The sequence below is a fragment of the Eucyclogobius newberryi genome, unplaced genomic scaffold (genome assembly GCF_026437365.1).
Source record: "Eucyclogobius newberryi isolate DKJ021-1_F unplaced genomic scaffold, fEucNew1.0.hap1 SCAF_8, whole genome shotgun sequence".
NCBI lineage: Eukaryota > Metazoa > Chordata > Actinopteri > Gobiiformes > Gobiidae > Eucyclogobius > Eucyclogobius newberryi.
The window spans coordinates 22627661-22749349 of NW_027316500.1; the positions used below are offsets into that span (position 1 = coordinate 22627661).

The window sequence follows — 121689 nt, forward strand, 5'->3', positions numbered from 1 at the left end:
TACTCTAAAACACATGCATGATTTTCTTCAATAATACACTTTATTTATAAATATGTTCTATCAAGAAGCCTTTATTCAGAATATTTGTGAAAATGTATTAAAAAAATTGCCATTTTACGTAGTCGACTAGGTTAATTGAAAAAGTAACCAGTCGACTACTTCAGTAATCGTTATAACAGTTGTAGTTATCAAGACATTGACACTGTTCTTATTGGCAATTCAACAAAAATATGAATGCACAATGTCATGTACTAGTCTAATACATATTCAGATGATATAGACATACATAGACTACAGGGAAATATATTGAGGGGGAAAAAGTTGGATGTTATAATTTTGTTTCTTTCTTTACAATGACACAGTTAAACACGTACGTCTGCAGCCTGATAATACCACCTCGTGACACTGAAGACCACTTCAAGGACCACAAATCCCAATATGAGACCTATTAGAAAAGCCATCTGCGTCTGTCCCCGTCGTGGGCGGAGCGAAGACGCTGCACTAACCAATGACCGAGCTGGAGAGGACTTTGGACTTAAGTGATTGGTTGCTTCGGCCATGCTTTCTGCAAAAACAGGAAGAAGTTTTGCTAGCCGCGCTGTGTGAGGCAGAGAGGCAACGAAGCGCCACATTAGTTGTAGGTAATGCGTAAAACTGTTTTATTTAAAGTCCTAGAAGCGTTGACGTACTATTTACGAATTTAGTCCCCGTTTAGAAAGGCACCGATTCAGAAAAAATAGAGTTCTCGCGTCTCGTTGGCCTAAAACACTTGGCTACACTGTTTTCATTAATGGTTGTTAATGGAGAAAGACACATAGGCTACGTTTTAAGTCTTCAGCAACTACTAACTGCGCTATTCACTATAATTAACTTTGCCGTTTTTAATTTTCCATAGCCAAAGATAAATGAGCGTGGAAGCGTTAGCGGAGCGGACACATGTTGCATTTTCACACCTGCGCGTGCTCGTTAATGAAGCCGGTCTGACCGGTAACCGCGTTAATGAGGACCAGGCCATGATTGACGAGGGTGAGGAAGATGCCAATGACTTTTAACAACACAAGCTGGCTGTTGTTTGCTGCCCCGCACCGTGAAGAGCTCGGTAAACATCCAAATGTTCAGGACTGTGAGAAGACTACGTGCCCACACTGCGAGCTGCATGGAGGACTTATGTTTGATTTAATGCAACTATCCATTATTTTAGTACTCGATTAGTGAGCGAGTATTTTTATATTTTTTGATAAGTCGATCAAACATTTATTTCAGTAGTATACTGAAATACTCTTTTAACCAGATAAAGATAAACTATTTTTTGAAGAAATGCTTCCAGATGTTAAGTACTTGAAAATGAAATGTGATGAAAATCACAAATTGCTCATTTTATTTTGATTTTTTTTTTTTAATTTAAAAATGATGCTGTCTTTATAGAAAAAAAACATATTTCAGCATGTGTTTCAAAGTCTGTATAGACCAACTAATAGGTATAATATATACCAACTAATATTTATTAAAATTGAATCGTATATTAATTACTTGCATTGTTTATTTGGATGTATAATTTGGATAATGTACACATTGTCTATTAATAAACCGATTAAAGGGAAAATAAACTAAATTTACATTACATTTTGGCATGTATGGATAAAAACTACACACACTTATCATTGATGGGGCTCAACATTTATGGTTTACACTTTCTTTGCTACAGTGGGGAAAGCGTTTTTTTTTTTTTGTAATTTAATACAAATTTCCCTGTAGACTTGAAACTTTCACTCTGCAATTATTTTGTTTCGCTCATTAATTTAAATGACTTAATGATTCTGTATATTTTTAAAAAAATGTTTACTGGGATTATCCTGCTTTTTTATTATTGCGTGAGGAACATAAAGTTGTTTCCATATTATTTGGCATGATTTTTGTCTCGCAATATACATGTGTGTACAAGCCTCGTCATAGATGGGCGTGTACTCTTTGTTTACCTTCAAATTAAGCTTTGCATAACTGCAAGTAAACAAGTGACAATATTTGTATGTGTACTTACAGTTCAGTAACATGAAAATTCTCCATAGACCACACACTTAAATGAAAGCAGTTCAATGTAAATAAAAAGGTGTTAAAAAACTAATTTTCACTGGCCCCATTTTGAGTCTCTGTGGTGCTTCTGCATTCTTCTCTAAACTGCATGTGGCAATTACTGACAAATAATGTGAAATAACACTCCTGAAATCTCTTACAAATTACAAAAATACACCTTTAATTCAACGCATCTCACTCATCTTTTCTTCTGTTTGCAGGTCTGTGACTACACCTTTGCTAAACGGCAGACAGGAGTGTGCACTGCTTATCCAAAGTGCACTGTAGCATTGTTTGGCTAGGAAATTTCTCGCCTTTATTGTCAGTTGAGGCAAACCCCTGATGAATACAGTGAGAGCTGCAAAAGTAGGAACAAGAAAGTTGAGGCATGTTGACGCATTTGTGATCGCGTACCATGACAGATGTGTTGCTGGTGTGTGAAGGGGAGAGCTAAAGCACAGTAAATGCATGGCTACTTTTAACACATAACCTTTGTTTTTTCCTTCTTTCCCAAAGAAATACTGTAGACTGTGTAATCTTTAGAGAAACAGACTAAATTTAGACCACTGCAATTACAATGTATTACAATGATCTGCTGTTTAGTCTTCTAATTAAGCAGCTTTTGGTCTGTGAAATTTTATGAGAATAATGGAAAGTTATTCAATAGTTTATAAAGATATCCTGGCATTTATTCATTTTACATTTTGTTCTAAATATTTTATGAGATCATAATTTTAAATGAGGGCCATGCCAGACAGATTTCATAGGCTTTTATTTCATATATTTCTATAATAGCTGCTTTATGGACATATATCTAAATGTCTATATTGAGTTAAGTTATTGTTGACAACTACTGCAACTGCAAAGCTTTTTATGTTCAATAGCAGTGATAGATATGCTAATTTGACAATTAATATGCAGCCACTGTGCATTTGTTTACAATGACAGTCCATAGGTGATGTTATGAAAGAATGAAAAATATGGATATTATTTTTGTACCCTTTAACCACTTTTTAAATCAAGGTTTCATGAAGAAAAGGTTCCTCGGAACTCTTACAATCAATGTGACCTTTATTTATTATAACCTCCATCTCTCAAAAACTCCCATATAACATAGTCAATCATCTTTCCTTCCCTCAAAGTAAAAATAAAAAAGGAACTGCTGTCTGGTTATTGCCAGTATCCATCTCAGTCGTCAGAAAAGCTGCACGTTTTTGCTGTTGTTAAGGGCTGGAAACCAGAATCCCATCGGAGTTGCACCCTAAGGAACAAATTTAATGCTAGAAAAACATCCCGGCCATCAACCAAAAATGACGGATTGAAAATAATGTCGAGCTATCTTGGGAATCCCCCACCAGACAAGGGAACAGACTGCATTGTTTTTCTCATTTATGTGATATATAGAACAGAAAGAGGGGAAAAAATGGGCGATTTATTGGTTAGATAGACGTATTTTTTCCATGCACAAAAGAAATATTGGATTGTAATGTTGGGATCAAGTCACATCATGACATTGTTTGGGGGCTAGGTGTTCAAATATGTAAGTCATCAGTCGTTGGTGGCCCGCTAGGTTTTCAATAGATCATTCAATGCAAATGTGTGTGGGAAAGTCTGAGCGCAGTTACCACATGAATATGTCAATGAACGCGGTGTAATTTGTGCTTCCTTAGCAGGGCGGAGAGATGAAGAAGCTGAGGGAGAGTCAGTGCACTCAGAAGACCATCTCATTGCTGAGCCCCCTGGGGAAGATCCAAGTCAGTGGATGTGAGAATGGTGTGCACACCATCCGGTTCCTAATGGATGTCGCACCTGCTGAAAGGTACTGTACAACAGCCGGCCGCTGACGTGATAAACAAAGGTGTGAAATTTACAGGCAGACAGAATCCACTGCTGTGATGGAGTGCCACCATTCCTCATTGGAAGCAGGGCATTTTTGTAGATCCCACAAGAAATATCCTGGAGAAAGTTGGGCAAATATGAGCCGGCACTAGAAATATGAGGGGCACTAGAATACAGTTGGGCTTGAAATTAGATTTCTGATGGCATGTGGTTGTGATTCTTCCGGCAGTATATTTGAAATTTCAGAAAAATAACTTGTTTATTACCCACAAGGGAGATGATTAAAGTTGATGTCTGTAGGGTCACCAAAGGCCATAGGGAGCATGGACTGTCCCCCTGTTTATTTATGTTGCCTGTGAGTTGTATGCAGGAGTGGAGAGTGTCAGCAGCACTCACAAATGTACTGTGTGATTGCATTTCAGCACTTCTCATCCTTCAAGATTGTCACAACGCTGACAGTTTTACTGAAGCGATTGAAACTGATTAAACCCAGTATTTGAAACTGATTAAATCCAGCATTAATAAGAATTTATTTCTTATTTTTATAGGTCCACATCTTACATGTCAGATTAGTTTTGATTAGATCAAAATTAAAATCTCATGTATCACAGATTCACATTTGATAAACTTGAATGGTTCGGGAAATTAAACCATTTCCAAATGCACCCAGTATCCTTTTGAAAATGTATGTTCAAATTCTAATTTATGGAAACCCATTAATGACCTTGTATAATATACCTCAACATGTGTTTCCTCCTAGAGTGTGGGCTATTTCCTAAAATTCATCAAGCAGTAAAAACATTCCACTTGTTAATGAGTTGAAGGAAGAAAATTAATAATATGGAATTTTGATTATGGAAGATGTCCTGTAACCATTCGCAAGCACCTTTTTCCATCTCCTCGTGAACAGGGTTTAATTTGTGTGTTCAGGTTCAGTAGGAATATGCAAATGAATTTAATGATTCGCATCACTAGATCATTTCTCAGTTTAATATCATTTGCTATGTCGGTCATAAGTGAAGCTCCGATCGCATCGCTGTCTGTATGTTCTCAAAGGTGTGAGCAGGAAATTATTAGATGAAATGTAGCAGTTTTATCACAACCAGTTGAATATTGCATTATTGTCACAGGACTGGGAGTAGAGCCAGCGCAGATATATGGAGTAACGCAAATGTAAACAGGCATTAAGGGAGGCGAGATAAAGTGACAAAATATAGGCTTATCCGCGCAAGCGGCTTTACATGTAGATCTCACCAAAGCCTGTGTGTGGCTGTAATAGTTCAGATCAGCCCTTTCTATCGATTTATTTATGACATACTAAACAAGGCTCTCTCCAGCTCCAGCTGAGGTGTGGGCCCGGCTTAAGGAGTCACCGTGATAAATGATCTCAAAGTGAATATTTTGGATAAAGAAAAATAGACAGCTTCTATGCAGAGCATGAAGGAGACCTATGGAAGGTATTTGTGAATAACTGGAGCTTTGAAGGCTCACGGGCAGCGCCGCGTTTGTCCTCTGTGTTCTCTCGCACTCACTATTGGCTGGTGTTGAGCAGCTGTGCTGGCTACACAAACATGCATGGCATTGATAGATAGTTATTGATAAATGCCATTACAGCCACATAAACGCCCTTGAAGTATTGCTTACACACCATGACCGTCAGCTCTTTCTAATAGAAACGTCTCAAGCCCTTTTTGCTTCCTAACTGATCTTAGGAACATTTCCTGAAATCAACCTCCTCTGCCAGTCTAACGACAGCCCTGAAGGCACCATCAGATGAACAAATTCATTACATCTCAACAACCCCTGTTGGGGCCCTCTGCACCAGCCTCCTGTTAAGCAGCCGGCTCAGCTGCCTTTAGTTTTAGCACCGCCACCGTGTTCACAGAAAAATGATACACATTTTGTTTACAGGAGATTACTATTATCTGAAATATGATGCTTTGTGCCTTTTTCACACAGTGCACAGACACATAATACAGAGGAAATCATAGAGCACTTTTTTATTAGGGTGAAAAATGAAAAAAGGGCTGGACTCCTGCCCCGAGACATTTTGTGAGCATATTATTTTACAATGCTTTGATCAATTTGTCTGTCACACTGCCTGAGATGTGGGGGAGCAGGGAAAAAGCAATTTAGCTTGTGAGGTCCTCAATAGAAGTGTACTACTGGAGCTGTGCATGACATGTTGCATTAGAACCTGAGTAGCCTTTATTGCTTGATAATGTCGCTCGGCAAGGCTGATATCAATCACCCTTTAACAGCCCTATGATATGTTTTTATGAAAAGAAAAAGAACAATGCATGAAACATTTCTTAGAAAATAATTGATCTTATGCAGCACTGAGGGATTTATGCATTAACATCCAAAAAATATAGAAAATACACAAAACGTACTAGGAACTATGCTCATTGCCTGTGCTCCTATAGAAAATAGTAATTAATTTGACAACAATAAACATTCCGTCTCATTTGCATTTCGATGTAAACAATATATTTGTGCATCTAAATTCCCAGCGCTCTCACATCACGTGATCACGTGCCTAAAATTCTAAGTGGCTAAATCCAAATTATCACTGCGTTTGCCCAGACCATAAATCCCCCTTTTTTCTCTTGACACAAAGCCTTATAAATCTGTGTCTGATTTTTCACATTGTTTTTAGTTAATGATTTTCATCTGTTTGTTGTTGCTGTGATAGCGGCGAAATGTACCATATGCTCCGGCAAAAGACAAATGATTAGCAAATGAAATTCTGGACAGCTGTCTGACTGAAAGCGTTTGGTTGATAGCATTCTGCTACCATAATTAGCTTAAGCTTTGGGTTAATTAACTTTCTACCTGGATATGCATAATAATAGCATTCTGCAGAAAGCCAAGAAGCTTTCAGGATATCAGCCGCAGAGGCTGGCTTTTATTTTGTATTTCCTCTGCATATTTCAATTTCAAGAGGCGATTTAGCTCAGGAGCATCATCAAATGTAGATTTTCCTCCCCAAGCCAGATAATTTTGAAACAATGGAGGTATATTATGTGGCAGAAATGCCATTTCTGAATGTAATTAAAGTGGATGAAAGCAATCACCCAGTTTAAAATGCTTTTGTCTTGCAAGAGCCCTACTTGTAAAAATACCATCAAGGGGAAAAAAGGCGGCAAAAGAACCCCCAAGTCCTCACACAAGAGGCCTCAGAGACTCAAGTGAAGTACTAGAGTAATTAGTCTTTTGTATGAATTTGCTGGCCATGGTCATGATTAGTTAAGCATATGAGAGCAGAAGACTGCAGGAGTCTATTTATCAGCAGTTGTCCTCACAGCTTTCCTTTATCGCTCACAACACTGGATGGGGCTGACAACAGCCTAATTGTTGGAGGTGGAGTGTTTTTGTGTGGGAGCCGTCACCTTAGTCACGTGGCATTCATTTTCCATCTATGTGTGCCCTAATACTCAAGCTGTCACAACAGCGTTTATACACCAACACTGGTGTGAAATATGTGCGGTGATGCATTTCTCCTGCCTCACACTCCTGTAGTTTGCTGGGAATCAATGTCCTGCTTCTCTCTGAATAGCAGCAAATTACTTTTCTGTTTGCATTATGTCTTCACACAACAATATAATATATAACAATATATTATATTGTTGAGTGAAAGGCTTCTGTAAACAAAGTAATAATAATAAGGCATTTCAATTATTTGGCACTTTCTAACTTGTTTTTCTAGTGACTTGCGATAAATATTATAAGAAGTTTAGATTTTCTGGTAAACTGCCCTGTCATGCACATTGTGATCTGCTGAGATATTGAATGGAATTCTCGATAAGGCAGGAGGAGACTTTTTGACGTTGTCCCACTCCCTTTAGAAATGGTATGAATAATTCATAGTGTAATGATATTCAGATGAGTCTGTTCTATTTTTCCTGCGTCCTTAGAATATTGTTTTGCATGTTGTGAAGTGTAGTACTCAGCTGCGTATTCATTAAGGTGCTGCTCCCACTGGCCCTTGGACCCATCTGTGCTCTATGTTTATGCCTGCGTCTCCCGGGATTGTCCCAATCAGGCTGCATGTGCCATTTCCTGTGGAAACCAACACCTGTGTAACTCACTACCTGTAAGCCGCCCTTGCAGACGCGACTCTGACATTCAGTCACATAAAATTTTTTGCAAATGTTGTGCTTTTAAAGGCATCCTCAGGGGCGGGACACAACGAGAGGAAGCCCTGTGTCAGTTTTAGATTAAGCCAAAAGCAGCGCTGCACTTTTGTTGTCTTTCTCCGTGCTGTCGATGGGAAGTTTCTCTGATGCAGTGTTTGCACTAGTTTGCTTTCAAACTTGATTGGATTCTATATCTTAAACATGCAGAGTGTACAGTGTGTGACATACCAAGGCAATATGCACAGAGATGATTCTGCTCTGACATCTTGGAGAGGAGTACGAGTCAATTATGCCCAAGTGTTGTTCTTGCTTATCTTCCTGCGGCACCAAACAAGGATTTAGTCAAGGATTTAGGGGTGAGGGGGTGGTGGTGGGGATCATGGTAAGCGGTTCACAACAAAACACTCAAAACTCCTGGGAGCGGGCACTGATTTAAAAATAAATTACAGAAGACGAAGCGCTAACACTCAAGGGCCCTCAGCAGTGCTGGCGTACACAGGTGAAGATTAGCCTCCTCGCTAATCAGAGGAACAAGGCAGTAATTTGCTCTGAACACAGACAGCAATTAGGACTTGGTGACACTAGATTCCCGTAATGCCTTTGTGCTTGACGTGGTCAAATTTTGACAGAGGCTATCCATGCAGGGTCAGTGTCCCCCCCAGTCTCCCGGCCCTCTTCAGTGCAGCCTCTAAAAGGTCCCTGCAGTTACAGCGCTCCCTAATGTACTTTAGGCCTCCCTCACTGGCTCCTTACCATTCGGGTAATTGGAATCTCTTACTCTGGCACTTGAGAATAGAGGCTAAAAACGTTATTTGAAACTGCTCAGTAGTCTGTTGTAGATAAACATTGCTGCGTGCTGGAGGTGTGGATGCACTACATAATGGACTAAGAGTTAAGGCTCTGGTAATACATGCCTTCACTGACTCCTGTGGCGGGCCAGTTGGGAGAAGACCTAATTGTTGTGTGCTTTGTTGCCTACTCCGCACTATTTTACCACCACCTTCATGTATTGGATTGAGCACTGCAGCCTCTTTGGTGGACATTTGCTAATAAGAGTTATTGGATATCTAGAGAGCAGTTTATCCGGCCCAGTTGTTTTTATTTTGAAATAGCATATCGTGCATGGTAGTGCAGAATAGGAAGCGCTCTTTACAGCTTACCACTCCAAAAGCTCTTGACTTTGGCGCAGCAGTAGCGAGATAGGCATCTGAATGATGTTCAAATGGTTGATCGAGCTGCATTGAGCAAGTGGCTTACAATTGTATCACAGCCCGTGGCTCAGAGACTATCAGGATTTTGACATTCATAGAGACATGCTGTATTTTTTCCCTTTTTAGACAGTCATTTTAGGCTTTTTCATGCTCTCTTGAGTCTTTGACGTCTCTGAGTTAAGTATCTGTGGCTATAAGGCTGAGGAAAATATTGGACTGCTCCTGGCCTTTTCTATTTCATCCTCTGACTGCCGTGTTCCCCATGATCGGTGAAGGAGAACTTTGGCAGCCTGTGTCAAAAGTGACAGCCCATAGAGTCAGGATGAACGCCATCACGCTTCACACTCTCTCCTTTCTGTGCAATATACCATTACACCCTTCGCCAGATCCTTTTCAATTAAATGTTGTGCTTAACCTGCTTCATCCTACGTTGCAGTTGATAGAAAAAGTCCAACTGAGAACTCTTGCAACAAGAAATCCAAAACATGCCAAAGGAGAGATATCTTTGTTATTCAGTGTCTCCTTTGATTGTTTCTTTGAAGATGAATGAAATAACCTCCAACATTATATGAATGTTCAATTCATTCTTTATATTAGAGTTTGAAAATAGGTAGAACTCTAAATGACTCCCACTTTACTCGGCCATGATTTATGGTAATTGGAAATTGATTGTGACAGGAGCACAATATTAGAAATTTTCTCAAATCACAATCTTGTATCAAGGGAAATATTCTTTTTACTGCGCCAAGTCCTGGCCAGTTTGGAATTAGTTTCTTATTTCCTTAAGTGTGATGAAACACTAAGTGCCTGTAGGACATTATATTAGTATTTTAACCAGCAGAGAAAAACTATGAAATGTGAAAAAGTCTTATATTGATGCCTCTTATTAAAATATTATTTTTTTTATATTTCAGACTAATTAAAGTGAATGGTTTATATACATGGGATGAGCCATTAGTTGAAGACAATATAAGATTGCTTCCCCTCTGAGAGGCTCCTTGTAATTAGGCCGACATTTATTACACATCTGTAATCTCTAATTTTCAAGGGCATACTTTCTTATGTGCCAGCCTGGGCTCCATAAAGATCACATGATGAGGCTTGATTGGGATTCACTGAAGCGGCAGGAAATGTTGCGAGCACAGGAGCTACAACTCAGCTGCCCACATGCTCTTTATAAACAATCCCCCATAGCACCCAGAGGTGACAGACTTCAACACAACAACTGATGTTCACCTTTTATTTATTTATTTAGCTGTTGTTTGCTGGCCATAACATGTACTGCATTGCATTAACTTTTAGCACTGTCAATGTCGTATCAGTCAAAGGAGCTTTATAGCAGCGGCGTCCTGGGCCGTGGACTGGGGGGAGAAGAAAATTAGCCGCAGTGACAAGTCTGAAGTGTGAGTTTGAGGTCAAAGGTGCCGAGCCTTAAGCAAAGGTGCTCTAGCCTTTGTCCGGTAGATTGTAAGGGCCTGCGGGTCCAACAGGAACATTTCCACACACAATATCCCCGAGCTGTCAGTGTGCAGCGGCTGGAACATCCTCTCAGAGAGAGAGGGGGAGCACAGGGGCAGAGGCAGCGAGCGCAGGGAACAGTGGCCTGAAGATCCATGCACAGAAAGAGAGAAGGAGGAGGGTGGGTGTGAGTGCTGGAGGTGGGATGGAGCCAAAAGAGCTGGAGTGGGAGGATAGAGAAATAGCGAGGGGCGAGGAGGGGCAGCGGGGGGAGAAAGGAGAGACAATGACAAGTAGGGGCTGGCTGGGCACTCACCCATGCCGACAGAGATTGCCATGAGCCATGGCCATTGTTTGAGTGGGGCTCAGCACAGGACCTGCTTGTGGGCTTCCCACTTTTTAGCACTCCTCTATAAACTGCTGTGTGGTTTATTTGGAAATGAGAGTATTTACACCTTTTACTGTATTTACACCCACTGTTAAACGGCACCCGGGAGACTTCCATCACACAGCCACAAACTAGCGGCCCAGCGTTTTCCCTGCAAACTGAGCTGCTCCGTCATAAGACTGCAGTAAAGCTCAGCTTCACATGTCCCATATAAAAGGCCGTTCACACAGTGACCTGCACAAGTGTAAAAACACTTTAGGGCTGCGTCGTTACGGCGGGGAGGAGAGAGACGCCCTGTGTGTTTAACAAAGTAAATATCTATTATTAATACCATACAGGATAAGCCAATTTTGAAGTGGGGGCACTTAAATGGTACTATTATTTATTTATAAGTCCTGTACACCAGTTAATGGAAATGGCGGCCTGCTTTAGATCCACAACACAGCTTGAGGTCCACTTTGCAGTAATGCACATGCTAAGAGAAGACCTTCCCAGTAGGGTCTTTAAGTGTCAAATATGGGTCAGTCAGCTTGCGCTGACCTGGGGGGTGGTCAGCAGCGGAGAGAAATTCAGCTGTTAAGTGATGCCAACTCAACCATCGGCAAATTCCTCCAAGCATCAACTCATGCTAAGATGCACGTCCAAGTGCAGCACATCACTGACCAGCTCTGGCCAAAAAATCCATTTATTCTTGTCATGAACTATAAACTAGACCCTAGCAGAGACGGGGCTGTTGTTGAACGGGCTCTTAACTTCTCTGCATCCGCATGACTTTTCAAAACTCCTTCTTTTTCTTACCACACACTGGTTCACATTTCTTACAGTCGTTTGAAATAAACTGTTAGCACTTTTCCTCATGACCCAACATTGTTTTCTTTTCTACTTCATCAAGCATGCTTTACAAAAATATATATATTTTCTAACAACTCTCGGATTACTGTCTTCTATTTTCTGTTACTGGTCTTTCCTCTTTCTCTGCAATAAGTCTTGGATCCAAACTGCTCTCACTACACGAACATCTTAGATATTTCACACATCACAATTAACCACTTTACGGTATTTCCACAAATTATGTCATCTTGCATCAGTGTCAGCCATGGCACATTATTACATGTCCGTGACACTGTTTAAGCACAAGAATTGAGCATTATGACCGGGCCCCTGATCCCCTGCTCTCTCTCTCTCTCTCTCTCTCTCTCTCTCACATCCCTCACAGGAGCGGCGCGGGCCCCCTGAGCTGCTGTGTGGTCAATGATAGCCCCGGCGAAACGAGCCCCCAGTTGCAGCGTTGTGTCCAATGGCTGCAGGCATACTTCAGCTCGCCGCGCACCACCGGGACCCTGCCGCTGCCCACCTTCCACCACCCGGCCCTGCAAGGAGGTCCGTCATGGATAAATATTTGCAGAGCCGTGACTGCGATCAGGCTTTCACTCTTAATTGTCAGTTACATCACTTACACTCGCTGGCCCGGCGTGTTATAATGAAGTATTTTATGGCTTTATGGGAGAGGGAGTTCGCCGAGTGGAAAGAGGGAGGGCTGAGGGGGAAAAAAGGAGAAGGAACAGAAAACGCAGAGCTGTAACTTGGTTCAGTAATCTGTGGCAGGCCTCACCACGCGTGTTAGTCTTGGCAAGCTTTTCCATGATTCTTGGCACATTCGTTGAAACTGATCGAATTCCACTCTTGACATTTTGAGACAGGAAGGGAAGCAGCGTTTTTTTTTTCCTTTTCCTTTTTTTTATTTAATGAGAACATGTGAATGGTGGTAAAGTTTTGAATGAGCGTATTGTAGCCATGACCAGTCACGTAGGGTGAGTAAAAAGGGAAAAATGCACAATTAGTGTCAGCTCGTAGTCAGAGCGACTCGAAAGGCGATGATTGAGGGCGCAGAGGAAGCAAACTAGGGATTAATTGTCCCTAGTGTTTGTTCTCGGGAGCAAACAATAGCGTGGCTTTGACAACTCATTTCTGGAGTCACATCTCGATGCAGTATTTTTATTTCAAACTATCTCAAGCTTTGTCAAACTGCAACGCTTGTTGCATTTTAACTTAAATACTTTGAGAAAAGCTCATTTAGAAGCAGAAGCACACCTACACAGGGAGAAAGAAAATAACTAATGTATGCGTTTAACAATTGTGCCTCCCTTCCTCTGCAATCAGGCCTTAGTTGCTCTCTAATTTCATGCAGATCTGCAGTGCTTGAGTGATGGCATTTTCAATGAGCAGGTAGTCCAGAGAGACCCTGTATACAGCTATGAGTCCCACGCTCCCGCAAAGGCAATGCAGAAATACATCAGGACCAATTACGATATCAACTTTCAGTGTGATTCCCTTCGCCACCAAGTGCTTGTGTACCAGCCCCGGGCTCTTTCAAATCGCATCTCATCTCAAGTCTTTGGGGTTTTAATTAAATTTCAGGATAGATGGAATTCTTCATTAGTACCTGATCTGAATAGGTGATTTTGCCGTGCTCCACCTCTCTCCCTCGCCTGTTGTTTTGGGGCTGGGTAAATACTAGATTTAGGCTTGGGTTGCTCTCAGTAGTCAGAACCATAGGCCATGCCAGTGTAAAAATGTTAAATGCGTGCATCGAGGGTATTTGTCTTTTGAGGGATGAAAATAATATTTTTTTCAGGTAATTCGCGAAAAAATTAAGGATTAAATGTAGCCTGTCTGCTTTACAAATTCCTTCTACAAGTCGTCGCCAGCGTCTGCTCAGGAACAAAATACAAGTTTAATCAGGTCATTACAATCTGTGACAACTAACTTTTGTTTGCACAGTTATCTTGGGGGAGAGTGTGAATGAGGCAGCGCTCCACAGCACTTGTCATGTAATATTGAGTTGTGACCTTCACTTGAAGTGTTGCCATGTTTATTTACACATCTCTGACAAAACAAGCCACTTTTCATATTAGCTGTCATGATATAGCCGCGCTACACAGGTGACATGAAAGGAGACGCAAGGTGCCGCGTTCTATAGTGTCACAAAACATCACACACAAGTTGAGCTGTCGGAGGCAAAGCGCACGTGCACCCAACTCTGGGATTGTGTTTGTACGTGCACTCACCCCCCAAAAACACAGACTCTTCTTAAAACGATGCATATTCTTATCTCATTAATTATACATCCATATGTAACAGACGAGAGGATCTTAGTCTCGGTAAGCGGTGCAGGGGAAGTGAGGGAGGGGGCGAGTGGAGGGGGAAGGGCGCTCTTCAAAGCCCAAATGACTGTGTTCCTGCAGGAGCCTGATCTCCCTCTGTGCACAGCGCAGGGCGAGATGAGACGCTCACCAGGACTCGCCCCTGTGATGTGGAGAGGAATTAGGGAAATGAACGTTTTCAGAATATCGAATAATCAGAGAATCATCAGCACCCCGTCAGCCTTCAAAAGTATGGATCCCTCCAGACTCAAGAGACACTTTGACTGGGAGTCAAAGTCTTTCCTCCCATTAGACACAAAGGATAATGAGGTGCTTGAATTTCCACTATTGTCTTTTTATTCTCACAACCATGTATAAGGTGACTGTCAGCTGGAAGTCATTGCCCTAATCTATTGCTTTCATTAGCAAGGCTGATAAAATTCAATTTATTGTTTTCCTTTTTGTTCTTCTCCTAAATTGCCCTCACATACAAAATTATGAGGTGATCAATCACAGATGTCAATAAGATCATAATCGCTAGAAGCATTCGATTGGAGCGCAGGTCACTGCTCTGGCCCTATCAGCCAGCCTCGCAGCAGGTAATGATCTGTGACATAATTATGGGATGTCTGTAAACATGTAAGTGGTTCCTCTCAACTTTTATTTAAACAATTGACTCCAGTGAACCTGGATCTAAAGAGGGTCCTGACCTCAGACACAGTGTATTAGGCTCTTTATGAAGTATGGGGCTGGGGGACTGCTCTCCAAATCAGTGCTGGTCACCTCACTGACCCGCCTGCAGTCTCTGTCACTGGGACTGATGGGGGCAAAGTTCTTTAACCTCTGCAATGCTGATAGCAGCACCGACACTTGTTTTCCCCCAAACTGTGGCGCTGTGAAACCTGCAGCAGAAGGGCTGATGTGGATCTAAGCGAGGTGTAAACCACTGCGCCGCTTGTTGCTCACTCAGTAAAGCTGAGTGAGTGCCGCCTTGACACTGACTTTGGTTGTTTGTCAATAACGATTGCATCAATAGGGATTTGTCAAAACCATGGTGTGGGCCGTGTCTCCATACCAGTGACAAAGCGATATCTGTAGCGCACATCATGAGGCCAAATCCAGCTTTATGAGGAGGAATAATGCATCAACGAAATTTCAGGGGTGTATCTTATCTCCTCATAACATAAAGTCTGTCTGCGTAAGAGCCCGTCATCTCGCTGACAGCGTGATTATTACCTGAAAAATTATTAAACAGTACCTACGGGCCTTGTTCAAGACAAAGAACTCACATGGGTGCGCATCAATCAAATCTATCCCCTTTAGGTTTTACACTTATTCCCCCCAGTTTAGGCAAATTGCCTTGTTCGCGTGGCTTTGTGTAGCGGAGAGTGACTATAAGGTAGCAAGGGAGCCTGGGGAGCAAAGAATGTTCACTGTGTAGAAGAGAGACAGGGGGGTGACATGTTTTCACACAATGCCAATTTAGAGGGATTTCACATAGATCACTTGTCATGTGCTCTCTTAGACCATATAAATGAGAGAGAATGGGAGATCACTAATTTAATTTTCATGACTGAGTATGTATATACAGTGCAGACAGACTTTGAGTCCCTCTTGATAACGAGACTATTGTTTCAGTTCATGTTCTTTGTAAAAAAGTGTTGTTCACTCCACGAATGTGCACCGAGTTTGTGTCTGCAGCCTTCAAAATGTCCCACATTCTTCTCTGCCCTGTGCTATCAGCGCCGTACAAACAGGCCTTTCAGACGCCGCCTGCTAATCCAGAAAAAAGATAATACTACTGCTAACGTGCTAATGAAATCAAAGCCGTTAATGTGGTCGCTTAAGCTGTGCGTGATTTGAAGAATTCTGCCATTTAAGTGAAGATGATATAATGAATCTACTCTGAATAGAAAGCAATTAAAAGGACAAATTGGTCTGATTAACCTCAAAGTCATCCCGTCGCCACAAATGGTGTGCAACATTCAAATTATTATTATTAAAAATCTGGAGCAGATTTGCAGTCTTTTTGGCCTCTCTTAATCCTTTTAAATGAAGGAGCGAACTTTTTTAATTTTAGCTGTGACCTTTCAAAGCATAACCCAGATTTTTCTGCTGGAGAAATAATTTTCTCACACCAGCTACTATTGCATGTTAATGCCGCTTCTAAGGTCAAATTGAGGGACATCTATGTATATAGTTGTTTAATGAATTTGGTCAAGAATAAAAAGGATTGACTCTGGGTTGAGTTCATGTTCCCCTGATTACAGAGTGTAATGAATTGTAATAGTCAAGCATGTCATTTATGTAGTTATGTAAGCTGCTGATGTTTGAGGATATTCCACGCCTTTTATTAGAACCCAAAACCAAACCAGTAAACATGTCGTTGAGACAAGCTTGTTGTGGCTGTCAGATGCTTGACTTTGATTGATTAAATGAAGTGCTTTCTCTCTCCTGTTGTGTCCTGTGCGTGTTGCCGCAGACGCCTTCACCAGCCGCGTGCTGCACACTCTGCTGAGGGACGTGAAGCTGGGCGAGACGGTGTCGTACAAGCGGCTGGCGGAGATGGCGGGAAACCCCAGAGCGGTGCGCGCAGTGGGAGGGGCCATGAGGAGGAACCCGGTGAGTGACTGACAGTGATTGACAGGCTTCTCTCTTAGTTACTCTGTCACGTACAACACCATTCTCTCATTTACATTATTTGCTGCAGTTTATAAGGTGATGTGCATTTCTCTTTTACTATTTTACTTTTCATGGCAACTATAGTAGGTAGTGAATATGCAAGCTGTTTGTATTAAATTTAGATTAGTTATTTGTTTTTTTGGCGACAGTATACATTAATCATCTTTTTTGTAACTGTAGAGTTAGCCAGAGAGGCTGTTTTTCATTTATAGTCCCTGGACAGATGGTGAAATGGTCACCCTAAAACACAATAGTTATGCAAAACAGGGTAAATATAGATAGAGTGCAATTCAAATGTAGTGAAGATATAGATAAAATATTAAAGACCATTATGTATATTATACAATAAGGCACATACAAATAATGAAAGAAAATGAAACACAAGAAAGCAAAGACAGGAGAAGCTCGCTGAGGTAAAGTAATTGATTTTAATTTTAACATAAACCAATCATAATTCCCTTAGCATCCAAAATGTTATCTTCTTTAATTTACTTATTGAGACAAATAGTACTATGGTCATGTACTAGTGGACTTCACATTTTAACTGTATAAAACTATATAATTTTATTTGCTGACTTACTGTTAACAGTAAACATTTTTACAATTATTTCGTATAAAATGAGAAAAAAAAAACACAAAAACATTGAAAATCCTGGTGTAGGTGGGTTTTCGAGCACACGATGAATAATTCTGTGAATTAAAAGGGGTGAGCCCACGTCCTGACTCCTCATCTCCGTGTCCCTGTTTTAGGTAACCCAGTGTAAACACAGAGGCCTGAGATGCCCAGTACACTGCAGTGTAGGAGTACATGTACGCAGCAGTAAAAGGGCTGGAAAAACACCTCGGAGGTGGAAGTCTACCTACAGCAGCACTCTGAGCCCACACCTTTTGTTCCCGTCTTTACTGTAGATGTTAGCAGTAAATCTCCGCTTCTTGTAGGAAACCTGGGCCGCATCTTTTCGCCCATGAATCCACTGTGTACAAAATGGAGGGCTAGAGGGCAAGTGGTGTGTCTTCTTTTGATCAAACCCTGTGATCAAAGGCCGTTTAGCTCTGCCCATGTAGTGCTGTGGGCACCACGGGTGTGAGAGGAGACGCTCTGCTGTCTGCACTCACACATCTTTACTCTGCCTTGTCTTTGCACCTACAATATTACACCAAAAATATGTACGTGTCAACAAACTTTGTGTACAGTTACATTAGTTTAATATGTCAGAGCAGACCATGCATTCTGTATTTGAAACTGGATCTGTAATTATTCCCTATGTTCTTGATTATTGATATGGGTTTTGTTATTTATTTTCTGATATCTTTCAGTTTTTGGTAATTTCGTAAGTTAATCATTTAATTTTTTTAGCATTTTAGAACAAGTTTGGTCTTCTTTGTTTTACTTAGTAGTTGTGAATATAAGAAGAAAATCCAATCCGTTTGTTAGAGGACATGCTTATTTGACGTGCTTATCGTGACCTGTCAAATTCCAATTTCGACTCGCAACTCTGGCGTTCACCTCCTGCCTTTTAAGAGAGAGAAGGGGGGGAGAAAAAAAGTTGAGCAGGCAGCATGTTACAGTCCAAATCCATCATTAAACCCTCTCCCATATCAACAGCAATAAAACTTTCCAAGCCCCAGATTAACCTTGCAGACAGAGAAATACAGCTCTAGTATTCGGATCAATACTGTTCCCCGGGTTCGGAGGCAGCGCGGGGGAACCCTCAAGGCCTCCGGATCTGCCTCTTCACTTGGGGGGAAAAGAGCACTACGCCGGGCTTATCAATACTCAAATCCTGGTGCAGAGGAGGTGCCACGGAGAGAGGCTCGGATCGATCGGGCGCACTGAGCTCCTCGCAGCAGAAGCCCGAGCGGAGCGGCACACACTGACATGTAATTGACACTGACAATCTGACTGTGGATCTGTGAGAGCTGAGGCCGCGTGCTCCCAGCCTCCCCGACCAAAGCGCGCCATTGCAACTGTAAAACATGAGCCTAAAAAAGAGCACGCGCAAGCACCAGGATCAGGGCGGACAGGGAATGTACAGAGGGATGAGTAAAGAGGGGCAGTGGAATGAAAAAAGCCACTTATATCTTCAACTCAACATTATAAGCAAGACAATAATTGTATTTCAATGTGAAGGAAATATTAAGCTTCCCTTCCCGACAGAATCCCCTCACCTTTTATCTTCAGTAATAACTCCTGTAGTATGGGGCATCAAAACAACATTTTAATAAAGGAGATATCAGTTTTGCAATTGATCTCCTTTCTCAAATGCTAATGCTCCTGAACATGTTATAAATTGCAAATCTATTCGCAATTACATATTTTCCCCAAATCCTCCAGCCGAAGTGAACGCGTCGAATAGAAAAAAAATAAACCCACAACCCGGCAACTGTTGTGCATCTCTCACATCAATAATAAAACGGGGTCGCCGATAAGAATTTTCTACAAGAAATAATTGCTGCGATTCTCCACTGTGTTCAGAATCCACAATGATGGAAGTGTTTTAGGCTGGGCTTGTTTAATCTTTCTCCAGCCATTTAGTTTACAAAGAACTCGGGACCCCCCTGGCAGTCATGTGCAACAAGAGTAAACGCTCCAGCGACTTCCTCCTCTTAATGATCACAGGGTTATCAGATCTTAATGTTGACACCCTCTGCATTGAATATTCATCCTGCCGCTGTTTTTGCCCATTAATTTTTGATTGGGTCTTTGCTTTACACTATTAAAGAGAGGAAAACATTGATACACCAAGACTGCGCTTCTCACCCTGAATAGAGACACGCACGTGATCAAACCAAAATGGCAAACGGCTCAATGGTGGGGACAAAACATGAAAGAACTCACAATCAATATTACGGTCAATACTTTATTGTCACTTATGAACAATGTATTGTTTGTGCTCAATATTTATCTGTATATTTTAGTTTAATTTGTGGGGAACTTTTTCTTCTTTATTTGTAGAATGTTCAACTTTTAGGCATAGAAGGTTTCATATATGAATATAATTCCCATTAGTAGTACAATATACCATATGGTTTATTTGTGAGTTCTTAAGAAAAGAGGTTTTATTGGGATTATCCCAAAGTTAGGATTGTTTTGTGTGTTTTGTTTAGTGGCATAAATATTATCGTAAATTGTGTTTTTTCTTTTGTAAGAATTTGTTATACTGACAGGCAAAATCAAAAGTTGTTTGATATATAGTGCACTCCAAAAGTTGGAAGTGCCTTTTGTAACGTTATTTTTGAAATGCTACAAACCTTCCAAATAATTGTTGTTTCAGAAAAACAAATGTGTCTTCAAGTGTATGAATCTAAAGGGCAATAGACATATTTTGGGTCAAGTTGAGATATGTATACCACAGAAAAGCTCAAAATGTATTCTGTTTCTTGCCAAAAATATTCAACTTGCAGTTATTGACCGAAAGCCAAATGGTTATCTCTGAATAATAGTGTAAAAGGCAGTTTTACTTTGTAAAAGGGCACAAGTACTAGATAAAAATGTTTCAACATCAAATGTTAATATTTTGCTTTAATTAATTATTCTAATTATTAGTATACTGCAACTTGCTTTATTAAGTCTAACTTTATTATTTTTATTTACAAAGTGATCTACATAAAGGTTAATTATTACATTTATTATTTGTAGAGTGTTGTAATTAAAGCAGACATTTTCGGTCTTAATATTTTTTGCTTATCATATTAGATACATATCTTTTTTATAATCATATGGAAGGAGCCACACATGCATTTATTTTATTTATTTGTATGTATTTGTTGTTGTTGTACCCCCGATTTTGAGCTAGGATAAGTACATAGCTGGAGGAATGGCCTGCATGTTTTTGATGTTAACGGGGAAACTAGATACTTCATAAATTCTTTTAACTTATGGTGTTTTTTAAATGTAGTCTCAGCTTCATAAGATTTTTTTTTTTTTTTTTTTTTTACTTTGAGTAATCCTCATTCTCCATTTAAAGTTAATTTAGCTTGCACCCTTTTCAGTTTTAAACCCTTCAAAAAATGGTGAACGTAGTTGACTCTCTTCATCTCTGCTGCAGGTTCCCCTCCTCATCCCGTGCCACCGCGTCATCTCCAGCAGCGGACAGAGCGGCCCGTACATGGGAGGCAAGGGCAACCACCTAAAACAATGGCTGCTCACCCACGAGAGGCAGTGAGGGGAAAGCTCCCAACCCAACTGTCCTTCTCTCAGTATTACACAGACACACACATAAAACACAAGGCCACAGAACAAAACACCACCATAAACTTTAGTCCATTTGGCACCCGCTGTGGAACAATCGCAGCTACTTGTAAATATTCACTTTATATTCCTTTATTTTTGTTTTTTACAATACAACCTAAGAATAGAGTCGCTACATAGTTAACGCAGTAGCACGTGTTATTGCCGAATTAGAACGTACAAAAATAACTTAAACAGAGAACAGTAGGAATTACAAACATATGCTCCCGTGGGGTTCTGGTTGCGTTTGCCAGATAGTGTTGGAATGTTTTTCTAAAGCATTATTATTCCCTTAAAAATATGTCTCTTGCATTGTTGTTGTTTTGTGCGGGTTTTTTTTTTCTTCTTTTTTTTCTCTCCTCCTCCTAAGCAGAATTAGTCTTTGTACCTCGCGTTGTTTTTTTAATTTCCTGCCAAGTGAATGCTTTGTTCAACATCCAATGATAAAGGCTCTGAATTTTTACTCGTACACAAAGCTTTGTAGTGAGGCATTTGTTTTTGTCTTCATTTAGATCTCATTGTTTGCTCTCCCCTCCACCTAGTCTGCAAGTATACATTCTAAACTGTACTTGTCCTATCAGATGTGTTGAAATAAAACATCCTTATTGTCAATGCCCGGCTTTCATCACTGTAATTGTATTTAATATGAAGTATTTGTTTTTTTTTCGCTTGGTTCAGTCCTAGTCTCGCACTTAATTACGCCGTATGTCCTCATCGCTCAGCAGCACCCCTCTCTCGCAGCCGCCTGCATCTTGAGGAGTGTTTCCATTAGAGGGCAGTACAGAACGGGAAACTGGAATCAGCGTTTCAGCCTTGAATTCCTCCTGCACATTTAATCTCCAACTTAAATGTTTATGCGCTGCTTTATTTTCAGCGCAGCACCATTTAATCCCTCTGGGCAGAATTATTTGGGGTAAAAATACTGTTTAAAAAGACCAGTAGTGGCAGTGTGTAAAAAATACTTTTGATATTTTTTATTTTTTTTTTACATAGCAATTGTCCGGGACTGTTCTGAGAGAATTATTCTTGACAATTTAATAATGGTAACATTGGGTTGTTTTTTTTGGGGGGGGTGTAATTCTTTCTTCTTCTCACTGTGTAATGCAGGTGGAGTGTGACCCTTGTGGTCCGTGGTAACGCCTCTTTACAGCTCAGGTAGCCTAATAATGCACCCTCCAAAAATAACCTCGCTCTAACCTTAACACAGCCCATTCAAGTGGCCCACTCACTGAATACATTTGAACTTTGCTGAATTTTTGAATGTGTTAAAGGCGAGTTGGTGGCTGTCTGGAGCTCCTCTGCCATTGGAGCAGACTGTGGATGTTGAGGCAGCAGACAGGCAGATGAAGAATGGGCCTCAGTCTGTGCCTTCACACAGGGCTAATGATGCCTGTGGTGACTACAGGCTACAGTCAGCCCCCTAACGAAGGGAGCTGTGACACAGCCACAAGGGGTCCCATTTAAGCCAGCCACACTCTGAAGTGCACTGTAAGCACCCTCTTTTTTTGCTTGTGGCTAAGTAAATTCTTTGGAATGCTATGAATTTAGCTGCTGAGATAGTGATGTCTGTAGAGCAGATCCGTTCATGTTGAAAAACAAGTCCAGCTTCAAAGCTACATGTGCTGCCAGTAATTGGTGGTGTAATTGCGTAGGTACTGAGGATTCTCTTCCAAATAATTCACTTTGTATTTCTGCTCTTCTTGTGGTGTTTCAGTGTAGAACACGGGTAGCAGTGGTAGCACTATTTGTGTATTATTTTGTTGTGTACCACTTCCATACTAACTCTGGCCCAACATAAAACAGAATTAGATTACAGAGTTTGAGACATTCTCATCATCCACATGGTTGATCACTGTGAAACCTTTCATTTTTCCATGATCCATGCCTTACTTCTTTGAGAGACTTTGTGCACATGCGTGTGAGCGTGAGCATGTGGCCGTGCTTGTGTGCACATGTGTATGTCCATATGTGTGTGGGTGAAGTGGATGATATTGAGTCTGACTTCATAAATCACCCAGACACTGATAAACTCCCCATGCACCCACACACCGCTAATGGGCAACCCTTAAGGAGTGTGAGTGTCTCGTGCGGCGTTTGATTCAACATTTATTAACCCCCTCACACACATGCCCGCTCACTTCACGCACACACTTATCCGAGCCCAGAAAAGGCAAGATACGCTTGGTGGCATTACAGCCAGGTTCTGACCTGGCCACGCTGTATTAATCATAGAACTCAGTACTAAGATACTTTGAGTTTATACAGAACACACAACAATCAGTGCATTTCCTAACTCTACTGTGCTCCTCATAACTTATCCTGACTTCAACTCCCCACTTCCCATCTCATATCCTACACCCTCCTCATTATAGAGCAATTTTCTGCCCCCACATCAGATCCAAACAGCGCCTCCATCTCCAAGTCTTCATACATGTCACCTCATCATTCTAATCTCATCACGGCCCTGGTAGAGGTGCAGCGGGTCGACTTAATACTGTAACTACACGACAAAAGCCACTTTTATCTCTCAAAGTTTGAAGCGACGGCAGTGAAAGTTTGTGAGTGTGAGTGAGCTTTAAGTGGTGCACATAGCTGAGAAGAGCAGCAGTGTGTGCCATGCAGATAGGCTCAGAGACAGACGCTTGCTCGCTGATAGTGGATAGACAGACATTAGCCTGCATGGGGCTTGGCTGTGCTATCAGGTTTCCTCCTCTGTGTGGGTCTGCTGGGACAGCTCGCCTCTGTGGCCCTGACACTGAGGCACCACGCAGCCAGCCACGACAGCTGCCACAGCAGCATCTAATACCAGGACACGCTACGCTCCGCCATGCCACCACTACAAAGAGCAATATGACTATAGACATGCCACTCTTTGATGCCCTGTAATGATCTTTGTGTTTTCAGAGGATGGACTCACATAGTGTCATCTTTATTTCTGTGTGTAACAAAAAGAAGACTAACTTTGTATGTGCTGATGGGGAAGGGTTGGAGGTCTTGTGTGACTGTGAGAGAGTAACCTTGTACCCGTGTGTCATTGTAACCTTGTGAACTGCTGTGTAGTTCTGGCATGCTGTAATTAGGAACGGCTGATGAGCGCCCATACATAACGTGAGAGTGCAGCCTGCAAGCGCTGCGCCGCATGTATCAATCTGTGACTCCACAGCTCTTGTCAGCGTGGTCCGGACAGTGTCTGCGCCTGGAGAAAGTGCAGGTCTAGCCTTGGTCATGTTGACGGAGGGGCGGCACTTCAGAGGCTCCAGGACCCCATGGCACCAGTCTCCCCAGTCCCCCAGACAGACTGGGAGCATCTGGGCTCTGTCAGCGCCTTTGGCCCCTGCAGACTCCGATCTATATGAAGAGGCGAGGAGTGGATTGGATCAGGGAAAGGGAAAATATGAGCCAGATTCCTCAGCCTTCTGCAAATGCATGCCAGTCAGTATTTGGTGTCTGCGCACCAACGCTTGATAACAGGTTGCACTGATTAATTTTGTATGACGCGAGATGGGGTTATTGATTTGCTTCACATGTTGGGGGGAAAAAATCTTCTTTATAAATTGTCCAATTAAGCATTAATTAAAAAGAATACAACAAAAATATGCTACGCCTGTTTGGTGCAAAAACACATGGTGACGGATGATCACATTGACAGATATCGTTCCAAAGAAAGTGAAGAATGATTTGATCAAGTGGATATAGTTCCAAAGCAGCGCCACACAGAAACTGATACACACACTTGCCAAGTCTAATTAATCTATACACTAAATTAGGAATATAAATTGGGGTCCCAATTTAACAAGGTCAGTCTTAACTTCTCCCTTTACACTTTATTTAACTATGTAGGAGGAAAAAAGGCCTATCAATGTGCTTTGCTTATTATGATTGACGATTGATGATTAAGTCCTCCAGCTGACACACACCAGCAAAGCCGGTGAGTTGGAATTGGATGTGACACATACACAGTTCTGCGTGTTAGGTAATTCGTTGACGAGGGGCCAAATTCATTTATGGAACAGCGGTATTGGCAGGCATGGACACTCTGCAAAAACAACGATAATCACAGAGGTTTGGCGCGGCGTGACAAGGACTCTTTGGGGAAAGGCCCTTACACGCTTCTTTGTTGGCCGTTCCTCCCCAAGATGTAAGATGGAAGGAACCATCCGCCACTGTTCTTAAGCCTGTTCTGAGATGCACAGAAGGTGCTGCGGAACATCTCTAGTTTAAGACCCAGTGTTCTGGGGCTTTGAAATGCATAGATTTGTATATAATGATATAATGAAGTTAGTGAAGTGGTGTTTTTGTCCATACACCACCAAAAAGCAAAATAATGTCTTTGTTGAACTGCTTTGATATGTCCTGTATAATGAAACATGAGGAAGACCCTGTCTCTAGCCATTTAATCTCTTTTCACTTTTCTGCTGATGAGCCTTATTGACAATCAAACAGAAGCTGTCATCCCCCAGGATGCAACACTCCCAGCCCCTGCGTGTTTGTCATAGTGTCCTGGCAATCAGAGCGCCTGCAAGACCAGGCTGGCAGTTAGTGGTTCTCACAGCAGCGCTGCCTGAAAATGGCACACTTCCTGTAGAGTTGCAGCTGCCACCTCTGCTACTTCCATTACTTTCTATAGCATGCAGATGTTGTATCAACATTCCCTGCCAAGGGGACTGCAATAACTGTGAGATTCATGCCATGTTTCAGAGGCACGTCAATTTCTCAAGTGGCACAATTAAAGAGGGAAATACAGTACAGGTTTTCACAGGCGCTCGAATCGGAAAAGGGCTTTTTCACTTTTTTCCAATGGGGGCTGTTTCATAAGGGTTCAGAAATCCACCCGATTTTTACTGGCCTTTTCCTGGGGCAGCTCTGTGCGCCTTTGTGCGGCAGACCTGTCGTGACCCACAGCGGATATGGAAATGGGGCTAAGGTTTTATGGGCCAAACGGATTGGACACAGTCAAGCTCAGGGGGCATGAATATTGGATGTTATTTCTGCTCTCTTTTTATGTAATCCATTGCCAATACATTATTAATAGATGATATCATATCCAGAAGTACTGGACAAAGCATTACAGAGGGGCACTATGAAAAGCTTTATGTGGTGCAGAAAATACCCTCGTAGTGATATTATTTTATCACTGCATTCTAACACTCCTGCCACTTTGCTGCTCTGTATTATTTTTTGGACTAAGTGAAGTTCATAGAGGGAAGATCTGGCAAACAGTCTCCCTACCAGGGTTAAATCCAGCATTTGTGGGTTTGAAACGCTCTGAAACATTGATGAAGTATCAAATGACACCCAAATACAAGTTTAATGGATTTTGAAGCACTGGGATACTTTGCTCATCCTCTCGACTCGCAGTGAGTGAAGTGGAAATCTTTTGCCAGGATCTCAAGTTTTTCTTGCAAAAGCTGACTCCCAGTGTACAGTAGCAGGGGAACACTGTCTTATCTGATGTAGGGAGTCACAGACAGGAGGCTGTGCAAATGTGAGACTATATTACAAAAAAGGGTCACATCCCCTGTTTTGATTCAAATGCACAATTGTTCAAAAAAGGTCAGGCTTCCTATTTGAATTCATTGTCATCTTGTCATTTTGATCTGCTTTAGCTGTGCAGTTTTTATGAGCCCCTATCCTACTAATGTTCTCCTAACTTCTAACTTTACTGCAGAGAAATATGGTCTTTGTCATTTCAAAGTATATTTTTGAGCTACAAGTTATGTAGTCTGGCTTGTACTTGCTTAATTTTGCACCCTTAAAGTAGACATATTAGACGAGTGACAAAGCGAGTGGATGCGTAAGGTAATATTCAGTTTTAAGGTCAGTTTGAATTGTTTTTTCTCCAGGGGAAACGGCAGATTGATAAAGAGCAAACAAAACCTCGTCTGAATGCTTGTCCTCCATGGCCTCAATGAAGGTTTCATTCCTTTATATGGTCCAGCCCAATTCCCAGCATGCGCGGCCATTGTGGCTCTTTCAACTGCTGCTCTCCATTGACTGGCTCATTGTCCAACAGCTCTTTTGTACGCCCGCTATCACCAGAGCACAATCTTTCACCTGGACGCCACCGCAGCGCAGCCTGGAAGTGGTCACGTAAGGCCACAGGAGCAACATGCCCAACGCGGACACAATTAGCACGCTGCTAATGATAAAAATATTCTTATTAACTTAGAGGTAGATCTCGCACAGCTGCCTTTAATATGGCTGCTTTTAGTCACGCTCCGGCAGCTTGCATCAGACAGAGATGTCCAATATTACTACACAGGCGTATATTATTGAGAGGAGACTTTTAAAAAATATAACAATGCACGAGCAGATGTTTGAAGCGTGGCCCTGGGCTACACAAGGCTAGTTAAGATCAATATTGCTTTCAATATTTCTTTCCTTTGACAGATAACCGGTACAGAGGAAAGTCCTGATAAGAGTGGCAACATATGGATGCGGTGTGCCTCGCTCCCGTTTGATTGTGTGACCCCGCGACCTTTGCCTATGTCTGAGAGGGAGGCACATGCTTCGGTGGGGGTCTGTCAGGCTCTGGTTATGGGGCATTATTGACCCAGGATTTATAAATATTTAATGCACACATTAAGATCATGGTGGAGGGTGGCCATTAGAGTTCTCCAATAAAGAGGCTCTCACGATGATTGAGTGGTATGGCAGAGCCAGGGGCTGCAACACAGAAACCTGCTGAGGCAATATACTGTACATCCAGCCCGCTGCCAGCCCGGGGAGCCCCAAAGTGCCAACCGGCGCGCACATTTTCCACAGTTTTAGCTTTTAATGAAACAGCCGCCGACACTTCTTAAAGAAGACAAGTTTGTGCCATTGAGAGGAGGAGACTGCAGTAAGCAAGGTGATAGATAGTAAGTGATGTATGTGTATCTAAAACAGTGAAGGAGCAGATGTGGCCCTATTGTTATCACACACATTGGATTATCGAGGGAATGATTTGAAATGAAACAGCTCTTTGGGTGTATCTGTCCTCGGCACTATCAGCAGCGTTACCAGATCCATGCATGCTGCTTGACATAATAAGCTGTGATATGCTGATTGCTACTCAGGTTGAGGGCCTTTAATTGTGCATTAAAGAGAGAGGTGGCGGCGGACAATGTTGCCTTGATGAGAAATTGACATTTTGTGACCTGCTCTCCCCGTCCACTCACGATGCCAGATAAGATGCTCAGTTGTTTTTAAGGAGAGGCACCATTCTTCTCGCGAACACTTGTATCAGTCTGTTTGACCCACTTGATGAGTATAGATTTCATAGTGCCCCCCTTTCAGTGCTCCAACTATGAGAGGTTCAAAACGATACCACCCTTATAGACAAAGGATAACCTTGCTCTTTCAGTGTATTGATTCTTTATTAACTAGGTGGCTTAATGCAATGAAATGAGGGATTTGAATGAGCCCATTTGGCCTGCTTTGAATAAAAAGCCTGTTTATGAATGATTACAATACCCTTTGAAACGCCACGGATGCAGGATATGCTGATACAGGGACCAGTATCAATGTGCCACAATGTCAAAGGGTAATGCACTTTTTCACCTTTCCAAACACCAACACTACAGCTCAGAGAAAATACTCCGCTTCTGTCTGTTCAAGGCCTGATTGTCAGTTTTAATGCCTGCCAAACTGTATCTATAACTAAAGAAGTTCACAGCTGAGGAGCTAGTGTGTTTTTTACTGAAAATTTTAATAAAACATCACTTATTCATTTCTGTTTCCATTCCAAATGTTGACATGTTTAAACTTTCTTCCCTGTAAACACATGTAAGCTATGTGGCAGAGTCATAAGTGGTGAGTAAAAATGACTTCTATACATTCTACAAAACAGAAAAAATACAACCACAGATGGAGTGATTTTTCTCCAAGGTTGTCCCTCATGCACATTAGTCTCTATTGGATCTTAACAACTATCATATGGGTCACAAACAATTTATTTGACAATACAACCAACAAAGTTTTCTCCAAAATGGTCTGTATAGATAATTTAAAATCAATATAAAAATAAACAATGAAGTTTGACTTCCCTTTTAAAAAATGGACAGAGAGTCTTGACGGTGTAACACAAATTTGGAGGATACACATGAATATGCACATTGCATTTTCATCAAATACAAAAAGAAAAAAATGAAGGCAACAGTTCTTGGCTGAATTATCTGTGCTGCATCACTATATTAAGGGCATGACGATTAATACATACATAATGAAAAGCAATATACAAAATTTCAGAGATAAATACATTATTTATAGTTGATATGTTACAAAATTTCCCTCAGTGAGCGCAAGTGTGTATTTGAACAAAAAAATGACAATGAACTACTATATGTCTACATTCTCAATGGATTTTAATTTTGTTTTTTCAATGTTTTTGTTGATCTAAAAGAACATGAAAAAGACAGATGTATAAATATTTAGCACAAGTTTGGCAATATCACAATAGTCTACAATTTTGAACCACATATAAAACACATAAGGGAGTTGGAGCTAGAACGAGAGACTGCTCCTCATCAACAAGAAACAGACTTCACAGTAGCCTAGGAATGCATTAATATACAGTGCTAGCAAAAGTTTGAAAAACATGGCAAAACACACTTGCTTAAAGGAAGCTCTAGACATGGAAGTACATCATATTCATCAACAGAGCGGTGTTTTGTACACGTCAGTGTGCTTGTTGAATCAAAGAGCTTTTTTTTTTACTTTTGAAGATGATTTCTAGCTACAATAAATTACAAAATTTAAGTTAAAATGCAGGAATGAAACATGATACAACCTTCCCACCAACCCTCCCATTTACTTGTATTTGTTGTACTTTTAAGCTCAATTTTCTACATTATATATCTCATATATTTTTCCAGTTGAAATTGTCTTGGCCCCTGTGTATTTTTCTCACACATAAAAATACAAAAAAGTCACATTAAAAAGACACACAACTGTTGTGAATCTATTAAAAGAGAGTTGAAACAGAAAAGCTGATTTTCTGAGGCAAACAAGTTCATTGGCAAATGTACTGTACAACAGTGTTTTACTTTACAACCAGGTGTGAGTCCACAGAGTCCTTCCAGTACTGAGCGTGTCATGTGTGAGAGTGGGCGTGTCCAAGGCTGATGCACAGTCCGACAGTATACAAAATAAACCCTTCATCATCCCGTGTCCTTTTTAAGGGTGCTCCAATGGGAGGGGGAAACAAAAAGTCCCACAGAACAAAGTCCGTTTCCATAAATCCTTCTCTCTGCAGGTTTTTTAAGTCATTTAAAAGAAAAAAATCTTTCTTTTCTTTTTTTCTTCATCTTTAAAAACAGAACAAGCAGTTGACTATACATGACACCAGCGACTGGCTATGTGCTCAGGGGGTGCCCTGTGAAGTGGTAGTGTGACTGGTGCTTGAGCTGACCAAAGTGCATTTACATTGGAGGGACAACCAGGCCGGACATGGCTGCAAACAAAGACAGGAGAGGGACATTAGTCATTGTGCAACATACATATAATTCAAATTATTGAATCTCTTTTGTGCATGCACGTGAATGTTTGTGTGTGCGTGTGTGCGTGCGTGCGTGTGTGTGTGTGTGTGTGTTAATAGTGCACGTCTCAGCTAACGGGAGAGTCTGAAAAGCTCCCTCCTGCTCTGACATTTCAGCCCTCAGCACGCCACTCTTGCTATGTGTGATATTTCTCCTGGCGTTGGGGTAATGGCAAACAGTGGCCCAGACTCCCGGGAGAGCCAGCTATGGTGACGGCGGAGCAACAACACGGTCACTTCCCACAATGCCATAAGAGCTGCAGTAGCAGTAGACAGTCGGCAGCCTCCCCTGTCTTCCCCTCGCCTGTCTCTTCTCCTCGCCTGCATTACTGCTACAGAGCATTCCCTCACTTGTTCCTCTGTGTCATTATCCAAGTGAGATTAGGCTAGATCAAAGGTAGCTTCAGTTATTTTACCAAGACCATCTGCCTAAAATATCATTAGCTACTGAAACGCTCCCTCTCAGTTTATATATGAAGTATTTTCACACGTTTTAACAATTAGGCAACTAGTGAAGTGCTGGGATGATATATTATTATATTGCTCCGAGTATATTTGTAGAGTCATGCTTGAAATGCTTTTAAGTTTGCCAGCGCAGATGATGGCAAGGCATTGCTCATTAATTTCTGCACAACATGTATTAATAAGTATGAACGTGTAGCAAGATGAACTTTAATTTCCCACTTCATTAAGCCCAATGTTATTAATCTTGGGGCACACACTACGGCTAAGCTTGTTTTCAAAGCAATCATGTTGGTCATGACACACGCACAAAAACCTAATAAACATAATTACTAAAACAATTCGGAGAAGGTCTTTTCCTGCGACATCAGAGGGGATGTTTGTATCAGCGGCTGACGCGTGATGCTGGGTGCACCCTGCGCCAGCGCCATGTATGTATCATGTTTGAGTCGTGTATGTTGAGTGTGTGGATGCGTGTGTGCAGGTGAAGTGAGAGGTGTAAATTGGCCTGTCAAAATGCATATATTGGTAATGATTAATCCCTCACCAAAACGGACAGAGGCCTGAGCAGCGGTATCTGACCAGTAGTCCGTAGGGAAGGGATGAGGGGGTGAGGGGGGCTCACCTTGCAGTCCGTTGCCGTTGGCGCTGGTGCAGGAGGGGGGTGGGGAGGCCTGGGGTCGGACCACAGGGGCGAAGGCGCTCTTTTGTTTAACTGCAGAGACGATAGGGAAGCAAAGGATAGGAGGGAGGGTGAGAGTGAGAACGTGCTGTGAGTAGTGCTCAAGAGGGAGAGGGCAGTTAAGGTAAGACTGGGATAGTATTACTGCCAGGGGGGATACACCACCAGGACTCAAACTGCATTACAGACCCCAACCATCAACATCTCTGCTTCAACAAGTGCAAGTGGCATATGTTGAAAAATACATAAAAGTGCATTCCTCCTCTCTGTCCTGGTGTGAGCACTGCAAACTATACTTGCTTGTTCTTAAATGAAGGGTTGTATTTCCGGTATTATCATCAATAATGTTACAACCTTGTCAGAAGTGATTCATAAAAGTGAAAACAAATGTGGGAGCTGGAATTAAATCAACCGCAGCTTAGCATCGTTACACTGTAGTAGTGGCAAGCTACTCACTTCCATATGGGGAGTTGGCAGAGGATCCGTTGAGGAACCCTGGGGAGCTTGGCACTCCCAGGTTCATACCAGCATTACCGTAGCCATTCATGCTGTTGCTGACGGTGTTGTAGCTGGACTGCTGCGGGGTGCTGCTGGAGATGTAGCCCCGAGGGGACACGCTGCTGGTGTTCCGACTGTATGCAACTGTAAAACATGCAAGACGACATAGAAAAGCAAGTCATTTCTCTTGTCCACGGTGTTTTACGGGGTAACATTCACTGCCCGAACTAAAGGGCCTGTGCATTGTATATACAATGCAAATACAAGATATAAATAGAGAACGCATACTGTACACACAAAAATATATTTAATCTAAAAACTGTCTGAATATTTAGTGGAGCTTGTAATGGGAACTAGCTCATTGTAATGACAGTAAAAGTTAACTATTATTTAATTCCACTGCTTTCCCCCAGGGATCCCCTCTAGGACCCTTGCAGGTATTTGGACCCCACTTTTGAGAGCCGAGTTTTGGAGTCCATCCCTATATCACATATGTACCTTGGTCATTCCCTTGTGACTCAGACACATTGACTGCTAGCTGGCTGCTGAAGGAGTTGACTGGCATCATGCCGTGGGAGGAGTTGGCGAGCGAGGGAATCTGGTTGTGGTTGCGAGGAACGCTATACAGGGCCTCCGCGATGTCAGCTGCCCTCTTCAGAATGATCTCCTGAGAAGCAAAGAAAAGCCAGAGGTTTTGTTATTTATGGTGTTTTTATAGCTGTACTTGGCTTTGAAGCATGGTTCATGGCTATATGGTAAACTCACAATGCATGGAGCCTACATTGTTCCAGATATAGTGGTGAAAATACCCTTTGGTGATACTATGAGTACAATTTCAATGGTTTCTTATTTAGCTGTGAACTAGAGGTATCAGCTGTATGTATACATACCTGATTGTTGTGGGGCATCCCATACAAGGCTTCAACCAGATCTGCTGCTCTCTTCAGCAACACCTCCTACAGAGGAAACACCAGAGTCAGTACACAGACTACACACATCATATATGCCCTTAGCACAATAGCCCCATCCTTATATGTTTACATTTTGGAGACAAGTCTAAATAAAAGCCACCCTCATTTAAGAGGCACCCTAATGCATTCACACAACATTACTTTGCCTCTTCCATCCGTGCAGAGCAGTGAATAATGTTCCCTATCTTAATTAAACTGGCATAGTCCTTTAAAAACAACACCTCAGCCTGGTTGTGGGCTACACGTTTGCTCTGGAGTTCAGCCCGCGTCGCCTCTCTTCAGAACAATAAAGTGAATTAGCTCTGGGTTAATCTAGTTCTGTTGTAATGACATTAAGGAATTTTTCAATTAACCTCTTTGACTGGCTGTTGCAAAGGACTTCACAAATGACTTCCCATCCAGCAAGAGCTGGGTGCTTGTGCCTTGGGGACAGGGACGCTCAGGATGTGGTCTTATCCATGTCTGCATGCTTGCCCCTGCTTGACAATGCGGATTAGCTGTGTTGCCTTGGCTCTTACCACTGAAAATGAGTTGGCCCTGGATCCCGTTCCCCCTCTTAGTTTTGGGCTTTGAGCTAGGTGGGGTTTGGCCCGTTTGTGTCTTTATCTGCTCTTTGAATTCACCACTTACAATTAAATCCCTCTCAAGAAAGCAGACTGCTCGCTTTGTTTTCTACAATACAGAAGGCAATATGCTGTATGAAGACCCTGTCCTCCATTTAGAGTGAATCTAATCTGACAAAGGCAAAAGCAGACATGGTGGTTGCATGTTTTAGAATGCTTGCTTGTTGTCACCTGCTGTAGAGGAGAGATTTGTCAACTTTGCTGTTAGAACCCTGGTTAAAAGCAATGCAAATCTGTCAGCAGAAACATCTCAGATGGTGCTTGTTTTCTTCCCACATTGGCGGTGTTTTCTTTTGCGGGCCTCGGTAATTTGTCTGAAGTGTTCCATCACTTGGCAATAGCAGTGTGGGATTAAGACGGCAGCTGCCGTAAATGAATGTAAACACAGCCTTCGCGCCTTCAAACAGCGGCCTCCAAGACTTGGCCTGCCTTTCCACAGCACAGCATATGTAGTGTGTACGGACGTGTATGGGCCCTTTTATCCTGAGGAGCATATCTACCACACTCCTTGATTTATCAAGATGAATCACTGCAGAAGCCACTTCCAGCGTATGCCATGCTCTCTCTTATAGAAACATATCGCTTAATCCACCCCAAGTTACCGGATGGGTGGCTCTTAGAATGGGCATTTACCTCTGAAATTGGTGTGTATGCTCAACGTTGCATGCATCTAGTTTGCATACAAATAAAGAATTATGGTTGTCGTGAGGCAGGTAGACTAAATGAGAGGACCAGCTGTCTTGATGTGTTCTCATCAGGCAGAACAGCTTTCTCTCTCTCTTGCTGAGTGAGATAAAGTGGTTTTCTTTCTTTTTGTCTGCAGTTAATAATTACCAATAATCTATTCTATCATATTTCAAGATCTCCTACATGGCTCTCAATTTTAAACAACAATTAAAGCAATTAAGACTGTCGCGTTCACAGCCATGTTTCATTCTGTGTAAACGTCCTCTGCCTGCTTGTCCATATGGTACTTTGCAGCAGTGACATAAGGACAGCTTGGAGAAAGGAGGAGAGAAAGCGATATTGCCTCTCATCCTTAATCTGTCGTTTACCGCGTGGTGTCTTAACTAACCACGCCGACTCGCAGGGCTATGCTTAAGTGGCAACCTAGTCATATCCGCGCATGATGAGAAGTGCTGCTCCCAATCAAGGAAGAAGTTTGTTTTCTTCTGACGAGGAGCTTTCATGCATATCGGCTCATGCTGTGAATACGATTAGCGCGGAATAGCGTTCTGAGGGCATTTCCATGTAAATCTCAATACTACTCCAGTATAAGTGTAATTGGCTTTCTTGTCATGGAGACATATCAGAACACGCCATGTTAAATTGAAACAATTAAAGGCCTCAAATTATTTCTGTTGTTGTGTGACAAATGCGTGACAGATCTGGGCTTTTGTTTGCCTCATTCTGCATAAAAATCCCATGTTCAAAAATGGGCTGCTCTAATGGCACATCACCTCAAGGAAAAATGAGAGAAAAGCTCAAAGAAATGATGTGTTTTAAAAATGTCTAACAATAAGAGCCAAATGTGAGTCTTGGAGCAGTAGATTAACACAGAGCTTGTATTTATGTTATCACAGTTAATAAAAGAGGGCCTAGGTTATGTAGCTTGGAGTGCTAATGCCATTATAAAACTGTAAGGCAATTACTCTGTTAGCTCTAGCCCGAGGTAATGAATGCATTTAGAAGCATAGGGCCATTAGATGAAGGTACTTCAAAGAGCACAGGAAGAGAGATTCATTTAAATACATGGGTAATTGCTTGACATGAACACATTTGTAATATTTTCTCCTTGTGGATTACACAAGGAATTGGAAAAGAATGGGCTTATGCTCATTTTGGGAGGAAAGAAAGGAATCCAAGGCAATCAGCTTAATAATAAAACAATATTGAGTTTCCACTTTTAATTTCATAATGAATCTAATTTGTTACAGAAGAGAGAAATTGAGTGTGATATAATGTGATATCCAGTCTATTTGTCCATTACTGCCAGAGGGCACAAAATGGTATTATAAATTGTCTTTTTTATATTATGAATGGAAAATTGTTTTATAACAAGATCTTAAAAAGGAGGGTGAATTCCAAAGTCTCTCTTCACTTAACGCGATGCCCGCAAACCAATCTCCTTTCTCATCACTTGACTGCTCACACTTATTACTTTCATATTCACCCTGGACTTTGCATTGAATTTTTATATCTGCAGTCCTCCCACAGGGTCAGACTGTCATCTACGATGTTGTCTTAGAATTACGAGGTAAACTTCAATCAGAGGCAGCTTCCCCCTTTTTTCTCTGTGTAGCAACAATATTAGCGTGCATCCCTTGCTATCCATGAGCACTCCCATATTGGCTTTCTGTCTCCTTACAATTACCACGTGTCTTACTGGTCCCAGGGAGAAGGCTGGTGGAAATCAATAGCGCAGTAATATTATCAACTGGAGGGTGAAGTCATGGGCGGGGGGGCTGTAGAGGCGGTGAGTGGGCCTGGTGTCGATTTGCCTTTCTGCTAATGCACAGTGCGCGTCCTCCAGCTTTATCTTCTTTTTATAGAGTCTCGCGGCTCACCTGCACCCCATAATGGCTGTTCTCTATATGCGTTTGTGTTCTCATTCTGAATGTACGCGGGCGCCCCATTATTATTGGGAATGTGCTTTTGACCCCGAGAGCTGACCCTCAGATGGCAAGCTTAACAATGACGAATCACTCGGCGGGATCATTTACATGCCCCCTGAACCCCATATTTGGGTCCATTAGAGAGCAAATCAAATATTTATGTTGTTTATTGGAAGTGCAGGGTTTCATCTCACTCTGTGATTGTTTCATGCAAAGGCCGAGAGAGCCTGCTATATTAAGTATACACACGCCCGGGAAACTAATCTCAGCTTCAGTGTCAAAATCTGTCTTGCTGCCGAGGAAAGAACTCAGGCTTTTTGTAATAACGCTGTGTTGAACATGCTTTGTTTTTCACTTCTCTCAGTGTGGATTCTGCCAAGACACTGCAGCTTTAAAATTGAAACACTGTTGTTAAAATGACCAGTAGAGATATTAAAGGTACGGTTAAAGTGTACTTCAGCTTTAGGTTTACACTTAAAATTAGAGCAACATTTCATGTCTAGGTGTTGTTTCCGCGCTCCGCAGGGACCAGGTTTAATTGAAACACTTCATATAGTGAGCCAGGGAGTAGCTGTGTTGTCCTATTTCTTCACATTGCCTTGGTCAAATGTGTAAAGCTACCACAGAGTCTGTTCTTTATTAAATTGTCCGTTGGACGTTAATGATATTGCTGTGTTGCATGCTGAGATTTAATAGATAAGGTCTTTAAAGGTTTTACAGTATTATTAAAACTCAGAGGTGGCCTGCGCTTTACTACCTGCCGAGGGCTTTTGAATGTACTAATCAGTCATATTATTACACCTGACACATCTGGAACGTCACTCACCAAAATAACTGCTGGCGGGCGGCAAATAGCGTAAACGCACATAGATTTGTATCAATAGGAAATAAAAAATATCAAAGGCAAAAATTCAAAGGAATAGCTGCGTGCACCTTACTTTTCCTGGCCAGGTTTATCAAGTTGGCAGCCTATTTATGTGCCACACTGGTGTGTCGGGAAAAACTGATGTGGCTTTCAACCACCTTGCACAGGTTCAAAAGAAAAACAATAAGAAAGCCTGGGCATAATAACATGCAGTCTTTGTCTATTAGCTGCAGTAAGACGAGGGGGTTTACGGCACAGGGCTCTGTAAACAAAAGATTAAACCAAATCGAGCTGCAGAAAATGAAAGGAAAACATGAGTGGGGTAATGAGGGTGCAGGCGTCGTTTCTGACCAGATTACCATCTCCACAGACTACTGGAGAGGAAAACGCCTGATTGAGCTATTTTACCACACAGCGAGTTTACGCCTCTCTCCCCGCGCTAAACCAATACCATTACCACTCTGGTTAGTGGGAAGCCACATATGTGAGGCAAAGCTGTTCCGCTCCGGGGTCACAGTGCCGGCGCTCATGCTAATGCTGTTTTGTTTATTTGTTCCATTCACGTTACTCCCAGTTCTGTTGTTATTCAGTGTATTTTTCCTTTACTGACCTTTGGTAACCTCTCCGGGTCACCGGGGTGTCTGGGGATGACCTTCTGCAGTCTCTGGAAGCCGTAGTCGATGGTAGGCTCATTAAGGGCTGCAACAAAAAAGAAGATGGAAATTAGAAACATTTCGGGGTTAATCTTGTCAGAAATAGGATGGAACTAATTGAGAAATCTGTTTACAGTACAGAAGTCATTTCAGAATGCCTAATTTGACAGAAAGCTCAAGGGGAGAGACAGTGGTTTATGAAACGTCAGCCGCTCCCGGGCCCCGTGATGGAAAATGACACAAGTTCCTCTGACACTTGTGTCACTGAGTGTTATTCCATTAACAGTCATGATGACCTACATCAGTGTGAGAATCCTTCAGATGAGCTGAAGCCCCCTCCTTTATCTGCTCAGGAATATTGACTACAGTAAACTACATAACCCGAGCTCTTTTAATCTAACAGAGCTTTAATAATCTGTGAAAGGCTGTCCACACATTGATCTAGTGTAAGTTGCTGTCATTTCACCCTTCTGCTCTGGCTGTACTGCAACACTGGCCCGGTGAAATACGGCTGCACATCCCACAGAGCCATTCATCTCCCACCCCTCAAATAGTAATCTGGGGCACGAGGCATATTGGCCGATGAATCAGAGCACAAAGTAAATGAATCATAAGGCCGACTTTGGTGAGAGCGGGGCGTTTTATGTCTGACAGTCCTAATGGGTAATTGAAGGCTTCCTTAGCGCTCAGGCTGATTCTAAACAATCATGTGTGAGTCGCAGACAGGACAGTAGCGAGAGGGAGGGAGGCAGGGCAGAAGCGAGGAGGGTGGGAGGGAGAGACGTGTAAAGGGGAAAGGAACGACTTAATAGAGAACATCACTTCTCAATGTAGATATCATTTTCAGGAGAGTAACTCCACCGTGCAAGGCGCTTCATAAATCAATGGCTTTCTATGGAGACTAATAAGAGCTGCCTGCCTCTATTCATTGTTCAGCCTGTAATTTGGCCCATCACTCATTACTCAGCATGTAATTTCAGCATTAACACCACACAGCCTGCTGAACCTGCTGAACACTGAGTATGGGGAGCAAACCAGCTCCTTCCCCTCACACACACACACACTTGTCAGGGCATAAAAATGAGCAGTTCTGCCTCATACTTTTCCTCTGTTCACTCTCTTCCAAAGCCTGCACTGCTCAGCTCTCTGTGTGTCCTCACACTCACACCGGCTCTGCTCTTGTACAAACCTGAGTACAGTAATTGCCAGCTCGAGCGTGACAAAATGGAGCAATTATGTGTTCAAGCATGGACAATGTAGGGTGCTAATCGATAGCAAGGATCTAGGTTGCATACAACAGTGTAGTTCTATTGGCGGGGCACACTTGAATAAGCCCCACACCGTGACAACGTACACTACTGGAAATCTGATTTGACATGTCGTCATGCAACCAGAAACAACATGGTCGCTCTGAATGTGGGAACGCCGTCTTCTCCTTAATAAAGGATTGATCTGGACTATTGATCGTACATGACAAGGCTGTAGCCAGGAATTTGCCCTTTTTCTTTTGTTGTTTCTACCCCCTTTCTTATCTATGCACTATGGGCTCATACATTTGTACAAGTGTACATGCAGCGGCATTCGTGCACAGATGAATGTATGTGCACATGTGTGCGGCGAGCCCCTGCCAGACCCCTCTGCTCAGTATGATGTAAATTGTGTATGTGTAAAAAGCACTCCATAATCAGGCCATCCATCATCAGAGGCTGTCAGTGGGCTCTCTCAGGGTGATACATCACGCTCTCCTGTCCTCTGCCTCAGCTGGGGCCTACACAAGCCGCCAGGCATGCTGGGAACACAGCCGGGGAGACGTACAGTACAGACCAGACCTAAAGGGCTGAGAGGGGTTTCCAATGATAATGATGCTTCTCTCTGAGAGAGAGATTTTAAACACTTACAATGGTCTGAGTTATTAAAACGAGATTAAATCAAATTTTAAGTAAGCTCTTTGAATTTAACACCTATTGTGTCCGTCTTATGTAGGACCCATTCAGAGAGCTAGCCATGATCTAGGCATGTCGACATGTCCCCATCTCATCTATCATGGAGATGATCTTTGTAACAACCCCAGCGTAATGAAATTGGTGACACAGACCGCCATCTGCTATTGATTTCATGCAAATGCTTTTGACAGCTGATGGAGACTTGCATTACTGCTAAACGGTGCTGTCAGTTGATGAGTTGACAGTTTTGTAGTCATAGCATGTACCCTGGTGCAGACAGACAATGTCAATAATCCCGTAAGAGGCGCTGATGATATATACTGAGCACTTATATTCATTCCCCACTATAAAACCTGTTATGTGTCAAGGCCCTGCTTCGCACGTTTTTATTTCAAAGATTTTCTTTTACACGCTCTGCTTTTACAAGAAACACATTGACTTCTATTAATTCTCCACAGTCTGCCCCAAACTTCAACTTCTATCAAACTCTCATTGTGATGCCCTTGCTTGACTTCACATATGGCAAAATGAGTTTGGCCCGATACAATACAGTGACACAGAGAGAAAGAGAAAAGGAGACAGGGTTTGGGTGTGGAGCAGGGCGAGGGAGGAAGAGGAGGAGGGAGGGGGGGTCTAGGGTGTGGACGGGGCATATGTCTCCCCCCTACCCCTTCCTGTAAGGGTCTCAGTCGCTGCAAAGAAACATGAAACCCTCTGCACACATCCCATAAATCCTGCTCTGGGTGGGGAGTCTAGCGCATAGGAGGAGGGGGAGGAGGGGCCCGTGTGGGTGGGGTGTCGGGGGCGAGTAAAAGGGAGGGGGGGGTCACTGGCACGTTCCAGTCACGCCCGCTTCCCGGCCCGCGGCCAATCAATACCACTTTCCTGTTTTAGAGGCGGGTAATTATGAGGTGGAGAGATTGTGTGACCTCTCACCCCTGCTGCATTACTCGCCTGATATTAAGATAAATTGCCTGATTTTGGGTAAACATATGCTGCAATTCAAACTGTCAGCACTGGTTTGCTCAGGGATAATTTGTATTGATCTCCTGGCTTCTTCCCCATTTTGCTTACTGACCTCATGGATAATTAGAGAAAAAAAGACACAGGGAGGTAAGGCAGGGCTTGCATTTGAATACTGCGGTGAGGATGGAAAGCATATAGGGAGGGGGGGGGGGGGGGGCAGACATTATGGACTAATAGAATTTTCATTTTCTCTCATCTTCTGTTCAGCTCTGGACAGGTTGCATTGGTCGTTCAATTACATCACTTGTCTGGCTTTCTCTACTTCCTCGCAGCGTACGTTTACATGCCCGCTTCCTGTAGCAATGTTTTGATATGGTGAATTTAAAACAGGCTCCGATCAAATTTCAAAATAAAATATGAAAACGGAAATGTAACTTATTTTAAACATGAAGGTCTGGCTGTAGGGCAGGAAATTTCCATGAATTCTCTCACCCCGGAGACTGTATGATCACATTTCAGAAAATGAGGAAAAAATGGAATGCATGACTTGGGCTCGCCGCGCAGCTGTGACCATATTGTTTCCCGATTTTTGAATATTACACACAAGTGGCACAGCTTCAGTGGAATTCTTCTGCCCGGAATGTGCACTTCTCCCAATCTTATTTCGATCTGACGCCTTAATCTGCCCCGGCCCTTTTATGTGGCTAACATGTTTTCTTGGGAGAGGCGAGAGTCGAGCCACTTCACTTAAAATGTAGAGTGGAGGGGCGTTTACATGGCATCTGCTGCTCCTTCTCCGTGTTCTCTGGAAATGGGACATGAGTAACCGCTCGGTGAGAACGGTGTAACATGGCCGACGTTGGCAGCCAGAAGTGCTTACATGGCAATACAAGACTGTGTGCCCTCGGCCTATATGGAAGTGCATCGAACGAGTGTATAGACTTACAGAATCGGGGTATAAACATAGGGAAAGGTTTGAGAGCAGCAGTAAATTTAAGGGAAATTGTTCCTTGTTAAGTCTATGAGGCCGAATGGGAGCCTGCACAGAGTACTAGCATTCCTGCCAGCCATTACAGCTTATTACGATAACTCTATCTTTCCAGGAGATAAAAACCTAGCCTTGTTGCCATTTGCCAGCTATTACTTTCGCTAATTATACTTAACTGCTTCGAGCTTATCTCCACTCCTCCTACACCATTGAGCAGTTATTTTTTTCCTTCCCCTTAACACAAATTAGAGGAGGAGTGGGAGTTGGAAGGGGGGAGACAGATAAACAGCACAGGCAGAAGTTCATTCAAGTGTTATTGCGTTTGTGACTTGTCAAAGAGTCTGATTGAGCCTTGGAGGCACCTGCAGTCTGTTAGAAGTGACCTACTGTCTACTGGAGACAGAGACAGTGAATATCAGCTCAGCGTTACAGGAAGTGAACATTGAGATACACAAAGGGTGAGATATTCACAAGTCATGCTGCTGCCTCACAGTAGAGACATGTCCACTGTCGAGAGAATACTCACATGCAGATAAGAGGGCCATCTTAAAACAAACCAAGTCAAGTAGGGATTTTCACAGCAAACCCACGCAGAGCAAACCTCATCTGTATTAACACTGACCATATTATGTCCATCCACTGCAGCAGTTATCACTGAGTGATTCCATCTCCAGCAGTCTCAAGATGAACAGGAAATTAAAATTTCAAAGATCTGCAGTTAAGATAAATCAATGGAGACAGATCAATGTTCATTGAAATTTCATGAACTTTGAGCCAATACAGATGAAAAAAACCTAGACAGTTACAGTCTCCAGCAGATATTGCTCCTGCAACAGATAAAATGTAATTAACACGGTTAAAAGGGAGCAATGTTACAGATTGCACATCCATAATTTCACACTCCCTTCATTTCGCTGGTATATTAGAAAAGGCCAAAGACACCTGTTCAATCCTCTTAGATGACATCTAAAGTATGTGTGCCACTTCTCTAAGGACACTAGCGGACTTTCACACATTACCGGCCAACAGAAATCAAATGGGTTCCCTTCACAGCTGATTGCAAGCGCAAATTAATATTGTAAAATGAAGATCAATACATGGACGGGGCACAGATCGATAGCGGCTAAATTACGGCCGCGTTTTCCCCCTCATTCAAGATGAGTTGTGTTTTCCTCTCAAAGTCAATACTGCGCTGCCTCCCTCATTCATTTCTCAATAAACTTGCCGATGAATTTCAATCAAAATGCGGCGGCGAGGGGGAGCTGGTGAGGGGCGGAGCTCTTTGAAAGCCCGTTGGGTTTGAATCGCACTGAAAATGGGGCGAGAAGATGAAGAGCCCCCCCCTCCTCTCTTCCTTCTCTGACTGTCTTTGTCAGGGCTCAGGACTGATGCCGTGACTTAGTGAGGACAATCCATTTTAGGAGTCACTACAAAACACACCTCTAAGAATACTCCAGGACCAAAAGGAAGGGCCCAATTAAAATGAAATCAATGGACTAAATAAATGAATAAAGTACACAGGAATAAAAAGTAAAAAAATGTTTTAGAGGAATGCAAAATATGTGTGTTGTATAATCTTCTCAACAGTGGTATAAGATCATATTTTGTTTTATTTAAGTGTCCATTTACTTCAGTATTATACTTTTATTCACTTTTGTGAGCTTTTACCCATATTATAACAGTGGTAACTCATCATTACTTTACTCAAAATTGTATTTTGATCCTGTATAGTTCTGCCTTTGAGGCTTGTGTGTTCCAAAATGTCTATTTTCACTTTCACTGCCCTGTACTTTGTTGTGATTATTGTTTTATTTAGTTTTTTTATTTAGGTTTTTTTAAACAAAGGAAAATCTGCTTTTTATGATCAAATTCATCTTCAAAGAATTTGGGCCTATCAGTTCTGCCAGTTATACATTGTCCCATTCCTGTCGTTAAGTTGTTACAAATAATGATTGCTGTTTATAATGAACTAAATTGAGAGATTTGCTGCTTCTGGTCTCTGCCTAAAGTTCAAACCAAACACGGTGAAGCATCTTTCTTTTTATGTCTCTCAGATGCGGGGAACTCACTTCCAGTTCGACGTTTTGAAACGCAACCTAATAATTTTAAGTCTAAATTAAAAACGCATGGCTTATGTCTAACTTACTGTATTAGTAAATGTATGTGCCGTGGTATGTATAATTGATTTTAAAGATTTTTATTTTTATTTACTGCAAATGTGTAAATAGTGTGAATTTTTTTATTCTGTGTAAAGCATTTTGAGTTTTCTGTGTGCATGAAAAGTGCTCTTCAAATAAAATTGACTAGAAAATATAAACATAAAATTATTATCTACAAAATGAATGACCTGAAAAAAACTTTAAATCAACATGTTTGATTTAAAGGAACGTTTTGGGACATTCCATATGGATTGCAAACTATTATTAACATTATCAAGATAGTCCAACAAATATATTTTTTTGTCAACATTGCCTACCCTTACACTTTCCCTCTTGAGATACCCACAATGCATTTCACACAGGAGCGTAATGGGAAAAATACATGCTCAACTGCAAGTCATTATTTCAATCAATTTCCCAGCGCTGGATTTCACAGGTCACTTGCTGATAACACGCTGTGGAATAATGCCACCGAGTGCTCCTCAAAGCTTACCTGACAAGTGCGGCTGACAGCGGGGGTGCGCGCGTCACGTCAGCCCCCTAATTGGACACAAGGACCTTCCTGCACCGGCTCACGCGGCCTTCAAAAACCCGCGCCCATCTCACTTGGCAACCAGTGTCTGCTACACTCCTGCCGAGATAGTGCTAAATACCAGCGTTGTAATGAGACAGGTGAGGTAGGTATAGGGGGTACGGCCGCGGATAACACTGCCTGACACATGCTAAAACTGTTGTGCCAACTGGTTACAATCCACTTCCTCGGTGGCTCTGACATTTTCAAAACCGCTTACTTGGATAGTGAGAGAGAGAAGGAATTATAGCGAAGAAAGGCAAAGTAAACTATGCCATTTTGGACATTGTTATGTGTCTTGCATGTCCATATCTGTTTACATACCACCCTGAATGCCTTTGATTGTAGCATATCTTGGCTTCAGGACCCACCCCATCGCTGACCAACAACTGGTACGCGTTGCCCAACCCTGCAGGACAGGAAATGAAAAGGAAGCTCTCCATCTGATCAGCTTCTGGGTCTGAGACTTCAAAGTGCAATGGACGGCAGGGTGGAGAGGAGACGTAAGGATAGGCCCATTCACAGGCTGCACAGCAAAAGGTCCAATCTGATCTGCTCCGATAAAGAGCACTGTTTGTTTGCTTAATTTCAGCCGGAGGAGACTAAATCTAAAGTACATAATGTTGTCTCCCTCTTTCCAAGAGTAAAGCAGGAAGTGTGTTTCACTTTGGATTTGAGAATTGGATATCACACTTTAATATCTGTGGTGTTATGCACTAAAAATTCTAAGTAAACAAAGGTTTGCTCTGCCCACATGGTCTTGTCCCATCCCTTACAGGCTGACATTTCTTGATCTCCAGCAGTATTGAGTGAAGCACACATGACCCCTTTGTCCTTATGTTGATGAATGACTGCCTCATACCCATTTTGTCAGATTTTGGTGCAGTGGAGTCGATAGCGTCACCTTGACAAGGAAAGTTTGTGATCCATCAGCCCTCAAGGCTGTCTGGCCTCAACTAAAAGCCTGGCAAGAGCTGCTCACACTATGGGGCATCAGTTCCGTCCAAAATCCTTCACCCAGTGTGCTGTGTAAGGTCGAGCGAGCGCCTCTTATTACTGCTGCTTTACAGTGAAGGGAGAAAAAGAAGAAAAAAACACTTGACTTGTACTAATAGCTGGGAAGCCCTGCTGGTCACCAAAGGTCTGAAGACGAAGCACCCTGTCAGTGCCCAGCTTGGGAAATTAGCAAATAATGTTCCCTTCCCCCTGACAAATGTGTGACAGCTCGCCTTCGCCAATCATTCTCTCTAACGTTATGATGCATGTCCCGGATCCCCACTGGAGGATACAGGCGAAGTTTACTGACCCTCAATTTACCCATGACAAATGGGGTCCCGCTAAATGTGCGTTTTCTGGGGCGCGGAAGGGGTTCATTTTAAGCAATCCTGGTTATATGGATGTCACTGATTAGGATAAATAGTGGCTGAGTGTGTTAGGACTGCTTGCAGAACCATATTACCAAGGGCCTGCGCTGCGGCCCCTGGAGGGGAGCGCTTGTGGAAACTTGGCAAAGATAGAAAACCAAAAGCTCTGATGCAATTAGGAACTTAAATTGAATAAATTGTTTACTCAAAGTTTTTATTTATGATCTACTTGTTCACACACTGCTACAACTATGTGATAAAAATAGCTTACAACAGCTGTAAATGAGGCTGAAAATTGTTCCAAAGAAAAGCTCCTTCCTGTGCTTAGTAAAGTATAATAAAGTATTGACTCAGGCACAGCCAGAACTTTCTCCTTTTGATTTTCTACAACCTTCCTGACAGTTAGCTCTACCAGTCCTGTCCTGACCAATGGATAACCAATACATGGATTAGACAGAGGACATGCAGCAGGCTCCTAGGGACAACATTTGGTGTGAAAAGGAAAAGGTACAGACTGTAAAAAGCTGAAATAGCCACATGTCATTCAGTTCAATGTACCAATTAAAGTGCACATATAAGCTCCATGGAGCAGTCACTAAACTTTTATGCCTATGTCTGTTTGTGTCATTAGTGTTTTATACTTTGAATAGTCAATGGCCACAGGATTATTGGACAGCCACTACACGGCTCTCTTTAGAATGCTTTGTGGGTCTTGGAGCAGGTCCAGAGTACTAACTCCACTGAGGACGTGTCCTGTTGCTGTTCCAAACCCACTGCAGGTCTCTCGTATGTTGACTCACAGTAATTTGTGATAATTTCTTAAATCGAGCGAGTTAAATCTCCACAATTAGGCTGGTGGTGCAAGAAGAGTCAACATGAAAAAAGCAGTCTACAGGCCTCTCAAGCAGAGCTCTTGAGTCACGCTTGAAACACATGCTTTGATAAGCAGACCTTTGATATGCACATGTTGCTTTCAAATATGACACCAGAACATTGTGTGCTTTATTCAGCGCCGTGTCACTACATTGCCCTTTTCAGCTCTGCTGATTTGCTATTGTAACTCAGGTCATTTCAAATCTATTTGCTCATGCAGTCCCATTTATTCAAGTGCTCTAACACAGAGGAGACGCTGCGCTTTCAAACAAGCAGTTTCACTCTTAAATACATGATCCAGCCTCTTGTTCTCAGCCCACTCACATTCTAATGTTCAACAGAAGTAGCTAACATCCTTCCTTGTAGCAATTACAGTACATATGGAAACAGTGATACCTAATTCTACCGTTATGCTCTCTTAAACAGTTTCATTCTCTTAAGCATCAGCCCTCATACAATCAGGGTGAGCCACACTGGGAAAAGCAGAGCAGACGAGTCGGACCTGTCTATTGGTGACTTTCTCTTTTAATTCCGCGCACTAATCAATTGTACCAGCATTGCCTCTAGGGGTAATTGTATCTTTATACTAACTGGAAGTGAGTAGGAACCAGGGGAAGACAGAGAGGAAGAATAGGGGGAAAAATCAACAAAGATAGAGAAGGGGACACGTTTCCCTAGTAAAACCTGATGGTAATCGTCCCAATCCGCTTAGCCTCTGTGACTAATGGGGTCTGTTCTTCTGGGACCTGGCACTTCCACCAGGGTGCTATAGAAGCCATTAATGTCTTAACTTATACACCTTCTCAGGGCTGCCTCTGCACAAACAGACACATTTAGCGCCACACTCTCGCTCCTGTTTCATTATCCTGCTGCCTCGTTGGCCTCTGCTCCACTCCTGCTAGGGAGGTTAAACGCAGGAGAGCGGGGCCAGACTGCACGCATGGAGGAGAGCGGAGGGGACGGGTGACTGGGGGGTGCGCTGAAGGTTTGGGGAGGGAGTCAGGGAGCGAGAGAAGGGGGGTTGATGAGAAACAGCTGCCCCAGGACGGAGGGGTCTGGTTAGGCATTTGCGGAGGAGGGGGGGAGTCAGGGCACCCACTTTGCAATTCTGCCGTGCTCAAGGCCAGGGCTAAGCTGGGTGCTGATGGGGGGGGGGGGGGGGGGGGGGGGGGGGGGGGGGGTGTGAGGGAGAGTTGCACCCTGGTTTGATTCTGCCCATCAGAGGTAGAACAGACAGAGTCTTCCAGGTCAGACAGGCTGTGACCTCCACAGCTCTCGTCTCCTCACCAATGATGACAGATAAGACCAGCACTTCCGTCTGAGAGAGTCACACATATTTTCTCACAGGCATCATCTAACCAAACCACTGCCAGTCTGCCAATTTGAACTTTGTAATAATCTGTACTGATAAGTTGGTACATTTAAAAGTAAGCAGTTCCTTCTTATTTGGTGTGGATTAGAAGGAACACATTCTGGTGGAAGCTGAATGTCTGTACTCCAAGGTGGAAGTTGACTGTTTGAAAGGCCTTAATCATAAAATGGTGTTTTACCGAATAACATTTAGTTGTAAATAACTATCTAAAATCAAATACATCTTTCACTGTTTGTTGGAAAGAACAAACTGATAAATACAATAGGAAATGTCATTTATTAACATACGTCTTTTTAGACTACAATATTTTTTCCAAAATGTGTTAATGAACTGTCTAAAAAGAAAGATAGAGAATTGCAATTTTGTTCAATCCCCACTGGATGCCGCCAAAACACCCGCACGCAAACTTAAGAATCTATAGTTCTTAAAACGTGAAACTGTTATTCATAAATTTTGTGTCTCAATATCATTTTTAATTCAGCTCCATGTTTTCATATCATTCAATAATAATAAATTGTTTTAGACTTGTTGAAACAGAGCTCCTCCACTCTCACTCACCTATTCTTCCCTCATCTGATTGATGTTAAAGAAACACACGTTTGACAAAATGGGAGAAATTAGCTGAAAGTGTTATCTGTCTCACAACGGGGTAGATAAAGAGAATTGGCACAATGACTTATCCTGACAGCTTGAGTTTAACAGGGCTTGGCAGCGACCTTGTATGATGGCGGGTCAAGGGGGGATTGGATTGCACTTGTAGGAGCTACTCGGGCAAACACTTAGCAGCAGATCTCACACGTTTTAACATTCGCCGTGCGGGTCTCTGGTTAGTTCATTATTAGCACCCTGAACGCTGCAACCAGACAGGGGTGAGAAGGAGGAGAAAAAATATGAGGGGGGGGTGCAGCAGAGCCTGTGGAAGAGAAAGGGGGCTTACCAGTATAGACGAACCTCCCAGGAGCACCTTTGCAGAACTGCTTGGACTTGTAGGACAGCGTGACTTCCACCACGCCGGGGATGTGTCGGGGAGGAGTCTGCACCCGGATGGCGTGGGGAGTTATCAGCTGGAAAAAGAGGAGAAATAATGAGCTCTTTCTTAAAAACAAGATGTTAAGTCGAGCGTGTAATTGGCCCTTGCTTGTACTGACAGAAGAGGAAAGTAACTAGATACTTAAGAGATGTACTTGGATGTATACGTTTTGTAAAGCATACTTTTAATGATGTTGGCTTTCTCATCTGCAATTATAACAAGGAATATTAGTAGACATGTAATTAGTGATACTAGTTGAGATAGTATTTGTTACGCAGTAGTAGAATAAGTGTTTATAGCGGTATATACAGTTGTAAATTAGTTGCATGTAATTTCGATACTAAGAACAGGCGATACCGATTTCAATACCACAAGGGTCATTTAAAAATTCCCTTTTTTTAAGACAATAGTTCTTTCTTTTTGTTATCATTTGGTCTTATACTAGTTCTGATAAAGCTCAAGACCACTCCCAACATTGTTTGTCATTTTTTTTAGTATTGATACTTGTTGAAATGAGTATGGTTTTAGTATCGATTAGTATCTTATTTTTGATACTTTTGAAAATCCTCGTTTGTAGTAGCTTTGGCAGTGTGTTTTTCTCCATTAATACTATTTGAAAGCTACAATAATGTTACTTTTTTGACTTTTGCATACTGATACTGATGTCAGGACAGGGATTGGGTCCGAGCGAGACTCCTCCTTACCTCACTCCATACGAGCATGGTGCCGAAGACGACTTGTAGACCGTCAAAGAAGTTGTCCCCTATTATGATGACTGTGGCTCCTCCGGTGGTCCATCCCTCACTGGGGCTGATGGCCTTGATGCACGGGGTGGCTGCTTATACAAGACACAGAAAGAAGAGCAAATTCAGCACCAAATTTTAAAAAGCGGGGCCTTCTACATCTACTTTACAGACACCTCCCTAAACGCTCAACCCGTCAATGTCTTCTCCCTCACAAAGACATATCATGAAAATTGCCCCTAGGAAGAGGGGAAAAAATGATGGATTTGTCCTTTAAGGCGTGAGAATCAAAATCATTTATCAGCGCAGTGGAGTGGTGTAGTTAAGCAGACCCTTCAAATGGTCCACTTCACAAAGGCTAAACGCTGGGCTCGCAAGGAAAATGATTTGATAGAGCAAATTATGTGTCAGGGCAAATGTAGCTATCAGAATTGATTAAGCATGCACCCAGCGCGCCGTACAGTACAAAATTTCAAAGTTGAACACATCTTAAATGAGTCAAGAATGTGAGCCGTTAAAGTGGAAATGACAAGCTTTGGCTGTTTCATGTGATTCCATTACCTTTGTTCTGCATATGCAGGACAGGGCAAGAACGCACTCGGAGAAGTATCAGATTTCATAACGTGAAATGCACTCATGAATTATTCACACCCAGATTTTTTCTTTGCTTTTTGTGATCGATTCAATCCATTTCGTATTGTTTATTACAATGCTTTTCATCTGGCATGACTTGTGCTACGGAGCTCTGTCATTCATCAACAGCGTGGCTTGTTATTATAATCTAATTTGAGTGATCTGCTGCCTCACTTTCACTGTCACTTGATGCATTACCTTAATATGGTGTTTGCCACAACACTGTGTTTACAACAGGAATAGCATGACAGCTTGCCATAAAACAACAATATCAAATTTCATCTATTTCCATCAATATCTGTGAATATGCTATGAATTGTGCATGTTTCCGCGCTGCTCAAAATGCGGGCGACTATTCCAGCAAGTTCCTATTTTTGGGGGGTGCTCAGTTCAGAACCTCCATTATCCCTTTCATCCAGTAAGTAAATCGCAGTCGGCCATTGTTGTATGGATCACCTCAGACAAGACATCTCCCTTTGTTTGCCTTGCTGTTGGGTCTGCTCAGGTCATGTTTGCTCTCGCTCCCTGCCCATAAAGTGAACACATACACACGGGTACTACAGGGAATCTGACTTTAACAGGCGCTGTTGACTTCATGCTAATCACCTCGTACAGATTTTCATTTGTGAGGCCTGGAGGAGTGACATTTGCTTTCCTTAATTGCGAAGCGGAGCGTCTGAAAGAGGACCAAGCCTCTATGGGCATGCTGGGCCCCCTCTAAGGGCCTGACCTTCATCAGTGCGGACGATTACAGCAAATAATTCACCCTTCAAAATTACTGTAAACAAATTGACTTTGGGGATGAGACGGAGAGGGAGGAGGGCAGCAGGCAGGAGGAGGAGGTACGGAGAGGGCCGAGCGGTGGCGGTTGGGGGGCAGCTGTAGCCTGGATCCTCCGACAGGCATACAAAACAGCACCTCCCACCCACACACAAGCACCCATGGAGAGGCAGCGACTCGGGCCCTAAGCCGTCCAGCCTTCTGCCTGAACATTTGCATATGTCTCAATGCACAGACAGAGAGGGGAGCATGTGCTGAATGGGGACCGTGGCAAAGTGGATTACACAGTCAGCGCAGGCGATCTGATGACAGACACGCACAATGCCCCTTCAGCACATGATAGGCATCAGGAGGAGAGGAGCGGGCAGGACGTGCACCGTTAAGTCCTCCCTAACTTTTTTGGAATTTCACCAGTTTCACTTTCACTTAACTTGATTCTGTCTTCACACATGCATGAAGCTGTTAATCTGTGCTTTTTGTCTGCTTACATTTTAAAAAGTGCCTATGATGTGAAATGCCCGCAGACAGCCAATCTGTGAAGTGTCCCACTGTATTCGCCTCTAGTTAGGCCCAGCTGAGGAGGACGTCAGAACTGATCCGGGATCTGAGCGGAGGAGGCCGCGCTCTCTATTGTGACACTCAAACAGGTCTGATGTGGCCCCACGAAGCCGTCCTTTGTTCTGCCTGCTGAAATGTGTTGTAATTGTGCTGTGGGATATCCAGATGGTCGGTTGATAGTGCAGCTGATGGGATTATACCTTTTACCTCTCCCTGGGCCATCTGTTCCCTTTGACTCTCTCACTCTTCCTGCCTCTCTCTCCTTCCTTTTCTCCTTCCCTCCGTTCCTCAGCCTCCCTCTCTTTCTTCCTCTTAGGCCCAGCAGTCTGGATTCACTTGTCTTTATTGCATAAACCCTAACAGCATTACAGCCACTTGGCATGCAAATGAGGCAGGCGCTGCAGGCTCTGTGCTGAGTCTCCTATATTGTCTGGGGCTCTATAATGGTGAACTGAGCTGAGGCGCGTGCACGTGGGTGTCACACTCACTGCTGGGAGTGCGTGACCACTGTGAGAGAGTGGACTGTTTGTGAGTATGTTTATTCACCTTTGAGCCCACATCTATACATGTTTGAGTGACAGAGCATGTGCATGTCTGAATACATAATATGCTTGTCGTGTGACAAAAACTGTCACACACCAGGGTTCAAACTGTCACCTAGAGGGTTATACTTGGCGTGAACCAATAGGGGGCAGCACTTCTTGATCAATATGAGGCAGCTGTAGTATGAGCAGAGATGCCTCCCAGTCAGTCACTGAGCCACCGGCATATCGGATGCTCCGCGCCCAGTGAACTCTCGAGCTAAGAATGTGTTGCTAATTTAAAGCATGCTGTCTGTCTGCCCGCGACTTGTCAGGCCGCGATGGACGACCCGCTTAGAATTACATTTTACGACTGCTTTCCCTCTCTCCCGCGTCACATCTCTGTTTGTTAAAGGTGACTCCCGACAAAGCGCTGTTGATGCATGTTAAATGAGTCTCGCTCAGGCAGAAGAGAGAAGGTGTATTTAAGACAGAGACGTGTTCAACTGGGCGCTTGACAATAGCGTCTCGGCTCGCTTTACGGGGCATCACTCGGGTGCTTTGAAGAGTGCAGGGGAAGAAAAGGATGGGCTAGTGTAACCTGTGAAGAACACAGGCGCACACGGCAGCACACACAACACAGCGGTCCCAAGGGAGCGAGGGAACATGGAGGCGAGGGCTCAACCTCTTTAATTGCTCTCCTCATTAAGAAACTGGTTGCTAGGCGATCCACACCTATCGTGTCATAAACGTGAAACACACAAACAGAACGTCAGCGAACATAATGACTTTGGTGCTCCGGGCAGGACTTTAATTATTTGATTTTGTTCTCCAGTAGAGGAGTCATTAATAAAGACAAAAACAAATAGATTAGCTCTTTCCCCCACTAGGACTGGGGTGCACTGAGATATATTAATTGTCTAGTCCTTTTTTTTTTATTAGATGTTGTTGTATTAAACATTACATTTGCTTTTGGTGATAGAACCATTAATGCCCATTAATGTGTAGAGAAGCTTGTTTTACTCAGTGGTGTATATAAACTGTTTGCCCAGCCATAATTGGCTCTTGAAATCTGAAGATAAGCAATTTACACAATTGGAGCCAATCTGTTCAGTGCAGTTTCTCCTTACAGTCTTTCAGCTGCATGTGCTCCCATCTGCGAGGGGAGGCCATGGGGGTCACAAGGTTATGTTTAGTGCATTTTACTTTTGTATTTCCCATGGTTTGGTGGTCCTTCTCTCTCGTTTTGGCTGAGCAGGCAATCAGTCTATCATATGGAATCAGTTGGAAGAAAAACAGTAAGTTCTGTTTTTCTCATCGAGCGCCCCCCCACCTACTCAAACACACATCCTCCCTCCCCCTTTCTCTCTTTCTCCTCCGTTCCCTGTTTCAGCTCTCTCACAGCTTAAATCTGCAGAACCCAATGACAGGAAATTGACCTCACAGCCAAATTCTTAAGCAATTTGATCATGTTTCACATTGACTTTTAGGACAAATGCATGTGCCTTTAGTAATAGAAAACTGGAAATAGTATAGCATTTCTAAATTATAGATAAGTCTGAGTATTATCTTTATTAGTGTAATCAAAATGATAAATATACTGAGCAATGCATACTATTTCCAATGGTAATTCAAGAACAGGTATGAGGGAGGCAGAAGCAAGTGAAAGTTCAAAACAGAGGTGATGGAGTAACCGGAATAAAACTAGAAGTGACTAGGTGCGTGAGATGTGGAATGGAAAGGTGTCTAAAAGAAAACTAGAAAAAGGAGTGAATTAGCAAATTATAAGATGTAAAATGTGCCTACCATTCTCCAGATAAGGAGGCGTACCTTCTGAAGGGTCGAGTCTGCGAGCCCTTCGCCCATGTTTGGAATTGTTGTGCACGAACATATTGTCAGAGACAGCCAAGACGTGGCCGTCCACATTGACAGTCGTCGATACGACCACCTACAGGATGCAGAGAGAAGAGTTCAGAAAAACAGAAAAACAATAATGAAGGCCAGTTTAACAGGCCCACAGCACACTGCATGTTACAAAGGCGCCAGTCGATACATGAATGTTTCACAGACACTGCTATACCAGGTGCATGGCTGTGTGGTATTGATTTTTATTTTGCTCTCTTTGGACATATCACATTACAGTTGCCCTGCTTCCCTGCCATTTTGTTTTTGCTTTTTAGTGTCTTGCATTTGTGTACAACTAATTGACTTTTCAATCACTAAAATACCATTTCCGTTTGCTACTCCACCAACTGTCATATAAGACAGGATCACAATTATTGATCAGCTTGTCCATCTATTTGAGGAAGGAAGGCCTCCCTTTTAAAATATTACTGGAGTCATTAGCAAGTGAACCGTACGCCGTTCCATCACTCAGCAAACATTTTACTAGGATCAGATTCCAAGCCACACTCCATATTTCATAATGCTTATTTTTGTTGTTATTTTTTGGGCCACCACATCTCCAAACAGTGCAGCCCATGTGAATGGCCAAAGTGTTTGGAAGCCGGAAACAGAGAGCCCCTCTCAGGTTTGCTTTGCCGGTGAGTGACCTCGGTGTAGCACTGGAATTTAGGGGGCAATTTTTTTCTTTTTTTGGGTCGGTTTTAGGAAGGGTGGGAGTCAGGAGGGGGCGGTGGACGCAGAGCAGGGGAAGTGAAAGAGCTCCATTCTTGTGAGCAGGTTCAGAGCTGGGCCAAGCCGAGGATGATGGATTGGGCCCTCTCTGGCCTCCAGCTGGTTTTTGGGGGTAATAAGTGGAGTGGAAGGCATGCAGAATACACAAGTCGGGCCAGAGGAACACCTATACCGGAGCATCTGGGAAATCTATCTGGGGGAAAAAATGACATCCTAACTGTTGGACCGAGGACAGAACCATCATTAAAAGTTAACAATACATGTAAAACCGTGTTGTGTTTTAGATTAATGGTCACGTCGTAGCCTCACAAAAAAAAACACTTTCTTTTTGGCACAGAGGAGTAAGTAAGAGGTGAAAGCCCTTAGTGGCTGTCAGGCATCAGTCCAGATTCAGCCTGAGGGGAGATTGGAGGAGGTAGGGGAGGTCTGAAGGAGGTGACATGGGGACGGGACACCCTGTCTGCTCTGTTTCATGTCCCACGTCTTCACCTGGAGCATGTCACTTGGTGTCGCCTCGTGTGCCTGTCAGAAGGGAGAGCGCGGCGGTGACGGACGCCTTCCCTGAGTTTGTCGTTAGCCCCGATAGGACAAATGGAGCTAAACTCTGGTTGCTTCACCTTGACCTAGTGCTCTCCTTGTTGTCTGAGTGGGATGAATGGAGGCATGGAAAGATATTTTTTTTTTTTTTTTTTTTTTTTTCATTTGAGCAAAGATAAGTCCTATTTTATTACTGTTTATTTATTTTTAACATTAAAATATAATATGTTTTGTTACACAGTTTTTTGTCTGAATTTTCTGCTTTGGTCATCATCAAAAACAAAATATGAGAAATCTTTTGTAGAATTGGCAAAGTCTATGCAAACAGACAAAATGTCGACAAATGTTGGCAAGAAAATCCCTCAAACTAAATTTTGAGTCCATCGAGTGACACATTTTGAAAATATGAATCTAAAAAAAAGAGTTAAGTTAAGGAGTGGTGAGCAGATTTGAAAGTAAGGCCGAGGCAAATAAAATTGCTTTGTGGCCCTTCAACAGTCATGTTCCCTTAGTGTAAATCTTTCATTTTGTCCGACCACAACAGTGATGGCTTTCAGATGTCTTTCAGTGGTGGGAGCGGCGCATGTGTCAGTTTAAGTGTATGCATGTGTGGATGAGAGAATGGGGGAGAACATACGGGGAAAGTAAATATAAGTATGTGCCTGCATCTGTACATGTGCGCTGCTTCTGCGTGCTGGTGCATACGTGTTTCCGCTGGCAGACAGATCCCTGAGTTAACACTGTTGTTACATGTGGTCACATCGTCCTCCCCTCTGTGCCGCAGCTCGGAAAACTGTCATCCACACAATTGATGGCACTCTTAAATCCTATATCCTTATTTGTGTCAGCTGGTATTCTCTTATAAATATTCTGTCCGGAGCGCATGGGACACCAAATCCCCCTTCCCTTTCTCTCTCTCTCTTGTCTCCGCTCGTATTCATGCCAATAATAGAATTGTATTCAGATGTGGTGCTGCGCGGAGTTGGTGTGATAGACCAAAAACAGAAAAAGTGACAAAGTGAAATGTAGCGGACGTTAAGTGTGAAGTGGTCCTGGAGTCACCTGGAATCTGCGCATGTCTCGAGGATTCCCTGCATTCTTCAGGCAGTTCTGATTACACTTGAGGAAGAACTTTAGGAAGAATCTGGAAAACAGAGCACAGAACAACAACATGGAATGATTAATCGGGTGAATGAATATGAAACACGGCTTTAAAACATCTTGATTTAATTCACGCAGCCATTCAAACAAGCAGAGCAGGAGCTGTACTGAGCAATGATGTAGAGACAGAATGTTAAAAATATTTTTTCAAAAAGTGTTGTATTTGTATAGGTGACTAAAACAAGGGTTCTATAGAGCTAGCAATATGGTGTGCTTTTATTTATAAAGTCTAGTGTTTAACAAGAGGGGCATGACTTGCTGTGTGTTAGAAGGATAAAAACTATCCTCCTTCATTGGGATTGTGATTGTGATTTTTTTAATATATATAAATAAAAATGTTTTTGGTATTTTTTTACTACATCTGTGTTAGTGTTTTACTCTGAATGTATAAATAATACAGTCCGTAGATCTGAAATGTTTTTCTTGTAAGGGTGTCTCCCAAATCTCATCTTTGCGCTCTCCTCACCTGAGTTCACAGGTCTTCCCCGACACCCATCTGCCACTAACATCCAGGAAGTCACTTGATATTCCTCCCACCTCTTTAATCCCAGGACACCCCCTGTGCAATTAAAGTTCTCCTGTTCAATAGGGAGGCAAATGAGGCCCACCTGTGACCAGGTCTTGTTTGAAGAGCATCAGGGATAAAGGACCTAACAAGGTGAGAGCGCGCCACAAAACTTATAGTCCTGTCAGGCAATTAGGCGGACACCCCTGGGACCTCCGTACGCCACACACATATAAGGCGTGCACACACCCATGCACTTGTGGGTGGGTGAGGCAATTATGCCACAAATTACAACCTGGCTAATCGTCGCTGAGCAAATGTCAAGTCTGAGGAAGATCTGGGCCAGCTTGGTTTGTGCATCCAATCTCCTCTGTGCTTACCCCAGCGTTTCCCAAAAGTGTATCGATAAACCTTTGTGCAGAGCTGTTTTTTAAGATGTGAAGAATCAAAAGACGACCAATAACAAAAATGGCCTCACACGCTGGCTATTGTCTGACATCCACAGCCACAACCACACTGAATAAGCAATGAAATTGACTTGTTGTTCTAGCAAATTCTCCCCACAGACTCATGGCTGATTGCGGCCTTGCTTTCCCCTGTTCATTATAAATATCATGCAGTGATATTTATTTTTCATCACTCCACGCTGGCATTACTATGTGCAACACTGCGGTCTCCATTGTAATACTAAGTTAGCTCACACAGTCGTAGGGGCTCATTGTATTACCATAGATTGCACCATAGATTGCAGGGCCATTTCATTGGGGCTAAATACAGTGGCTTGTGTGGCCTGAGTGGACGCTTTTGCAACACTTAAGTCTCCTGGTTCGCCCAGTGGGATACTGGCCAGCCCATAAATCAGAGTCTGAAATGACCCTTCTAACCCTGGCCACATTAACACATGCACTGGTCATTTAGAAGCGCTCTTCGATAGACTCCTATACCTTGTGCTCGTCGGAGGGCCCAGGAGGGAGAGGAGAGGTGAGAAAATATTTTCACTCCACATCCAAAGAGCTTGGCTTGGACATCAATAAAAGACGCTCTTACCCATGCCAGAATGCTGATTGGTGTGTGGCTTACCCATAAAAAACCTAACTTGTCATTAGTGCATTTCACTTGATTGTGTTCACTGTGTTTTGGGGTTGCATCTGTTGGCTGATCATCAAAATGACCATTATGTACTCTAATTCCCTGACCCTGTTTTTATTTCCCCAAAGAGTCATAATGTAGAGCAGCAGACATCTGCGGAAAGCAGGCCTGAAATACGACTTTTATTTGTCTGTCGCCTCTCATACCGATTGGGTAAGGCCGTGTGTGTGTGTGTGTGTGTGTGTGTGTGTGTGTGTGTGTGTGTGTGTGTCACGCACTGGCAGACAATTTATGTCAGAGATTGGATAGAATACATTTCCTGTGCAATGCATTGACTTCATAAAATAAACACATTACTTTGAGAGTTGCTCTTGTCTCCTTTACTTGGGGACTCGCTTATTTTTACATACTGTTCCTAACAGCAAAAGCAAAAGTTAAGAAACAATAAACACAAGAAATGAAGTGACCACGCTATCATAAAGTAGCTCCTTTATGTTTACTGTTATGAAGGCAATTAAGCACAATTTCTCTGCTAAAAAGATAAGCTTAATTTTCATAGTCCGCAGCAGTGGCAGCGCTATAGCATCCATTACATTTGAGTTGGTTAAGATTCTCCATGAGCACAGTGCAAATTGGTCCTTGGTGGAAACGAGAGCAATTAAGACAAGGCCCCTCTCTCTCTTTTACTTCTTAAATATCTACAGAAGTTTGTGCTGGTGTTTTGGCACGCACCGAGACAAAAGGAGGTTGTTTAATTGTTTTTTAATGGGATATCAAGTCGTCGCTGCCATTAGATGTTGGCAATGGAGGGCAAAGGGGGATAGAGAGAAAGAATGAACTGCAATTAGGTTTGATTAAAGCTATCCTTCTCAATAATCAGCTGTTCTGACAGGACAGGGGGACCCTGGTGGCCGCCGAGATGGAGGAAGGTGTTGAGTGATATTAAGGCCAATGAAGGGGATATTAACATGGCTAATTAAAGCTCTTCCAAAGCCGGGAGAGGAGGCTCTCAGTGGACCGCACTGGATGAAATAATCGGCCGAGGCAGCTATCAGTTGGAGGGGAGAGAGAGGGAGCGCATGGAGGGAGGTGGGCTGGGGTGTAGTCCATCTGAGGAGGGTGGGAGGGGTGGAGGGATGGAGGGAGGCGTAGAAGGGAAACTATGAAGTGTGAAGAAAGACAAAGAGGAAGACATGGACAGGCATAGAGAAAGTCTTCTCCAGCCAGAGTAGTAAGCTCATTTTGACATCAAGCCTCTGTCTGCGCATCAAGTCTGCCAGTATAACTAAGACCTGACATCAGCTTTTATCTCCGACAGCTAGTCATACAGCTCCACAAATCAACGCTAAAACAATCCTGCTCATGCCTTGGTCTAAGGCAATTAATAGGAATCTCCTGTAGAACCTCCATGCTCGCCCACTGCCGAAGCTACTAATCATGCCATAATGATTTCTCTCCCTCTGGTCAAAGGGGAAATAGATTGTCTCTTTAGTAATGCAGCAGGCTCTGCGCCTTCCACTCTCTGGCTTCACAGACCCGGTAATTGAGGAGAAAAAGGCCGACTTTGGCACTTTGACTGATTTGAGGGCTGCTAGACCCTCTTATCTTTACTCTGATCATTTTAGGCTGACACTCAAAGGAAGACCCATCGCCCTAATTCAAGCTCACCCTCTCCTATCATCAAACGGCAGAAGGGAAAAGAGCTGGGGAAAAACAAACAGGCGAGGTGAGGAAGGCGCTCTCTCATTTAAATGGCCAACTTAATTGCCGTGTTGATGTCACTCATCCATAAATGTCCAAGGCTTTGATTTGAGTGAAGAGGGCAAATAAGGATAATGTTGTATTATTAAGAGGATTCCACAGTCAATGGGAATGTGCACTGCTGTCATTTCTTTTTTGTTTGATTCAGCAACTTGTAAAGGTAAATTAAGTTCAATGGGAGCTCAAGACTGTCCTTTTAGAGTTGAGTGCTACACCTTGTTCCCATTGTACCAGCGAGCTCCCTGTATGTGTTTGGGGCCGTTACACAATACGCTGACAGATGGCCACAGTATCAGTAAGAGTCAGGTATTGACAAGTCTAAGCTCCTGATTGGTGCCCCGGCACTAATGACTAGCATGCGGTGTCCACAGCCGGCAGCCATGACAGTGAGGTCATCGGTTGCGGGGCGGTGAGTATCGATCAGCAGCCCAGCTTCAGCCCATCAGGCCCCAGCTGCCTCAGACTCAATGGGCCCCTGTTACAGGAGGCTCCCAACACTAGACTACAATATGCTGACACCAGATCCCTACGCTGAGATAGTAGTACACGGGTCAATAGCGTATCGGATTTCTAAAACGCCAGGGTCTTAATGTCAAGCCTCCTACGTTCCCTACCTACTGCTCCAGTTATTAGGCACTTCACTGAACTGCACTCATCCCTGTTGTGACAAGGCGGGGCAGGTAAAACGAGAAATAGAGACACGTATAGATCGTAATCTTGCCCAACACTTATTCATGCAACTTTATATAAGTCCCAGAGAGGCCAAGGCAAGTCGCGTGGCCATGTTCCTGCTGTCCAAGTCTGGTTGGCCGCTGTCTCCCCTCGTCAGACCAAACTGTTTTTCTCGCCTTAGCTGAAGTAAACCACAGCACATTAACAATATTTGCTCTACCCCTGTACAAGCGCCCAGGGACCAGACCCACAGATCCTATCACTTCTTTATCAGGGAACAAGTGCCTCACTATCCAACCTTATTGGGTTTGGGAGATTAACCCTTTCCACTCCTTGGAGAGCAGCCAGGCAGATGTGGCTGTCATTATTATTGTTCAGCATCAAACATCCGACTGCATGACTGTCTCAGAGAATTTATTGAGTGTTTTCAAGGTTTGTTTTTATTTCCTTATTCCTTCCCAATGCAGTTTTGTTGTTCCATATTTCACATTTTTGTTAGCACTGTCGTTTTGTGGAAGCATCACGAATAATTGATGCTCTTCCTCTGCACCCTGAGATGTAGTCGTGTCCCCTCTATTCATCCCTCTTTACCCTCTCCTCCTTCCCCGTTCGCTGTAATGGGCAGAGTGGCATTGACATTATTTCACTTGAGGATCGCTCACTCTGTCAATCCCTCTTCATTTACTCCATGGCTACTGGACTCATTATGGTATCTCTCCCTCGCTCGCCTCACTATCTCTCCTTGTCTTCCCCTTCTTTCGCCAATGCCTCGGACACTGTTAGTTTCTTACTTAAGAGAATCGCTCGTCTTCACAAATGGTCCCACGTCAAGCTCTCTCCGAGATAACCCCTGCTGATTCCCTGCAGGCTTTGGCACAGGTTTACTGTAACGGATTAGACGGAAACTCCGAGCTCCTGCTAACTATCCATCACTCGCTAACAGTGGACTAGAGGCTGTGTGCTTTATGCAGCTTTTAGCTCCGACCCGCCACATAACACTGCATGTTTAGCCCGGAGCTCTCCCGCTGCTTCTCTCATACCCTTTTTGTTTTCTTACACCATCCACACACACTGCTTGGCTGGCTTGTTCTACTGTTGTTCTTTGTTTTAGCCTTTCTCTACAATGACTTTGAACACAATATAATAAGACACAAAACATAAATAATTCTGCGTTGTTTTGTCTTGTGTGGCCCGCTTGTAAAAACAAATCAAACACGGGTTGCCGCTCTAGAGCTAGCATCATTTACATTCAAACTAGAATTCATAAATAATATTGAACCGTCACTGGTGAAAAATATGATTACTGATAATGACTATCAACATCGCCGGTGCTGTCAATCATAACTCTTCCAAAAATAATGTGGCTGTTATTTGCTCTGCGCTCCAGCTGGCCGAGCTCAGAGGTATCCGTGGGTTATTTTTGTGCACTAGAAGGAATATGGTGCTTGGATACTGGTCAGCGTCGCAGCTTGGGGCCTGTGAGGAAATACCAGTCAGCACCTCAGCGCTCCAGCGAGATGGAAGATAAGCATATGTTAGAGAAGTTGGCCAGGGTCAATAGTAGTATTTAAGGTGTTGGCCGAGCCCCCAGTATGGCCCCACAATGAGAGCCATACAGGGTGCTCTCTCCTGGGCTGTGCAGATTGCCATCCAGAGACAGGAGGGGGCTTCAGCTGCTTATCAATACACACATCTGATTTGTTGTAACCATTTTTTACACTTGAGTACTTTCCTCCAACCGGTGAATAAATTTATTCAACTTTTTCCACAAATGGCAGCAGTAACAGAAGCATGACTGAGCCGACTCTGTGCCAATGTAAACATCCTTGATCGGCTTTACTAACAAACCATATATAGAAATGGGGATGGAAACACAAATAGCTTGTGTGCGTATTGATTTATGCAAATTAGCCATGTGGAGTTACTTTAGGATTTTGCACAACGTATTTTACATTGTTTATTCAATTAGCTCTATAAATATCTGGTCATGCTGCATATACATAATGAGATACTGGCCACCTTTTTGTGTTAAATTTACATAAAGGATGACTTTTGTGTCGCCTATCACTAACACATTTGTGGTCCAAACATGTGCACACATGCCAGGGCCAGTGGAAGTGCTAATGAGAGCCATGCAGCGGCGCTCTCCTGTGGCTGAGAAGGGATGTGATCCAGGCTGTCCAGGAGGCCAGCAGGGGGCTGGACCGTTTACTCTTGACATGCTGATACAGCAGGACATGCCGCCTTATTTGCATGAATGTGCACACTTTTGCGGTTTGTCCATGCATGCTGGAGTGTGTGCGAGTGTATCCCTACATGGTATTATTACTAATGTATAATACATACATCCAAAGTGGCTGTCAGGACTGGTCAGTCATCATAAAACATGAGGCAGCCACTCTGACATCAGCGCCACATTAATGCTTCCTCAGAGGAGGGGAAAAAAGCCCCTACTGTGGACTGTCATGTAGGCAAGACGATATAGACAGAAAGACACAGCGCAGGTCGGTGCTTAAAGCTAACAGGTAACCTTTCTGTGCACCTAGGACAAAGGCAGGGGGGAAAAGAAAATGTCAAATTAAGAGAGGCCAGGCAGAAAGACGTGGCTGCCATATTTGTGTGAAAGCCCAGTGCTGTTGGCAGCAGAGATGGCTGCTTTCTGATTCATCTGGGGCCGTATGGCAAAGCTTTGTCAGTCTGTGCGAGGTATAAATAATTCAGGGTGAGAGATGGCAATTACAGGGCCCTGCACAACCAAAATGAATATTTTATAAGGACTAAAACTGCCCTGGAATGAATCACACACATGGAGTCACACACACGTACACACTTATACGCACACGCACTGAGTGGAGCACACAAAGGCAGCACATATGAACCGGAGCAGTTGTCGCATTGTTGACAATATACAATTACATGATATAACACTCTTTGCAATATGGGTTAATAATTTTTAATATGCTTGCTCATGACATTTCCTCCAATATTTGGTTAAAAAATAAGTGGGATTTATCCTGGTGATTGTTCTGTTTTGTTACAGCACTGTGCAAATCTGTTTAACACAATTACAGCTGAGTAGATTTAGAGAATATTGCAGCGCTTGTTATAAATGTATTACTGAGAATAACAGTAAAAGTGTTGTCAGTGTAAAGTGAGGTCTATAGAAAAAACAGTCTCTGGAGACTTGCAGCCTTTACTTTTGACCCTGTAAATATGGTCTTTGTGTGGGAGCAGCAGCGGTGGAGGGGGGGGGCAAATGCTAATGGGAAAAGATTAAACCCAAAAGCCGCCTGGAGCATTTACCTCTAAAGGGTTTTGTCTGTCAGGTTTCCTGCAAAACTCTGTCTTTATAATTCTGAGACAAAAAATAACATTGTTCCCAGGTCCTGAGGAGAGCAGTGGTTTGGTTGAATGGCCATTGTGTGGTTCTAGCTAATGATACCTTAGCTTTTGTGAACGGGAGGCCAGGTAGGTCTGTGACATCAGCGCCACACAAGCACTCCTCTGTCCGGATGTTTAGGGAAGGATTTCGTCCGTGGTGGGAAAAGGGTATAGAGAATAAACAGGAGTGGTTTTGTGCCCCTCTGCCTGGGATAGAGGATACTCAGGATAATACTCCCTTTAAATCAAAGTTTGCATTTTAAATAATTCCAAACTTTTAATTGCATGATTTTCTGAGTAGTTTTATTTGTGCAAGAATTGCCCCGCACATGACGTAATTCCAATAGGGCATTTCCCCTCTCTATTTTGATCCAGCAGGAGAGTGGGCGTATTATTTGTCAGTCCAAAGGGAAGATGGCAACCCTCAGAGGGAGAGGAGACCCCAAGCATGAAGACACAGATCGCATGTGTTGGAAAAAGTGACAGCGAGGCAAATGCTAAGAGAAAGCTGCTTCCTTACCGAAGCACGCACTGTTAGCGATATAGCTAGCCGTTGTGAAGGCAGCTGACAAAACCCGTAGCGTGGCATGTCTCGCCCCGTTTGTGAGTTTTCAAAGAGTGTGATTTGCAAATAACATGAGTCTCTGGGCATAGACTGGGCATGTAAGTGCGCTGAATAAAGCCCCCCTGCTCTGCTGAGGGAAACCCATACTTGTCAGCTCAGTTCTTTGTCAGGAGGCTGACAGATAAATAGACAGTGTTTTGCTGCTCACTCCGCCTGCTTCTACACAGCGGCGTGTGTCTGCCTCCTCGTACAGGTTGACTTGCTTTAGGGGAGGGTTTGGCTGAAAGACACCCCACTGCTTCTGGGGCAATGACTGAAAATATTGTGGCCCACTTCAGACAGCCTCAAACAACAAACAATGGGGGTTGATGTGTAACCAGATAAAACGCAGATCGAATAGCTGGGCCTAAGCACCACTACAGGGCTTATTTTTCATGCAAATTACTACTAATGAGCTTCCTGAAATCTGACTAATTATATCAAAGTGATTTCTTTAATTAGTTTGTAATAATTCTGCACATAAACATCATAGTAAACAGATTACGCTATATAAAAATATCAATTTGTCACACTTTATACAAGATGCTGCGCGTCTGACGCTAATCTAGCTTTTCTAGAGTGCTCAGGCAAACATTTATTAAAGAATTAAATATGTACTTAGGAAATGTTTTGTAATATACAGAGAGTGTGTTAACTCGCGCATGACTAAGTGGCTCCGTGTTAATTATTTGCATTGATGCTACAAAATTAAATATATACGATTTAATTATACAACTGTGAATGTGCAGCAATAGCTAAAGAGCTGTTTAATTACAAGTTATTATATGAGACTTGGAAAGAAACTAGTTATGTTTTACTGTTAGAAGTTATTATGTGAGTAATAAAATAGCTACATTTTATTACTCATTGTAGTTAAGAGGATATTCATTAGTACTATGATATTTAGTAGTTAAAGTTTTTTAGTATTCATACTTGCAATGTAATAACAGTAGTAAAACATTTTTTTAAACTAAGAGCAATCTCTTTTGAGACAGTTATAGAGATTTTTGCCGTAGTTTGAACTTTCCACACTAGAAATTGGCAATATATTGAAATTTAGATAATATTGTAAATGTTGCAAATTTTTAATGTTGAGCATATTGTTTATAAAAAAAATCTAAAAGAGTAAATTAACCATAAAAATTGAAAACAAGTTATGTTGTAAACTTTCAAATTAGGGGTTAAGGCATATTTCTGTACTTTTGTGCTTAATTTGACAGACATTTCATTGGATTGAGATTTGCATTTTTTTTCACTATTGCTTCCCTCAGTAATAACTATGTTTGTTGTAGTTTGAACTTTCTACACTCAAGTTGAAATTATATGAACATAAGACACAAACTTATTTTAGTAGTTTAACTTCTTAACTCAATCCTCCACTTTACTTCCCACATTACAGTATAACTGTCAGATCTAGTTGCTTGTGTTAAAAACAGCAGACCTGGGGTCAGATCTTTTCTATAAAAAGCGTATTTATCGAGCACTTTGCACCTCCTGCTAATTCCGGACACATTCCTCAAAGCCCTGAAGAGTTGTCTCAAACTGGGAGCAGAACTCGCACACGACTACGAGCCGTTTTCCCTGATACCCTCAATCTGCACTGAGATGGATTAAACATTCAATTTGTCCCCCCAACCCATGCCGCACAGGCCGACCACCACCCAGGTCCACCACTTACCATACAAATGGAAAACACGCTAGTAATCTATTAGCCTGCCCGGACTGACAGTGTATTATGTTGTATTTGTATTATATTTACTTCAGGGAAATTACGATTCTAGTCATATTTATCTTCATGTGGAAATGTGTGTCTAAATGGAAATCACCTATAGCGCCGGGTGGATGCGGAGCCATACTAATGTGATCCATGAACCGTGCGATTTAGTCACCCTCTATGGATGCACTATGGGCTGATTCTACATATCAAACATGCTCTCCCTCTGTTAAAGCCCCTACCACGGAGCCCCCGATGCTGTTTGATAATTATTACGCTTACATTACAACACAAGACCTTGCCTGTAGAGCTGCTGCTGCCGCCGCCACCGCTACTTCACCCACGACTCCCCCCACCACACCCCCCTCACACAAGTTACACACATGCCCGCGCGCCCCCTTTGTCATATACTGTAGTAAACAGCCTCCCCGGTAAGCTGTTTGCACTTCACTGCCCGCTCTAGGAAATAAAAACAAAGAGCAAATTGGGGGTTTTGCGTCTCTGTGAATAAATAAGGTTGTTTTACTCACAGAATCCATTACCTTTTAAAACACCCGGGCCTAATGCGTTGAGCCTTTTCATTTTAACAAACAAAGCCTAAATTAGGAATTAAACGCAGTCGTATTTAGATAACGGCATTAGCTGTGTGACATCAGTGTGGGGGGAAAAAAAAGTTGGACGCCATCCATATCATTCTCATGCTTCCATTGTTACGTTAAATTGCAATATTAATCCTGGCTGAGACCAAGTTACTGTAGCTTTTATGCGGCGCACTTGAATTATGCTATTGAAGTAATTGATAGTGATTCACTCGTTGAAGGTACTAATCCCATGATTCACTTCATCTCTCTCAGTGCCATTTACCTCCAGATGTTTAGAGTTTGGGGTAATCAATAAAGAGGGAATAAAGATTGGCATCCACAATACTCCCCTTGACAAGCTCCAGCCGAATGTTTGTCAAGCAAATTAAACACACTTAGACTTTTCACCTGCTCCTACAACGACACCACATATGGCCGTGAAGTTAAAAATAAGAAACTGTGCATACATTACCATGCATAATGCACAACTCCCTCCATTTAATATGCAAATTTTGTAAAATATTACTGAATACCTTCTGTTCGGAATGAATAAATTTGAATTGCAATTAGAATAATCTTGTATAATTAATGAAAACTGTCAATTTTGGTTCCGAAGTAATTTGATTAGCATGTTGATAGGACACTTATCAAGTTCAGTAAACTGTTAGATTAAGAAGATGAAAAAAGGGAAGATTCTAAAGGATATTTTTCTCAACGGCGCTGACATTTTCCCTTGGCATTGTAAACAAAGACAGGAGCTGGCAAACTTCCTGAAAGAGGGAGGCGCGGGAGGGAGGAGAGTAGTAAGAGGAAAAAAGGAGAAACTAAAAGACTACTAGGACCGCGATGGAGAGCCTCTTGAGATAATCTGTGGATGGGAGTCCGCACATGAAACGCAGTCTATGGTCTAGGCTCCTGCGCGAGCTACTCATCTCTGCCTTCTGCACTCCAGCAAAGCCCAAGTTTATGGGATTTATCTCGGCAGCCAATTGTACTTTTTCACATCACATGATTTGAGTTAAAAACAGCTCGCAGCTTCTCTAAATGTTTCCAGGCTATGAATGTGAGAGTCGCGAGAAAAAAAGAAAAAAGAAAAAAAACGACAACTGATCTCGGGCCGCAATTCTTCTGAGAGTAGCTATCTATTAACGATCAACAAATTGATGTACGCCATTGTTGCCTTGTATAAAACCGAACCATCTGTACAGTCTACAGATGAACAGAGCGGCTGACCTCCTTTCCCCCTCTTTCTCTGCTCATTAGCTATCCTCAACCTCTCTCTCGGCTGCCTTCAGTTTTCAAACCCCCAAATGAGACCTAAATCGCTTGCAATACAGGTTAGCTCGAGGAAGGGTGGGGAGCGGAGAGGGAAAGAGGGGGGCAAACATCTGTCGCACTAGGTACCCGCATGCAGCTCGGGGTATCTCCTGCGAGGAACTTTGGGGATGTTTAATTCATAAACGCTGTCATCCATGTAAACCTCCTGATTTCATAATGACTAACTCTTGGTGGTTTAATTAATTTAATAATGCCTTTCAGAAGCCATAAATGAAAGGGTCTCTGAAGTGGTGCATTAATTAGCCCGCGCCGATGCTAGCCCTGTCAAACTGGTGGCTGTCAAAAGCACGAGGGGGAGAGGGGCTGAGGATGTGCACGCAGCTGACGTGCAGAGGTCAAGGGTCGTGCCAATCAAGCCGCCCCTCCCTCACATGTAATGGAGTCATAATGTGTGTCTAGTGTACACGTGTATCCGGGTCAACCTGTGGTCCTGTCCGTATTTGCCCCTTTCCGACACACTACATGGAAATAAGTGGCAGGCCCGACATGCTACTAACAGTCTCGGTAATAAGCGGTGGCACGGCCACATTATGTACAGACTTGTATTTACATGGCAACTACCTGTGAAAGCAAAATCCATCTGGGCCCTCGTTCCCGCCGCAATATAAGCTTGATGCTATTAGTGGATGCCTTTTTTGCCTTAGTTACAATGTTATGGCTTACTTGTTAAAACATAGCATAAATCAAAGTTCATTAAAAGTCTCGGCAACTCAACGCATGAGCACACAAAATCATCACAGAACCAACCAGATTATATTCCAAACTAACTCCATGCATCTCATAAGGAGGTTGTTTTCCTATTTCATATTTCATAAATATGAACCAGAGATGCTTGTGTCTGTGCCTGTCCATTTATTACCATAAAAATCAGCTGACTGAAGTATCTCACTATCTGTGGAGGCAATTAACTGTTTTGAGAGAATGCGTAATACGGGACTTTGTAATGGTATCATTTGGAGTCAAGGCACAGATGCGCCGTGCAGAGCCATACTGTAATTAGAGAGAAACGCTGTACAGGTTTTCCACTAATTAGCAAATTATGCTGAAAATAGCATCAAGCTAATTAACAGTTATTATGGCATTTTTGAAAGTATGACTTTAATTAGCAAAGTCCTGACGCAGGCAATTTCAAACTCGTCTCCGAGAAGATGAGGAAGAAAGAGAAGAGGAAAAAAAACATGAGGCATGATCAAGAAGATACCCAGATTATTATGATGCCGTCAAAAGCAGAAGAGGGGGAGGATGGACTGGGGGAGGATGGACTGAGTGGGACGGGGCGGGGGCACAGCTTTGTGTGTTGTGTCTGAATCTCCATCCAAATGAGGGGACATGTGTGCACTGCCACGCTGCCAAGAGGAGCAATGTCAGGTGGTGGCTACCAGGCGAAGACGAGAGCGAGCTCAGCTGGTGCCCACAGCCACTCACTTATTCTACTCCGCTGCACATTAAAGCAGCCCTCGAGTGGAGCCAAGCCACGCCAGCCCTGCCAGCCAACCTGACAACAACACTCCTCCTCCTCCTCGCCTCCAACAGCTCCTCTTAGCACTTCCAGCCACCTTGGACCTAATGATGCCCGCTCAACCTGCTGAAGAATCTGCAGATGCTTACTTTGATAATTACTTATAGAAAGTTAATGGAATTTTTTTTCTCAACTATAATCAGACTTTTTCATAGTTTTGAACACTACGCTGAGTGTGGTGAAAGTTTCCTGCTAATGTGTTTTTAAAGACACCTGTGTTGAAGTGTTTGATGCACAGTGTCACAGTGCTGGAGACAGTGGACGAGCGTGGAGAAGGAGAGGGCTGGACTGAGGCTCTTTGAAGGCCCAGTGTGTGAGGCAGAACAGAAGTGTGCCTAGCCCCAGGCAGCCCGCGGCTCAGGCCCATTAGCTAGACTGACCTTGCCCGCGCCTTTGTCTTTGTGCTCTCCTCCCGCTGCTTCCCCTTCTCAAGCATTCCCTTTTTGTTGTCTCCGAGAGAGATTGGGAATGGGGCCATATCTTTCAGCCTTCTAAACCTCCCCCACCCTCTCCTCACCCCTCCCTGCATGCACACATACACACGCCCCCCCATGCCTAGCCCGGAGCGTGTGCCCCAGAGGCCATGGTACAGTGGCATCTCTAGCTGGTGGCCACCTCTGCCCTGACGCAGACTTGGCCTGAGCGGTCAGCGGGCAGAAGAACCTCCAGAGACGACGCACTCCAAGGCGAAAAGGGGCAGGGGGGCACTGCAGAGCCCCACATACGTGCACCCACTCTGGGCAGCCTGCCTCTTTATTGCCTGCCTCTCATTTGAGAGGATGGAGCCCGGCTGCCAAGTTTTGACACCGCCACATATGGCCTCCTCCATCAATCGGACTAATCAAGCATCAAGGGGAGGCAGGACCGGCTTAATTGCCAGCCAGATATAGCTGCTCTCACTTGACGTGCAACCTGAAATAGAAACAGGTCTGAAGAGACATGACAGGAGATAAATGAATACGGCCATTGTTCTATTAACTATATCAAAATACTCCTCTTTAGCCCGCAACCACTATATGACACACAATCTCTCAAATCAAATTTATCCCGCAATCTCAGTAGCTTTTGAGAAGAATTTATCTTTTAAATGTTTTACTTTCAAATCCTACAATAAACAATTATTTTCTTTTTAATGTATTTCTTTCTTTCTGGCCCATAGGCTTCACTAGATAAAACAGCTTAGTGTGAAATAGGGATGAGAGCCGGCTGCGTATTGAGCCTGGCATGTGTGCTGCCGCCTTAACCACTCGACCAGCGGGTAGCTCTCAAAAATATTTCTTTTAAAGAAATAATTGTCAAAGAAAGTAGCAAAAAATCATGGGACAAAGTTTAATTTCTGTTGCATTTCAGTATTTGTCTGGATGGGAAACAGATGGAGGAGAGGGATGGCCGGGAGCAAATGGGCCTGAACCAGGAATCGAACCCCGGCTGCTGTGTGTATATGTTATGCACTTTTCCAGGTGAAACATTTCTCCACATCCAAAAAATGACGGAAAACTCCCTGGGACTGGCCCCGCAAACACGAACAGCGGCTAGTGCAATAGACGCTGTGATTGCATTTTAACAAGGCAAATCAACAGTATTGCAAATATTGCCTTAATATAGCATCATCCGCTCATTAAAATGTGGATTATGTTCACATTTGTAATCTTTGGTACCTCAGGATAGAGCAGTGTGTACAGTAAGTTGTTAAGGAGTCTTTTTTTCTTATTATTTCCCATGCAAGCTGCAATTTTCTCCCGCTCTCAAGTCCTTGAGGCGTTGTGTCTGCCTCTGCTCGCCTCTCTCAACTTCCTGTTTCCCTGCGCCCCCCGCCGAGGGAGCAGCCACGGAATAACTTAGCACATGCAATGAGACTCGGAGATCAACCGCGGACGCTCCATTCATCTTGAGTTTCTCCTGTCGCTCCTTCTTTTCCGTTTGTAAACAGTGCGGCGCTGTGGTCAGAATGGCCTTTTGTCCAAGCGTGTTTTCCCCCGTCCCGCTCTCATTCACTTCAAAAGGTAACAAGTGACAGATGTCCGTCTTTGGGCGTCGTCTTAAACGTCCCGGGCTTCCGAGATAGCATCTGGGCTGAATGTCAAACTGTGAATCTTCCCCCGTCTCCTCTTCCCCCCCCCCCTCATTCAGATTGCACTGTGCTTATGCCAACTCATTGTTATGTATGTCAAGGCCAGTGTCTACAGAAGAATTTTAGAGACTCCCTGTCGTTTGCGACGCTTGGGGGGCACAGATGTTTAAATGATTGACAGTTATTGGTGGAAAATATAAAGAAAGTTAGAAGATGGATAGCTCAATTAGAGAAATATTAAGACTACCTAGTGGGCTGGCGAGTTTCCTTAAAAAAACTGACTCGGCATGGAGCTGTGTAACCACGGGATGTAGTCGTAAACGCAATAATGAAAAAATAATGGTTATAATAAAGTTTGGAATAAAAAGTAGCAAAGGTGGTGCGCTTGTAATCACAGCACGGCGCGCTGTTTACTTAACATTCTCATTTCCATCGCTGCCTGCTTTCAGTATTTACATGTTTAATTGAGAAGTGTGCTGCTTCTTCCTTGTGCCCATCTGCCGAGTCCCTTCCTCTTATCTGGCTCATTTCTCAAACTGACAGCTCTCCCTTTCTGCATAGCCCTTCTCTTCACTCGCCGTGCCACGCCAGTACTAACTTGCCACCCGCCCGTGCTCGCCATCCTCTTCAATCTGTCATGGCTGTCGATGAGTAATGACAATGCATTTTCCCTCGAATCAAACCCATAAGTATGTGCATGTACTGCGCTGAAAATCCCACACGGAAACTATCCCTTTCAAGCTCTCTCGCGCCTTTTTTTTTTTTTTTTTTTTTTTTTTTTTTAAAGCCACGTCTAAATCACTGGCTGTCAGATGCAACATGTGTGTCATTGTGTCCCCATCAGCGTGTTTCATTGTACACACTAGCACCTCTGAAGAGCAGCCTCTTATCAGTCGAGTGTCAGAAAGCCCCCTGAACAGTCGCGGGCCCCCACCTCTACCGCTTGCCTTTCTAAATGCTTTTCTATTAAGAGCAGCGTTGTGTCCCTCTGATAGCGGCCGCTTCTCCACTTCATCATTCATAATCCCAGTGGGCATCAATGGACTCTACGGCCTCCCACCCCCCCCAAAAAAGGCAGCTTTGTCATTCGTCGCAAATGAAAACAAGCTAAATGGGAGCGGAAATCTGAGAAATTCAGCATAAGAGAGAGAGACAAGGAAATGGCTCAATAGGCCAAAGCACTCCAGTCATGAATGGTCCACTCCACAGCATGGCACTGGCATAACATCACATGCACCTAGTGGGGTTTGGGTAGGCTCTGATTCCACCATGTAAAGGACACATGGAGAGCATTATACAAAGTGTAAAAACATTCTATTTGCGTTTGGTTTTTAGTTCTGTTTGAGTAAAGAGCATCAGGTCTAAGCCCTTTTTAGTATAACATAAAAATATCTCAGACTGCCTTAAAATCAGTGCAAATTGACTAAATGTTGTTATATGAGCGCGCTTGTGTGTATATTTAAATTATCTGTAATAAAATTATATTATTATTATTACAATTACCGGTATTATTATTATTTACAATAAATGACCATTTTTTGTTTTAAAAGGTACACAATTTGCAAATCTATTTAGTCTTAATTGTGAGTAACATGTTTTAAATTGGAATAAAAGTCTTGACTATTGTTTTGGTCTTTCAGTTCTGCTCTTGATCTACAATTCCCATAAAAAATGTGTCTAAGGACTGAAGAAGTTTGCACATGAGAGAGAAGAAAATGACGGCTCCTGATGTGAACAAGTGTTTTGTCCAAGCCAGTAGTTGAACACAGAGGAAAATTCACACATTACAGCAGAGGCTAAGTTACAGCAGCTCAAAAGTCTAAAATGATGTTCCCGCCCTTCTCAGCATGCAGAAGTCCCGCTGGGGGCCTCAATGTGATCAGCAGCATCCCCACCACGTCTCCTCATTATTGAGTAAATAGGTTTGGGCATGTCCTCAGTAAACAAAGCCAAGACTGACAGTTAAGGGAGTGAGGGGAGTGGGAGGCAGCCTCGTTCCCAATTAGAGTCGCCTCAGGCAAAACTTTAAAGAGGAGATCAATCCTACAGATCGCTAAACTGATCCTGTCACAGGCTTGGGATATTTAAACCCAGGCGCGGAGCAGAGCGCACAGGGCACTGCTCACTACAGTCGGACTGTTTGTGCTAATGACTCGGGGGGAGGCTCTCTCTCCAGGACACACGCCCTACCGCGCGCCCGTGTGATTGACGGCTCGAATCGGACCTCAGCTGCACTCCTCCGCACAGTGGGGGCCAGATGGGGAAATAGTGATTTGCGTTTTTAGTATGCAGCGCCTCCGCTTATGGATATTTCCTAATTGTCTGCCTTACTTACCTGTGAGGCCGCTTCCCATCACAGATGCAGAGTACATTTCAAATTAACCCAGGTTGTTTTGATTTTTTTCTTCCCCTCCACCTTTGAGGCAGACTTATTAAAATTTGCCAGTGGGATTCATCCCTGTCTGTGGACTCCAGGTGGAAAGTTCTTCCTCACTAATGTTAAGGAGCTAACATGAGGTGAATGAAACTGGAATGGAGGAATGACACCTGAGTTTAATCGCATTGTCAATCCATGACAACCTGCTAAAGCAGCACATGCTGTATCTTTGACTCCAAGAGAGTGGAACTCCTACTCCCATGCACACACGGGTAATGTGTAATGAGCTACCAAGAGCATGCCACTGTAGAGGAAGTGAACATTTAAATGAGCCAATGATGCATTATGTATATGACCGAGGCTCCTGTGCACGAATTAATCATGATCATAAAAGGAACAGACAAAACAACACACTCGGCCACCGCTAAATTGTTGTGATCTAATGCAAAACAAATTTATTTTTCATGCCATTAAAGATAAAACAAATCTTAAAAGGTTTGGTTTTGCTTGTCTGCCTCTCTTATTGAGAGTCATTCACTTTTAACTTTATTTGCGGATTATTGCAAATCCCCAGTACAAATCATATCATGAAATCATGTAGCTAGGACATTGGATGTGTTCTGCTAATGCTCAAGGATGATCCCCTGAGGGAGCCGCTGAGTGAGGGAGCAGGGCAGAAGAAAAGAAGCCACATCGGAGGAGAGGAAGAGAGAATGAGAAGAGGGGAGGTGGCAAGGAGAGGAGAGAAGACAGACTGGAGAATAGGAGGAGAACGGAGAGCAGGGCGAGCAGTGGCAGGAAGGGCGGGAAAGACAGGCAGAGAGGAGGGGAGGGCGCCGGTAGTCAAGCTGCACTTTATCCTGACAGATCTCCTTTACACACTAATTTCCTTGTTAAAGAAGAGAAAATGGCACTCAATCCGCAGAAATCCTTTTCTCCTGGAGCAGGCCTGTCAGCTGAGGGATGAGTGGATACAAGCAGAGCTTTCCTCCTCAGGCGAGCTCCCCCTGGCACACAGCAGCTTGGCTACAGCTCGCAGCAGAGCTCTCTATCTATAGCCATAATTAATACACCATCCAAATATAATGAACCATACTATGATACATGGATTCCACTGCTCGCTGTCGACACCACTCATTTAACAGCTTGCTGGAAATCAAATGTGAAGTCAATTGATTTTTTGATCATGTCATCTCCATCACAAATGGCAAACAAATTGTGTACAAACATTTCATGCTCAGTTGCTGTTTAGAAAGATCCCCCATGACAAAACCCCTCTCCCTCCTTCATTCACACTTTTCAGCAAAGACAATAAATTCAACAAGGCCACATGTTTCACAGCCACATGTTTATCGCTGAATTTGTAATTCACCAAAGTGTATTAAGTGGGATTTGAAAGAAGGGAGCACAGAAAAGCCTCCTTTATTTTAAGTCAGGGTGTTAGCCACTGGCTCGGGATGTTCTCATCTCCCCAGATTACTATTCGCAGAGTGTGTGTCAAGACTACTTTTCAGAAATCTCGGTAACAATTCAGATGCGATCGATAAGGAGTGACAGTTTATTCTAAGGCTTAGCACAGGCTGAAAAAAGGACGAGTCAAGCATCAAGTTTAGAGGAATGAATTTGTTTTGTATTTGATTTTTCCATTAAATTTATCACCACTTAAACTGGGCTGGTTTCTCCCCTCGCCCCCTCACACTCTGCAGCCCCTCTCTGTCACTCACTTCAACAACAAAGCTGTAAACGCCTGTCAATTTCTCATCTGTGATTTCCATGTCTTCACTTGTATCCATTTTTGATTGCTTCACACCCTATACCTATGGTGCTTTTGATGCTCATCTGTGACCTTGTGAGATGATGGGAAAAATTATGAAAATAAATTTTCGGTGGCACAGCGCCACTGCCCTTTATAAAACTTCATCATATCTGCTGCGGATGGGAAAAAAAGTTGAGAAACATTTTCTTACAAAACAGTCTATTGCTAGTTTGGCACAAAATCATATGGTAAATCTATTACCACTTTGTCAAGTCAAACCACTTGAGGTTTCCCACAGTGTAGCTGAAGGGAAAGTGGGAAATTGTAACCCTGCAAGTCCTGTCCACTTTCCCTTATTAGTGTTTTCAAAGGGGTCTCTTTTCAGATTCAAGGGTCATTGACGAAGCCAATCAGAGGGACAGGACAGTCAGAAAGCCAGCGGCGTGAACAGGACAGAAAGCAGCTGATGAAATTCATCCATACTTCTCACTTATGATGACATGATTGATTTTCCCTCAGAGTGCTCAAATGTAGGATTGTCTTCCTACCCCCATCTCCTCCTCCATCCCACCTCAATCTGCCCACCCACCCGCCAAGCCAACAGCTAATGGATAAAGCTTCTGTCTGTCTCAGGCATGGCGGAGAGTTGACGAGTGGAAGAACAACTGCAACGAATGAAGGGTGAAATCTGAGAGTGCAATTTTCCGTCTGTCAATCTCCCTTCAAGAGAACAAGTTGACCACCAATCAGCAGAGTCGATTCAGGGCTGCCGCTTGGTGGGAGCGCTCTGAGTGACAGCGTCATGTCACTACATTAACAGGCCAATGAAAGACATAAAAAGGAGCAGGCCCATTCATTTGATATATTTTTGCTTGTGATTTGGAAACAGGGGCATACATTTCTGCTTAAAGAAATGGGCAAACTGACAGGTTAATGTATAACATATTACTCTATAATTCATGATTTAGAATTTTGGAGACTGCTATCATCCACTAGGTACTTCAAAATACAACCAATTAAACTTGACTTAATTATTAAAGGTAGAAAGTGAGGTAGAAACATGCCTTAAAAACTCTTGCTTGCAGTCAATTACGATAAAACTTTAATGAGGCTGGATAGAGAGCCATAAAAACTGATAGCCCCTCTGTCATGAATTATATATCCATATCGATTTTGTTTCTTTGCTATAAGAATTGCAGGTAATCGTATGTTACCACATGTAAAGTGCACTTCCCTGGCGAGGATAAATATTAAATATCAAATATATATGAGGTGTGTGTGCATTTATGACCAAGCTCATGTAGAAAATGAAGAGCAGAGATGTCGAGGCAAGGGCCATTGGGAATGGATGAAGGGTGCCATATCTGACAGTAAGAGAGACCCTTAGCTGCGCCGCCTTGATATGTTACCTAGTTAGCGTCACAGAGAGAGGAATAAATAGTTCTTTATTATTTGTGGTTGCCATCATGTCTCTCCTAATAGACAGGCTATACTGAGTTTAAACCACATTATCCTCCGTGAGACCATCGCAATTACTCTTGAGAGCCTGGTCTGATGTGTGGATAAGGCAGGTCGCCCATGTCTTAATGAACACAAACAATGTGAAATGGAGGAAGGAGCAGTGGGGGGAAAGATAATGGCAAGGGAAGGCATCTTCTAATAGAGACAGCACTAAGTTGTTTTCTATGATCTATGCCAAGTGAGAAGATGCTGAAAAGCCCTGATGTTAGTTTGTAGACACCTTTTGTCATCATCCTATTAGCCCATCAGCCCTCAGCCTCTGCTCGGCTGTGGCGGCTGGACTGCAGGCACAAATCCTGTTGAGCGGATTGCACTTGTGTACCTTGCTGTCATTGTCACTGTCGTGGCTTGTTGGACACTGGCTGAGGTGAAAGGGCATCCAGCCACAGAGATATTCCCCACACAAACGGCTCAGTGCTGGCTTAATTGATAAACTGCCGCTCCACTTCATTAGTCAGACAGACTGGGCTTAACGAACGAACACACACAGTGTCACTCTGAATATGTTAATCATGACTGGCCATTATGGGTCTCTTTGTCTTCGTCTCAGCCGCTGGAAAACTACAAAGACCAGACATCCAATGAACTTGTGTTACACATAAGGCTATTTATCAGCAACAACGGAAACATATAAGACAGACATACGCCTGTGTGGTCGTTGGAGTTATTGAATATAAATTTATAATAACTGTGTTAAAAATGCATCATTTGGCCTTTTCACAAAGGCAGTTGTAATATAGCGCTAGGTGAGCACTGTACTTGACGTACACACTGGAGGTGAGGGTGTCAGGGGAGAGCTCGCTGGAGCGAGAGGAGGTTTTATTGTTGCCCAGCCCTTCCGCTTAAGTGCACATGGCTGGGAGGAAGCCGGGACCTCCAGCTCTGACCTCTGCGCATGTATATTTAATAGGCCATCAGTTGGCCGGGGCAGCGCTCTGATCAGGATTCAGAGAGGGGCTTTGAACACCCCTGTGTATTCCTGAGCGTGCAGCCTCAAGCTGCTCTCCCCAGCTGTGTCAATCTGACAGCCCTGTTACAGGCACCCAGACAAGGCGCTGGGCACTCCACTGCTAGTGCCTAATGACTGCAGAAAAAGCAAACAAACACCAAAACAAAAACATTTGGTGTATAGAGCTCTACTACCATCTAATGAGAGGTTTTAAAAACTGAAAAATCACGCTGGCTCATATAGGCTGTCTGGATTACATCAGCTATTCTATAGATACCATGTTCCTCTTAATAATAACAAAAAGGCAATCTCACAGTGACTGCACTACACACGCCAGTAACGATTGGAGAAACAAGAACGCAAACAGAGAAGTGCCACTCGAGTGTCTTTTCTTCTAACAAGGTATCACTAGTCTTTGAGTCAAATTGGCTGTGTGGTGTGTGAGTATGAATGTCACAGCTCGCACACATGGCTGCGTGTACGCGTGTGTGAGGCCAGCTTAACGAGGGTGGTTCATTTGACAGGCAATTAGTTTGCGGAGCTGCTATTGACAGCCCCTGCGCTTGTGTTTGTTCAACAGCTCTGGGTGAGTTCCACGCTCCCTGGGCTACGTGACAAAGCACCTCCGACAGGGAGCTCCTGATCTCCAGCGAGCCTCGCTGCTCTGGGAGGGGGAGGATGTGACAGCCTCCGACACACAAGGAGGGGAGACATACAAAAGCCACAAGGGTCTATTAGGGGCTTGTTGCAAGTTAATGCAGCTACAACCCACTTTTGGTGTCGCATTTTGAAAGGCGTGAGCAATGATGTTGTCATTTGTTGTTTGATTGTGGCGATAGCGGAGGGTAATCTTAGGAGACACTACATGCACACATAAAAATGCAGCTGAAGAAGAGACACAGAGGTGGGGCAAAGCTGCAGGGAGACAGAAGAGAAGGGAAATATAACAAGATCCAAACACTCTCTTATCCTCGAAAATCCCATATTCTAATGCAGAAGCCCTTCCCTCTTTTAGTTGCAACCGTTTCGTTTGTAGAGCCAAGCACCAATCAATATCATTATTTTCACAGAGGATCGAAGTGCCTTCACCGAGTTAATGGGGGATTGAGGTGGTAAACGTTTACCCTCACACTGTCAGCAGGGCAGTGGTCCATAGTGGGCCAGATGACAGCGCTGGCCCTGCTGTGGACACACTGTGTGGAGATGTCCTGTGGTAGACAGGCTGCATGGACTGTCAAGCGCCTGCCATGCCCTGGATGGCCCCACACATCAGCCACTTGAGTTAGAGCAGCAGCCAGGACTAAGGGAAACAAACTGGCCCGCCCTGGCAGCTGTACTGTCCTGTCCTGACAGGCACACTGTGGACGTAAGACAAAAACTAATAACACCCTCTGTTAGCTGAGGCTACCATAGTCAAATAATCACAATTAAAGCAGAGTTAATTAACAAAAAACATTCTAACCATGCTTAATTTACATAAAGCAGCTATTGGTCCATGCGTGTGTGGATCAGCTGTTCTGTCAGATTTTTTGGAGAAATTAAGACTAATCTGCAGCTGGCAACAGTAAACTACATTCTCTCGTATAGTAGCATATGCTAAATAGCTCTTGAAGCGCACAGATGCATTGCTGTAAAATACTTCTCCTGTCTGCATATCTGCATCTCCCAGATGGGTCCCAAGCTGTGCCAAACTGCATCTCATCAGCCGCTCTGAACTATGGCATCACATGACCACCGCAGATATGTGCAGGCCTATTCTGTGGGGCCTTGGCACAACATGGTCAAGCCATGCATCATCAGGAAGCCCACTCTCACTGTAAGAGGGGAGCTAACTAGGAACAGGAAACAGTGGCTTTTCTGCTCCAAGTGTCTAAACTAACATCTCATAAATGAGAGACCACATTTTCACCTAGTCTAATTCCTCTTCTGGCACTTTGAAAAAAAGACTAATCAGAAGAGTTCGACTTGATTTGGTTTTTCATAAGGGTGTGACAGAGCCGTGAGAGATTTCATGGGACGCTGCCCCATGATTCATTGAGTTATTGGTTTCCGCCCTGTTTTAATCGCTGCCAGACCGAGCCAAAAAATCTCGGAGGATTCTGGAGTGCTCGTTTCTCCACCATTCAGCAGAATGGAATTTGGTCTGCAAGTGCCTCACGTCATTCGAGGCGTCCTTCACAGTTTCAGGGGCCCTAATTCAAACCACATGGAGGCCAGCGTCCGGTTACGGACCTCTGCAAAGAAAGGACACGTTTTCATTGGCTGCCTTGGGATGGGAAATAGGGTGTCTTGATAGAAAAAAATAACAAACAAATCTAAGTAGGAGTCACAACATAATGGAAGCAAACACACATTATTAATACACATACACATGTACAGCAGGACATGTACAAATACGCATGCATACACACATACACAGCAGACACTTATGGCCTGCCAAGGCTGTTTGCTTGACATGATGGAAGAATGAGCAGCAGCCTCTGTAATATTGCCCCTATTCTTCATTGACAAGCATATATATTTTTTGCAGTTCCCAACTGACTTTGCAGCGCTGAACTCCATTTATGAATTATCTGACATATTTCCTGCTATTTTTTGACAGGAGTACTCAGAGGAAATTTCAAGGCACCTTTCTCCTGACAAGTAGAAATATCAATATTTGAATAAATTGCAGATTTGGATCTCCTCACATGGATGCTCTCCAGCAGGAGAGAGAGTGTGTATGTGTTTGTGTGTGAGTGAAGCCAATGGGAAGGGTTTGTTTCATTCTGTTACCACAGTCTTATCCCCCTGAGCCCGCAGGCACAAATCTGTATGCAGCATTTCATTAGGAGAGAGCTCGGCTGAGTGACATGTGAAGCACACCTCGCCGTCGACCTGATGAAGTTTACTTCTCTCAAACGACAAAAAGCCACTTTGTAGACTAGCCTTTTTTCCACAGAGGAAGAGAGAGGTGATGGCTGAGCACCAATAAAAGAATCATGAATGTTACTCCACAAAATGACAGGCCTATCTGTACACAAATATTTCTCTTAGAGAAAAATGTAAGCTTCAGAGCGTTTTCTTCTCCTCTAGATGGGACTTGATAGAACTGACAGTTTGGAAATATGATCATCTAAATTCTAAGCCTCACAGAAAACAGCTGATATAGAGGAAAAAAACCAAATAATAAAAATGTATGTTTTTTATCCTATATAAATGGCAACTGTTGTGTGGGAGAAGTAGCATTTCACCCACTGAACTAAATAATTTACAAACAAAACCATTATTGTCCTACAGTCTTGATAAATCCCCCATCTGTGTGGAAGAGGTCAATGTCAAGCATCCATAACACTCAGGGCTGTCTGCTGGAGCTCCTGGTGTTACGTATGAGAGACTTGTGCCTATCTGTCTCACTCTGTTTAGCTGCAGTAGCTGCCATGCTGTCTGCATGTCTCTGTGCTCACTGATAGATGGCTCTGCCCAGCCTCCAGTCCCTCCTCCCTGCACCACCATCCTTTCAGAAGCCAGAGAAATAGCTAAGCCATGTGAGGTTACTCAGGTACCAACAAGGCTGCGACCTCGTGACCTCTGCTCTGCCCTTTCTGACCTGAGCGCCATACTTTCTCCCTCTTTTACACAAAACAAAAACAAACCTTATCACGCGCCTGCGCAGCTGAAAGAGAAAATAGCCTGCCCTTATATCAATGCGCTGCTTTGACAATCATCTGTCCACATAACCTATGCTTCCATCGACAGGAGCTGCTTGACACTACAACACAGAGGTGGCGCGTGAGCCTTATCTCCACTGCTCTCCATCTCTGTCCTCACTCCTCCTTGTGTGCACAACTTAATAAGCAAGCAAGGGGTAGATTCCCATTATGGAAAGCCTGGAAAATGGCCCGGACATTTCCCCCTGTATCTGGGATCTCCATCTGGAGAAGGCACTCTCACTCTCACTGCCCCCCTTGTCCAATCTCTGTGTGTGTTCTGAGCCTATGCTGCAGCGATGGCTTTCACTCTTCACTGGCCACAATGAGATTGGCCCACCAGGTTGACTCTATTCGAATCGACAACCCATTTCAATAACGTAACAAAACACAACAGTGCTGATGTTGAATAAAACATTTTTGAGGACTGCCCAGAGGGTCAAATAGGTCTTGGATCTAATACTGTGAAATTCCTCTAGAACCTACACTTAAAGGAAAGTTAATGACTACAATTTGTTAGACATAAATTTTGGACTATTCCCCAGATGCTGCCAATGTCACTTCCCTGCTACTCCACATCAATGTGGCTGCCCCATAAGTGAAGCATATGGTTTACAAACTAATAAAGATTACACTGAGGTCAGCAAGTCACTAATCCCTGAAGTTATTAGTGAAAACAAAGCCTACAGTTTTACACCATGCACCACCTAACATCTGCAGATGCACATGCAAAGGTTCGAACATAATATGGTGTGAGTTAAAGCATACAAGAGAAGAGAAAATAAATATGCTAAGAGCAATGGGGTGGAGCAGGCCAGGCCTCAGAGGACCTATGTCATCACTCCCAATGGTCCCGACAGTGCTCCCCACCCCAGCGCAGGCTCAGTGATTACAGCGGCTCAGCTTCCTCTAAGAAAGCAAACCAGAGCTGCAGTCCAAACAAGGCCTCGGCCGCGGCCAGGGAGCAGCTCTGCAGCAGGCGGCTCGGGTTTAGCGGCGTCTCCGACCTGGCTGGCCCCCGGGCTCGCATTAGTCCCCCGTCCAGCTTCTCCAGGACAAACAAACAAGTAGCACTTACACAGTGAGGGGAGAGCGCTGAGGCACGGAGAGCTGGTGCCACCAGCACTGTGCAGAGGGGAACCTGACCCAATTGGATTTGCTTTATCACCCCATATAATGACTCCCAGACTGGCCTGTACCGTTGCTCAAAAATAAAAGATTACAAAAATTCTGCCTTCCTGCCATTCTGAGTTTGGCCCAAAATGGGCAGGTCCCCCAAAAACAGATGGGGAGGCATCTCAAAAATGTTCAGTGCCTCTGGGGACATGTGGTTTTCCCCATCATTATATAACTGTAAACTCCTGGATGTCAGAGATTGGGGATAATAACTTTCAGATGTTGGCAGCCATGGCCAGCGCTGGGACCTTCTGGATGGGAACGAGAGGAGGAAGTCCGAGAGATTAGGACTAAGATGTGACAGGGAGAAAAGTGGATCTGGACTGGGCCGTAGTGGTCCCCACTATGTTCAACATTACATCGACGCTAATGATGAGGGGGTGGCAGCAGTGCCGTGCACTCGTGTGGAGGGATAGAACGAGATAAATGATGATCAAAACCACAGGAAGTCATGTCAGCATGTTAACATGAAGAAATCGAGCTTAAGTGCTCCAACTTGATCCAGCACTTTAAGCATTCTGTTTCAATTTTCCGACAGATTTGATGTGACAGTTTGAGCGCTCCCCATTGCAGTGCAGATGTGCCACAAATTCAGAAACAGACACACCTCCTTCAATAAATGAGTCCTTATAGAAGTGTCATCCCGTTAAACCATTTTTATTGGTTTGTCTTACATGGCGGGAGAGGATCATTGTTCAGCGCCACCGCCGCAGCTCTGGTCAAGGCTCGGTCACTTAGACTGCTCTAATGAAAAACCTCCCCACATTTTACACATTCTGGTCAGTCACAAGCAATGTCCAGTTATTCTCCTTCTTAAAATTTTCCCTTTTTGCTTTAAAGTATTGATTGCGGTGCTGAACAAGCAGAGGAGTGTTTTTTATTGTAAATCAATAGTGATCGATCGGCAGCCTGGGTGTTGAATATGGATCAATATCACACCAGGCTGTGGAGGAGATCTGATTTCAATTGGCAAGAGGAGCCCACAGCAGGTTTCCATCAAGCGGTAATTCAAGACATGGGAACATAAGTCAGATGGATTGATATAGACTAGCCAGGACCTTTCTTGCCACTGAACCAGCACAAGGAAATTTCTGTCATATATCATTAACACAGTTGGGGCAGGCGGTAAAGAAGAGGGGGAGTTGAGTACCTCGCTGACCCTCGATGAAGAGCGCTGGTCAAACTGTGAATAAATATTCCATTATTAGCATGAATTGTGTGTTATTTTTTAAGGAATGAAAAAGAGCCAAGCAGTCAAACAGAACTGGAGAAGGAGTTCTGGTGCAGTGAACACTCTGTGGTCATGTTCATGTGGGACTTCTGGATGTGATTATGCAGGGGTCAGCTTCACATTCATACTGTAAGCTGTTCTTCATTTACTGAACAAATGTCCCGGAGGACTCTGCTCAATGCCGAGATATTTTTATAACACTTATCATAGGGTTGTTTTTTATGGACACAAGACATTGGTTTGGCTTAAATACATCGACATACACGTGATAGAATTGAAGTGTGTCACCGGCATGTGTCCATGTAAAAAGCAGGTCACACTGTTCATTTATCACCTGTTAGTGATTGGTGAACAGAGACGCACTGTTCCAAATGACAGCATTGTAAAACAATAAAAACAGAGCTATAGTTAGAAATAACTTGTCACTTTTAATAAATGACACTGGTTCAGGGCTCTTTCTCAGGGGCTTCTCCTCCGATACATCCCAGGCACCCTTGGGGCCAGCGGAGCAGCCAGCAGACCAGCTCGTTTCCCCCGGTAACTGATGACCCTATCACCGAATTCCCTCGTCTTTGTCCTGTGACCTCACACCAGCGGGAGCAGGACCATGTCCGATGAAATCTTCAGACTGCTTCCAGTCCTAATCTCAGCTGTGTCACACTACAAATTGCTACATTCAGAAAATGGAAATAGATTGAGGTGGGTTGGAAAGAGGGCTTGACCGAGGGGAGGGGCAGCGGAGGAGTGTGCATCGACAAGCAGTCCCCTAAGAAAAATACTTGAGGAAAAGAACGACTCGGGAGATCCCGACAAGGAATCACATCTCAGCGCACATATTGATCTGATTTACAAAACCTCCAGTCTAATGTGAAACAAATGGCGTGGGCGTGAACTGGTACTTAACCATAAAACCCCAGCATTACTGCGTCTCCGATGAAATACCACATATATCCCTCACCGGGCCTAATGTGCTGTTTTACGGCCAGATACGACTGAGGTTGACCCAACAGTTTGTTTGACAATTAGGAGAAACCTAAACAGGATTGAATGGAGCAAGAACCTGCCAAGAAAGAAAGAAGTCTCTTTTTTTTTATTTAAAAAAAAAAATCAAAACATGGACTGGGTGACCTCAATGTTATTTGCAGAATCAGGAGCTGTTTGACAAAGCTTGCATCATAAATGCTTTAAGCAACCAAACAACGTCCTCAAAACAGCCACAAAGTTAATTATAAAAGAGAGGTGCTAAATATTTGAGCAAGTGCCATGTTTTATTCACATCTGATTACATTTTTCACATTTTCTACACTGTTCATTGCAGTAGAGCATCAGAAGACATGGAACTAACTCTAATAGATTGTTTCATTGTCTAATTTTGATAGTTTTAAAGTTTCGCTTTACGTGCATTTCTCTCACTGTCAGACAGTGCTAAGTAACACAGTGAAGGCAACAGACAAAACGTACAGTAAATATGTTTGATAACCTTTTGTGTTGAGTGTGTACAAGGATGCGAGGGCCAGTATTGCTCTTGGCCCAGCATTCATCCCATCAGCCCAGCTCTGGCCTTGTTTCTGTCAGCAGTGAACCAGGGGAGTAGAGCGAGGGGTGAGGAGGGGGGGCATGAGAGGCAGAGAGGAAGAGACGGAAAAGAGGAGGTGGTGGGGGGAGGGGTTGTCTCCATGGACAGATGGACTGCTCTTTCTCAACACATGTGGAACCATGTTTCGTCTTTCACTGCCGTCAAGCTGGAGCCGAATCCGCCGCTCTGTTGGCCCGCGCCACTCTTTTCGTACTGCACACCTCTCTCTTTAGCACGCCACACACACACACACACACGCACACACACACACACGCGCGCACATCTCCGTCTTTCCCTGCACACATGTTAAAGTCATCACCCCTGCTCAGCGCTAGTAAAACACAACACCCCCGGCTTCTCTGCTGTTGTCAAGTCTTGCCATTAGCTGATGCCACTGGGGAATCCTACCCCAGTGAGGTGGGTCTCCCGAGGGAGCGTCAGGCACCACGTTACGTTCAGCCGCCACTCATGTGAACCCAAACATGTGAGCATAATTTGGAAAATATCATTTATACTGTGCGTCTTTGTACGTGTCTTGACATTTACAAACTGCGATAAAACCGACATGAGGGAGGAGGGAATAGAAAACAGGGCGAGAATAATTTGAGGTAATGTTTTGCTTAGTGAACAGTATTACCCAATCCTGGATGTTGGAGTGCTGGGAAGGAGGTTCTGGCTCTAGGGCCACGCTCGACGTCTGGGTTTCATTTTTCGGCAAGTGCAAGCCAAAGGAGAGCTGCCAAGTACAGCTTTCGCTCTCAACACTTCCTGCTCTTCCTACCCTGGCGCGGGGAGACAGGCTTCACTCAAACATCAAGACGGGGGTGGCCAGCTAATTCTCCACTCCTTTCTCAATGGGCCCGAAAGAAATTCACATCTGCGGTATGAATTACAGCAAACATGGCCATAAATAAAAATTGCTGAGATGGACACGTTGTAAAGGCGCAAATAAAAAAAAGGTGCGTGCAGGTGTTCGCGTTGCCCCGGCGCATGTGTGTAAATAGGGAACACTTCCTATAGAAGTTGACAGCTTTAAATGACTGACTGTAAAGCTGAGGGGGAGAAAAACTCTGTTCTATTCCAAGCGCACACTGTGAAAACCCGGGAAGAACACCTGCAGCAATCAGCTCTCAATCACAACAGTGACCTCCGGGTTGCCGCGCTCTACTAATGGACGCTGGGTGCAAAAAGCTAGATTAACACTACCTACTGAGTGCCAACTTAATTGCTCAGATGCAGTGAAAACATGCCATTTAGGTACTTCATGAGCAGACTTCCCTTTCGCAGGTTATCACGACGCCGGCGCCACAGAAACACACCCCCTTCTTTCCAATGCTGATGTGCAATTAAAATGGTTTTTGAAATCCGCTTTGACAGTCCAGGGCTTAGCCAAAAATGTAAATGACATTAAAGGAGACAATGAATTTAATTTTGTTTAATGTCCCCTTTCGCTGATTCTCATTTACATCACATTTCCACATAAAGGGCTGACCTTATAAATACTGGCATTTGTTCAGCTTTTGGAGGTAATCACGCTTTTGCAAAAACCAGATGGGAGCGCGCACATTTTCCGATTTGTTTCTTCGAAGGCCGAGTGGGAAGCCACACGCGAGACGCCTCTGAAGCTGTGCTCTTTTGTTCCGGGTAAACAACTTGACAACAAGTCAAGTGCACTCTGGGAAATGACCTCGTAGGTGTTCCGCAAATGAAAGATAACGCAAAGTCATTTAGGAAATACACCGCGCGCTAATGAGGGACATAACGGAAAGCTAAGCAAAATTTACATTAGGCCGGATTGTAATTGCATTAACACACGAACAGGTGCAGCGAGGCCTTTATAAATGAGCTAAACGAATCAAAAGACTCCCACTGCAATGCCTGGTGTGCTGACCAAAAAAAAGGAGGGGAGAAATCGGGGAAAAAACAAGTCAATGTCATGAATAATTCAGTGGCTCGGCTGCTCTCCAGAGGTCAGCGCTCTTTGACCTTTGTGACAGGAAGTGAAAGGGAGCGCGGTAGCTGCTGGTATAAATGGACCCGGCGCGTTCGGATCCGCCCGTCCGCCCCGCTCCTGAATTGCAGCGTAAATTGACACAGCATGTTAAGCCGTATGAACACACATTAGATTCAGAAATTCATATTTGAGGAGAATACGCTCACTTTTTTCCCCCCCACCACCTACTCCCGGAGCACTTGTGAATAAATTGCCGCGGTTTCTCCCTCTAAAAGTGTGACCTCTGAACCCTGACACGCCGAATGAATCATTTTCTCTCCTCTTTCAACAACATGTGCCGTCTTATTACAAAATCCATGTGTAAGCCCCAACAACGTATCTAATCTTTCACACAAGAGAAGACAACGTCAATATGCAAGAGGAGAGGAGACAGATAGCAGGGCAGCAGAGTCATAGCAAATTGAGTTATGTTTGGTTATACACTACACATACACTGTAAATGGGAAATCTATCTCATCAGATATTGGGAAGCTCATCACTATAATTCTAAAGACTCAAATTACCCAGTGAATAAACCTACACCCCCACTTACTTTAAGGCACCATTAACTTATAAATGTGACATGTGTAGCCTTGTAGGATTTATAGAGAGGGGAGATGATTATGGCGCTCCAGAAAGGGCTGCAGCCATAGGAAAAGTGCTGCGATTAGTCTCTATTAAAAATAACTTCACTTTTATTAATTACAGCAGCTTTGCAGTTTTTATTTTCACATTTGGAGAAGCAAAAGTAAACTCGCGATTAAAGGACAACGGGTTTCGGTGGAGAGCGAATGGATGCAAAAACATGTTGAAATGCAAGTCACGGGTAATAACCAAGCCAATGCAACAAAAATAGGCTCTTTCTTCATCCAAAAATGAGTATGAATAATCCAGGGGCATCAAATGTATGTGTTGAAATATTTAGAGGGCAGAGCAGTGCTGAAACTTCGTGACAGCTGCTGGGCCTATGTCTAACCAACTTTTTTTTTTTAAGAGAATCCTTCCTCTTCAGAGTGAAAGTCTGTATCAAAACTCCAAGAGAAAATAGGGTAAACAGATGTCTGGCTTGACCGCAGGAAAATAGGACACATTTGGAATGATAAGTTTCCCAAACTCCATTGGATATGCCAGATCCATGGGAACGCCAGTTAATGTCTTGCTAGATGCCAGCTAGCTGTGTGCGCTTTCCCCTCTTACCATCTGGGAAAATGTTACAGCGAATGAGCGCCATCAATGATTCACTCCAAATCTGTTTCTTAAGGTTCGGCCATGCTACTGTTTCTCTAAGAAATGTGGCAGTGCTAGCCGCTTTTTCACTCTGTAATTGTAGACAGATGAGACATGCCTGATTCAACAATCAAACCTCTCCTCTAGGTTTATGTCACTCAACTATGTTCTACTCAATTGGAAATAATCAGTTTCTGCCAGCAGCGACCGCAGCACAGGTGCCTGTAATGATGTGCATGAGAAAATGACAGATGTAACAGGAATGGCTGTAAAACACGCGGGCCTTAACTAAAAAACATATGCACACGGGGAATAGCCAGGTAATTGGAGTAAATATCCTCACATCCAGGGTGCTCTGGTCAGGTCGGTAACTCTCCCTAAACCCTACAACCTTTCAGCAGCGCCCCTCCTGCAGTCACTGGGAACCTGTGTGGGTCGGTGCGCGCTGACGGCCTCATACTTACGACATGGAGACAATGGGAGGGTCTAATGAGTAACATATGCTTTTGTGTTTCAACAGAGCCGCTCATTGTGCACGGAAAGGGATACTCTGCGCCTATTCAGCCTTGTCACAATGAAAATCCGAGCCCTCCCTGAGCCAGTTGAGCTTACAATATCCACCCGCTCCTCTTTCCTCCCCTCGCCTTTTATTCCCACCCCTCTTCTTGACTTTAATGCTCTGCGCATTCATTTTGCTTATTGTACTTATGTTACATGTTTTGTCCTGCCGATTGAAGAACAATACCGCGCGAAACTCTAAACAGTCAAAGGCAGCAGAGCGACACAAAGAAAACATGAAAGCGCCGGAAATTAGGCAAAGTAGGTGTCTCAAGTTCAGCGCTAACGTGGTGCCTCTGCTAGCATAATACTAACCATATAAGCTTGTGTTTGGTATGGCCCAGTGTGGCTGTTTCTAAACATTCAGCACATGGTTGGGGGGATGACAGGGGGGCGTGCGTGCGTGGGTGGGTGTCTGTGCGAGAGGAGAGTTGAGACAGCAGTAGCTCTGGTAATCCATCCAGGCTCCCAGGGCAGCCGGCTCCTACTTCCTGATGCATGAGAAGCCGCTGGAGTGGAGTGGCAGCAACAACTGCTCAGCCCTATTTGATTACTAATAAGAGAGTTGTCCCCTCTGTCAGATACCGGGCATTCTCCGCTAAGCAAACAGTGATTCTGTCTAGTCAAACATTAGCATTGCTGTCTCTCCTTGCGACGTGGCGAGAGTTACATTGAGACGCGCGCACGCCTCCCGCCCTCCCCCTCTGCCTCACCTTTTTATCTGCTTTTTATCTCTAAACGCTGTCAGGTGAAGTAAAAACGGGCAGCTTCATCGTGTCTTTTTAGGGAGTGATGGAGGTGCAGTAATTATAGCAGATGTAGGTAACTTCCCTAAAGCTGAACAACAAAGCAGCGGACATAAAACCCTCCTAAAGTTAATGGCACTTCACTCGCTGCTAACCTGAGAGAAGGAAACAGTCAATGGAAAAACAACTATTGACAGTGTAAGCAGCACGGCCGTAAACAAAGAAAGGAAGCCAGCCAAATGAATGTGAAGTTGCCTAAGCTAATTAGGAGTATTCCCAGCATGATCCTCCTGCGATTGAACCACCTGTGATTGAACAAACCCTATCCAGGTGGTGACCGCCCCTCAGTACACAGGTACCTGGGAAAGACACCCCTGGTGCGCTCTCACACCTCACGTGGCCCACAGGTCCCACCCGATGCGCTGTAGGGTGCTCCGAGATGCTCTGAGGGGCTCTGAGGTGCATCTGCTCTCAGCCACTCGCCCGTCCATTCACACATTTCCACCAGAGGAAGACTGGCCTTACCTGTCGATGATCACAGGGTCTGAAGGGGTCTCGTTCCTGTTTCCGCAGCTCTTCTTGTCACAGCACCGGCTAAGAGACAGACAGTGCATAAGAGTCAGGTCAAAGCTTTGCGAAATAAATCAAATAAATAAATAATGCACGCAAACCACATGTATTTATTAAGTGCCTCGCAGTGGTTCTGATATCGAGGAAAAAATTTATCACCAAGAGATTTCCTTCACTCAATCTCACCATAGCATTGATGCTGATGGCTGATAAAAATGGTGAAAACAACATGTTGTGTTGTTTGGCTTAGCGTTGGAGGGGGGGAGTGGGGATTGGGCCAGGAGGCAGGGGAGTCACTTTTCACAGCTTCAGCTTTTGTTTACCTCTAATTGCCAAGCTGCTATTTCTGAGGGAGATGCAAGGTGCCACCCTCAACCAATATTTCTGCGGGGCATTTATCAATTATGGCCTCAAAAGCACTAATCTATCTTACACCACATGTTCCAACCATCTCCAGCCTGAGCATATAGCAAGCTGCTTTTCACTTCTTTGATTAGAAGCTGCAAAAATAAACAAATACATCATGTGCAGCTTCCAGTGGTAATGAAAACATATAAACATATGTGAATCGGACTGATTTATGCCATATGGTGTTGTGAGAAAAACAACAAGATTTTGGTGCTACGCTACTGCCAGTCAAGCACACTATTTAAATAAATCTGATTTACATTCCTTTCCAGGGTAATAATAAAGATTTATTTTCTGAGCGAGGAGCTGAAAAAAATACTGGAGTAAAAATTTCCAAACACGAGACAGAAGTGAAATAAAACAGTGTGAATGATAAGGTAAGATATCAAAGGTGTATTATGGCAGCACTTGTTATTAGACTGAGCTTCTTATGTATATTAGGCAGCAGTTAAAGCAGTTCATTATGGTGCAGAAAAAGCCACTTCCAGGTGACATATAAATATTACCTCCAGAGCAGGAGCATATTCGACGTGTCACAAATAAGTGATGGATGCATGTATAAATTGAGCGTGAGTGATGAGTTTATGCATGGAAAAAGACAAATGATCGGAGCTGGGTGCACTTGCTCTCCATGCTGTATAAGTTGAACAATGCAGCGGTGCAACAAAGGAGAGGTTAACCGACAGTATCCAAATTCAATGTTCACAAAGCCCATGCTGAGCTCGACAATAACAACAAAAGACGTTTTTCCTTTTAGTATCAATGACACCGCTGAATAGCAAGGCAATATGAGAGCTTGAGATTTATGTGGTTAAATGACGCTAAAAGGCTCGCTGATCATTGTTGACAGGTGGGATCAACCGAGAACTGACTCTGTGTTAACAGTAAAAAAAAAAGGAAAAAAAAACTCATGCAAGCTCTGTCTGCGCATAACTTAACAGCAGGCATATTGTCAGTGGCAGGCTTACAGCACAGTATGCATGTACTCACTCCATTTAAAAATACATTTAGCATGCAAATAAACAAATAGGACTTGAACTTTAAATGTTGAAAAGTGTGTCTCTCTAAAAGACTGAAGTGATCGCAGTGTATTTTCACTGTCACATTCAAAGTGGAGCATCATTCTCACATCAGAGTGAGATCAGATCATATCAAAGTTTCAGATGTCAGCAGCAGCAGCAGCAGCAGCACAGGAAGTGGAGCCTTAAATGGCTGCATCACATCACCATGTCAAAACTTATTGAGAGAAGGGAATTATGTGCTTACAACTACAAAACACACGCTAAAATAAATATATAATAATAATAAACAAACGCTTACCTGCACATAATTTCATGGGTAAGAAGGACTCGGCACATTTCTGGATTTTTGTCTTGTCCTTCATAAATTATGGCCTTTGAACGAAAACGACACAAGAATTCACAATTAATTTCAATCAGCGACCTGCTTCTTTTGCACTTAATAAAACAAATCAGAGCATGGTGTCAGGACAGTCAAATAAATTAAAGAAGTGCAGAGGCTAAGCAAGAATTATTGTCAGCTAATCACAGCAATTCCCATGTGTTTAAAATTACAATAATTAATACACATTTTAAATTATAAAATGTAATATTTGCAGAAATTAAATCTCCGCTATTAACATTTTTTAACAACATTTTCGTGGCTGTGGCAATAAAAGTGCAATTATAGAAAAATAATACATGCTGAATTCATTTGTGTTTCTTTTTTAATCTGCTGTTATTAGGTGGCTCAGACAGAAGAGGGAAAGGAAGCGAGAGGGGAAGAGGATTTTCATAAGGACAGATCCAATAGAAGTGTCATCAATATGCTTATAATCTGGGGATATTTGGGGGAAAGTGTTAATGGGCAATCTGTTGTTTATTTTGAGCCGCTAACAATGATCTTTCTGTGGATAAAAAGCGGTGTCTGGCGGTACGGTTGAGTAATTTTTGAGCATTGGCTGAAACAGATGGCGTGGAGCTATCAGTTGTGCCGCTCCTCTCCCTCCTCTTCTCTTTCCCTCCTGCTCCTTCTATTTCTGAGGAGAGGCACTTTTTTTACACTCCGCGCTGAACCGGCACCAAGTGGAATATTGAATAAATACTCTTTTAATCGCCACGGCTATTGTTTTGAATTATCACGCGCGCATGATATTTTATTTTAATCCATTTGTTTTTTTTTTAATTCTTTTTTTGTTGTTGTTATATTTATTTTTTTATCACGCGTGAAGCCAATTTCAGAACGACTTTTTAAAAACACATTGACATATCAGAACCAGGTCGCCTCGTCTCCTCCTAAAATCCAGACAAATCCTTGCGCTTCTTTTTCCTTTTTTCACTGTTATTTTTGTGTGTTTTTCCAGGCCGATTATCTATCTATATTGCTTTGATTTATGTGGCGATTTGCGGCTGTAGAAACAGAAATCCATAAATTGCTTGCTCCGCGTCATTGACTCTGATCATTCGCGCAGGAATGTTGTCTTGTCTGTGCCGCGTGCGCCTTAAATCTGCGCGCGTAAAAAACATGCCAGCACGTGGACAGCTCCGGCTCCAGCGCCACCTTTGTGTGTGTGTGTGTGTGTGTGTGTGTGTGTGTGTGTGTGTGTGTGTGGTGTTTTTTTTAACTCCCTTAATTATAATTACGTACGGTGACCTGTGCGCGTCGCCCCATAGCGCACGGAAGACCTCTATAATGGCGACGTGAGCTGCGGGTTAAAAGTCACTCGGTTGTGTGTGTGTGTGTGTGTGTGTGTGTGTGTGTTTCAGTGTGTGTGTGTGTGTGTGTGTGTGTGTGTGTGTGTGTGTGTGTGTTTCACCTCCGTTTAGAGGATGAGTGGAAAGAGTTGCCGTTTTTCTAAAGATGGAATCGCACGTCTATGTAAATGTGGGATTGAGTTTGGACCGTCACCTTTTGACTCCTCGGCAGCAAAGTCAAATCAGATCATATGGAGCAGGCGTAGTGTTGAAAATTTAATGCCGGACAAACCGAGCCTACAAAGAAATCAAAGTGTGTCGGGCTAAAATTCACTTTGCAACGCGATATGGCCACGCTTAAACACTGCGAAGAGAAGCTGTCTCCTCTTGTTATTGCGCTAATTTTATTTTTATAGGTGCCACATGCAGACAATTTGTCCCGTGTTTTAATTCGTTTAGCTGCTGAATTTTAAGTGTTTCGTTTTGCACCGCGTTCGAGCCTTGGAAATGAAAGTTAGAGCCGTGCGTGAAATGAAAAGGGAAAGCGTAAAACACGTGGAGTCAAAGCTTACCTGCTTCGTCATGGAATCGATTAGCCGTATGTAAAGATCTTGTTCTGTTCTGACGCCTGCGTGGACAGGGAATAAAAGAGAAAAATAAAGGTCAACAACTGGCTATGCAAAACACACAATAAAATAACAAAAAATATGCATGGGTAAATTAAAGTAAAATATCAAACTTGGGGGTTAAAATGTGTAATTAATTTTCTTTTCTTTTCCAAATATCATCACTAAATGTAATTGTTAGACTGAGCTATCATTATTGTTTTTATTATCATTACTATTATCATTGCAATTATTATTATTACTATTATTACTACTAATATTATTTCAGAATATATCTACAATCTTACGTTGTGTGTTTTTGAGTTTAAAATATGATTTGACTTTACTTACCATTACTGTACAATAACTGTAGTTTGTAATGAATCCCATTGTTAGTTTTTTCACTGGTTGGTTCCTGGACAAGAGAAAGGGTTTAATACAGAGTAGAAGAGTCACAAATAACTTTAATGTGAGGTGGAAAAAAACACAGTTTAAGTCCAGACGCTTTTGCAACGACTGTCTGTCATGGAGCAATTGAGTTTTAAAACAAATCAATATTACACGTGACTAGTCCGGTAAAACCTTTTAGAGCGCCGTAATTTGGACACATGTGCCTGATTGTGTTGTGAAGGGAGGATGCTTACTTTATCCTTCTCCACAAAGTCCACAAAAGCTGTCCTTTCGATCTCCACGGGCTGACCCTGTCTGTCATACAGCGCCAGGACGAAATGGAAAAAATTGGATTTTCTGAGGTTGGATGGAGGCTGCTTTTCATAATGTGCCCGTGCCAAGCCGACACCGCTGCGGGGAGGAAGAGAAACAAGGAGAGGGAGAAAGAGGAGAGCACGTCGGTTAAGCAGCGGACACCTCGGGGAGACACGGGATGACGAGATGGAGGGAGAAGTGGATGGAAAACATTTGGGCTTTGAGATTTCTTGATTTGTCACAATAATGCGGTGTAATGAAAGACGGGCAAAGGGAGCCGAAGGGGGGGCACTTATTGGGTAATTGATACAGAGTATTCAGGGGATTGAGGGGTCGATATGATGAGGCATGGGAAGGGAGATGAGTTTTTTGGCAATGCGTTACCTTTGGGCGGCTGTGTTCGCGTCCACCACCCCAGCTGTGTGCATCCATGAGCGGACTGAATTCAGTCCACCCAGCGGTTCTTCCTTCATCGTTGTCCCGCCTCGCGGTATAGTTTCCTGAATCCCAAACATTTAGGACAATTTTTAAAAAGCGAGCCTCCTGTGAAATTAAGCGAAGGAAATTAAAAAAGCGTCCAAGTTATCCTTCGGGGTCTCGGGACAGAGAGCAAACCCGGTCCACAGGTCTTGCCTCCCTCTTCAGTCCGTCCGATGTGAACAATTCTCAAAGTGCACTACTTAGTTAGAGCCGTATCCACACGCCGGAAAAAAGTGTTCAAGAAGAGACAAGATTTCGTTGTTGTCTTGCTATTGTTCCTCTTTGTTTTTGGTGCTATTCACAGAAAAATCGATGTCAGTTGTTTGTGTTGGTGGGTGAAGCTGCTCTCAAAGTGCCCACATCCCTGAAGCACCCGCATCCAAAACCTTCAGGACTTCTTCCTCTTCTTCTAGTTGTAAATGAAAAAAAAAACACTCCTGCAGAACACGGTGCTGCTGCTGCTGCCGCCTGCTCGCTGCTTCTCCGTAAGACAAACACACGGGCGAAGGCTGATCACCAGTGGAGGTGTTCCTCGTACACAGGAGAGCTGGATAAGGGGCCCTTGCGCGTCGTGCACGATGGATGGGAACATGCAAAACTAAGCCCTCTTTCCCCGAGGACTGAAATCTTTCCCGGGAGCCAAAACTCTAAACCCACGGGAGAGGCGCTGTCAGAGTGTGACGCGGCGGGAGGCGGGGTTTTGACCAAATATGGAGCTGTGACGCTTCCTGTCAGAGCAGCGGCGGGCAGGCGGCGGGCGCTCTCCACTCGTCCAAACGAGCCCGACTGCACTCGCGCTACTTTTGCCTCACGCTTAGGCCCCAGCCGCGGTGAGTTGGACTTTTTTAATTGAACGGGGCGTAACATCACACGTAATAAACTAATACAGACAAATAATAATAATAATAGCCTCTTAATGTGTCGTGTTTTAGTGGACTTAATCAAAGCGAGGCGAATGATTTATTGCGTTTTATGAAAGAGGAACTGTAGTAATTGATATATTTATTAACTTTAATTTGATTCTGATTACTACAAATTGATTTGAGGATATGATTTATTCAGTTATGTGTCGGGAGCATCTCTATAGCTGCGTGAATATCCAGTCCATAAATCATTTCAACAAAGACAGATCAAGTTTCTTTTACGCTTCTTTAATTGCGTGTTATTCAGCGTGGATAAAGTATAATTAATTGCGCGTATTTTTATTTATAAACTTATCAGATTAATGTGAGTATATATTGTATTAGATTATTGGTATTAAAGGAAACATTAAATAGTTGTAGAGACACGCATTCTACATAATTACGTGCGTAATAATCCATCGTGTGCGCAATTGGATTTTTGTGCCAAGACAAATCAATGTCATGGCTGTGAGTGGTTGAGGTCACTTTTTGGACACTTTTTTTTCCTTTTTCTTTTGTAAGCACAGCCATCATCTTTTATCATCTCATTAAAGTATCTAAAGGAAAACAACATGTTGTGTGTGTTTTCTATTCTGATGTGAAATCTTATTATTCCAGTGTATTTTCCAAAGCACTGTCCGGTTCATTAGTGGTGAAAGGAGGAGAGGATGGACAAGAGGAGGGGCGCGGGGAAGAGAGATGTGCTGGATCCTTTTGCCATCTATCTCGCTGCAGCTGAGGGTTAATAGCTGCTGCCAAAGATAAGTGAATTATAAGCTGTTGCTTTCACCTCGACACAATCTCGTTCTAAATTGCCCAATCAGAAAATTATGCTGTGGATTTTTAATAATAATTTTAAATATTTTATTGACATTTATATTTTATTTTTTTTATTCAAAGTTTTTTGTTATTAAGTGCGTCTTTGTTTCATTACACGTGAGTGAAAATGCGCGCACTTGTTTCGTCTCTTGCAGCGGGATTGCAAATACACTTTTTGCAGTTTTTCGCGCACATCTCAAGTCGCTTATTAGAAGTTAACCCGTGATTACACGCGCCAAGGCGATTTAAATCTGATTATCAAATTAGGGGACTTTGAGACAAATCCTCTTAGATCTGATACCGTTGACTGGAGAGGGAGAATGGCTCTCCGCTGCAGCCGTTACGTAGGTAACGATGCTGTCCTGAAAGGGACTTTTAAACCGTATTTGACAACAAATGCAGCTGCCCCGCTATTTCAGAAGATATTAGAGAGGAAAATGAATGCAAATCTGTGTGCAGGAGCCATCTGGACGTGGAGAGAGGGAGTCAGCTGCTGCACACACTGAGGCGCGGAGCCTGAATCCGTCTCAGCTCATTCTGTGGGATCATCTGTGCGCTGGGCTTACACCGTGGAAAATGCGCTCTCCATCATTAGGTGAAATAAAGGGTTTGTTTTAGGCGGCCGCATTAGCACGTCTTATACGCGCTGCCGTTTGAAGGGAGGTAAGTGACGGCTGACTGTAGACTGTGGATTGAGTTATGTTCAAGCCACTGTAATGACATGGCTCTCTTACTTTCTATTGACTCGCCACAAAGAGCGAACCCCCACAGAGCCCGTCCTGACCACTGAGAGAAAACCAAAGTGCAAGGGACGCGCGTGGCTCCCAATAAAATGCCCACGCGGTGACTTGGAAGACCTCCCGTCCTGCCGGGACGAGCCTGCTCCGTATTGAGGGTGACGTCTTCTTTTTTGTGTGAATTTACGGGGCGAGGCTCTCATGATCTCCACAAATTTGCATGTAAATGGCGACATCAGCCTATACGCGTGCCAGGGGCCAGCGGGCCTCCCAGATGTCAAGGCAAAGTCAATCAGGCGGCCGCTGGCCAGCTGTCCATCCGCGCACTTTATTGGGACAACACTTTGATTAGGCGCTCACCTGCATTGTGCCTTAATGAGCTGATTAGAAAGAAAAAGTAGAAGTGTTATCAGCAAACATAACAAGACTCCTAGCGCATGGCGTGTTTTAAAATCAACCCTTTATTAAATATTAATCAAACGCCTACAGTTACGCATCATTCCAGATCCATATGCCACAACAGGCAGCAGCCCACGCTGTGTTTACTGCACATTGTTTGTTCCATTGTTTAGACCCACTTTTGTTCAGAGGATGACATTTTCTGTTGTCACCAGGCCCCATTTATTTTTTATATATTTTGCAGGTGCTCATAAAACGGCTGCATTCATATTTTCAGGCTTTATGTAAATAATTGCATCACTTGTGGATTTATTCCAATATATTTAACTCGTCTGTTTTATGACTCCACGATACAAAATGAAATGTATAGGCCTGCATTCAATTGTTTATTAAATTGTCAAATATTAAAATGGACTTTATTGGATTGAATTTGCATTGGAACTTAGTTTGGGCTTCTAAGGCCTGCACAGTCCAGCGCGCCAGGGGAATTCCTCGTGGCACACATATAAATCTCCTATTAAAACGCGCTCGCTCTTATTGTTAATAACACGAGTAAAAACACAAATGGCCGTGAGTGATGAGATCAATCACTCGGGCTTTTGGTGTCAAGTGGTAATAGCTGATAGACGGACAGCGCCCCTCGTTGGTTACACTTGAGATCATTGTGTCGATAGGAGGCAAGAGCGGTGCGCGCCCCCAAACACAGCTCCACACAGCTCTGGGTGATGCTGCCACGTGCACGACGGCAGCCAAAAGTCAAAAGGCCTGTTCGTGTCTCTGCGTATGTGTTTCAAATGTAGCCATATTCATGTTTATGGCGTATGAAATTAGCAAAAGGAAAAGCGGGAACTAGAGACTCAGGTTTTACGCATGGTGTATCGTGCGTAAAACGTAATCTATAGGCCGACATTTTGAATATAAATATAATCTATGAATATTATTCCAATTATTATTATTATTATTATTATTATTATTATTATTATTATTATTATTATTGACTTGGTGTGACTCTAATCAAAGTTTGTCTACATTGTGTGCGTCTAACAAACACGGGCCCCTGACACCGCGGCGTGACCTCACATTTCGTCACTAACTTCTGCCAGAGCTCGTGTTAATTGTGTGCAGTGGTGAGTTGCTGTCAAGGGCATTGGCCGCGCGCGCACAATTTGCATTTCCATTCTGCTGTGGAAATGATGAGAAGAGTTTCTGCGCGGTTTAGAGCCTCGCGGCGCAAGTCTGTGGGCGAATTACATTTAAAGAAGGCGAGAGAAATTAAATAAGAAACCGAGACCACTTCAGGGCTATTAACATCTAAAATATCCCCTGGAAATTTAGACCAAAATACACATGACCGAATACCCATGGCACCGGCGCTCTCGCAGCCACGTATCCAATTGTGTCCATCAATGTTTTGTGAGCCTTTCTCAAATTATTTTCTGAAAAGTTATTACGCCGTCACTCATTTCGCTGATGGATATTTGAATGCAGCTCTGACTGGCCCATATTTACTCTTTAATATAAGTGTCAGGTGCCAAATCAGACTTGGGGGTCTATTAAAAATCTCATCAGTAAGTATGATATGGGCACATGTTGCGTCGTGGCCTTAAAAAACGGGATGCATCAGCTTTAACCTTGGCGTTTTTTTCTTGCCATGTGTGCGCCAGCCTTTGCCACAGCACTCAGGAGAACTCATTCCACCGCTGACCTCTCTGATTGAGGCGCTGCCAGCCACACACTCACCTGCAAGAGTCCACATCAAACGCTATATATGTATTTTTTTAGTTTTTTTGTTTTTACCTCATATGGTAAAACTGTGGCTTATGCAGAAACACACAGGGCAGCATCTCCATATTGAGGTGCACTACTATTAACGGAAATGTTAATTATGATGTCAAGACAGAGGCAGAGTCAAGGTGAAAGTAGCACAGCAATAGCTAAAAATAATCTTTGCCATCCCCAGTACAGTGTGAACCTGCCTGCGAGTGTTACTGGCAAGGGACCCCTCTGTTCCGACAAAGAGGTGGAAGTATAGAGAAGTAAATTAATTAGACTACACAAGCCAAATTTTTGTCTTTGTTTCATCCGTGCTTGTCCCGTCCTTATTTTCTTTTTTATCTTTGCGAACCTCTCCCTCTTTCATGCTATCGGAAGTGCAGCAAATTGTATAATGCCGCTCTTTGTTCTTACAGCCACTTGAATAGCCATCCGTGAGCGTATACACACACACGCACACACACGTTCACAAAAAAACACTGACAAACTGATCATCTTAAAAAAGCAACGCCCTGGTGCTCCACTTGGCCTACTTTCCACACAGCAGCACTGGGACGTGGGAAGAGCAATAGAATTCAGGGGAGGATGTTCTTCCACTCTGGGAAACATTGGGTATAGCAAGTGTGATGCTCATAAACATAGCCTTTGCATTGTCAACCTTAGACCGCGTTTGCCCTAGATAACTAGTCCCCATGTGCTCCACCATTCTCTTTGACTTTGCAATTGAAATCCGGGGAAGATTATGCCAAAGCTAAAAGAGGCAAACTCCAGGGTGGGATTTTCAATTGTCAATTCCTGTTGGATTTAATAGCATTATGACATATAGTACACCATCTGCTGGGTTTCCTGTTACTAGGGCAGCCTGTTTGCAGAGAACATCATTGCAGCCACTAATTTTGAATGGACAGCACAAAGTCGATTCGGAATTTTTTTTTTCTTTGCTCAGACGTATGACTAAGCATGGGGGTCTCCAGGTCTCCCAACAGTAGCAGCGCACACACAGAGAAAGGTGCAGGGAAAAGTAACTAGCCCTAACTTTAGCCAAGCAGACTTCCTGAAGCGCTGGATAATCTGAGGCTTCTCCGAACACCGCCTAACCAAATGTCGACATCTGTGAGGGTGTGCATAAAGAAAAGCTCCTCAGAGAAACGCGGGGATAATAATCTTAGTTCCCCTCACCTTCAGCTTGCCCATAGGGGTTTCAATAGGGAGATGAAGAAATCCTATGTAAACATGCCAAGTCAAATTTTCACTTGAAATGTGACATGCAGGCGAAAGGGCAACCTCGGTGCATGTCTAATGTGCTTCCCATTACTTGAGTCATCAGTGCCCCTGGATGTAAACAATTGATGTATTCAGTCCGAGCGTTTCGACTATGCTCACATGAAAACACCTTCTTATCCATTACTGTACAAATTGTGCAAAGGTGAGACGCCCGAAACAAGCCCAAACGGGATGCCTGTGTTCAATAGCATCTATAAAGCGACTTTGCCTCTCTTGAGAAACATACAAAGTTTGAGCATCTGTTCCATCATGTAGTCTTTGTTGAGAAATTAAATATTGAACTGATCTAGTGTACCATGAATGTTTCACTCTCATAGTGATTAGACAGACAGAGAGGCAAGACACTGCAGCACTTTATGTCCTGTTTTAATATAGCCTGCTTGTTGTTGTCGCCTTAAAGTGTTTCACACACTAGATTGTGCCGTTGGTATCGAAAATGTTTTTTAATGCCATTCCAATTAGACTTAACATGCATGTCTAATTCTAGTACACAAGCACGCACACATAAGCAAATTGGCATGCGCACGTCATATTTCCTCAATCACCCAGTGCACAATAAGCTCTATGATTGTGGTCCAGCTGATAATGCACATCAATATAATTGGAAAAAAGAAATTACGGTTTGGGTTTTATGATTCAATTATCAACTTACTACCATCTGTTTTTACCATTTTATTTTTAAATCTATCAAGGAAAAGTCAAAAGGCTGCACTGATTTAAATTAGTTTTGCTGTTTGCCGTTAAAGGACACCTTTTTTTACTCCATTGTCCTTTGCTCCAAATCAACAATTGTCTCAAGAGAGGAGCTGCAATTGCAATGATGTTTTCTGACATTAACATTTTAGATTAGCGAAGCAGCAGACCTGTGTAACATGCAAAAGGAAGAGGAAGGGAACCGGTATCATCACAGAGATCATAAAATGGTGTCGTGAGTAGTCTTTTGTCCGGCACCATAGGAGAGTTCTGTTGCTAAAGGGAAGGACAAAAGCACAAGGCGCCACGGGTATAATGTTCCCCAGAGCAACAATGTCCAAAGTTTCAACTTGCAGCACATGGGTGTAACTTTAACTGGAATAGTGTGGATCAAAGAGGCACAAACAAAGTGGGTGGAAATGCTGCAGGAGTGTCTGTGCCGGAGTGAAGGACAGGTTCACTGGAGGGAAAGCCATTTAGGAGACGCAGGCTGAGCAATCACGCCTAATTACTGCCACTGTGTTTAGTGAACTCACAGGGCAGTGCCATTTACTCAAGAAAATTGATGTGTTTTTCATTCTCAAAAATAATAACCTTAACAGAAGTGTGTCAAAACAAGCGTATCACCTAGAAACCTCAATTAATAAAACCAATTGTGTTTTTCCTGCTTAGATTTTACGATACATGATGTAGAGCGAATCTCAAACATTCATTTTGCATTTGACAATCTTCTCCTTGCTCCTTTAAATAAGTAACACAACCTTGAAAAACTGTGGGGCTTAGGGCAACTCATCAGGTTAGATGAGCACAATACGGATGTGTAACCTTTACACCGCAGTTGAACCTGCACATACAAGTGTTATGAAGGTCCCTGTGGCACTCTGCTCTTCTGACATGGATTTGAAGACTTGCCACTTTATTAGCTGCTAAGCCCCCAATACTTGTTCTATATAGTGGAGGCCTATGTTATGAGCTAGGATCTCATTGTCTGGCGTTATTAGAGGAAGAGTCGGCAGCACTCTCGCTACGCCCCCAGAGACCGGCTTGACTGTTTGAAGGGAAGCTACAAGTGCAATTTAACCCATCTTATTTACAATATGAACTGTTACAAGGACATCATTGCTGCAAGGATTCACATCTAATATACGGCAGCCCACCAACATGATTCATTTCTGTTCAATTTCATTTGAGTATATTTGTCCGACTTTCAATAGAGCCTTAAAAATCTGTCAATTATTATGTCTTTCCTCTATATGTTATTTTTATCCATTAAGAGCTTGATGTAACATCAACTATAATGGCATTTTAAAATGAAAAACACATAAAAATCTACTCGTTTATTACTACCGGTGCATAAGCAAGCCATTTCCTGAGATACTTATCAACTTTGTTTTAGCTTGGGGAAAACAAGCAATTTGTGATCACCACTTGTATCAGCAGCACAACACTTTCTTCTCCAGCCCGGGGAAGAGAGGTTGACGTTGAATAATAAGTGCCATAGTGCCATCTAGTGCACAAAAAGCGACACTGACCAGGGGGCTGAGTGAAAGTGAGATCTGCATAAATCTACAGTTATATGTGCACTTTTAAAGCCTGGTCAAATAGCCACAGCTGCTAAATAATAAAAGCTTAAGGACAGCGCACCATTTAAAGCGACAGTCTATGTGTGCGCTTCTGTAACTACATGACCACACTGAAAATTTCCACTCGGGGGAAATAAACAAGAAGACAAAGGTTCGTCTTCCAAGCCAAGTCTTTGACAACCTTCAGTTTCAGGGAGCCGCAAGGATAATCTCGTTCAGACAATGAGACCACGTTGAAGGCTGTGCATGCAAATTACGCTCCTGCCATCTAAATTAGAAAGACTAAGACAGACCTCGAGTCATCGGGCTTCATATCTCACCCATTGGGCCTCCTGGCTGTTAGCTCGCCACTGGATGCTATAGAAACCACAAAAATAATAAGTAAGAAATACACATACACACACAGGCCAAAACAAGAGTGTTGAATAATTGATTGTGTTTGTCTTTGCTGTTTTGGCGTGTTATGTGTGTGTGTGTGTGAGTGTGTGTGTGTGTGTGTGTGTGTGTGTGTGTGAGAGTAAAGACTGAGGGTCTGGACACAGCACATGCCCCAGAGCAGAGCAGACACTGGCCAATGGTTTGTGTTAAAACTGTCTGATGGACTAGAATGGGGGAAGGGTTTGTGTGCACACATGAGTATCGGTATTTATGTCCAGGGAAAATTCGCACAGAAAGGCCAAGAGAGTTTAGAAGGCATAAATATGATGATGAGTTCACGGGCCCAACAAAGTGTTTTTGGACTCGCTTGCAGTAAAAATGAAGTAAAGATTTTTGGACTTAAAAAACACAGGTCGGTAAATGGCTTAGAAATAGGTATGTTGGAAGATGTTAGAAAGTCAATATACCTTCATTTTGTCTGTGCTGGTAATGAGCCATATTTTCTGGGGAAAATGGCTGCTTCTCCGGAGGCACCGTGTCTACTGAATGTGGCCCTGATCCTGGATAAAACAGAAGGCTCACCAATCAATCTCTCCAGGTTGCCCACAGCCAGAGAAAGCAGCTGCACCACATGTTTGCCTTGTGCGATAGCGACAAGTTAACATACGGGCAGCACAGTAACCATCCACAAGCAGCCTCTAGCTGTCTTATAATGAATTCCCACTGGGATGGGGAACTATCAGAGTCAGTGGTGTTACTGGAGGCTCGGAATAAAGTCAACACCTCTCCTTGTACCTGATGAAGCAACGGCACACCACACACACATGCAGTACACACGCTGCACTCAAGTAGCAAAAACCTGGAGAAAATACTATGTACACACCAATTAAGATGTGCTGTTTATTAAATCTCAAATTAGGCCTAATTCAAATGTTTCTCCCTCACGCTGAGACCATTGTTCTTTCTTTGGCTTTTAATAGTGCTTAGCGGTCCAGCAGCAATATTCTCCAGACTAATTTGTGGTTTAATATGGAAGAAATTGTTAAAACACATTGATCATTTTACATATTTTAATGCAGTTGGGAATCGTTTTAATTATTGCGCCTCAATAAATGAGCTGGTAAAAAACAAAACAAAAGTGAAGTTCATTCTTTTTATTGTATCTTTTGTCGTGTTTTATTTTCTCTTGACACTTGAATTGTTGTAGAATTGTACAGCCGATGCTATTAAAAATATTTATTACTGCTGTGTAATAAACGACTGCATTGTGTTAAAAAAATAAAAAATAAAAAAGTTTCAAGAATGAAGTTGCTCGTATGATTTGTCAACAGTGCTCATGTTTAGGATTGTCCGATAAGGTATTCCAGTGCCATTTGTCAAGGCAGTTCTATTTCGGTTTCTATGACTAACTAACTTCTAGTGCAGCCAATACAGCAGTAGACTTGGTCCACCTTTATATATAGATAGTGTGTTGCTAACCTCCAGGCCTGTGCTCTGCAGGCTCCCAGGGGACGCGTTGTGAGTGATGAGAGGGATGTGGAGCCTGGGAGATGCCGGGGAGAAGGTTTAGGTGAGACTTGGACCAGGTCTTGCAGGGTGCATCCCTATTTATTCACTTGCCACCTCCAGGACAGTCTGCAGATGTAGAAAACAAACAAAGCTCTAAGGCACCATATGCACAGGATTAAGGCAAGCTGTCTTCATATAATTACAGTTGGGGTAAATGAGAATAATTTGTTATCCAGACTATATCAGACCATTTCTTCCTGTATAATCCCTGCATAAATCAAGAATGTTAAAGTTATGGTATGGTCAGCATTTTCATTTTTAGCAGTGGACTTACACCCAATGTTTCATATTTAAAATTACACATGCATATCCTAAACTAGGGGGGACATGAATCCCCCAATTTAATACAATAAAATATAGGCCACAATGAATTACAAGAATTAGCCAAGTTGGCCTTGTCATAAGAATAAAACTGCATATTGCAATGCAAAAAACACTCCTGGACAAATGAGAGATTACACCGAATACATTCATGGTTTAATTAGGCTTTGTTTCATAAACATTTAGGTTATTAAAGGTCACATCCTGACCTGGCTGTCCGCCTCAGAGAGTGGCAGCAGGCCACAGTAGGTCCTGCAGAGGTGGGACATTGCATATCTTAAGTAAGGCTCAAGTCTGAGTCTAGTCCTAAATCAAGTCTCAAAAAATGTCCCACAAGTCCAAGTCAGGTCCAAGTCTTCTGCTTTGAGTTTTCAAGTGATTTCAAGCCTTTACACCAAATTACAGAATAAAGCTCATATTTGTTGCAATTGATATGCTTTTTGTGAATGGCTTTGCATAAAAAAGCCCTGGTCACAAACACAGAGATTACATTTCAGTTTATTTCGAGCAAATGTATCACAGAAAGTACTGAGAGTATCTGAGAAAACAAAACTATTGTCAAATACTTTTTAAACGTGGTCTCAAGTCACAAGACTCCAAGTCATTAAAATAGTGACCCACGTCTGACTCAAGTCATGTCATGACTCTCACCTCTGCCCAAGTATATTACCCTGAAAAATATATATTTACAATCTACTTTTTTATTATTATTATATTTTCATGTCTAAATCTATACATCTGTATATTAGTGCCTTATATGGCATTTCATGTTTTCTTTATTTGGTCAGGATAGTGCATGTTAATGAACATAAACTATAACACACCGGATTGTAACAGGGGCTAATTTCCATCCGCTGTCCCACATTCACTCTCACAAACACACTGTCATTCACACACCAGTATCCATGGACACTGGAGACAAGGTGGGTGAAGTGGCTTGCCCAAGGACACAAGGGCAGTGCGCACTAACGTCCCCTTGGCATTCCAGGGGTCCGTGTACTAACCAGGCCCAGCCCTACTGAGCTTCCAAGATCTGACGAGAAGTTGTTGATGTGGCTAACTTTAATTATTTTGGATTATACTACCGTTTGTTTTTGCTGTTTGTATTATATTGTAATGCGTGAGCTACTGTCTCCAAATAATTCCTCTTGTGTATCAATAAAGTTTAGTCGGCTTCGTGGTACATGGTGGCACTCCCACATCGCACCACTAGATGTCACTCAAGGATCACACAATAACCGCGTCATGTCAGGTGCGTTTACCTTTTCAGCCAAGGTCACGAAGCTCAATATCAGGAGGACAGAAATGTTCACGAACCCGAGACAATCCGCCGATTCACCTGATTCATACGATTTTTAGTCATTAAATTCGAACCTCTGATAATATTTTGGATTGATATACATCGATCTATATGCAATTTTCGCAATTAAAAACTTACCTTGAGTTACTTTGTTTCTCTTTTACTACTTATATTAGTGTACGTGAGCACCTACCATAAACATGCAAGTTTCTATTTTAACTGTTGCTTGGCCTTAAAGAAACTTTTACCAGCTCAAAAGCGATGCTCGAAATATGCCCCAGCTAAGTAAAATGATCCTGATCTCTTGGTTTATGTGCTACAGAGAGCTAAAAGAGTTGGGGTTAAACTTGATGGAGCCGTGGGTGGAGTGAGTGGAGTGAGTGCCCACGGTGGTGGAGCCCACGGTGGAGCCCACGGTGGAGCCCACGGTGGAGCCCACGGTGGAGCCCACGGTGGAGCCAGGACGTAGCATGTGTGCATGACGTCATTTGGCCATAGACTGTGCGCCATTTTGGAGGAAAAAAAATCACGGATAATTTCCGTGGTCTTGACAGATCTGGACCCGAGTCTAACACTGATTTTGGATGCTATCTGTTTCCCTTAGCAAGCCACATTGGTTCATAAGGCATCGGACGCTGTGTACAACAAGAGCTGCTAAATGAAGCAATGGCGGGTAAGGCATTTAAAGGAGGGAAAGGGGCTTCCTCACTGTGTGATGGGCCGAATCTGCAAGTTAGCCACATCTTTAGCGCTAAGTTGCTAGTTGTCATAATGTGCCACTGTCAGGGCGTTTACTGCAGTAGAAGCCGCTTTTACAGACTGTTGAATGCTGTGCTTTTTTCTGCAGGAGTTGCAAGTGGAAATGATTTCCAGTGGTGTTTCTCTCAAGTGAAAGGAGCAATAGATGAAGATGTTGCGGAAGGTATGTAGCCACTGTTAGCTGAGAGGCTAGGCTACAAACGGCTGTAGCTAGTAGGGCTGATGATGCTTCATGGGCTCACCATGTGATAATCGATAGCCAGAGCGGGATTTATTGGGTGTTAAGTCTTAGCTTATGGGTGCGGGATTGTTTATATTGCTGATTTGAACTTCAAACACTGATTGTCTCTGTCAGTGCGAGTGTGCCGCTCATTAGCTTCGTGCTAGTGTGTGGTGTGGCTAAGCTATTAAAGGGGAGCGACCGCGTCCATGACGTAAAAGCTCTGCGTCCATAAGTTGTCTAATGACATCATACTGCTGTTCATCCATTCATTTGTTCATATTTGCATAAAGTCAGTACTTGTGCTGCACTGGCTGTTGGCACGTCCTCGCTGCTGCCAGGAGTAGCTCAGCTCTGCAAAGTGTTTCCAGTGACTCACTCTGATTTGTGCCCACTTTCAGCTGACATCATCTCAACAGTTGAATTTAACTATTCTGGAGAATTACTTGCAACTGGAGATAAAGGAGGCAGAGTAGTCATTTTTCAACATGAACAGGAGGTAAGATCCCAATTGCAAACATTTAAGCACCGTAATCATTGATTATCATGTCGTGTCAAGCTTTAAAACTAAAGTTAATTTGTCTTTTACCTATGTCGAATGACCACTACATTAATGGCTAGTAATTCGGTTCATTCTGCACATTTTTAACATAACATATTTGTTATAATTTCAGTCAAAGAATCGTCCACAGCTGCGTGGAGAATACAATGTCTATAGCACTTTTCAAAGTCATGAGCCTGAATTTGACTATTTGAAAAGTTTAGAAATTGAGGAGAAAATAAATAAAATACGATGGCTACCACAACAAAATGCTGCTCACTTTCTACTTTCAACAAATGGTAGGATGACAAATGAGGCATTTCTTCTCCCTCTTACCAGACTGCTATTCTGTTTATAAACTACCTTATCTGTGTTTTACTAGATAAAACTATCAAATTGTGGAAAATTAGTGAAAGGGACAAAAGAGCAGAAGGGTACAATCTAAAAGACGAAGATGGACGTCTTAGAGATCCCTTTAGAATCACTTCTTTACGGGTATGTATTGATTCTTCCTTTGCCAGAACTACAAAAACAACAAATGCCAATACAAATGTGTGTGCTGCCTTTCAGGTACCTGTTCTGATGCCAATGGATCTCATGGTGGAAGCGAGCCCACGCAGGATCTTTGCAAACGCGCACACCTATCACATAAATTCCATTTCTGTAAATAGTGATCATGAAACGTACCTCTCTGCAGACGACCTAAGAATAAATCTATGGCACTTGGAAATAACAGACAGAAGTTTTAGTATCCTTTTTCATCATTTGAGACACATATTCACTTCATATATTTATATATCTCTGTGTGTGTGTATGTATGTATGTATGTATGTATATATATATATATATATATATATATATATATATATATATATATATATATATAAAATTTGGTGTTCAAAGGATTGTTGAAGTTATTTTCTTAACAATCTCTCACAGATATTGTAGACATCAAGCCTGCCAACATGGAAGAACTCACAGAAGTAATCACAGCTGCAGAGTGCCATCCACACCAATGCAATGTATTTGTGTACAGCAGTAGCAAAGGCACCATCCGCCTCTGTGACATGCGAGCGGGAGCACTATGTGATCGGCACTCGAAATGTAAGTACCTCCCTGATAACAATGATGCTTTACAATCATTTCTACTGTGTTGTTTGCTTGTTAGTTGCTATACAAAGTTTGTTGTGTCCCGAGCATAGGCATTGTTTTGAACATCAAATTCGCCTTAATTTATGGTATCCCTCATTTTAGTAAATATTGCCAACCCCCAAGTAGCATGAACACTTTTAGTTGTTAAGTGCAATTATGTTAATAAACTTATTTATGCACTAGCAGTTGTTGGTTGCCATTGTTATATGGATACATGGCATTTTCTTGCTAAGCTTAAAGCTACACAGCAATGATTATTATTTTCCTTTTTAAGTCTTTGAAGAGCCTGAAGATCCAAGCAGCAGATCCTTTTTTTCTGAGATTATTTCCTCCATATCGGACGTAAAGTTTAGTCACAGTGGACGCTACATGATGACACGTGACTACCTCTCTGTCAAAGTATGGGACCTAAATATGGAAAATAGGCCAGTGGAAACATATCAGGTGTGTTTATTCAACTAATAGTTTAAAACCTCAAGTAATTAAGTAGCAGCATAACAGTGATTTTATTCTTCATATTTATGTTTGTTATAGGTCCATGAATACCTTCGCAGTAAACTCTGCTCGTTGTATGAAAATGACTGTATCTTTGATAAGTTTGAGTGCTGCTGGAATGGTAGTGACAGGTAGGTCTACTGTTCATACTTTACATTCACCACTGATGTATATAAACAAGTCCTAGAAGGTTAATAACTAAAGCTTTTTATTTCCCGCTTCTCTCAAGTGCCATAATGACTGGGTCCTACAATAACTTCTTCCGAATGTTTGACCGCAACACCCGGAGGGATATCACACTGGAAGCATCCCGAGAGAGCAGCAAGCCACGAGCCACTCTCAAACCACGGAAAGTTTCCACGGGTGGGAAGAGGAAGAAGGATGAAATCAGCGTGGACAGCCTGGACTTCAACAAGAAGATCCTGCACACTGCGTGGCACCCCAAAGATAATGTGATAGCTGTGGCCGCCACCAACAACTTGTACATTTTCCAGGACAAAATCAATTAAAAGATTTTGGGACTCCAGTGGATAGGGCTTTTACCATACCTGTGTAGTTAAGCCTACTACTTGTCTATCTGTATAAGAAGAAACGGCCTTGTTGTCCTCCAGGTCAAGAAGCTGAAAGCACGTCTCGACTTTTTTTGCCACAGGAGGTTGATCCATAGGCTTGTTTTATTTTGAGTCTGAGCTTAGGTTGTTTTTGCCTTTGGCATCAGGGCAATCAACATGCCCCCTGACCCAGAAAGCCCATTTCGGGTCTAATTGATGGAATAGCCCTCCCTGGAGGTCAAACTCTTGAACGTTGGTGTTTGTGTTGACATTTTAAGCCTTCATTTCATGATTTAATGACAGAACTCTTGGAAACCCTAATGATGACGTCTTGTCAGAGTTATAACACCATTTGGAAGATTTTGGGCCCACTGAAGCACGCATCATTGGCCAATAAGCTTAACTGTAACATTCCCCCCCGGCCATATTCAGGCCAAACTGCAGGTGGAAGAGACCATGAATTTGGAACATGGACCTTTTCTTTCTTTTCCCTCCCTTTTACTTTGTCAATACGATGACATAATTTCACTGACTGTATCTACTCAAGTACACATTGTCATCCACATAATAAAAGAAACTAAAACTACAGATGTCTTTTAAATTTAGATGTATTAAAACATGTTTATTGCTTTGCATGTTTTTAATGTTGTAGAGATCTGGAAAATGTCACACCACTGTTTTTTTTGAGCAGATCTCAAAAATGTAGGAGAAATATTTTTGGCCTCTGTCTCGTATCCACTGCTGAACTCAAGAACGTGATTTTTACTTTGACCATATTTCAGGACACAGGCTGAAAAGTACAAGGCACAAGTTGGGGCCCAGGACAAAGGGAATCTGCAGCCTTAATTTATACTTCTATCTGTGACAGCTACGGTTTATGTCCCCAAACGTTTTAAACCTCATGTGCATTATTTGTAAATCCTATTTTATAGAGTTCTGTTTATACACTGCTGCTACATGTGGCTGTCTATGAAATCACTAAGGAAGAAAATTGCACAGCGTAGAGTTATTGTGCCTCCAGATCATGTTAATAGGTAGAAATTTCAGACAGGCCTCATACATGTGCCCTTATTGATCATTCATTTTATTAAGAATTTCACTAAAATTTTGACCACATGTTGCAAATGTGGATATTTGTAGTTGTGAATGCAGAAATGAAGGTTGACTACACATACAGATGAAATTAAAACACATAATGCATTGTCTTGTCCAATGATTCCTAACATGGTGGCAATGTATTCACTTGTTTATTATTTTGACCAAAGTTCAATAAAATTTTAATTGTGTTCATTTGCATGTCATTCGACTAAATGCTTACAGAATGCATATTTTATTGTTTTATATAGAACGTTAACAATTATAAGGACCATAAATGTTCTTAATACACAGTACATTAAAAGAACAATCAGCAACTGTAAAATAACACACTCAACTAATGATCCCTTTCACAATGTTTCTTACAATCTTCATAAAAATATATATTTGATTTATATCCAGCCCAGACACATCAGTATAAAAAGTAGCAACAGTCATCATGCTGAGTAGCTTCATGCTTTCCTTTGGAACCGATGGTCAGTGTAGCTCCTCTTTTTCCTCTGGAGCCTCACAAAGTCCAGTTTTAAGGCAGACCAAACTAGATGTTATGGGAAGTAAGGCGCTTTCCAATGTATATCCTTAACCACAAGGAAAACCTGTTAGTACATGCATGTTGATTTGTTTTCTAAATGAGAATAAATCTAGCTATTTTTGGTTCCATGCGGCGTAGCATATTCATATTGTTCATTAGGTGTGACTTTGCTTACCCTAGTCCAACAGCCAGAATGTGGGAAATGATTAATGACGGCAGAAACAGCTTCAGAAAGTCAGCTGAGAGAATGCCTCCCTTCTTCATGACACTGGTGTTCCTGATGCTGAGAGAGGTCGTGCGCTTGGGGTGCTTCAGTAGGAACTCCCTACAGAGAGACACATTAATTTTTCATTGGTGTGAATAAATTATAATAAATGGTGGGCTGATTAATGTCACATTGCCCTCTTTGCAGATACAGACGCCTTACGCTTATGAATTGCAAATAGAAAAGCCCAAATTATATTATTATACACTAGTAATCAAATACTGAACATGTACCTCCTGTTGACATAAAACTACAGTGTTGAGTTAATGATTTTGGCCTAGATTAAGACCGGGCAATATGACGACTCACTATTTTGTTGATATTGTAATTCAGTGATTTTATGCTTAATACGCTTTTCCATACCCACTCCTCCCCTTAGCCAGCCTTGACCATGCTCTGAGTGACTGACAGGTGAATGTAACCAATCACAGCAAAGTATAAGTGTACAATAACTCTCAGAAGCGGCAGATGGTTTCAGTTACTTCTTAATGTGTAAACATTTTCAAAACAATAACTTTACTTTTAAAACCAGAGAAAGGTAATTTGGGGAAAACATATCTTTACTAATTTCAGTACCCAGTTTCAACTGTCTCCTCTGAGGTTTGAACCTGGAATCTATTGATCCTCAGGCAGATTTTCATGACTTTGGTATGGGTGTTCCCTCATTATAATACAGGGAGCCCAGGGCCATGGAGCCCACGCCTACTCATTGGAGCGCAAACGTCCTGGTTTGGCACAAAGTGTACCCATTGACGGCTGGACACCACATGACCTGGATTTACAGGCTTCTGTTTTTACAAAATCACCTCCTTAACTCCTCTGTCAAACCGACTCTTCTCCCTGCTGCTCTATAAAAGCCACAAACCATTCGTTTGAAGACAGTGAGGGGAAGATTCTAAGCAGGGAGAAGGGTTGGTTCAAAAAAGGAGTTAAGGGGATGTTTTTTTAAACAGAAATGGTGGTTTAAAGTTCCATTTACCGGATGTTTCCACCTGCGTTTTGAAGCCTTGGATAGGAAACAGACCAGTAAAATGCTAATCAGGTACACATCGGTGATGGGGAGCTGCGGTCAGTGAACAATAGGATTGTTATGGCCAATTACAGGGCTGTTAGGGTAACAAAGAAGAATAGTTTTAAGGGAAAATTAACAGTATAAATAGTTTAACAGAAAGCCGCAGCTGGAGGGCAGGGCTTATGCAGCTCTGCAGTAGGAGACATGTCTGAATTCTCAGAGCAGGTTTGCAGATTGAAAAAGTTGAACCATCTTGTTTTTTCAAAGATGAATACAATTGAATATTTTTCTACAATGATTCTCCTCAATATTACATAGTGCCATAATTGAATGGCAAATGAAAGTTGAAAATTGTGATCTCTGTTCAAAAATGAAACAGGATTTCCTTTTCTGTTTGTCATACTGCACACCTCAGCCTTATTAAAACAGCCATGTCAGCGCACATACTTGGGTGGCTTATTTTCTGGTCGACTGGACCAATCCAAAGTCCAGTCAGCATTTTTTTTCAGCAGGTTGTCTACTTCTTGTCTTCTTTCTTGTAAGTCTTCATCCGACTGAAAAAAATGAAAATTAATAAATGATAAAAGCTTGATGATATTATTGTCATGTCTTGACTCAAGCAATATTGAAACACTACCTGTGTGCTGTTTCCTTCAGAGCCTCTCCACACCAGGAGAGGGGTCTGGGCTCGGAGTGGGCTATAAATAGGAAATGCACAATTTTGAAAAAAGGCCAAATTATTACATTCTTGCCTAATATCCTGTTAGCTCTGTAAACACACCCGGAATGCTCTTTGTCGACTCTATTCAAAGCAGTAACAGAAAATGTCCTCAACAGCAGAGCCTAAACAGCAGAACAAACCTGTTACATTGTGAGCTTCCTCTGGAGCTGCTCCTTCCTGACTCATGCTGTGCCTCCTGCAACATTCTCTCCAGGTCCACTTCCTGACTGTAGGTTGGGACTTGTTCGTGACTCTCGTGAAGACTACTCGATTGAGAACTGCTGCCACCGAAATGCAGCTCAACCCAAGATCCTGAAATCAAATAAACCAGTTGGATTCATAGCAGATCCCGGACAGTAGTGGGCAGCAATGGTGCAGGTGCATCAACAAGCGCACTGCTACTTGAAAGGTGCATTGAATCTAGAATAAACTAATCGTTCTTCATAATTGGTTGATCCAAAAAGGTGTTCGTAAGTTTAATTTAGATTTCAACAAACATAGAGTAGCCTATTTACATGTCATCCCAGTGTGTGTTGTTTCATATGGTCAGTGTTTGTGGTTAGTTCAGGCCACAGTTCAAAAAGCTAGCTGCTATAACTAAACATAAAACATTACCTTGCAAACCCTCGTCGGATGAACCGTCCTTTAGAAGCGACATCGCGGTGTGGAACTGTGGGGATTCTCTTTGTTCCGCAGTTAAGACGTAAATAGAGCGAACCTGTGGCGAAATCTCCCCGTCGCCAGCAGCAGCTTCACAATAACAATGACGCAACGTGGTGTTTATCTGAAAGCTGATTGGCTCGTGCAGGACGGTACGCTCTCACGTCTCCGCCCCCTGGTCCGCTCTCTGCTGCACCCCTGCGGGGCCTCTGCGGGACCCCTGCGGGACTCCCACCTCGAGGACCACGTCAGGACAATTATAGGACTGCCCCCAAAGATAAAGTAAGTCATTCACAAGTCTGAAACAAAGCTCATATAAAATACAATTACTGGTCTGTGCATTTTGTGTGTTTTCAACTCATTATTTTGTATGGTCTGAACTCATTTATACCAGGTTGTAGGTGAAGTCTTAACATTATTCACTTATTACAGCAGGTTGGCTAAAGGTTTGTTAACTGTGTAAAGAGAAATAATAAAGTACAATGTAAATGTACCTAAAATGAAAGTAGCCCTGCCCACCATGTTGCATTCAAATTACATTTCATCGCCTCTTGTAGTACTAGTGTAGTGTAATCAATCATTCAACTATATAAAACTTTATTTAATCAAACAACTTCAAACTTTATTCATAAAATGTTTTTCATACAAAACTTTAACACACAATACTTTACAGTCCATTATAAACCCCACGTCACCCACCTTTCCCCACAATTTCCCCGCACACACACACACACACACACACACACACACACACACACACGCTAAAATACATGAGGCTGAATATAGATGGACCAGTTGAGAAAGCACTATCAGTAAATAGTAAACTGTCTCACATCTACAGGAAGAATTTCCAGATTTTTGCTCCATAAAACTGAAATGCTGATTCCCCAGAGGAGAGATGAGGCAGAGACACCAAACCAGGGGCCCGTGAGACAGGCCCCGGCCACCATCAGTGTACCAGAACCAACGATACTTGTATCAGATATCTGCTCGATCCGATCCAGAGAAAATTGCTGCTGAAAATGAGAAAATCGGTTCTGTTATGGACTTTAAATAGTGCTCCAGAAGATCTCATAATAGGTACAGAACAACACCCATAGCCCTAGTTAAACATGCACTGTAACATACCTGCTTACCAATGATCTCGTCAGCTCTCGGAAGCTCAGCAGGACACGGCCTTTGTACTTGGATTTGAGACCACTGTATCACCAGGTTCCACAGTACGACCTTTGAGGAAATGTTGTTGTGGTCTTATGCAAGACACTTCACCCACATTGCTTTGAGTTACTCGAAGGTGGAACAGTGCTATATAAATACACTATAATAATAATAATAATAATAATAATAATAATAATAAAATAATAATAATAATAATAATAATAATAGTAATAGTAATGATAATAATAATATATCTTATCTGGTGGAGGATCTGCTACCTGCTGTTATGTGTTTGCTTGGTCTATCTCCTTGAAGACAAGCAGGTGGAGTTACTAGACCAGGTTACAGGTCGGATTGTGGTGAGGCGACCTCAGAGGGTATGTTTGCGAGGTATGTGAAATATATACAGTGGAACATTCCAGGTAAAGCAATAACATCTCCAAACAAGCTGGTGGTGGACCCCTCCAGCAGAATTTTTTTTTTTCTATTACTACTTTCGCCGCAGGCACTTTTAAACATGGACCCAATAGACTCCATGTGTGTACTTATGTGTGTACAGCTTATATTTGCCCGTCTGGCAGTTTGTGTATACTGACTGCATAGTGAAGGATGGATTGCTGTTTGAAGCACCTGGTCGGTTTGGTTCACAGATAACAGCAACACTGGCTGTACAAAGAGTTTGGATCATTGACTATGGGACATGTCTTTCTTTCCTTTGTCTATATGAGTGTGTGCAGCTGTCTGAATGGTGGGGAAAAGGGGAACTAGGCTGAAGATTAGCAGTATGTACCAAGGCAACATATAGACCTGGTCATAAACATAGATTCTCATGTACCAATCGATACTAAAACTAGTATGACGTAACAATGCTGAAGAAAAAAATCACATAAATAGAACACAATAGGACATTTCCTGAATAACGAATGCACTCACCGTTTATGGATTAAACCAGGAATATAACAGGGCCAAACCAGGTCAACATCAGGACTAAACTAGGCTCAAACCAGGACCAGATCAGGACTAAACTAAGCTAAAACCAGGACCAGATCAGGACTAAACTAGGCTCAAACCAGGACTAGATCAGGACTAAACTAGGCTCAAACCAGGACCTGATCAGGACTAAACTAGGCTCAAACCAGGACCTGATCAGGACTAAACTAGGCTCAAACCAGGACCTGATCAGGACTAAACTAGGCTCAAAACAGGACCAGATCAGGACTAAACTAGGCTCAACCCAAGACCAGATCAGGACTAAACTAGGCTCAAACCAGGACCAGATCAGGATTAAACTAGGCTCAAACCAGGACCTGATCAGGACTAAACTAGGCTCAAACCAGGACCAGATCAGGACTAAACTAGGCTCAAACCAGGACCAGATCAGGACTAAACTAGGTTCAAAACAGGACCAGATCAGGACTAAACTAGGCTCAAACCAAGACCAGATCAGGATTAAACTAGGCTCAAACCAGGACCAGATCAGGACTAAACTAGGCTCAAACCAGGACCAGATCAGGACTAAACTAGGCTCAAAACAGGACCAGATCAGGACTAAACTAGGCTCAAACCAAGACCAGATCAGGACTAAACTACGCTCAAACCAGGACCAGATCAGGACTAAACTAGGCTCAAACCAGGACCAGATCAGGACTAAACTAGGCTCAAACCAGGACCTGATCAGGACTAAACTAGGCTCAAACCAGGACCAGATCAGGACTAAACTAGGCTCAAACCAGGACCAGATCAGGACTAGACTAGGCTCAAACCAGGACCAGATCAGGACTAAACTAGGCTCAAACCAGGACCTGATCAGGACAAGTGTTATTGCACCTTTACAATCTTCCTAATCAATATCAGAATAAGGCCACAGTATAATATTGAAAATATCCAATTATAAGCCTATTTGTTATTTCAAAATTAAGCTTGACATTTTAGGACTGTAATGTCATTATCAGTTACAAAGTTTGAATGTTTTTAAGAACTTCCTAATCTAATGTAGTAGCTTTGTAATGAACGAGCAGCCGCACAATAAGAGTCCAATTGCATAACTTGATCTTCTTTGGCATCATCTTTCAAAATATAATCGGATTATCTTTCCTCCTTATCAATTCAGAACAGAGGAAGCAATATGATGCATCATAAATCTATTACAAATGACCCAAAATTGAACTCTGGGAGCAAATTGCTGGACCTGGTTTAATTTGTGAATCTTTTTTCTGTTTGTCTATTTACAGCATGCAAACTTCTCCTCGGTCTGGTTCTCAAGCCCACTGGACATAGAAGATTTCGACTTACTCCTCCAAGATTCCTGCTTCGTAAAATGACATCGTGGGCGGATGATTTTTCTCAACCCGCTCGGAAAAGACTGGTATGGGATTTGTGTGAAAGTTGTGGGAACTATGGCCACAAATAGCCACATTGTTTTATAAGCGCCGATGTCACAGAAGTGAATTGTGATGCACTGGCCTTTAGAGGGGGGACATAAATCATGGGCGTACGTAGTCATTATAAATAGCTTCATAGGAGATCATTTATTATACACAGATAAAAATGACAAGGAATTCAAAACTAAAATGTCATATATTAAATTATCTTTCATTAGTCAAGTGAAGGTATTCAAAGGGCACATATAGGCCAGTAGTAATTATTCATACTACATATTCTGGTGTTTCCCAACGAGTGGTGCAGGAACCCCGAGAGGTGCAATTGGCATTTGATTATTTAATTCGAGTTTATAAAAAGAAAAAAAGAATCAGCAGGTTTTTTATATTCCATGTTAATTTATTTCAAATATCAAATAAATATGACTTTGAAAGGTTTATTTAGTCTTACAAGTTTATTATCATCTATATTATATTTTAAACAGACCAGAAGACATCGCACTAGTTTATTTAACAGAATATCTACCATGAAAATGTTATAATAATAATATTTTCTTATAGATACATATATTCAGTTTGAGTTTCAAAATAATGTAGTGATGAATAAAAGACAATAACCAGTAATTATAATGTGTTGTTGTTTTTTAAAAGATACTTGAGTCTATTATATCTAGTAGTCAAATATATATGAGATTGTCACGACTTGATTTATGTTTATGATGCAGTTATCAGTTAAAATCAATAACATAATATTATTGCAAACACATGATATAAAAACTATAACTTAATAGTTGAGATTTGTATTTTTCTTATCCAATTTCTCACCAATAACTCACCCATAAAAATGTCATATTTCCCTGCTTATTTTATGTGGGAACTCATACAATCTCCAGCTCTGTTTGTCATCTGTGGTAAGTAATGTAATGTAAGTACATGCAGTATTTTAAGAGGAGACTATGACACGGCCGAATCCAAAACATATGAACCGCAGGAATTCTCAAACACCAGAGGTCATTCCACCAAAGTCATGAGAATCACTTTTACAGCTATTTGATTGTATAAAAATGGCCAGTCAGTGGGAAGCTCGGGATATTGTGACTAATGAGTGTCACAACGTTATTCCAGTATTAACTGAGTAGAAAGAAGACAAGCGCAGGCTAACACATCAATAAGCTCGTGTGCAATTTGCAGAAGCTAGCCATATTTCAATCGCTGCATGATTTCCTCTGACTCGGGGGAAGGCTTTAATGATATCCTGATGTGAGAGGCTATAATTCTTGATAAACTGCACTCAATAATGTTGTCCCATCCATACCCCCTGGGCATAATTTACTCCTTGTGTAATTGTCCTGTTCACATGCTGGTATGATAAGCAATGAAGAGAGTAGACAGTATTTCAAAGGCTTGCAAAATATATTGCCCCTGTACTGGATTAGTGTTCAAATAGTTGTTAGATAGTTGTAAAAGAAAAGAACATAAAAGGTATGAAAGTTTATATGTTATTACAAAAATACATAATTTGTCACGGTTTTACATTCCATTTTAAGTTATTGTCTGGAGCAGATCTATATATGTTTTCCCATCTCTATTTTATTAGTTCTGTTTATCAACCGTAAAATATTAACAGGCATAACAAAACCCGGAAATGACAGGAAATTCCAAGTTATGTGACGACGACTTTAAATATATCATCCCGCAAAGGGATTTTCCATGCATGTTTACACAGATGTAGATACTTGAAGTAAAAAAAATAAAAATAAGATAGACAGCTTATTTCTAGAACTTTGACGAGATCATTTGGAGAAAGATGACAGGTCAGCATATTTAGCTTCTGTGTTCACACGCCCAACTGCAGCAAATCTACAGGATGTGTACATGATTATGTCATACAATAACCACTACTACTGCTTTTATGTTTTACTTTGCTATTTTTCAGGCAGCTATTTGTGTGATGAAGTGTCCAAACCTTTTTAGAAGAGGAAACTGAATTTCTCAGATTATGGTGAGGGTGTAA

At 42.8% G+C, this 121689-nt stretch overlaps 4 protein-coding genes and 2 long non-coding RNA genes across 13 annotated transcripts; 3 read left to right on the forward strand and 3 right to left on the reverse strand.

The window, feature by feature from the left end:
* Positions 1-586: 586 nt before the first annotated feature.
* On the forward strand, positions 587-21778 carry mgmt (O-6-methylguanine-DNA methyltransferase). 3 transcript variants are annotated; one of them, XM_072437303.1, is made up of 6 exons: positions 587-637; positions 2292-2436; positions 3741-3889; positions 12322-12485; positions 16731-16870; positions 20980-21778. In XM_072437303.1, exons 2-6 carry the CDS (start codon positions 2413-2415, stop codon positions 21094-21096), a joined length of 594 nt encoding a protein of 197 aa, XP_072293404.1. In that variant the 5' UTR covers positions 587-637; positions 2292-2412; the 3' UTR covers positions 21097-21778. The 3 variants fall into 3 exon arrangements, with proteins under 3 accessions (XP_072293404.1, XP_072293405.1, XP_072293403.1); XM_072437304.1 differs by having other exon boundaries at positions 3744-3889; XM_072437302.1 differs by lacking the exons at positions 587-637; positions 16731-16870 and adding an exon at positions 807-1099.
* Positions 21779-29079: 7301 nt separating this feature from the next.
* Positions 29080-97029, reverse strand: ebf3b (EBF transcription factor 3b). Of its 6 annotated transcripts, none has more exons than XM_072436796.1 (16): positions 96283-97029; positions 95838-95994; positions 95545-95608; positions 95161-95216; positions 93216-93289; positions 91443-91511; positions 56785-56866; positions 54355-54496; positions 50018-50151; positions 49221-49347; positions 38005-38093; positions 33211-33276; positions 32819-32987; positions 32279-32464; positions 31688-31855; positions 29080-30594 (listed from the first exon to the last, which is right to left on the reverse strand). In XM_072436796.1, the coding sequence occupies exons 1-16, from the start codon at positions 96411-96413 to the stop codon at positions 30563-30565; spliced, it is 1746 nt and encodes a 581-aa protein (XP_072292897.1). In that variant the 5' UTR covers positions 96414-97029; the 3' UTR covers positions 29080-30562. The 6 variants fall into 6 exon arrangements, with proteins under 6 accessions (XP_072292897.1, XP_072292900.1, XP_072292901.1 ...); XM_072436799.1 differs by having other exon boundaries at positions 50018-50148; positions 54379-54496; positions 96283-97027; XM_072436800.1 differs by having other exon boundaries at positions 31766-31855; positions 96283-97027.
* Positions 97030-101015: 3986 nt separating this feature from the next.
* LOC140351392 (uncharacterized) lies at positions 101016-105230 on the forward strand. The gene is made up of 2 exons (XR_011925357.1): positions 101016-105057; positions 105092-105230. It is a non-coding gene; the product is annotated as an uncharacterized lncRNA (long non-coding RNA).
* Positions 104816-106684, reverse strand: LOC140351393 (uncharacterized). The gene is made up of 3 exons (XR_011925358.1): positions 106426-106684; positions 105414-105506; positions 104816-104925 (listed from the first exon to the last, which is right to left on the reverse strand). It is a non-coding gene; the product is annotated as an uncharacterized lncRNA (long non-coding RNA).
* Positions 106685-108596: 1912 nt separating this feature from the next.
* Positions 108597-112440, forward strand: LOC140351017 (serine/threonine-protein phosphatase 2A 55 kDa regulatory subunit B delta isoform). Its single transcript, XM_072436653.1, has 10 exons — positions 108597-108809; positions 108984-109058; positions 109517-109614; positions 109790-109955; positions 110039-110151; positions 110227-110404; positions 110596-110760; positions 111083-111252; positions 111343-111434; positions 111533-112440. The coding sequence occupies exons 1-10, from the start codon at positions 108803-108805 to the stop codon at positions 111810-111812; spliced, it is 1344 nt and encodes a 447-aa protein (XP_072292754.1). The 5' UTR covers positions 108597-108802; the 3' UTR covers positions 111813-112440.
* Positions 112441-113088: 648 nt separating this feature from the next.
* On the reverse strand, positions 113089-116264 carry bnip4 (BCL2 interacting protein 4). Its single transcript, XM_072436654.1, has 6 exons — positions 116095-116264; positions 115620-115791; positions 115396-115456; positions 115206-115312; positions 113657-113806; positions 113089-113527 (listed from the first exon to the last, which is right to left on the reverse strand). Exons 1-6 carry the CDS (start codon positions 116135-116137, stop codon positions 113488-113490), a joined length of 573 nt encoding a protein of 190 aa, XP_072292755.1. The 5' UTR covers positions 116138-116264; the 3' UTR covers positions 113089-113487.
* Between the last annotated feature and the right edge of the window lie 5425 nt (positions 116265-121689).

Bases quoted from the DNA above. Each gene is read 5' to 3' on its own strand.
- mgmt (XM_072437302.1), top strand. From the start codon at position 2,413: ATGAATACAGTGAGAGCTGCAAAA. The intron at 2,437-3,740 runs GTAGGAACAAGA...GTGCTTCCTTAG, and splicing joins ATACAGTGAGAGCTGCAAAA to CAGGGCGGAGAGATGAAGAA. The intron at 12,486-20,979 runs GTCCGTCATGGA...TCTCTGCTGCAG, and splicing joins CCACCCGGCCCTGCAAGGAG to GTTCCCCTCCTCATCCCGTG.
- ebf3b (XM_072436796.1), bottom strand. From the start codon at position 96,413: ATGTTTGGGATTCAGGAAACTATACCGCGAGGCGGGACAACGATGAAG. The intron at 32,988-33,210 runs GTATGTATACAT...TTTGCTTCTCAG, and splicing joins GGATGCCCCACAACAATCAG to GAGATCATTCTGAAGAGGGC. The intron at 30,595-31,687 runs GTGAGGGATTAA...CTTTGTTTGCAG, and splicing joins TCAGGCCTCTGTCCGTTTTG to CCATGTCCGGCCTGGTTGTC.
- LOC140351017 (XM_072436653.1), top strand. The intron at 110,405-110,595 runs GTATCCTTTTTC...AATCTCTCACAG, and splicing joins AATAACAGACAGAAGTTTTA to ATATTGTAGACATCAAGCCT. The intron at 111,435-111,532 runs GTAGGTCTACTG...GCTTCTCTCAAG, and splicing joins TGCTGGAATGGTAGTGACAG to TGCCATAATGACTGGGTCCT.
- bnip4 (XM_072436654.1), bottom strand. From the start codon at position 116,137: ATGTCGCTTCTAAAGGACGGTTCATCCGACGAGGGTTTGCAAG. The intron at 115,457-115,619 runs GTTTGTTCTGCT...TCCTATTTATAG, and splicing joins GGAAGCTCACAATGTAACAG to CCCACTCCGAGCCCAGACCC. The intron at 113,807-115,205 runs GTATGTGCGCTG...GTCTCTCTGTAG, and splicing joins CCAGAAAATAAGCCACCCAA to GGAGTTCCTACTGAAGCACC.